Below are 144,179 nucleotides of genomic sequence, written 5' to 3'. Positions count from 1 at the left end.
TTTTTCTACACTTTCTATTCTCCTTATTCTGGCTGTGAGCTTGAAAAACCAAGTTATTATTGCCTTCTATGATCTTTATATAAATATTTGGGAAATTTATATATTAGTGTTATATTTTTGTCAAGGATTCTCTCTCCTGTTAGCCCACAGCCTCTTCAGGCTCTTATTTTCTGTGCTCTCAGTAGTTGCATATGGTTATAACAAACCACGCCTGATGAACCACAGGCGTTTCCACACTTGTTTCTGTATCTGGGTGCAGCACTTGGTGAGAAGAGCCACTCAGGCATATGGCCCGTAATAAGCTGAGCTCCAGTGAGTTGGAACCTCCTGCTTCAACAGATATTTGGCCATTTGTTTTCTTGCTGCAGCACTTTGATTGTTTTCCTCCCTTTGACAGAATGATGAAAGCAGCCAGAGGGTTTATGTACCACCTCCACCAAATGTTACCCCTATTCCAGCAGTCAGGTAGAAAGAGGGGAGATGATCAGGGAAAAGATGCCCACCGACTCTGGAAGTCCTGAGGATTAAAAGCACATATCCTGCTGGAAGATAGACTAAAGTACATGCAGTCAAAACTTCCCAAACCAGCTGTGGTGGCTTTTGGTGATCTTTCAGCTGAGGTTGTCCATGTAGCAACTGGCAGTCTCAGTTTTCTCTCTTACACCAAAATTGGGATAATTATTTTTTACAGTATATATCTTTGGTAATTATTACAGAATGTAGTTTAGAAGCACATCAGTGCAAAGGTGTTTGAATAGTTTAATCCATCTCAGTGAAAAATATCACTTATAGCAAATAGGAGACAAACTTAGTGCAAAGCCAGAATAGGAAATAAGGCTGTAATTTTTCAAACAGATGTATGAAAAATATAGGCCTTTGAGCAATGTAAACATACAACATAAACAAGCAAGAAAAAACTAAGCCTAATCCCTGGCCTAATGGATGACAAGTCTTATAGTTTCTGAAGAGAATTCAAGGGGACTTCCACTAAATTAGGCCTTGTTTCCTTCCTCTCATGCCTATATCTTAGGCACATAAGCTGATCAAACGTTTGTTGCTACTGAAGATACAGGACAACAGCTGTGTTGCCTTTTGAGCCCCAGGACAGCACAGAGAGAGTTCTACATTTGTCCTAATTGGAAGAAACGGAAAAGTTTTACATCAAACTCTTTTGCAACAGAGAGGCAAGCTTTCAGTTGCAGTGAATTATTCATGAAATGGTTCTGCTTTCCAGAGAACATTTCAATTTTTCATTGAAAACCTGAGCAGGCAAACCAAGAAACTGCATGAAAAACTTCACTTCTGAAGAGCCATCACAGCACTCCAGAGATCTCGTTCTGTTTCTTTGTTGAGGACTTTGCCTCTCCACCAAACTTAATTTCCCAAATACACAGTCAGGCAGCAGTATTGATGCATTCCTTCCCAGCTATGTGATCAAGGAATGCTGTTAATTACGGAAGATGAAAAGAAGTCAAGGAGTCATAACTGTGTGTTTATTTTTTGGGACTTGAAAACTTCTACCACTTAACTCAGTCATTGTTTCCACTGGATAGGGAGGAAAAGTTCATGAAGAAAGGGCAATGTGCAAGAAAAATGGGCATGGATCCTTTCAGCCTACTCAACTGCAGCAGCTAGTTTGTGTAGGAAGTGAAGCGGAGCTACAAGGCCTCCAAAAATGAACAGGAGAGTCACTGAAGTCTGAGAAACCAGTGAGCAGAAAAAGAGGCTACTCGGTCTTGCTCAGTGACAGCCATAGGAGGTGTCAGACAACTTCCATGTCAGCTCAGCACCCAGCCTAAAAGCAAGGTGCAAGTGAAAGTTAATATGTAGTGTGAACTTACACCCAAATAGGACCACAAAAAAGTACAAAGATTCAGATGAAACTCTTTGACATCCTCAAACCAAAAGTATGCATTGACAAGAAAAATACATCCTTTGGCTATGCTTAAACTTCTGTTCAAGCAGAAAATACCATGAACTGGAAGCTTCAAAAGTGACAATGCTTCCTCTCAGCTATGAAAAAAACAGAGGTAAGAAGTCGGTTTCACTCCTGAGATCAAAAAAAATCTGGCATTTAGTTTTGAAAAGTAAAAGGAATCATCTGAAGCAAGGTGAAGACTAGGGATGTTAATATAGAGGAGCTCTTAAATATATCTGTAAAGAGGATCAGAGATAAACATGCAAAAGGAGTTTGACATATTTCTTGGAGGGAGAAGTTATGAATGATTGGATATGTTTGAAACTTGGTGTGATGACTTTCAGAACCAAAAGATCAAGAGACTTTTGATCAAGGGAATCTAGGAGAGGCAGAAACAGAATCATTGGTGAAAGAATATAAGCCCATAGCAAAATAACCTTTCTCTCTGTGTTTCAGGTTCTTTTTCTCTGTGGTGGGAAGGAAAGGTCAGAAATATATGAGCACCTGTCTTTGAAAGCCAGGTAGCATCCGCTGATAGCAGATCAGAAATCAGAAAAAAAATCAGAAAAAAGTTTGATTTGGGCTCTGTTTGAGGAACAAGTCCTGATCAATTCTCATCTGAGTGGTCCTCATGTACCATCTTTCTGTACAAGGGAAAATAATTGATTAGCTGATCAGATAAGGAAATGCCAAACAGGATACCAAATTATAGCAGAAAGCTGATCTATGGAACAAATTAGCTTCTTGATTCTCTGAGTCACATAGAAAACTGGAAAAACAGAAAGAAAATTATTAGATGCTGACAAGGAATTTTACTAGATTGTTTTGACTGCTCCAAGTGATTCCCAAGGCACAAATTTCAGCAGTACATCTAGGGCTGCTCCAGAAAAGCCTGGCATGTGGTCTCCCCCTAGCTTAGTGGGCAGGTTTGTCTGCAGAAAACATGGATGACTTGGTCACTGACAGGAGCTCAGTGACCATACTCAGAGTAGCACAGTTAGAGATCCACGATTACCCTGCCTCTTACCATGCCTTTTCCCTCAGTACTGATCATTCAGAAGCTAGCTTTAACAGCAAAGAAGTGCCTGACACAGCTGGAAGGGCACACCATCTCCATGTCCTCCTGAGGTCTTGTACGAGGCTGATGCTGTATAGGTGCTGCCTGCCTGGCTGACAGCTGTTGGCTCTGTTCCTGTGCCAGGGTTCACTGGCTCAGCCGCTGCAGCTGCCAACAGCCACTGCTGTGCTCATCTTTGGTGAGCTGACCACAAAATGCCAAGTGCTATCGGGGCAGGCAGCAACATTTCTTTCTTCAACACATGAGTGCTGGCAACTGTTTTAAAATTCCATGTTGAATATTCCCCTGTGCGTGTGCATGCATTCTGTTGCTTGCAGGATCTGCTTAGAAGCATTAAAGCAAAATGTCTTTGCCAGTTCTGTCTTTTTGTATTTGACAACTCCTGATGTCATTTTACTTTTGTTTGTAAATGGAAGCCTGTTTGCTGCTGAGTCACAGAAGAAGGCAAGACATAATAAATATAGCTCCTAATCAGCCCAGTAAGTTGTGGGTCACTGGAATGACAATCAGAAAGGTAAGCAATAACAGAAGGATCCTGTTTCTTGTGTAGAATTCCCTGTCACTCATATGCTTTGACTGATGTGGGTTGAATTCTCCAAAACAAAAATATGGGTATCAAGAGCCAGTAGCAGATACTGCCCTTTATATGGAAATAGGAATAGAGGAAGCCCAGTATTCCCCATATGGGCCCCCTAATGCAGCTGTCTGTTGGAAGAAATTATAAAATGCAAACGAGGAAGCTGAAGCACAGAATGACTTTCATATCCATGTTCTGATTTTCAGAGTATTTATCCCTCATCCCTCAGCCTTTCAAATGGCTTGACCAATGCATGAAGTATTTGAACCCTTGTCTGCATTTTTAAATTTTAGGAAATTTTTATTATTGTTAAGACCAGCACATTTCAGATCCACTGGGAGACAGCAGCATCACAGGAGCTGACTGTGTATCCACATGATGTTGAGTCATTGCTACTTGATTCTCTGAGACTGAGAGGACATGTCCACAAAGTGTGTGATGATAGAATTCTTAGAAAATTGGCAGGCTATAGAGCCCACTGAGGCATATGACACCACAGAGTTAGGTGAAGTAATAACCATAATGAGAACATTGAGCTAATGAATGAAAAAACCTGAGCGTAGGACCCTACTACACTGTTTTTGTGGAGATTACAGGGTTGTCCACCTGGTAGCTTGAGGGACAGAATGAGGGAGCAAGATGTCTCTTCCTCAATATGAATTAAAGGCTTTCTTGGACCTCTAGAATGAGAGAACAATATGACATGGTGATTTCAGCCTTTTTAGAGACACCGTGTAAACCTTCCAATGTTCTTCACCAGCACAGTATAAAACATTTTCCTCAGCTCTAATGGCTTTAAAACAGCTACCACAAAGTCCTGCATGTTTTCACGAGAAGTGTGTTGCTGAAGTTCTGTGGGGAATTGCAAGAGGGATGATGGTGTACTTCTGGAAAAGGCTGGTCTCAACAACCCTAGAGGTAGATCAAAGCACAAGATGTGCTCAGAATGATCCCTGGAATTAAACTCTCACTACCAAGAGAAGTGTCTTCATGGGTGTTCTGGCTTGCAAACAGTCTCTGTTTCTCACAGCCAGGTTTATTTTGCTGTAAAGGATTTTCTGAGGCAGACAGGAAGGTAATGCACAGAGACTTCCCTCAGGTCACAAAGAGAAGAAAGTATAATTTCCAAAACTGTAGTTGGCCACTCACCATGGTGGAAGGCTGTAGTGCTAATGTAGACTCTTCTGCATGCACAGCTAGCAAGGTAGTGCCTTTGAGAGGCTGACAACACCTACTATTCTCAGCTTTCTCTTTTCCTCACTTTTTGAAGTTGTCTCACATACAATACAGTGCTGCTACTTCCAAGTCCATTCCCCTGAGGAACACCAGAAAGTCATTCTGGTTTTCCCCATTTTATTTGCATCCACAGTAATTATTCAGGCAGTAATTGTAGGGACTTTGAATATTTATTAAAACTACATCAAAGGTGTAGCACTGTTTTTTCTTTTTATATGACCCACATGGAAGCAAAAAAAATCCCCAGATAATTCCATTCAAGTTCACATTATTTAGTCCCATTTGGGCATTTTTTTTTAAAGTTGTGATAGGCCATGTTTTGTTGTTGCTCATGGCTAATTTAGTTCTCTGCATGTGTTTCAAGGTTTTGCTAAGAAGCCACATTGTTTGTAATGACATTAATGGTGAAGTTTCTCCACCAACAGCCCCTCTCTGAGGTCCCACACTGAGGGGAATGGCCCCAGACTCAAAATTTCTTTGCAGGCCAAAATGTAGACTGTAGCTCATTATCTCAGAGAAGAATTCCAGAAGGATTGAAATCTTCAAGTTTGCTCAATATGAGCAGCAAAGAGAAACTGATCCCCTGCCAAGCAAGAAAGTTAAAGCTATGAGAACATCAGCCCACTAAGCCACAGTGCTAGACTTGATTGCAGACTAAGCAAGGATAAACACATTTTATTTACTGCAACATGATAGCTTCCAATAGATGTTCAAAATATATGTCTGAAATAATTTCTTCTACTCACACTCTAAAAAGGTGTCATTGCCTCAGTGCCAGTGGAGCATATCACATTATATACATACCTTTTTCATGGCATGGCAAGAATAAGCACAGTATTGACAGCTGATTTATCTATTTATTTAAGAAAAATCATTGATTAGAAAATCATTAGAATCAACTCTCAGGGCTTTCTAACTGTTTATAATTCTTAAAAATATACATACATTCTTTAAAAAAAAATAAATGGAAGCATGGTTTGGTTTTCAGTGTGAGCTATGAGTACATATTCATATTGCTATTCAGCAAACTGAAATAGATGCCATTCTGAACTCAAAAGGGAACTAAAATTCCAGCAATTGAAAGTTTTTCTGGTATCTGGTGCATCAGTCTACCTTTTATGTGGATTGATATTTTGGTTATAGTTATATGGTTAGAACCATTTGAGCTTTCATGGCATAGAATGAGAGTTTAGCAGAAATGCCTACCACTGTCTGTCTACATCTTTCGCAGTGTCTGGTTTTGGAGTATTTTACAAATTTATTTCCCTCCAACCCAACCACACATGAAAAACAGAGGATTTTGGCTGTTCTAGCATATCTACTGTGCTACTGTTTTTTTCTTACGAACATTGTCCTGGGTCGTAATGGGGTTCACTGCGTGTTTGTGCAGATTTGTAAAAAATAGGGAGGTTTTATCCTTGTTATTTGGTTTTACTCCTTTGAGAGGACAGATTGTTCTGGTTTAAGCTGTCTTCTGCATTGCTGGGATTCACTAACCTGTGGAGCTATCTTTTGTGCTGGTGCCTCACCAGCCTGTAGAGCATAAGGAATTAAATTTGACTAGACATTTAACATTTTTGAAAGCTGTGACTAGTGGAGCTGAATCCTACTGAATCCTACATCTTCTGCTGGTTTTATTAGTCAGGTCTGTCTCCAACCCACTTTAGCACACTGTTCTTGATCACCCTGCTCTCTGTTCTTGCCACAATGAGTTAATTCTGTATGAGGCACATTTTTTCTGCAGTTCCATTCTGTATTTTCATAGGTTTTGCTGCCTGCACCATCTGAAAACTATTAAAACTATTAAGTGCTTCAAAACAAGCGGGTGTCAAAAAGAAATCTCTCTGCTAAGAATCCCACTTGCTGCTGACAACTATTACTTGCAGTTACAAAGCAATAATTTAAACTTTTTCTAGATATCACCCACATTTCTAAACGATCTCCTTCCTGACAGAGCTGTAACTTCTGCTGTCCTTTTCTTCCACTCAGTGTATTTTTTTCACATTACTCCTATTAACGTATCTTGTCAAGTAATTACTCAGGGCCAAGGCATCTGGCAGAGGTCTGCTGCTGTCAGTGCCCATGTCCCAGCTGACTGGCACGTAGTTACAGAGGTTGCATGGGGCCAAACTGCTCCGTCTGCATTGCAGTCTTTGCTTATCTGGATTGGGGAATGTATTGCAAGACATTGCAAGCCTGCCCTTGAGGCTGCCACTCAACTTGTGGTTTGGGTTTTCTTTGGGAGGGGGTCTTTTATTTGGGTTTTGTTACTTTGGCTGGTTGTTTTGTGTTTTTTGAAGAGCCAGTAAGAGGATGGCAAGTTCTCAAACCTTGTCATGATGTTCAGAGAGGAGTCAGACTTCAACCCAAGGATGGGGTATACGGGTGAAAAATTATCTGTTAATGGTGAAAACACCATTCTTGGGAGTAAGTATACTGACTGATATCAAGAGTCTTGTGACTCTGTAGTACAAAACTTTTGATTTTCTGATGTGTGTTATGTAATGCAAATCAAAAAGAATTCTGTTGATGTGATTTCTGAGGGGTCATTATTAGATGCTGATTTTATATACAGTTATGTTTTGACAACCTAGAGATAAATCCTATGATTACAGAAATGACGGGCTTGCACAGAGTAGTGTAAATTATTTTGATGTACAGCAAATCTTAGCTGTTATTCTAATCAGGTTGCAGTACATTTGATGTATAATTCCAGTCCTCCATTTACACCACAGCATATAAAATCGTCCTAATGTGTGTGCATATTAAACTTATAAATACACAAGTACCCAAACTGTACATAGAGGTATATTTATATACACACCAAAATTATTTATTTAAAAAAAATTATTTATTTTAGACACACAAGTATATATGAAAATATATACACATAAGCAGATGTATACAAATCTGTGACCTCAAGTGACCTACAATAAAGAATTACAAATTGGGTAGAGAATAAATACAAGTTTCTTTTTCTGTTTTTTATCTTTTGTATGGAATGGGTTACACACCCTCTGAATGGAGCTAGAGAAAAGCATAATTTTCAGCACAGAAAGGAAATGGTTTTGATGTTTATGAATCACTACTGTCAAATTTGTACAAGTAAAATACAATAGACAGGGTATATATACACAGCAGCCCCCTTCATGTTTAAAACATTCTAGAGAGCTTAACAAGTGATAACCTAAGATAAAGCTGCTGTTGGGTCAAAGCATGAATTAAACAAGTGTTGCCTTTAGTCTTGACATGAAAGCATTTACAGAGCCAATGTTCTAAATCTCTGCTGGCAGAATATTCAGAGGTAGAAAACGACAGAGCACTTAAGATGCACAGGCCCTTTCAGCTATGGATTTATAATGATATTTCTGTAGAGCATTTGTAGAACACAAAACCTGACTTGGGCAGTAAGGAAGTAATACCTCAGCTGGATATGTAAGGCCTGGAAATTAGATGTGCAGCTGGAATTTTAAGAGCTAATGAAAGCCTGAGAGCAGTTCATCCTCTGGAGGACAGACAGAAACAGCGTCTGACTTCATGAACCTTCCCCCCCCCTCCCCCCTTGCTGTTTTCTTAAATTCATGTGACTCAAGGCTTTTTCTTGCTTATGTTTTGCAGGTACACTTCATGATTATGCAACTGCCAGGCTGAAAGCTCCAAAATGGTATCACTGATGCAATGGTTCAGTCATAGTTTGTTCAAGAAACTGCTTCCTTCTATCCTTAGTGAATCAGCCCAAAGCAGGAGAGAGAGGAGAATTTCCCTGTGTCCAGTCACAGAATGTGGCTGAGCACCTTATTGTGTTGCTTTATTGTGTGGATAGATACCTGTCAGTCAAGATTTAGAAAACTGGAAAGATGTGGGTGGATGCCCCTTCCTGAAGAGCATCAAAAATCTGAAGGATGGTTATGGCCTGGAGTTGTTCCTTGACTGGGCCCAACAATCAATCCAGCTCTCTGGTGTGGGCCATACTCTGTTATAGTCTTGATCTTAAATTATATTAGAATGAACTATTTGTCTCTTCTTGAACATCAAATGTGCTTTTAAATAAATTGCACTCACTTTTAAAAACTCTATTTCATGTGTAAAAAGCCTCCAGGAAAACCAAGTGGATAACAACAAAGAGGAAACGCCAAGGATGCTTAGAATTATCCAAGACTCAGGTCCCAGACAGAAGCCTTTTATCATTACAGGTTTTTCATGTAAAGTGTAGAGCTATAGACAAAATTGTCCTTGACCCAAATTTGATATTTTGAACAATGTGTTTCAGGATCATTCTAATAAAGAGTGAAAGTAGCTGAATTTGAAAGAAAGTGAACTTTAACTGCTTAACTCCAGACTTTCTGTCCAAATTTCCTTGGCTGCCCACACTTCCATCAGTGTCTTGACTTTTGTTTTCCTTTCTGTAAGCTCTGTAAAAATAAATACAGGATTCTGTATTCCTGACTGCACACAAAACCTCTTTTTGAGCATCTACAATCTAATGAGATTCTAAAAACTATGTGAACAAACACTTGTTATAGAGTACACCTCACCCATAGGGACAGAATCAGACACCAAACAAAACAGACAAACACCTGTATTTCCTATGAGACACTGCTGGTTAGGAAGGGGCATGCACAGGGTCTGTGCCCTTGGCATCCTGCCAGAGACCAAGCACATGACTCCATACTGTTCACGGGGCCCTAACCTTGGCAGGACATGCTAGCCTAAGCACAAGGTCTCTCCTCTGGGCTTACTGTACCTTCACAGAAAAATGCAGTATGAGAGACCAGCAAAATCAGAAGAGGGCTTAAGCAGTAAAGGCATTCACCTGCACTCTTGGAGATGTTGGGAGTTCAGGCCCTCTCACACAAAAGACAACCTTTGGACAAAAAAATTGAACTTTATAAATCCATTCCTTTGTGTAGATCCTACTTATATCCCTAAGATCTATGTAAGGTGTGGCAGCACCTTTAGTCACTGAAACATTTCATTTTACCTTTATAAATGGCTTTAAGGGAGTTTACCTGAAGAGCAGGTGCTTCCTAAGGATTGGCAGCTGATGGCAGTAACTCATTAGCACTGCAGGTGAAGGGGCTGCACCACACACCTCCTGCCAGGGAGATCACTTCTCCATGGTGTAGAGCTAACCACTCCATGACTATGATGCCCAGTATCACTATATGTGAAAACTGCTTAAAAGGCTGCTGCTAATATGTACTGGAGGTTAATTCCAGGAATTGAGAAAGCTGATGTTTGTCTGCAAACAAACACAATATATGTTTGTAGTGGGAAGTTGTAAACAAGGAGGCATGCTGTGGAGGTAGCCTCAAGCTAGCAACATTTTTTAAAAAATCTTGAGATTTGTCTTTACATTATTTATAGACTGGAGAAGATTCATTGTGTGTGAAACAACAGGAAGCCTTTATGCTACATCTATCGACAAACTAAAACCTTCTTGGAGTGAAATTTGCTTTGATATCCTGTAGAGATTTCCCCCTAAATTCTGAGTCTCTTAAATATGCTGCTCTCAAGACTGCTCCTTCTCTCACATGCACATTCTCTTGCTATGCCTCGTATGATGCGTGCAACACTTCACAGTGAACCAAACCCCATGTGGTGGGAGAGAATTATCAAGGGTGCATGGTATCTTTAAAGAGAAAATTAGTAAAACATTGATTCTTATTAACTCAAGTAAAAGCAAATTTCATTAAAGTGCTAGCAAAGGGTGAAATAACTGTTATGTACACAAAGTTGGTCTGTTCTCTGCAGAACCTAGCATAAGCTAAAGATGCTATAATATTATCAGAAACTAGTGAACAAAGCAAGAAAGAGTACTAAAAGACTAATTCCTCCCCCAGGAAAACAAGACAAAACACTGTGTCTTAAGAGAATAGTCTGTACTCGCTGTGATCCTTTTATGCTTTGTGGCAACATGAGAGAAGTCAGCAAAGGCTCTGTGGGCAATATTCCATTGCATATAACTCTTCTGAACTCCAAGACAATACACCAGAGATTAACACAGCCCATATCAGACTCAAAACTAGGTTTGCATTTTATTTATTGTGATTTATTGAACTGCAGTAGCCCCTAGAGGCTCTTAGTAGGACTGCTGTCCCATTGTGTTCCATGTGCTAACGGGAAAGGACAATGATGGCACACTTGGGCACTCACTTGGACTTCACTGGGGTCTGGCACAAGCTCAGAGAAGTACTTCCTTTCCAGAGATCAGCTTTGTATCCTCTTTTGTATGAATCACAGAGTGAGGTACTCTGGTGAAGACCTTCAGACTTGGTGGCATTACTGCTACACATAGCTTGCTGTTTGCACCAACTCATACTCACCTGCTGCAAACAAAAACTCCTTAGCCAGAGGGAAACAATGACCCTGCCATGTTGTAGATGGGCTTCACAGCAGAGATCTTCTATTAGGCAATCCCAAGAGCTAAGGGAAAATCAACAACAACAACAACAACAACAAAAAGAGAAGAAGGCGAAGCTAGCAGTACAGCTGTCAGAAAAGCACTGGAATAGTCAAACAGGAGATTCAGTCATTCCCTCTGGGCTGGGAAGAGAAATATCTTGTCATGTGGATCTGTTAAGAGAAAAGTAATGAAAAAACTAAGGAAAAAAACATTAAAAGGAGACCAGCAGGAGCAACCCATTTAAATTGATAGACTTATTTTTCTTTATGTGGAATTTTTTTTTTTTTTTTTTTTTTGGAGGGGGGCGCTTGTGTTTCTTCTTTTGCTTTGCCTAAGTCTTGAGGCTATAAAAATTGCTCAGGAGAGGATCTTCACTACTAAATAGGCTTTATACAATATGAAAATACCACGACATACTCTAGGGACAAGCAAAGGAAGGAAGTAGATATGACAGTAATGCTGGATCCCTGCCCATTAAATATATCTGAAAACAGCCTCTGGTGCAGCTGGCACTGGCTAATAGGCAGTTTAACTTTCTCAGCACACTGTTGAGTCCTAAATCCACTTGGAGCACAGTAAATGGCTCTTCCCTCCATGGGAAGATGATCCTGATGTGTTTCATATAAGTAACCTTTTCTCTTTATACTTGGTTTCTTTGAGATAGTTAAATAGTTTAGAAAATTTTCCAAAAGTCATTAAAGTCTTGAAAAATCAGCAAATATATTTTAAATTATGTTCAATGCAATCACTGAAAGCAATATTGTTTCTATCATGGAGATTCATCCCAAGGTGGATTTGCTGTAGTACATTTAAAATCTAGAGGAGGTCTGAAATTCTAAAACAACCCTACTCAATCAGTCGGGAAAGGATGTGTATGACAAAATCACATGTATCAAAAGAACAGCAAAGAAGGCTCTTGTTTTCAGAAGATAATCTTCAAAAATAAGAATGACCTGCAAAAAACAAATCTGTCATATGAATCTAGTTTGTCTGAAACAATCAAGGAATTTTGGCAAGAATCATCATTTTCTTGATAAAGCAAAGACTGATCCTTTCAGCATGTGGCTGTGTCCTGATCCACAGAGATTAGGGCTTCCTAGCCACCTGCCAACATCAGCTCTGCAGAGCTTTCCTCAGTGACTTCTGTTGGAAGTCTTTGCCTATCAACACTGACTGAGGCTGGATGGAGCTTATGCCTCAAGTTACGGCAATTTAGGGCCAATTCCTCTGCTGGCTGTGACATGAGGTCCTCAGAGGGAGATCTAGAAGAAATCTCTTTGTATGCGCTTTTCTCAGTAGAAACCAAGACTGGTTTCTGCTCCTCAAAGATAAGTACTCAAAGAAGAGTACATGACAAACAGGAATGAGCAGGAAACATCATCCAAGCACATATATGGGAAGGTTGTAGTAAATGAGTAGAAAGTGCGAAGGGCTTGAAGAGTAAAGTCTGACTTAGCAGTGTTAGTATGTTGCTGCTGCAGACCTGGTATAGACACGTAGGAGATCAAGGAGATAAAATATAATACAAAAGCAACTGCTTTTTCTGTAGCTATCTTCTCTTTCCAGTTAAAGAAATCCAAATAAACTCAGTTTTCAACATTTTAGCTCTCTAGTAGTCTCAGCAGTGGAGGGGAGGCAGGAACCCCTGTCAGTCTGCTAGGGCCGGATCACCCTGCTAGCTGTGGAATGGAGCAACACACACTGCCTGGCAGGGATGCTCCTTGCATGCATGTTGCTCAAAGCCCACTGCATGCTCATGGACTAAATTTCATACCTTGAACCATGGGCTCAGACAGGCATTTGTTCTTTCTGGGAATGTGATTATTCAGCTTTTCTTTGGGTTTGATCTAAAGACCACCTGCACAAAGATAAAGGCTCAAGGCAAGAATGCTTAGAGGTTTCACATATATAAAAACTGGGACAGAATATAAAATCACACAGAAGGTAAGCAGTACAAACAATCATTTATCACCTCAACATGTGAAATGGGTGGTATTAATAGCATGCCTAATATTTTTGTTAACTCAGAAAAGATGCCCCGGAGTGGCATTACTATTGACAGCATTGCATTGTTATGTAGATGAAACTTGAGCCAAAGAGTAGAGTGGTACTGTTCATACTACATTTTTGTCAAACAAAGACAAATCTAGCCTTGCTTTTAGCATCTCTATAGGACTTTTTTTTTTTTATCCATAAGATCCAGAACAATGGGGGCTACCCTTCTGCTGGGTATGACCAATATAAATTTAGCAAGAGCAGTTGCAATGTACTTAGAGATGTAGGGACAACCTTAAGATCCAGACTCTTTGGATCCATTCTCACCTGCCTACCACAGAAGGAAATCTTGACATAGTTTTTGCATAAACTGAGCAAATCCTAAATATTACTGTTGCACATCCACCACTGCCCTAGTGCCTATATTAAACTCCTTAAATATAGCTCTTTCAGAGAAATGCTGTCAATAGGAGCAGAAACCATTTCCTGTAGTCCTTAGAACTAGCCCAGAACTAACCAAAATATCCCCAGCACCTGGTGAGCACTTAGGTGTTGAGATGGAGAACGAGGGATGGGACCACCTTGCTTTGAGATGATTTATTGCTCAAGTAGCCAGATAAGATATCAGTCTCAAGGCGTGAGGTTTAAAGGAGCAACAAGTCAGCCATAGCTCGAGGTAGACACGAGCTTCTTCTTCACACAGCAATATATAACATTTTGGCCCAATAGGCAGTTGACACGAAACTTGTTTCTACTTAATAACCTATCACCTTTGCTTAATTTTGTTGCACTGTGTTTGTGTCTTAGCCAATAAGCTGACACATCACGTACTCATGCACACCTCTGTTGTAGTTTCTAGATCTCTAACCTACTCTGTAAGTCACACTATTACAGCTTAAACCTCAAACTATTTTACCTAATATGATTTCTTACCTACTCTAAGCATATTCTTACTTATAACTATAGAGACATAAGTTTATAATTTCTCTGCCCATTGTCTGTGTACCTTCATCAGTACATCAATCTAAGCTCTTTCCAAGACTGCAGACAGAACCCTTCAGCATCTGTGGAAGTTTCTATTTTTCGGTTTCCAACACTTAGGACCTTCATAGTTTCCAGCTTAGAGGGAATTCACAGAGCTCCAAGACTGTGCCAAATGATTTGGTGGGAAACTGCAACTTGAAGTTGAGAGCAGCCTGCAGTATGTAATATAATAATGTGTTTTCCTTGGGAGTTTAAATTTTCCTTCAGCCCAGGCTCTGTAGCTAGTTTGCACAATGCAATTAGCAGAATTTGTTGCTGCAATTGCAGTTTGCAATAGTGTTTCAATCAGGATATGTGAGGCACAATCAAATCTAATTCATTTTTTCCTGACTGTATGGACTCCTCAATGCTAGTGCAAGTAAAGGATTGTAAAAATCCATCTTTTTGTCACCACAGTAAAAGCTCTGCCTATGAATACATACACAAAGCACATCAGGTATAAAAACAGCAGCCATTTTACATGGTCACTTCTGGAAAAGCATTTAACCTCACAGAGTGAGAGAATGCACCATGGGACAGTTGTGGATTTAATTCAGGAGAATATCTTCTGTGATAAACTAGTGGGTATAATCCTTGGAGAGGGGCTTTACTATTTTAATCACAGCAGTAGAGCGGTAGGACTCTGTGATAAAACAAATTTTGAGATCCTGTTCTGAGCTATCACATTCCTATGGTCTCACTTTATAATTCTTTTTGCAGCCCTCCATGAATTAGGATGAGTTAGAACATAATGTTAACTTAGATGAAGGCAGAATTTGCAGGTGGGGCATGCAGAGAGAAGTTTGTATATTTTGGGTGGGTGCTGTGTAGCTCAGATCCATTCCTTCACTTCTGACTTGTAAATAACATTTGTTATTCAGTTTTCAAAGACAGCATAATGTGTTGGTCTATCACACTCTGTAAGTTGGTTGTCAGCAGGAACTTCTGAAACAGCCCGCCCCTTCATGGCTGGAAAATAGTAAATAGCAACTAGCAAAATGTAAATGCTTGCCTTTTGTGTTTCTCAGGAAACAAGAAAGAACAAAAATTTGAACATTGCCTTTTCTAATAGAGATTCTTATATGTGCTGACACAAACTTTTTGAATATTACCCCTTTCTAGCTTCATTCACTATATCATCATTAGCTCTGTGGTCTGAATAGCATGGTTAAATCATTGTGAACACTGCAGTTAAATTATTAATGTTGTCTTGGTTGCTAATCCAGTGCTGACTACTTGTTACTTTGGATGTGTGGCTGGCTACAGCTCATTGCTTTTTGTCCCTGTCTTCCCAGGACATCTCTAACCAATCTCTAACCAATTACCTAGTCTGATGCTTTCTTCTTATTCTTGCTAGCTTTTCCTTTGGCATCACAGCAACAGTCCTAATAAAACCTGGACTGGATGGATGGACATTTTTTATCCATGGAGCAAGCCCAGCTCAGTCTGGAGCACAGTAGGCTTCCCTGCTTTGCGATGTCAGATCTTGGCTGAGATACAGAAGTGGACTTATTAATGCTGTTTCTCTTACTGTCACCTACACCCAGGGAGGTAAACTCTTACCACATGGCTGAGGTCATGCTGTCAACAATTCCTTGTAGCCATGCAGGCCATCTGGATTTGAACCAGCAGCCCACAACTGAGTCTGTGGCCTGCACAAATTCCTAGAGCTGTCGAATGACTTTGCTGTGGATTGTTTCAGCAGTGTCAAAATAAGTCACTTAAACCAGTAGAAAGATCCAGGTGGGAACTGAATTTTTTCTGGTGGACTATTCTGCATTTCAATAATTCTAGTTCACTGTTTGAATAAAAAACATTCCTAAAATTACTATTTCCTATAATTGGTAATTCTTAAAAAAATAAAAAAGTCAGTAATGGATCATTTTAAAGTATTTTCCTCTGAATCATTTATTTTTATTTTTTTTTATGACAGTCAGTGTTGTAATTGTACATCATTAGTATACTTAATATTATACACAGATAATAAATATACAGGATTAGTTTGCAATACTTTAAACAACCCGTCAAAATTAAATGCCCCAACATTGCACTTTGAATTTCCTCTGAAAAAGTAAAAAAATTGAACGTCTGCAAAATACTATGATTTATGTAAAACAATATGTTTAATGGAGAGTTGGTATTCATCTACTGCTACCAATACCTAGAGGCACTACTGTGATACATTTATTTGGAATATCATAATACATTTGGATGTTGGTTTTTTTAGAAATATCAGTCAGTGTCTTAGTTAACATTCAAAGGTTAACCTGACATACCCAGAGCATCAAATGCTACTTACTCTCTGGGTCTGTGTCTTCTCTCTTTTCTGTGGTGTCCTCTGGTTTGATTTGGCTGTTCTCTGGCTGTGCTGAATCACAGAATCTTAGAATGTTAAGGGGTTGGAATGGCACTTAGAGATTATCTAGTACCAACATCCCTTCCATGGGCAGGGGCACCTTCCACTAGACCAGGTTGCTCAAGGTCCCATCTTATCTGGCTGTGACCACTGCCAGGGTTGGAGCATCCATAGCTTACCTGGGCAACCTGTTCCAGTGTCTAACCACCCCCACAGGAAATAATTTCTTCCTAATCTCTAGATAAATTTCTCCCCTTTCATTTTGTGCCCATTACTCCTCTTCCTTTCACTACAGTTCCTGAGGAAGAGCCCCTCTCTGGCTGCCCTGTAGGCCCCCTTCAGACACTAGAAGGCTGCTATGAGGTCTCCACACAACCTTCTCCAGGCTGAACAGCCCCAACTCTGAGATTAGCTCAGCTGGTTAGAGCATGGCACTAATAGTGTCAAGGTTGTGGGTTTAAACCCTGCTCAGGCAGTGCACGTTGGACTTCGACTCCAAGGTCCATGCAGGTCCCTTTTAACTTAGAGTATTTTGTGATTCTTTCCCAGCCTTTCATTGTAGACAACATGCACTAGTCCTCTTATTAATTTCATGGCCCTCCTCTGGAATTGCTTCACGTCCTTCTTAAGTCAGTGGCACCAGAACTGTGTGCAGTACTCCAGGTGGGGTCTCACAAGAGCAGAGCAGAGGGGCAGAACCATCTCCTTTGACCTTATGGCCACGTTGCTTTTGATGCAGCCCAGGATGGGGTTGGCTTTCTGGGCTGTGAGCACACTGCTGGCTCATATTGAATTTTTCATCCATCATCACCAAGCCTTTCTCCTCAGGGCTGTTCTCAATCACTTCTGATGTGTCTGTGATTACATCAGGGACAGCAGGTAGGAACCTGCACTTCCCTTTGTTGAACTTCATGATGTTTTCAGTGGCCCATCTCTCAAGCATGTCCAGCTCCCTCTGCATAGCATTCCTTGTGTCCAGTGTGGCAACTGCGCCACAGAGCGTGATGTCTTCAGCAAACCTGGTGAGGATGCAGTTGATCCTGCTGTCCATGTCACCAACAAACATGTTGAACATTTCTAGCCCCAATACTCATCCCAATGCACACCACTCATCACTGACCTCCATGTGGGCAATGAGCTATTGACCACAGCTCTGGATATCATGGCCCATGCCTGCTTTCCAACCCTTGGGAAGCAGAAGCACAGATGTGCCCATCGCAGTGGCCTAGATGGGACCCTGTCACCCAAGGGGCACTGGAGTCCAGGAGAGCACAGCAATGAGAGCTCACCACAGTGATCTCCTCTTTGCAAGGAAGTGCTCATGCTAAGAGGGTTGCTCGTGATTCATGGCCCCATGTAACCCATGCTTGTTCCTTTCACATATCAGAAACTCATGATCCAAGTGGAAGAGGTCTACACTGAAGTGATTTTCTATATATGTACTACACATGTATTCTTTTTTATTTCTCCATACCTGTAGAAATGTATTGATAGAAATTCTCATTGTATTTAGATGGTTTTGCCCATATTTGAGGGAAAAGATGTTATAGTTATAGATGTTATAGAACATATATATTTGCTTTCCTAGATAATGATGTTATTCCTTGGTATAACTGGGAAATCAATATTAGCATCCTTTGTCAAACTGAGATCAGCTAAAGTGCCAGGAAGGAGGACAAGCCACATCTTCCAGAGCAAATAACATAAGGCTGCCTATCACCACTGTCTCTGCTGCCACAGAAAGCCACCCCAAAGCAGCCCATACCAGCCCAGCAGAGGCAGCACTCTCTCCTCACCAGCCTACTTGCAATCTCTCTGGGGAGGGTTGATCTCTTGTCCGCTCTTGGCAGGAACCTCAGCGGGGGAAGCTTTTGTACCAAGTGTGTCAGGCAAGCCAGGCTGCTCAATTTCTGAGTTTGACCTAAAAACAAAATTAGCAAAAGGCAGCAGACAGATGTATTGCCTCCAGCTACTATCAAAGATCCCTTGCTTGACATCTGTGTCCGTACAAAGGTCTTTGCTGTAGACATTGAAGCAGATGCCAGGCCTTCTTGGATCTTTTGTAAGACAGAAGACCTTTAAACTTGGCGGCCTGCTATGTCCTTGATGCATTTCTTTATCATCTTGTCTCTGCAACAATTTTCTACTTATAAAGTATGATAGCACCAGTAAGTCAAGTAGCTCTTTGCTTTGGCTTTCTTGTGGAACATCTGTCATGTGAAGCCCATTGCTTTCAGCAATCTTGTCAGAACAACTTTCTGTGCTGGGAGAGAGTGAGGAGAGCATTTACTTGTAGAGAAGCAGGAGCAGGGATTCATCCCAGAGGGAATATTTGTTTTGCTTACACCACAGAGAAAAGCCATTCTTAAAAAAATATCTTACAAGGAATAGTTGAATTAATGGTGAACTAAATTTTCCTCAGTGACAGGAAAAAGCAAATTATATTTGCTATATCTCAGTCAATGTTATTGGACATCTGGTGGTAAAGAGTTCATTCCCATCTGTACTGACAGTCCAGGTCCAGTAGTCATCCTGATCTTTGCAGCAAAACCATGAAGAGCTTCTCACTGGTGTCAATGAGAGCTCAGAACTAAGCCTCCTCAGTAGCCCATTATATGCCAAGTCAACTCAGGACAGGCCAAACAGATGATCTGCTTTGGGACCAGAGGAGTGAGGAACATTTCTTTGACTCTGTTTCTTAAAAAAGAGCAGATGGAGCTTTAGGACAGAAGGAAAGGAAAGGAAAATAAATAATTAAAAAAAAGAAAAAAGAAAAAAAAAAAGAAAGAATTCACTAGAACGTAGCATTTACTTATACTTTGGCTAAATTTTACAAAAAATCTGAAGCAAAACTGAAACACCAAGTGCCATCAATGAAAAAATTGATTTAATTTTTATCAACGAAAACTCATGGTTTAAAGAATCATGAGTGCTGCTTGAAGACTGGTTTGTTCCTTACTTCCCCAAATTTGTATCTCTTGCCTGAGTTAAGTGAAAGATACAGAATTCTCAGAAATAATGAAAGCTCTGCAGATTTCTTGGCTATCTTCAGAACTTGGAACTATCTTCAGGCTTGGGAGGGCTGAGCAGAAAGAGCGAGACCCTGTCAGTGGTTCTGTGGAGAAGAGACAGCAATGTACATTCACCTATTTACACATCAAAGAGTTCATGCAAGAAATAAACACTTTAAAATGTTCCAGGACTTAGGGATTTTCCATCAGAGCTCTAAACAACCCCAAATTCAAATCCATAGGAAAACCAACACACTCTATCAACAGCTTACAGAATGGCTTTTCCTGTTTTCATTACACTTTTTTTCTTTCCATCCCTAAATGTATTACAAAAATGAAATGCATATAATGTTCCACTATTCCAAATTTTTTCTTTCTTTCTTGCTTGCTTGCCTTCTTACTTCCTTTCTCTCTCTACTCATAGTTTATCAAAACTCAGCCCAGGTACACATGAAAAAAAGATCATGAAGGTCTGTCATTAGTGCTTGCTAATTTTTCTGAAACTAAGAAGACAAGAAGACTTAGTAAAAACGGAGATTCAACATACAGGGAACCTTTTTTTAGAGTAGAAAAAGATAAAATTTTTAAGAGAAAGAGGAAAATAAAAATACTCTCTTTACACAACATTCATATTAATTCCCTGACATAAAAGTAATTGACAGTTTCTTTGTTTTGATATTTCAGGCAACATGACTGAAAGGTCCAAGAAATTTGATCATTAAGTGAAGACCTCATTTCATATTCAAATGCAAAACCATCCCCTACAGTATATTTCCTGTGATATGTTGCTCTTTTTACACATATAGTTATCAGTGATACCTGAAACATGTGACTACAGCTTTCAGTCCCTGAAGGCAGTTTGTTGCAAGTATTCATGTTGATAATGGCTAACACGCATTTATATCTTACTCCCCAGTGCCCAGGCACTTTAGTCTTTCCCTTATAAGCAGCACTTAAATACAGTTAATGGATACTAGCAGCTGCTTTGCCATTAACTTCTCTTGGGCCAAGAAGGCAATGCAGACTTTAATTTTGCAGGTCATTGTGGAAAGTATTCCCAGAGCCCAGTGAGATATGTCTCGCTTATTGGAAATTTTGTGTTTTCTCATATCTGAAAATGAGCCAGGGTTTTTTCCCCTTGCTATGAGGATGGGCCATTCACATTTGGGCCAAGGCATGGACCGGGGTATTAATTAACAGTATACCCAACTCCTGTTTTTCTGTTCTTCTGAGCATAGTTTTTTCTTCCTTCCCTTTTTCTTCCCCTTAGGGAATAAGAATAACTCTTGTATTAAAAATAACCTCAGTTTTTCCAAGGCCAGCTAATCTGGGTAGCTTGGTGAGTTTATTTTCTAGAAAATAACGAAATGCAGAGCGCAAATGGAATTGCTTTAACAGCTAGCAGGACAGAATCTGTGTGAAATTTCCCCCACTGTCTCAGCTGTTCTCACTATATGCCAAATCACAGTTTCTGATGGCTGAAATAGATTAATCTCTCCAGTCTTTGATTTGGTTGCTACAGAACCCCGTACCTCACAGAAACAAAAGCTCCTTCCACAGTCTTATACAAATTCCAGAGAATTTGGATTTACAGATTAAAAGCATACGAAGTTTCAGAAAACAAGGGTATATATACTCAAAAAATGTAGTCGTGTGCCAACTAACATGGCTCCTGCCAAGTGTTTTTTTGGGAAAGCAGACAGTATGATCCCATGATTGACTTAGAAGTCCTCTCACTCTGATTTTGCACCAATAGGAAAAAAAAAAAGTATAAATTTGATTCCCTAAGTGTCAGGTATAAGCAGTTCATCTGAGTACATTTCAGCCTTACAGATTTTATTTTTAAAGCACATCTTCTGGTAGCCTGCTGAAGTGCTGACTGGCATGTGATGCCCTTTATGTGCCTTTTCACTCACATGGCCTCCTCTGCAACCCTCCTTTGGGATAACTGAAATACTACAAACCACGGGGGCACTGGGACCTCCCAGGTCCCTTTTGTAGTCTGAAACTCCAGACTGGTGATGCACGACATTGGTGCTCACACCACTGCATGGTGTCACACCTGACACTCAGGAAGCCCACAGGATAAAGCATGCCCTGTCTTTACCAGCTCATAGAGGGTAGCTGGGCATTAGAGAGCTCCCAGAGCCCGGGACTTTAACAACCTCCCCAGAATGAGTGAGGAGGAGTGGTATTCCATGGTGTTCTGTCCCACCTAGACAGAAAGTAGAGCAGCAGGCAAGAGCTGTAATTGCACGGGAGTAGTATGGACTTCCCAGTAGTGTGTAACCTTTGGTTCAGGAAGTATCACAAGTGACTGTCTCTGCAGACCCCAGTTTCACAAGCTCAGAGGTGGATGGACTTGAAAGATGGACGTGTACACATTTCACGTTAGCAGCTACAAGCAGCCCACACCCAGCTCCAGTAAGTCTCTGAAGTTTGTCTACTGGCTATGAAGCATGTGGTCTTCCCAGATATTCTAGGTTTTGGGGTGGCTTGTTTTGCAGTGTTCCTTCACCAGCTCCGTTTCAAAAAGTTCATCTCAGAGCCCTCAAATAACAATGATTTCTAATTACTATCTATCCATATTGGATTTGAACCAGTGACTCAGAGACTGGATTTGAACCAGTGACAAAGAGATTAAAGGAACCATTCCTGATCCCATGACCCATCTCCTGAGTCCAGCAGTCCCTGAAGAATGCAATTCATTAACTGAACTGCTTTTGCTGACTGTATTTTTCCAGTGCCTCATAACCTACATGAAATTACAATATTTTTCCCATTCTCACAATGTGTATGTCTGATACTTACTTCAGTTATTTTCCTAGCTAGCCTCATAGGAGTTGTGTAAATGGCATTATCAAAATTGCATCTCCCTGATTCATTATTTCCAATTTTATAAAATAGCTGAGTTAGTAAAGACACTATCAAAGGGGTTTTTAAATAAACATGCTTAATCTTCTGGAGATTAAAAGAGATAGTATGGGTGACATATAATGATTATTTTACCCCAAAGCCATCAGAAATACAATGTACAAGAAAAACACATCAAACAAATAGGCACAATAGATAGCATTTCAATGAGAAGATAATCACACTTCAGGATTTGCTTCAACTCAGTGGCCTAAATATTACCCTATATGTATAATAATATGAAAGAGGAATACTAAAAACCTCTAGATTTATACTCACAGTCTGCTTAAAAAATGAACTGCAATGAATATCTATACTCATTTATTTTCAAATTAATTCTTAGGAGTTCAATCTGTCCAAAAAGCAAAAATAAAAACAATTCAGGAAGCTAGAAAATAAAAAGTAAGGTGATCAATTTCTGGCATGATGTAAATTTTGACTGATAAGAGTAAAATGATTAGGCAATGTGTCTCTAACCAGATATCAAGAAAATTACACTGACTCTCTGATTATCTTAAAATTTTTCACAGAAAATGTATGATATGCAGAAGAATCACATAGCCTGCCAGTGCAGAAACTCATGGGAGGCAGCGTAGATTCAAGTTTGTAGAGTAGGAGTTCATTTAATAAATCACAAATCCTTTAGCTATTCATTCTGGCTGCAAAGGGATGGCTGGTGCAGAATAATGCCCAATTTTCATACACCTTGCTGGACTATTAGATATAGAGATGCTATCAGGTTTTGTCCAGATCCTCTGTTGGTGTAACTGGAATAAATCAACTTATGAAGTTAATTGAGCTATGCAGATTTACCCCAGTAGCTGGGAGAAAATCACATATTCCTTTACAGCACGCCTGAAAAGCCTGGAGAAGGGTATTTTAAGGCATACTGGGTTCTTTGAAGTTAGAGACCTGATTAACTCTTTCCAGCAGATGCAGCCACTTTGTGACTAATGGCTTTTCCACTGACTACATATGTGGACTCATATTCCATAGGGCCCAAGTTTCCTGCCAGATTTTCACTGAGACAAGATCTCATTTCTACTGTGTAATTATTCTGTTAATTAAGTTTTCACACATTTCAGTCATGTGCACTGTGACATTTCATCTGCCCCCAAATGCTTCTATGAGTACAAAAAGATAAAGTAGAAAAAAAAAAAAAATCAGGAATGGTATCTGTCTATATAATTACGGTAAAGATTGTGGATCTCTTTGCCAGCTGATTGTCCACATTGCCACCTGACTAGCACAAAGTCTTAGTAAGACCCAATGTTTTCCAAACAGCTGAAGCCAATGGCCCAAAAGAGCCATGCATTACTCAGAGTGCTTGGGAAGAGAAGGGGTTTTTTCAATCCCTCTAAAAGAATGTGCTAAAATCCACTCTCTTTGTCTGTCCCTCCCTCCACAATCACTTTGCTTCAATACATTTTTCTAAGAAACCTTCAAGCACTGCAATATCAAATCCACCCCTCTAATAATGTTTGCTTACCTGGTGTTACAATAAAAACATCACCTCAGGAAAGGAGCCCCACCACAAATCCTCTTATCAATCACCACCTATGAACAGTTCATGTTGTGCTCACATCACCATCAGGAGAGAAGTTAAGTAGTTACTTCCCTTCTGCTTGAAGCTTCAGACAATAGATTTTTACTCTGTTTGACTTCTCTCAGCCCAGGCTGTATGACAAATGCATTACACATCAAGCAGTGGGCAGGCTCACAGCTGCTGTTGGAAAAGCAGCGGTTACTGAGACTGTTTCTCTCTGGGCCAATGCTCAGGTCTGTTTAGCAGCTGGGAACATCAAGATTCATCACTGCTGGGCTGCAAGAGTTTCCCCTGTAATTAAGCACAATATTGACACTGAGTGAGTGTTGGATCAGGGACTCAGATATCCAGAATTCCCAATGTATATTTAGGCTTAAATACAGGGAGGACACAGGAATATTACTTGGTTTAGTTCAGAATAATATCAAAATTTAGTTTTCCTGTTGTTCTGTATATGTATAGTACCAATAGCTCTTCTCAGAAGTAGTAAAATACATCATATTCTTGTTGGCATAAAAAAAATAAAGAAAAAAAAAAAGCCAGAAAGAATAACAGTTGTTTGATATTCAAATACGACAGTCACATATTTGCATTGACATGAATGAGCAAGGTTTCTCAGTCATTGCAATTGGAGCTTGGATGAAAGAAACAGATCTAAAGGTTTATTCTATTGCCTTTTTTAAGACTGCCTGCAAGGTACTTTTCTGACTTTTTTTTTTTTTTAAGCTTATCAATATGTATTTCAGAACTTCTTACTTTTATGTTTAACACATCTTTTTTAAAAGGGAGCACAATCACTTTTTAAGGATGCTACTTAGATATACAGTGGTACAAAAAGGCGGCCACAGACAGGGAGGAAAGCTTTTAAAAGCCCACGGGAAGTCACAGGGATGGAAAGCGGATCTTTCCAGAGCAAGTTGGTCCCTGGTACCTTCCCATTATACCCAGCCAGTGTTTCTTGCAGCCTTTCACAGGTGCCAGGTACTGCTCTGGACTAGGACAGTTATGTGCTAAGGACAAGCCCAACACTGTACAGTATTACAGCCACTCATCAAAATGAGAGCTTTGAGGTCTGTTTTCCCTTCAAAAAGCACATGGGTTCATTTATCCCACCTTTTAATCAGGCACCACTTCTCTTTTGAGTAAAGCTTAACCTAAGGGAAAATCTGAGTACAAGCTGAGGAAAAGAATCCTACCTTTTTTGTCAGTGGTTTGTTCTTGATTTCAAGCATGAGGCAGTTTGATCTTAATAATATTGTGCTATAACCTCCTCTCAAATTAGGACATTAAGAATTCTTCCACTTTTGTTTCTGCAGGTCTTCAGCAGGTGGTTCTGGTTTGAAATATGATTAGCAATCCGAACAAAACCATGGAGCTAAGAATAAAAGAGGCTATTAGGGTTACATTCAGGTGAGCACACCACTCTAAAATAGTAAGGATTTCGATAATTATGCAGTTCAAGGATAATACGTATCAGTGTCTCCCTTGAGAACTTCAGTTCATCTCCTGGTCTTTATTTCTAATTAATCCTTGAATCCTTTTGTAGGTTAATACAATTAACAGTAGGGATAAACTTGCGGTAGTGTATAGCCAATTAGATTTATAGAGCTTGCTTTTCTGTGCTATGACCATCACAGTTCTGAGGAAACGCTCTTAATTTCAGCATTAGTCAATGACATGCATGCTCAAACACCTTTAACCATGGCGAGGGTACCAAAGAGACAAAGTCAGTTTTGTCCAATATTTTTTCAAAAGACTACTACAGAAACCAACATTTGCCACCCTGAACACTTGCTATATTCTCATTGCACTGTGAATATCCAATATGAATAGTCAGCATGTCCTTAAAGAGCTAGACTAATATTACAAAATCTTAGATATAAACCCAAAAATTAATACATGAAAATAATGTTTTCATCACATAAATGTAAAGAGAGAAAGGCTCTGTAGGGTGAACCTGTATTTGGCATGATATTGATTTATTTTCTCTTTGCTTCTCACTCTTATTTTGCCAGCCTGCTGTTGTTTCTAGCTTTTCCAGGTCTTAACAGCTGGATGTGAACCAAAACACATGGGTGCTGCTCTCACTGCTGCAATTTAGATTTTCCTTTCAATCACCCACAAATGTATAGTGAAACAAAATTTAAAAAAAATTAAAACAGCAAAATGAGACCGGCTATTTTTATAAAAAAAATTGGTTATGCAATATAAATACAGAAAACTGAGTAACAAAAGACTAATTTTAAAGGGTTTTTGATTAAATCTATATTCCCACTCTCCTCTGTCTCTCTGTGTCCATGCCTTCTTTGCTTCCTTTCTCTATTTTCAACAATATCTGCAATGCTGTGAAGGACTTAAGAGGTAAACATTTTCATCTGTGTGGTTATACATTCAAAATGTGTGACTGCAGAGTGGAAGCCTGAAATGAAAGGGCTTATTAATAACATTTTTTATTCATACAGCAGTAAGAAAAGGCTTCATTTGTTCATCCTTTGATTGTCTTTTTCTTTTCAATTACCTCTTCTAAAAGGAAGTTTAATGTCATTTCTGGATTCCAGCAGGTCTCCAGTTAAAAAGGAAACAAGACAAAACACTTCCAACTTCAGGTAGGTTTTCTCTGACTTTTTCCCTGTCATGTTATCTATTTGTTAATGAGACAGCTGGAATGCACTAACTTGGATTGAGAAAAGCTAATTTTTGTGTGGGCCAATTATGTCCCCTAGCCCTGGTGCCAATCCCCCACCCCGGGCTGCCTGATCCCCTTTTGATCTAAGACATTGAGGGACCTTGCACCTGGGCTCACTAGCAGGGCAAGCTGTCCCTTCTGGGGCTCTCCTGCAGCCCTGCTCTTCGGTGTGCCCATGGCAGAGCTTGCCTGGGCTGAAGGGTTGTGCCCCTGCTGCCCTCACCAGACTGCCCCAGGGGCAGTGGTGCAGCAGGAGGGCACACAGGAGCTCAGTGTGAGGCTGTGGGGAAGGCTTGATCCTACTCTAGGGGGTTTTTCACCATTCTCCTCTGTTGTGCTGCTCCTCATATTGTTTATCTTCCCTAAGTCCACAGCAGTGTTCCCTGTTTTTTTTCTCCAAGACCCCAGTATGTTCTCACACACTGATTGCAACCCTTTTTCTTCTGAGATGGGACACGTCACCCCAGATTTTGTCAGCTTTCTAAGCTGAGACAAGCCTCAACTGAAATAGGAATGCAAACTCCTACCAGAATCTAGCAGAAGAGGAGAACAGAAAGGAACACGTTCCACCTAAATGAGTCTTCTTTCCAGTCACTCTGTGTGAAGGACTGCCCTATGGAAATGGTTCAGAAGATTTAAAATATCTTGCAGTGAAGTGGGTCATGCACTTCAGAGCCATTGAAAATGTATGGTGCTCTGAAATCTAAAATAAATGAATACCAAATGTTTCCATGATTCTTAGGCCTAGGCTAGTGTCAGGTGAGTAGAAAAAAGAGGAATGCCTCCAGATAGTTTTGTAGAGATAGTAAATGATTCTTAACCCATCATTTCAAACTGAACATGCAGCCCAGGGCAGAACTTTCTGGATATTCAAAGAAAGGTTTTTCCTTTTACCATAACATTGGAGCAGATCACCAGCATTAATTAATTTATCTTCACACTACTTCTTGTCTTGCTCTAGTGTTTACATGACACTGACACTAATACCAGTTTACACATGTATTACAGGAGATCATCTGTATTTCAGCTCGGGGATAATGTTTCTGGTAGTTGGGTTTGCTGAATCCTAATTAACACCAGCATAAAACTAGTTATTTAAAAATGCATTTTTAATATTAAAAATAATTAATAAAATTTAATAAATTTAATATTAATATTTAAAAAATGTTCAATAATATGGTGTTTGGCTGGTATAAGAGTTAATGGCACTATTCTTTAAAACCATGATTATTGGTAAACCAGCTGTCAAACAGAAGCTTCTTAAATGTACTTCCAGGAAAGCAAACATAAAAGAGAGAAAAATAGGCAACTACAAACTCTAAAAAGCAGCACTCATTCAGGTGGTGCTGTAAGCTCTTCAAAGGAAACTTACCTTTTCCTTATTAAAGAGCTATAAATGATCTCCTGGGATCCTGGATCTTTACTGAGATTATTCAAGATATCTTTGAGAGACTCTGCACTAGAAGAAGGAATATTTCCTTTGTTCTGCAGAATATGTTGTTTCTTGGTTTCTACAAGTCAGAAGTAAGAACATTCCATTTAGAGAAGAACTATATACTGTTGGATGTTTTCAGTACATCTCAATATCTTGCTGCTCTTCATCCAAAATGTAACTGTACACTTGTCTGGCTTGCCCGTGTGGCACCTTTCTCACCTCTCCCAGAAATCTCAGTCTTTAAAACATCCTGCACGAATAAGAGGACAGGAAAAAAACCCATAAAACCAGCTGATTTGTGATGGGTTATTTTGTTTCCTTTCTGATTATGCTTTGTTGAGTTGTTAAAGGTTCTGTTATGGGAGTGCTCTTGATAACTACCTGGCTTTACAGAGACAGTCAAATTTTTTCTCAACTATGGCCATTTTGCAGTAGATTTTGTACCTTGAAGTAGGGAAATGAGATTAAGCAGCTATTTTCATGGCTCTGTAATTTTATCTCACTTTTTCTTCCTGAGATTTTTCTTAAGTCCGATACTTTAACACGTAACTCACCTCCTCCTTAAACTCAGAGAGCTGTTTTTTTTTTTTTTAACAAAGCCAACTGATTAATGCCAGCCTCCTATTTAGCTGCTATTTCAAGTATTTATCCCAGAATAAGACACTGTAGTAACGAAAGATGTAGTTGTATATTGAGCAGGCCTGTGCCATTGCCTACTCTCTCTGCAGCTTTGCTTAATACTCCCTTCCTCTTGAGTCTGGTGTGCTTAGGAAACCCAGATTCAACCTTTTTTTCTAGCAGAGATCTGACATATCCAGTATAAGAAAGAATATCCCTCTTGTCATCAAGCCATGTGCTAGGCTGGGCAGGACCACCTTCTTGTCCTTTTGCACACAGACAAGGAGGGCAACCACAAGGACAGCAATACCACAGAAGGGAGTACCACTATCCCTTTGCCTTAGTTGCTCATTTCCAGATTTTCCCATGTGTTGGCACAAGTGCTTATCCTGCTACATAAAGACATGGATCACTGAATGAATCTGGTTAGTAACTGATATGCTTTAAAATGAATAAAACTGGATAGGTTTTCAACCAGGCTAGTATTAATGAGCACTGGTTAAACAGAATATTTGCTTGTAGTGGGTTGACTCTGGCAAGACAATGGGTCCCCACCAAGACCACTTCCCACCTCAGCTAGACAAGAGGAGAGAGAATATACCAAAAAGATCCATGTGTCAAGACAAGGACAGAGAGAGATCACTCACCAGTTACTGTTATGGGCAAAACAGACTTGACTTGGGTAAAAAATTACTTGACCTACTACCAATCAAATTAGAATAAGATAAGGAGAAATAAAAACAAATCTTAAAACACCTTCCCCCTACCCCTCCCTTCTTGCCAATCTTAACTTTACTCCAGACTGGGGAATGGGGGCTGTAGTCAGTTCATCACAACTTGTCTTTGCCATTCCCTCCTCCTCAGGGAGAGGATTCCTCATAATCTTGCCCTGGTCCAGCATGGGCTCCCTCTCACAGAAGACAATCTGCTATGAACTTTTCCAAGGTGAGTCTTTGCCACAGTTCCTTATGACTTGCTCCAGCATGGGATTCTTCCATGGATAGCAGTCCTTCAGGAACAGAATGCTCCAGTGTGGGTCACCCATGGGTTACAAGACCTGACAGAAAACTTGCTCCAGCACAGGCTCTCCATGGATCCACATGTTCTGCCAGGAGCTTGCTCCAGTGCAGGCTTCTTTGGGCATCCATCTGATCCTGCATGGGGTTCTCCAGAGACTGTAGATGGATCTCTGCTCCCGTGGAACTCCATGGACTACAGGGGCACAGCTGCCTCACCATGGTCTACACCACAGGCTGCAGCCCAGCTCCAGCATCTGGAAGAAGCCCTCTCCATCCTTCTTCACTGAGCTTGGTGTCTGCAGTGTTGGTTCTTATATACTCTCACTCTCTTGTTTGGCTGCAGTTGTTGTTTTGCAGGTTTTTACCCCTTTCTTAAGTACTTTACAGTGAGACACTACCACCGTCACTGACAGGCTCGGCCTTGGCCGCTGGCAGGTCTGTCCAAGTCTGATTTGAAGCCGGCTGAAATTGGCTCTGTCAGACACAGGAAGCTTTAAGTATCTTCTGTCAGAAGTCACCACTGGCACGCCTGCTACTAAAAACTTGCCACGCCAACCAAATATACATAATTTCTATGCTTAAAACTACCTTTTAATTTTGGTAGGAAGCTTGTTTGAATACTATTTATATGAGATCTGGTCCTGTGGTTAAGTGCCAGAAGGAATGAAAACTGAACCTGGTGAGTAAAGATTGCTTAAAGAAGCCAGTCAGAGAATGATAATATCACCAAAAAATTCCAGCACCTACTTGTTTCCTGACATTGTATGTCATTGGAGTTCCGTGTTTGCTATCTGGGAACAGAGATAAATGACACTGAAACATCAAATTAATTGCTTTGCAGTCTACAATGCATCTGCTAGGTGTACTGGATTACTCATTAGCTGACCATGATTTCTAGAAGATGTTGTTTTCTAAATTACATTCAATTAGTTGCAATTATCCTAATTTGAACCTAAGACTCCTCTCCTCAAGATATTATCCACTAAAAGCAAGGAAGTTTTGACACTAATCTCCATGCATATTTTTTAATGCACTACTTCTGCATAATTCAAACAAGAGTGTGTCACTATACTAGTCTCAGACACATTATACTATTTTCAGACACACAAATCTGAATCTACATGGAATGAGCAGGTAAGATTAGTGTGTCTCATTACCACTCATAAACCCTTCTGCTTTAACTTGGGCAGTTAAAGTGGCAACCTTTTTGAAAGGAAGTGAAAACAGTTTAAATACCAATCAAAGAATTTGACATAATTAATGTAGTTTGAACATCTTGGCAAGATCATAAAAAATGGAATTAGTTGCTGAGTGGTAGCATAAATGTGGTACTCTAAAGGATTCAGCATTTCTGGAGCTCATCTCATGCTCCACTGAAATTCCTTAATGTATCTACACTGAATGCTGTGATTTCAGAGAAACTAAAATTAAGATTTTGCATGCCTGTTTACATCGAAATTATTGCAAAGAAATTGAATTACCAGTTCTTCCAAAAAAATAATTTTGGCTAGGTGCTCTTGAGCAAGTTAAATAACTGTACCCATGGTGTATTCTATGAAAAACCAAGAGAGTTTTGTATCAGAGATTTTCCAGAAAATTCAAATTATTACCTTAAATTTCAGGGTAAAGGGATTAAGATTTAATTCCATGGAAAGGATTAAGAACCTGTAATAGATCTTGGTGGTCAGAAATTAGACACAACAGCATTTATATTTCAAATGCCAGATTCTCACAATCTGTCCAGACTCTGTAGGGAGGACTAGAAAGTAGCAACAAACTAAAAACATGGGATCCTCACTTGCTGTGTCACTATACACTAGCAGCAAAGAGGGACATTCTGTTTGGAGCCTGTTCCTGAAGCACAGCCTGTCATTTTCTTCCTCAGAATTCATTCATGCCTCTGGCCATTTATTCATTTAATGCCATTCATTAATTTAATGACTGGGAAAAAGAAAAATATATATTTAGGTAACAGTGGTGGTGATGACTGTGACACATATTAATCACTTTGCATTTAACACAAATACAGAAACATCATATAGAGTGAGCACTGGTGTCCCCTTTCACTGTTGTCCCCCTTTTCCCAACTCTAGCATTATGTCCCTATTTTTCCATGCTGTTCTCTCCATCTGTCTTTGACTGTCAGAAAATTTTATGGATTTCTCCTTTCTGAAGGAAAATAACTTCAATATGGCATACAGAAAGTACATCTTACTCCCATATGGTATTTAGGACACCTTCCTTGGAAGTGGCAAATGTAGTTTTGAATGTCCTCTGACCCAGGAGTGAGTCAAAGCCAATTCCCAGTTCTACCCATGAGATGCTGCCTTCTCACTGCTGAAATTAAGCTGTAGTTTGTGTTTGGGTGAGCCCAACACTCCCAGTGTACCCTAAATGAATTATGAGGATCTCTATTGGTTAGAACCACTGACAATACTGAGATAAAGTTTGGATTTTCCCTCACAGATATTCCTATTTTCCTTCTACCTTTGAGACACATTTACATCCCAAGGATCACACAATGCTGTTGTCTTTTGAAAAGCCACCAGTTCATTAATCATTTCTAATTAACACTGTGGAGGACCAAAAATCATTTTTAAGGATGGGGGAACATGTTGCCAAAGAAAATAATGAGATAGATTTTTTTTTTTCTGAATTGTTTACAAAAAAATTGCAGTAACAATGAAGCAGTATTGCACACTTGGAGTGGATGGAGACATGGATAAATTAAATAGCTTGAGTACACTCACACAGGAAGTACAAGTCAAAACTGGAAAATTCAGCCAAACCACTCCTGGTGTGTCTTGGCCCCTACCCTTGTCTTATCTGTTGGACTGACCTTTTCTGAACCAAACTAATATTTTCCAGTGCTGAAAAAATTGTAAAAAACAGCCTAGGTACAGAGAGATGCTGCCTCTAGAATCCATTCCCAGTTTCAGGCATAGTTGTGCTGGGTGCTGAAAGATCAACTGCAGCCTAGGATTCAAATTCTAGCCTCTCCTTATTTTAGAAGTAGGAAAGTTAGTCCAGACTAGACGCCACCTGGCTAAGTTGGGGTGGCCAGTGGTATGAGAGGGAGCGATGTACTCAGTTCTGCCCATGCTCTGTCCTGCTCCCTGTGTGCACCTGTGTGGGAAATGGCACCCAATAGTGACCCCCTAAGTCATCTCTTACCACTGCACTTACCACATTAGGAATGAATGCACTGGAAATGCTGCTTGCCACATGACACCCTTTCCCTTCCTTGCTTGTGCTTCACTTTTCCCTTTTCTTTGGAGCACAGAAGAATCTCTCAGATTGATGCTGACACATATGAAATTACATAAACTTCGTAACCAGTACCATAGATAATATATAACATATATACATACACATACACACGTTCTCATTATCAAAATGTTTTTATTTATTCTACGTAATATTTCTTTTGCATTGTACAGATTTCTGAATCTATTCTCAAATGTTTTTTACCTAAGTCTCAATGTCACCTTAAATTCAAATGTCAATGTATTTGTCCAGGCTTACTTGCAGAACCAGCCAGCTGAGAAATGGAGCACGAATTCATTAGCAAATCATACCTACCAGAACTGACCTTACAACCTGCATGAATCAAAAAGAAAGTCTTAGTTTGGCTGACTTCTGTGAAAAAGCAGAGGCTAGCCGGCACAATCAAAGACAGCAAGAGTAGCAAAACACAAAATGTTGTTATCAGTCATGTAACATCAAATCAGAAACAATGAAAAGAAAAAAATATATATATACAAATAAGTCTCTGGGACTATTCCAGTGAATTTGGCAGTTGCTTACTAGCTTAGAAAAATAAAGGTAAAAAAACAGGTAGCCTTTATCAGTGTGGAACTGTAGTCACATAATGACAGCCTACACATTTTCACTCTAGAGAAGTAAACATTTTACAGCATGAAAGAAATTGTTGTAGTGACCCAGGGGAGTTACCAATGTTTCTTGGATGAGGACAATTAGCCAAACCAATATAGTTAATTTTGAGACAGGTTTTAAATGATCTAGAAAGCAGACTACACACTTTGCCTTAGTACACTTAGGTACTGCAACAGAAGACAATTCCAGTAAAACCCCACAGCAGCCAGGGCTACAAATGAGAAGCCAAGACACCTGCAGGAGTAGATTTGCATGGATCTTAACAACACCACTGAATTTCTGATAGCCTAGACCAGCACAGGCCAGGACTGCAATACACCCCAGCTAGCACCTCTGTCACCACCAGAAGTGTGGAGAGACAGATACAGCTTTAATCACCTGTGTGCAGTGCCTTCCCTCCCAGGAAGGGTCTCCTGATGTACACAAAACTGCATCAAAACAGGCTATACCTTAAGTAAATATTAGCTCCATACCATAGATTAGGAAGTAGAGGTCCATGGTTTGTCGCTGCATATACAGCAGGACATTCATGCAGTCTCCAACAACATCCCCTGCTGAATCTTGATTCCCACACAGCTGTGCTTAAAATGATTTTAGAGATAAGCATCTTTGTGAGCCACTCACCCTCAGAAGTAGTGAAGGAGGAGAAGCACCCACAGCTGCCCACAGCAATAAGAGTCACAGCATTCAGGGAGGCACACTCCAAATCTGTGCCACAGTGGCCAAGGCATGTGCATGCCCAAGCTGGCTGTAATGGTAGTGGTTTAGATGTAACTGTGCCAGGGAGCTGCTGCCTGCTGCTGCCCTGTGCTAACGGAGGACAAGGCTGTGATGGATGCATGCTCCCCGTGCTAGCCAGCCAGCACACAGCAGAGCTACAGCAGCAAAACACCACTTGCACAGAGCCTGTGCCTTTGTCAGGAGCATTTCTTTCCTCCTTTTTAACTAGATGACAGGGACCAATTAAACTAATGAGCCTCACAAAGTATTTCCCCTGGCTAACAACAGCCTGTATTAATGTTTGCAGAAGTGCAGCATTTGGGCCGTAAGCTTTCTTATTAGATGTTAGTGCTTTGCAAGAGGCTTAAGCACCCCATGAAATTCTCCATCTCTTAGACTAGTACCTTTGTCAGGTGTATGAGTCCCCTCTCGTTTCCCCTAGCTGACTGTACCCCAGCACGCTGCAGGTGTGGGCACCCAAGCAGCACAGCTGTACCTGCCCAAGACCCAGTTTCTCACAGAAGAGCCACAGAGGACTATATGAATCCCAGCCAGGCCTTTTCCCTTCTGTGAATACAATTTTGCAATTGTGTCATTTAGTGTTTTTGTTTGTGGAGTGTTTTTTTTTGTTGTTGTTTTTTGTTTGTTTGGGGTTTTTTTTGGTGGGGAAAGCTAAAGTTAAAAATGTAATCCCTATCAGTTTAATAGCCCTCAACCTGCTAAATCAGATTTGGAAGAGAAAGATGTATGTTTACTCTTTCAAGATACCGTGTTTTTATAACTTCTGTAATAAATTACAATGAAGAAAATTCCTGTGTTGAATTTGACAAGCTTCTGCTTAGAAGAGAAAAAAAATAGGAAACTATTGACTTTGGCTTGTATTCTTTCAGCTTTCTCTAATTACCAGTCTTATTATATTCCTGTAAAATGCCAGACTTTCAAATGTGTTGTAAATGCAAAGAGTGAAGAGAAATTAAACATGGATCTAATAGCAGAAAAAAAGGAGTTTATTAGCTTTTTCAGTTCATATTTCAGTGTTCCATCAAGCATATGCCATATTGCAATGGATACAGGCCCTGGAATTTAGACCTAGGTCTGAATCTGCGTACCTTCTAAATCAGGGCCTTTCCAGAACTGTGGCTGCCCCCCAGACCCATTGCTGAAGCTAAAACCAAGGTACCATTGTACATTCTAGACTCAATTTTTATAACTTGTGGGGAATTTTTTTTCCAAATTTTTTTTTTGCCCCTTACTAAACTCTTAGAGTGACAAGCAATCATCACTGAGGTTGCAGGACTGTAACAGATTAGCTACCTTATGCTCTCCAAGTAGGCCTATGCTGTAACTTTTCTACTTGTGTCTCTTTCATGTTTTTACAGTGTGTTTTACTCAGCATTGCTGTCAGGGAAAACTGCCTGGGAATTTTGGTGGGGAGTTGGTACAACATGATCCAAGGGCTCCCCCAGGGTCCTTCTTCAAGGACCATGTGAGAATCAGGATGGAAACAGGCAGACATGCAAGCAGAGCTCTCCATTAATGTGGAAGAAAGCACAGAGCACTTTCAGAATAGTCTAGCACTTTATGCATGAAAACCAAGCTAAAAAGAAAAGAGGCAAGAGGTCAGCATATCCTTGAATATGGGCACGACCACAAACTTTCAAAAGGGCTATGATCAGACTGAAGGTGGAATAAGACAGGATATTTGCTCTTTTGATGAGGCTTGTAGCTTATGCAGTTAATAAACTGGAATCAACACATTTCTTCAGCGAAGGAACTTCCAATTCTGGAAGAAAACAGTTGGCTGAAATCAGGTTTCAGACTCCAAGGATGCAAAAGCAATATGAACAAGGCACTTTAGCAAATTTAAGAACTGCACTAATCCCTCCAGCTTTTCATCTTACCTTAAGGTGCATAAGTAATCCTCTATTAATCACTATCCTTACCTTGTTTCACTACTTCTCAGCTTTAGACAGAGACTTCTAAGCACTTTGAGAGATTGCTGCTGGCAAAACATTACACTGGAACGTTCCCCAGTTGTCCTCCACCTTGCAAAGAAAGGGAGTTAGCCCTTCCCTAGAAAGCGCTCAGCTCTTAGTCAAATAGATCATTTAGAAGTCAATGAAAACATCTAAGCAAGAGAACTGGCATCCTGGGAAGCCAGATGTCTGTCACATCTGAAATGATATGTCAATATCACAGCAAACCCTTGCATTTACATATCACTTCATCTCTAAACACAACAGAACATACAAAATTATTTAACTTCATAGTATCTGCATTAGCTCATCTGTTCTAAAGATGAAGATACTTACCGAGATCCTGGACCTGCAAGGAGTTATCCAGACGACATTACCCTGACACCAATGGCAACAGTGTCTGCCACTTTGGCAAGATGATGCCCTGACTGATAATGGCAAAGGCACAGAGAACAGTGATCAGAATAAACATTTTAATTCTAGAAAGCAGCTTCATTCAGGACAGAACCTTAAATTTGAGTATTTGCTTTGCTGTTCCAGGAATAGGATACAGGGCTCCTGATTACTAGTCATTTGCTCAAAACATTATTCTTGTAATTAAATATAATGTTAAAAGCTTGAAGGCAATAGTTCTTTCAGCTCATTCTAAAGAGCAATTTTATCTTGCATTTTGGTATTGCTTTTGAAATCAGTGAGAGTTTAACCATTAATTTCAGTGTGGTAAAGATTAAGCTCTTAATACACATACTAACTTTTAATTGACTAAAGTAAAAGAAGTAGGCTATTGTTTGCTTTGCACTCACCTGAGTTTTTTTGAAAAACAATGCCTTTCATTTTACTTCAGTGACTGCCAGCTATTCTGAACAGTGTGTACTTTTCCGTCTAAAAGCTAAATATAATGTCAATTACAAAAACTCTCCAAAGACATTTTTCAGGCTTGAGACTTCTTTTAACAGACAGTCGGTAACAGTTTCAAGTTGCTCACAACACTCTGAAACCAGCTACAGGCAATGATTGCTTTTATTGAAGAAAATAAAATGATCACAATTATATTATATTGCACTCTCTTACACTTGGAACTTGAAATTGGAGCTGTGCTGAAAGGAACAGATAGTGCACAGACCCTGATTTAATATACACCAATATTTGAAATTAAAACCCACAAATTACAGCCATCATCTTTACTTACACATTGGTCACTTAATAACGTTTAATGATCATGCCAAGGGAAGACAACTACATGGCAAACACTGTATTACTGCTGCAGTCCTGTCCCAAATCCCAGTTTGGGTAAACAATACCCAAATAGCCTGTGTTTTGATATGACATGCTGCGTTCTTCATTTCAGCTTACGTGCTGATGATAAGCATTATTGAATACTTTGAGATCCAGTCCTCACATCATTGCTGCTGAGGTCCTCCTTACTGTAAAATAACACCATGTCTAGGTAGCTACACTCAGTAACTTCAGGCTGAAAATTTGGCTCACTGAATTTAGATAGGTAAATGACTAAATTGGTGTAATGTAATAGCAATAAGAGCAAATTAATTACAAAAAAACACCCAAACCATGATTTCACAGTTACTCTTGCTGAAACTCACTACAGACAAGATGTGTTCCTGGTGTTTTTGGGAAGGTAAGCATTACAAACCTGATTGAAGTGCTAGCGTTTGGGGTTTGGTCGCTAGTCACTCTAGAAATCACGGCTTTAGTAGAAACTTGGTGGAGAAAGCTTTTTCAAACAAAAATTATATGTATCATTTATATTTGAACTGCCATCCTCAGAGCTCACTAGCATATGAACTCCCTGAAAGACAGATCAATTTTGAAGCAAGCTTACACAAGACCCTGCAACTCTGCAGGGCACGGAACACTTTCTGCATGACCCAAGGGGATACTGTAGGCACCAATCACCCTGCAGGTGTGTTCTATATTACAGCATAATGAAATGGTGTACAGGAGGCTCTACTTCAAGCAAATCACTATCCACAATCAACCTTTCCTCAACCTGTGTATCTCTGCACACACACACATACAAACTAGTAAGCTCTTGTCAGCACACTGAGGCACAGAACTACAGCATTTCTCTTTTTGTACTGCAGAACACTGTATGGCATACAAAGCCTGCCTTTTCTGATTATATTCCCTCCCTGCTTAACTCAGCTCTTTCAAAAGTAAATTTCTTCCAAAATTTGCATTTAGCACATTTCTATATTAAGAAACCCCAAAAAACCAAAGACCCCAACCCAAACTAACCCCAAAACCCCAGAAAGACAAACCCTCAAACACACAAAACAAAAGCAAACAAAACAACACATGGTTATAAACAGTTGATTGAAAATGAAGTAGGAGAGACCTGAAAGCAACAAACAAATCCCCTCAATTTCAGAATGAAATGCAATGAAAACCTACATGTTAAGAGAGGATTTTCTGATATTTTCTGATGCATTTGCCTAATATCCTGCCTCTCCTAGTGTTCCTCTATATTGTCCCTACGGTCAGTGTGGATAAAGAGACAACAAGCAGAAAAAACCCACCTCATCTACTTTAGAAATTTGTGCCAGGGAAAAGGATTGATTGATTTTTAAAGGTACTTGGCTCTCTCTACTGGTCAATGAGGGAGATGAGATAATTTGCTTTGATGAGATGGTCAACATTTGCTGTTTTTGAGGGAAGGCCCACCCCTAAAACACTTTCTGAAAGGGTCACTGTTTATATGAGCCTAAACTTCTTCAAAAAGGTGGTGGATAGATATATTACATGCAACTGCACACAATCAGCACCACCCATCAGCTCTGCTTTCTCCCTTTGTGCTTCTGCTGGAGAAGGGAAGCCCAGCAAGATTTCTTGGTCAAGATAATGTTTTTAATGATCTTCTGTTGAAGATCAGAATGTTAAAAAGAGCCTGTTTGTATTGTTTCATGAAGAAAGGATGCAGAAAGGAACAATTCTCTCCTCAATACATTTGTACCTTAAAATAAGACTTGTAGGAAAGTCTTGCCTGCATAATTGACAGACTGAACTATCAAAGGTGAAAATTGCACTCCTGGCTCCCTTTCAACACTTTTTTGAGGGGGCAAGAGAGGAAGCCTTCAGAATACATTGGCTGTGAAACTCCAGTGAAGTATTTTTATTATTATTATTCATTTTGCTTTATAACTTACTGGTTTGGGATATATACACCTAGCTACTGCTTGGAAAGAACAAATAGTGTGTGAGGTCAACAAGGAAGAAATGGCTTGTATAATGCTGTTTCCTTTGATTTCCTACAGAATCTCTCAAATCTCCCTCTTCAAAGGTATCATTTGCTATTGATCTCTGCTGCAGCAGAAAGCATATCCTAACACATATGCTCAAAAAAAGCTGAAAATTAGAGCAGGGTGGTAAACAGGAATCTCCTTTTGAAAATCAGGCTAATATTTTGCCTACAAACTTGTTCTTTATCCAATAAAAGAAAGAGAGGAAAAATCCCACAAGCCAATGTTTAAAATCTGCATCCAAGATGCACAAAAGCCAGCCTGAATCTCTAGCTGGCCTGCCCACAGCAGCTTTCTGAACACTTATATTGCATACTTTTGCTTGCAAAGCTCCGACTCCCATTGAGTCTGTTATGGATTCAAACACTCTCAATGCTTCCATTACAACTTTTCCACTCCATATAAAAAAATTAACTACTTCTTGGCCCAGACAATGGATTTGGTCTTTCATCTCCCAAATCACAGATAAGATGCTGAATCACTTGGCTGTGTTTAGTGCAAACTCCAGAAGAGATTAAGAGAAAGGCTGACTACAGATTGCTGTATAAAGACACTATTTGGTCTCAGGATGATCCAGGTAAAAATGTGCCTTTTGTTTTAGTATTTTAATGCCATTTTATTACGTTTCAGAACCTAAACACTGGAGTCTTGATAATGGTGGAGTGAGTCCATACCTCTGTCTAAGCATCCAGAATCCCACTGAAAAATGCTCTGTGTTTTTCAGTGCTTGTTCAAAGTTGAAGAGAACATGATACTAAAATTTTGTGAGCCACCTTAGTGCAGTTTTGATTATCTTCTTCTGGCAAATAGCATATTTATATACGTTGCATAGAGCAATGCACTATGAGTTTATTAGCAAAAGTCAAAAAATTCCATCAGTCCCAAGATTTACATTTCAGTCACTCTTCTGTGTCCAGCCTTTAACAAATTTGAGGTAGCCAAGACATTGTGAAAGGAGCTCTCTATACCTTTCTATATGTCAGTTTACCTACATGTCCCAAGACAAAAAGAGAAGAGCAGCAATTATCATCTGCTGCTGCAGTTTGTTTTAGGAGGAATTTCTTGAGATGAGCTGGGCTGAAGACAGACAAGGACAGGCAAAAATACCCACAGTAACTTCAAACCCTGACAAAGTGCCTTGGGGAACTTTTGTACCTTGATGAGTAGCATGAATTTTAGAAGGTTTTGTGTTTGTTGTTTGTCTTGTTAAAGATCCCTTTGGATTCTGGTGGCTGTGGTTTTATTAAAACCTATCCTATTGTTGTGAGGGCTCCTGAGCTGATGGCCTTGGGTTGAATGCATGCCTTTACAAGTGACTTGAAATCACTCACTGTCACACTGACTCTTCTGTTTCATTTTCTGCTTACTGAGCACAGAGTGGAGATGGATGCTTTCACTGGGTCTGTCACCTGCAAAGCCTTGGAAGGAGGGCCCAGAAATAAACATGGTGATTTTTCTTTCTGTCCTACTGATCCCAGTGGAAGTCAACATTTTCCAAACCCCCCTAGAATATTCTGTGGTTAAAGGAAAGGGATCATCTCACCTATCTTTTTGCACATTAACAGCACATGAATACTTTTTCAGTAAAGCTACAGTACAGAGATGGCTCTTTGACTTGAAGGTAGCCAAAAGTAAGCCATACTGTGCCATTTCCCATGTCACTTCAGTGTTTGCCCCACTGCACTTCCAGAATAGTTCATATCCATCCCTCTGGCAGTAGGAACAGAGCCTCACTCAGTACTACCTTTGCTGTTCCTCAATTTATCTCACATTTTTCTTCAGTGCCTATTATTTTCCTTTGAATCTGTGTGTTGCCAGTGATCAAAGCTAGCTCCCCTTTTCCTCCTCCGCATGACATCCCATCAGTGAATGACCCTGGGGGTGTGCAGCTCACAGAGCACACACCCCTCAGGTGGCTCCATGAAACCAAGAAAATCCAAGCAACTTCTTTAGTAGAATTTCATCAGAGGGCTGTTAAATTCTAAAACAAACAGAGAATAGCAGCTCTGATTTTCTATGGGTACATGGAGTTAAAAATCTGAAACTCTATAAAGAAAATAAATGTGGGAGAGCCCTTCAAAGATGGAAAGAAATGGGAGAACAAAGATAACTTATCTTAGAAATGTCAAGTGAATAACATGTTACTCTGAACAAGACAAGGTTGGAAAAGAGCCACTCTTTACTCTGGCATGTCCCTCACCAAAAAGTGCTGAATACATGGTACCAGGGGTGGTGCTACTTTTATGTTGTGCCCTCACTGCTGAGTGGTAAAGTAAAATCTTTGTTTGACTTTTTAAAGCATAAAGTGCAGTCAGAGGGGCAAGTTGCCTCCTTGACTAAACTGCCTTTTAGGGTGAGGACTGCCTTTTCCCATGTATTACAATCCACAGAAATTTGACATTTCCTTCATAACAATTCTTCTTTCTGCATATTTTTTCTTTATTTCTTGTTTTATAAAAATTGCATGAATCATAAGTCCTTACCTAAGTCCAGGGTAAGCTGAATTCTGTCTTACCAAAAAAATCCCCAAACCCTTCACTTTTGACCTTAACAAAAAAGAAGGTATCTTATTTTATAACCTTTTTCCTCTTCCTCAATATACCATCTCCTTCTGGAGCGGTTGCTACTGATTTTGATGCAGGGTTTTTAATATAGGGATTTCTTTTTGGTGATGTATTTTTTATTAAGACAAAAACCAAGAAATACTTTCACACTAATCATCAGGTAGCTTCCCAGTCTCTCCCAACCTGAGTCACAATTTAGAAGCAAAAACCTATAAATCTTATAACCATTCATTTGAACTTCTGTGTCCCCTAGGTATGTTAGCACTTTTTTAAAGCTGGTCAACTGCATAACTAATCACCTCTTACAGAAAAGGTTTTGACCTTTTTTTCATAAGAGAAAGTGTTCCTCTTCCAGTTTACCTAGGAGAAAGATCTGTAAAATTTAAATTATAAATTAATTAATTGGATAATACCTCACAATTTTTCTTTTTTTGGTAAAGGAAAATCTCTCTCAAAATTAGTCATCAGGGACCAATGGAAATGTTCATATTTTCATGCTGAAGATGGCAGCTTTGCTGAAGTTCTGGAAAACTTGAAAGAGCAGAAATTGGTATGCAGACAGAGGAATGAGAATCATAGAATCACAGAATAACATTGGTTGGAAAAGACCTTTAAGATAATCTAGTCCAAGCATAAACCCATCATTGACAAATCTACCACCAAACTAGGTCCCTAAATGCCACATATGCACACCTTTTAAATACCTTCAGGGATGGTGACTCAACTACTTTCCCCACTTCAACCTTTTTTAATGCCTAATAACCCTTTTGGTGCAGAAGTTTATTCTAATATCCAATTTAAACCTCCCCATGCACAGCTTGAGGCCATTTCCTCTCATCCTGTTGCCTGGTACTTGGGAGAAGAGACTAATCCCTACTTGGCTACAAACTTCTTTTAGACAGCTCTAGAGAGTGCTAATTTCCCCCTAAGTCTCCTTTTCTCCAAGCTAAACAATTCCACCTTCCTCAGCTGCTCCTCATCAGAGCTGTTCCAGACCCTTCACAGTCACGATTCCCTGAACTTGCTCTAGCACTTTAATGTTTGCTTGTTTTAAGGGGTTCAGAACTGAAGACCAGGCTTAAGGATGGCCTCACCAGTGCTATGTACAGAGGGGCAATAATTGCCCTACTGGCCACAGTGCAGAAGCCAAAAATCATGTTCATTGAAACTATGAAGCAGGAATAAAGATAGAATAGAGTGAAAAGTTGTTCTAGGAGATACCTCTTGGGGTACATCATATATAGAGCAAGAGAATGGTCAAGATGAAGTTTTGTAACCATTTAGAAATCAAACTCAGCATACAAGTACTTTAAATAGTTCCAATATTTTGGCTTCTATGTAGTTACCTGTTACCTGCTTGTTTCAGAAAGAAAAAAAGCTCCTGCCTCAGCTCCTATCACACTTCTACTGCAGCTATGGAAGAGCAACTATACTCTCTCTTTCACCATGCATCACTGACAGTGGTCAGCTGAGTCCCCAGCTACAGCTTCTTTATTGGGTGGTGATAATGTGAGAAGCAGAAGGGAACACAGCTTGACCTGCAGAACCCAGGCTACTGGGTTCCCAGGCTATATGAATTCTTATTCAAAAAAATAATCCCTTTATTCATAATCTGAGCAAAATTGATAATGGGACAATAAAAAACCAATGGGAAGCCGCTGCAGTCGATCATAAGGGGTTTCATCTGACTCCACAGGATGTGCAATACAAAGCAAAGAGATAAAAGGAGGGTTTACTAGGATCAAATCCAATAGGATTGCACAGCAGGTATGTACTCCCTATATGGCAAAATATTTCAGAAAACTGTGGAAAATCATGATTTATTAGTATGCAGTTGGTATGAGAAAAACAAAGATTGGACACAGATGAGATATTCTGTTGCAGTCTGCAACCTCAGGATCTCGTCCAGGGAAGCCGCAGGGTTCTGGAGACCAGCATAGGACACCAAGACAGGCCTTTGTTCATGAAACCATTTATTCAGCATGGGAAAAAACTCAGATCCACAACAGAGAGCCCTGAACAAAGGCAGAGCAGGGGTTTTTGAGGGACAGAACTCTTGAAGGTCTCCACCCTTGAGGGTGGAGTTCAGGGTCAGGGACCAGAAGAAGCACACCAAGGGAGAAACCCCCAGGGACTCAAACCCAATCAGAACCCCTGGGCCATCCTTCACAAGGGGTTTGGAGTGGTACAATGTAACTCTTTGCCTCCCCTGAGGCCACTGCCACATCTGCTCTGATTTTTTTTTTTTTTTTTTAAATTTTAATTAGGACCTTATAATGTTTCCAAAACTTACACCATAAAATTTCACTTCCTTCACAGAGCATCCGCTTTGCTTTGTGGAACACTAAAAACTCAGTAACAAAACACATTAAGCAAACAAACAAACAAACAAAGCAAAATTAAAAACAAACAAATCTCGGACCACAGCCGGGCAAATTAAACAGTAATGGCACTTAATACAAACAAAATGTTTTTTTTTTTTAGTTCAGTCTCTTCCAGTTCTGGATTTTCTTTCAGGAAGGGTGCAGCTCTTAGATCTCCTCTCACGAGGGGCAGAGTTCTTCGATCTCCAGCTTCGGCTCTGGTTCCGAGGGTGTGGGCGTTGCCCCTTCAGATGTTCTCGGTGAAACACTGGCTTTGGGAGCTTGGGTTACAGTTTCGATTTCCCCGGAGGGGGTTGTTGCCCGCGATGGAAAAGGCAGAGCCCCCAGGGGTGGAGCAGCCGCAGAAATGGGTGGGACTGAAGCAGGAGTTGCTGGGGGAAGGGAAGGTTCGGGGCTGGAAAAGAAGGAGCAAGGCGGGAAACAAGGGATCCCAGACCGCGTGGCCGGTGCCGTCTTGGGGGGGTGGGGGGGGGGTCCGGACGGACTTTCCCGGACAGGGAACGGGGAATATGGAAAGACAGGGTGTGAAGGAGGACACGGAACGGCGGGCAGACGGCAGCAGACCCGCATCACTCTGGATGTTCTCCGTCCCTTGCCTGCCTTCAGGAGAACAGGGGATGGGATGGCAGAGACACCGGGGTGACGGGGAGTCGGCAGCAACCCCGAGCCATCTTGGCTTTTTTCACCCTTTGTCCTGCCCTTAGGAACAGAGGAAAGGGGAAGGTACAGGGAGGAATACACCAAAAGAAAGTTAGGAACTTCACAGAAGACAAAAAACAGTCCACAGAAAGAGCCATACCATCCATAATCATCCATAATCGTCCATAATGTTAATATCATCCATAAAGGTCCTTTCCATGTATATAAAAAAAACCAAAACCGTCCATAATACGTCTCGTTGGGTGATGTTAGATGTTTGTCCCGGTGTCTGGCCTTGCGGCTCCCCCACCTCTGTAATCCCTTTTCTTCCCCCATGCCTGAGGCACTCTCAACTTGGCCCTCCTTCCATGTCTCTTGAGTCCTCCTTTCCAAGGCGGGGGTCTCACCGGCTATCAAGCCATCAGCCGGGGACTTACGAGGTGTCCATGGAGCTGGGTCCTGCTGTTCTCCTGGTACTTCACCGGATGCCCGCATTCTTCCACCATATATTGCAGTCCACAACCTCAGGACCTCGTCCAGGGAAGCTGCAGGGTTCTGGGGACCAGCATGGGACACCAACAAGACAGGCCTTTGTTCATGAAACCATTTATTCACCATGGGAACAAACTCAGGTCCAGAACAGAGAGCCCTGAACAAAGGCAGAGCAGGGGTTTTTGAGGGACAGAACTCTTGAGGGTTTCCACCCTTGAGGGTGGAGTTCAGGGTCAGGGACCACTAGAAACACAGCAAGGGAGAAACCCCCCAGGGACTCAAACCCAATCAGAACCCCTGGGCCGCCCTTCACAAGGGGTTTGGGGTGGGACAATGTAACTCTTTGCCTCCCCTGAGGCAGGCAGCCACAATATTCTGCCTTGCTGCTCACCTCAAAAGATTGCCTTTCTCTGGACAGGCTTGAGAAGCAAAATACGGTTGTGCCATTAAGGAAACCTGGCCTGACTGTGTGAGTGAAGTGTGCAGGGAATCAAGTGGGCACCCATTGGCTTACTGGAGTCACTTGCTGAGCAGTGGCTTCAATCCCAGCAGGTGGTGGGAGTGTGACTGCCAGTGACTCCTAAGTGGTCAGACAGGGTAGTTTCTTAAAAAGTTCTTATCAAAGACATTGTTAAAGACCACAAACATGCCTCAGTTTGCAGTATAAACATGCCAAGAGCGTTTGTACTCACAATTTGTTTCTTATGCCTGCTCCTCGTTTTTTCCAGCCTTCCTTAGACTAATACAGAGATAAATTCTCTATCATTTTAGTGTCACTTCCTTACTGCAAGTATAGGTAACTCAGAGTTTTGTGTTTTAAACTGAATGTTTGGGAAAATGGAACTTTATGCTCATAGTTTTCTGTGTTTTGGGCAATTCACAAAAAATTCTATGCATCCTTTTTTCAGCTCTTTAAAATAAAGGCAATCTTTCTTCTAAATTTCTGTAAAACAGCCAAAAACTACCATAGCAATATTAAGCAGAATAGTATCCCAAAGACTTAAAGTTTCCCCATGAAAAAGTTAACAGATTTTGCATCTTCCTATTTCTGTCTAAAAACTGCTTCAAGAAATGACCCAGTAACAATAAATCCATATTTTCAGTACTGAAAGCTTTGCCCTGGCTGAAAGACAAAAGCACAAAAGTGTGTCAAAGTGAAAAATATTTCAGGCTTTAATAAAATAACTTTTTGGTTTTCCCATGAACATTATGGAGAGCTACTTTTTTTCCATTTAATCCAGCCAGTTTGCCCATTTCTCTGTCAGTACAGACACACATAAGACCACTTTACATCTGTGCAGGATGTTTCTACCCACTGTGTTTAATTTTTCTGTACAAGTCATAATTTAAATACATAAATAAACACCTTCTTTCATCTGTGCTCCAAGTAACAACTGCTTTCATTAAAAAGAGCAAAGGTTTTTCTGGGGAGCTTGCACCTTTAAACCTAGAAATTAATTACAGGTAGTCACTCCTGCTGTCAAGCCACACTACGTTTCCCTAGCTGAAGCCCAAATAACACAAAATCCAGTTAGAGACTATTATAAAGCCATGTTTTCATCTCCTCATTGGTGAATGTTGTTTATCTTTTTCAGCTTTAACCAAGTTCTTTATCATTTAGAATACTTCTCTAAGTCACCTTGAAATCTTCCCTTTTGCAGAGAAAAATCCATCAGCATTTGCTTTTCCTCTCTTCATTTCCCCTGAACAAATATTACTCATTTATCTCAAACTGCCTTTTCCCAACAAGTCTCACAAAAAGTCACTCAAAAAGCTATAGCACAGATGTTCCACAGGAAAATCTTTGTTCAAAGATATTTTTACTTCCTTCTCATATTCTGAACTTTCCCAGAGCTATTTTGAGGGCTGGGGTTCTGTGCTGTTGTAGGGATATGTATATATATATATATATATGTATGTATATTAATTGTATCATAAATTTTTAAGTAGGTTCTTGAATGAACTCACTGGAGATTTCTCCCAGTGACTGGCCTTAAGCATTTGTCATTCATTACATTTTCACTGCCATAACCTGCTAGAAACCTTCCAAGTTAGTTAAGACTTAGCTTAAGGCTCCTTTCACCTATGGCTGTCTCAGAACAAATTATGCATTTTGAATTGCAAGGTGTTTCCTCCCTACAGCCATGCAAATTGTTTCTAATACTATAACTGCAACTGGTAGCTAGGAAGATACTCCGTAATTGTTGCTTATGATATCCTTTTGTAGACAGTGAGCAAATGACAATTTCAGACAGTAAAAGTCTCACATATATTTGGAAACTTTCAAAAATTTTTCTTGGAGTTTTGCTAATTTCCATTCTCCCTCTTCTTTCAGAGGGACGATTTGTGCACCATAAACTGTCATCACTGCTCACTGGAGCTGGAACACCGAGGAGAAGCAGGAGCCTCTGGTACCTGTGTTTCTCCTGTTTGGTTCCTACAGGGGAAGCACATGAAGATTGCTGTGGTTGTACATGGACACACACATGCATGCACACCATACTGTAGGTACCATTTTAAAAAGAACCGTTTGGATACTGACTGCAGCAACCTTCTGTGTACAGTGCAGAGATTGGTTACTTCTAACATCACTGTGTGGCAAGGATGCCACATCCTAAATGACCACCACCATATATACAAGCACAAAACAAACTGGAGATAATTATAAATGGCTGTGTACAATTAAGAAGACTATTTTGACCTCAGGTTATTCCATTTCGAGAGTTTGCAATTATACTACTAACACTTTACAGGTAAGAAAGACAGGCAAGCCTTAGCAGATGGAAAAAAAGTTTTGCTGGCACCTCACTTAGAAGCATGAGATTACTGCTTCCTGTAGCTTCCCAAAGAAGCTGGACAGACCCTCAAAACAGACTGGAGCAATAACACAGACTGGAGTTGTGTCAGATGTCAGACATGTCACCTCTCTAAGGATCTCTCCTTAGAGAGGTGACACCTCTCTAAGGTGGCCACAAACTGCCACCATGTGTTTGTGGGGACAGTGGTGCCCACCACCACAGCTGGTTGGAGAGCTTTCTCAGTCACAGATACCCAAGCTGCAAGCTAAGAATAGCTCTCCTTGCTGATGACTTGCTGAGCTCTTTATTGAAGATTGTCTTGGAAGGAACCATTAATCTTCACATAATTTCCGTTCTGGAAATGGAAACCTACTCTGAAAAAGCCAGTCATATAATTTTTCATCATATGGCTCACTTCAGTCCCTTCCATTGAAATGTGAGAGGTTCTTAGTGTTTTATTTTTCCCTGCTTTTTGGCTTCTTTGGTGTACGCATGCCCTTTAACAAAGTAAAAAGATTTTCATATTCTTTAAATTTGATAAGAAAACAAAACATCAAACTCTGTATTTCTTCTTTTTTCTTATACTGTCTTTAAAGGAAATAATCTCATCTTCTAAGGTGCTTGTTCAGACAGTTGTCCATTATTATATCTCCAAAAAGACTTGTGATTTTGTAGGTCACAATTAAAAAAACAGCAGAAGGAAGCAATCCTTTAAATAACTACAGATATGTGCTCCCCTCTTTAGAGCGCTCATAGTTATTATCATGAGCAATGTCCAAGTCATTAAACCCCATCTGAGATCAAAGCTCTCACCTTAAACTTCTTTTATCTCTTAAGATCTTCCTGATATACATGTCCTAAGTGCTCTGGGGAGGTATAGAGGAGTCTCAGCATAGCCTGACTACATTAATTATCTTGAATTTCCACCAACCTATCTACACACTGGGGAGAGAGCTAAATTTCATACCTCCTTTCACCTTGCAAATCTCATGATGTATTAGGAGAGCAAAGCAGGCTTTAGTTTTAGACCGCATTTCTTTCTCAGGGTATCTTAAAGGTTCTTTGCAACAAGAAGTTGAACGTGTATGACCCAGAATCCATGGCAGGAGATGATTTAGAAATTCAGCTATTGGCTGATGTCTGGTAGCAATGCTTGTATGAGATTCCTCTGGTCCAGAGGTTTTTACTAGAAGCAATATTTTCAATAATATTTTTTCAATATTATTTTTTTCCACCAGGTTGTTAACATCCAGTGAATTGTTTACAAAAAACACTCAGAAATTAAATCAATTTAACTATTAAATTTAACAATTAATTTAATTTACAAATTAATAAAATCAATTTAATTGATTTAACTAATCAATTTATCAATTTAAATTTAATTTTTAGCTGAGCAGTATTCATTACTTGTGTTTTTTGGCGCTACCACCTGACAGTGAATCTGGGTCCTAGGATAAAAAAATGAAACCATGGGTCACCTGTGAAGGAAGGAAGATAACATCAGTAACTCACATAACATCAGTAACTCAGTTTAGATCACTGCTTACATTCTTTTTCTCCTACATTCTCAGCTCATCAAGTCCTTTTTCAAACCTGTACAAATCAGTATATTTCAAGATGATTTTGAACTGGGTTCTGAGCAGCCTGGTCTAGTGGAAGGTGTCCCTGCCCATGACAGGGGAATTGGAAGTAGATGATCTTTAAGGTCTCTTTCAAGACAAATCATAGATTCTATGATTAAAGCAGGACATGGAACAGCATCTAATCATGTCTGGCATTCCAGTCATAACAACCTTATCTTTGAAAACAAATCCTGAACAGCAACTAGATCACGAGCACAGCTACCACGGTTTGATATAACGAAACCATTTTGCTTCTCCACATTGACTTCTCATTGGTTATCTTCTAATAATTTCCTACAATGCTAACCACTGAATATTTTACCAATACCTCTAAATTTTCTCTAAAGAACTAATTTTATCTCTTTGATAAATATTCACTGAATTAAAATCACAGTAGGATATGTATGTCTTTGCTTCTACTTGCTGAGATTTAAGTTGTCTCTCTCATCTATTGATAGATACATGTATCATAATGCAAGCAGGATATTAAAAAGGTTTTTTTTTTTCTTCCCCTCTTTGAATATCTTAGCTTTCTTTTAAAGGCTCAACTAACTCAAATAGCTCCTCTGTATTCCTTTATTAGCTTGCAGCAGGCTTTTTTTAAGCATGACATGGCAACCCAACTTAAAAATGAACGTGATCTTAAAGGTCTTTTCCAATCTCAACAAGTCTATGATTTGAAGAATGGTCAGGATGAGTATGTTCTTTACAAAAGACTAATCCACCACTTAGTCTGACTTCCCCTTTCTGGTTCTAGTTTTTTGAGTTTTTTTTTTTTTTTTTAAGCAGGCAAATGGCAAAATTATTTAGGAGGTTTCTGGAAAAACAACAATTCAAATAACTAGAACTCAGATCATGTCTGTAAAAATACTAGAATGGTTAGGTTGATGTGCATATCCTGAAGTAAAGTGTATTTCAAATGACTGTGTGCTATAGGGAGAATTCAGTTTCATTTGGGCACTAGTTTGATTTCCACTGAAGAGAGTATGATAAATCTCTTACTCGTCTCCTCTTCCAGCAGGAGAATGTGAGACACAAAACTAGTGGTGATCCACTATTACCATCCATATCGGGTCAGTAGTGTTACATCTGTGCACTGTGAAAACAAAGTTCTCTCTTTGCTGTTGTGCCATCAGTTCACCATGACAGCACATAGCATGCTAGGCTCATAGATAGAACTATCCAAAATCATGGGCAATGCTGGCTCAGTCTCTACATTGGTTTCCGTTCACACCAACCATTCTCCAGTGTCAAAGTGCAATGGCTGCCTTAGGCTTGATTTGAGATGAACAGTTCTTCATCAGCACAGCATTTGACAGGATGAAGTTAAACTTAGGAATAAATGAAGGAATCAAGGAACCGGTAGCAGTAGTCATGTTGAAGGTCATCTAGTCAGATATTTTTGATCAAACCAGGTCCACTAGAGCAGGTCACCTATGCCCTGTCAGGTGTCAAATATTTTCAAGGATGGAGATGACTGCTCTGAGCAATTTGTTGTGATTGGACACTTTAGTAGGATGGTATCCTGTACATTTACAAACATGAGCAAATAAATAGATTAGGCATGGGTAGAATTTCCAAGCAGGTACATTCATCTGCTTCTCTGGGAAACTATGGAAACAATTCTCATCCAGAATATAAAATCTCAGGCTTAATAGATATTGTATGGAAATGCCATGGCCAATACAAACCATTTGCAAAGAGTTTGTTCCACTGACTCCCCATTCACAGTTCATACTTTGATGCTTTGTTACACAATTCAACCTCTTACTTTCTGGATGATTTGTGTAATTCTTCATCCCAGCAGAAAGTCTAAATAGGACATTTTACACTATGTGAAGTATTCTCCTGGTAAATGTTTGTGCATTTCAGGCTGATGTTTGCTTTACACAGTAATAGAAGACCCCAAGCACTCAAATAATCATGAAAGGCAGGCACAAATGGCTTGCAATCAAAACCGTTAAATCTGAATTCATACTCAAATGTGAATAAATCACAGAAAAACTGATCCTAACCTTCACTGAGTACTCACTAATTGATGTTTTGGAGGTTTATTTGCTCATGGTCCTTTCTGGTCATTGCATGATTTTGAAAAACACCTTGCTTTTCTTCCACTTCTGCATCTCCTAATCTATGCAGACAAGCTCACAAACACTAGCTGAAGGTTTGCCCCAGGTTGCTCCTACCCCATTTCCCACCCAGAGACCTTAGGTCTGCAGTAGCCTGAACTGTCAACACAAGAGGAAAGATGAACAAACAGACAAATACATGTGTAGGCCTATGTAAAATTTACCTAAACCATTGAGTGATGGTTAGGTGATGAATGCCCTTACTCTAATTGATATTAACAGAAGATGCTAAATGATCTGTGCAAATTTAAGCCCAACTTTGGGTATCTATTTTTGACACACTTGGCCAAACTCTCCATGAAGAGAAACAGTGTGAACTGAAAAATGTGTTGTAAGCAACTGCTGCATTATTTGTAATAAAAACAATAGCAGCAACTTCACAACAGGCAGATTCCTCTATATTTAAGGGCTTATAAAAAAAAAAGAGACAGAAGGACACTTTCGTTATTGTGCTTCTCAGAATACAAGTTTCAGAGGGCATTTCTAGAAGGCTTTTACAGTATTACATGACATTACTGGCAATGTTGACTTAGATAATTTAAACTAACTAACTAAATGGGAATTGACACTTTTTTTTTTCTGATTTCTTCCCATAAAGCATAATAATCACATAGATCAAGAGCACTTCCAGAGAAGCAGTGAATAAACCACATTTGATATCAGCTGTATATTCTCAGATGATGTTCAAGTACTGTCCTGGACTATCTAAATGTTTTGATAGCATAACTGAACCAGAAATATCTTTAGGTTAGCATGACTTGTACAATTTCATATTTCCCTCTTTCTGGCCATTTTTCAAGTAAGCTGTTTTATTTCATTGCTTATTGAAATCAATGAGATTTACACCTTTCTTTAGGTTAGGAACAGCCCTAGAGTAAGCTTTCTCCTTGTTATTTGGAGACTTGCATTTCTGTTCTCAATACAAAATAGGTATTACAGACATGTCTTTACAGAGGAAATCATAGAGATAATTTGCATTTTGGAGATTCAGAAAAGATAGATTCTGGAAGGTGATATGTATCTGGGCCAGGAAGCACATCCCTTATTGAGAGAACACAGGTGAAGAAGAGACACCATTTCACGGTTCTGTTATTACCTGTAAAATCTACCTGTAGAATCTACATAGCTAAGTTCAGCTGTCAAAATGCATAGAGGCCTAATTGTAATTTACAGCTCCATCCTGGTGGGACTGAACCATGCAGTAAGTCAGTCTGTGCCCAGATGGGACTTCTGTCTTGCATCAGCTGCTGCAAAAATATACTTACTTTCTGTAATAACCTTTTCCACAAGAGAGTGAAGAAATTGCATCTCAGACACTGATCTTGCTACATGACCAAGTCCTGAGTCTCCCATGAGACTCACACACAAAGTCTCATGAACTCCACAGTCAACTGGAGCTAAATTCTTTGGCCAGGTAACCCTGTTACTCTTCCTCATGGTGATGTGCTTTTGCTTTGTGCTTTGCTATGCCTCCCTGCTCTGCCTGCAGGTGTGGGCAGCCCACATTGGTGGCTCCTGATCTCAGGCAGTTTTGCCTTGCAAATTGAAAAGACCAATTACCTGTTCTTGTCTTCATTTTGGTGCCTTTGATTTTTTTTTTGTTTGTTTTACTTGTGGGGTTTTTTTTGTTTGTATGCTTGTTTTGTTGTTTTTTAATTGTTGTTTTTTTTTCTCCAGTGCAATCTTACTTCATCTGCTTAATTCATCATTAGAGAGCATATGAAAACTGTTGTGTAAGGAAGAAGGAAAAACACAATTAATATGTGGAAAAGGTAAAGGAGACAGAGTTTTTTTAAACTTGTTTCAAAATACAAGGAGAAAAAGACTGAATTGAAAAGTGTAAATCCAAAGCATATAAAAAGCCTCATTGAGGCAGGCAAAGAATAACTCATTTCTGTAATTCACTGGTACATTAAGTTCACACCTGACTTTTAAAAATTAGTTATTTTGAATTTTGAGAGCTTTTCTGAAATGAATCACATTAGCTTTTATGCAAGTTCACACTGGGAAAAGAAAATCAAAAAACCAGTGATCTATTAATAATCATGAATATGAACTTTAATACTTTCTACAAAGTTGATTTTTCAAGCACACTGTGTAGATCTATTTCAGATCCTGTACCACTTAGCAGGTAAAGGAATTATGACCTTCTTTCTTATCAGTTTAGTTGCTAATATTGTGTGTTAATTTCACATGCTAAAAAAATCCTAATAACTTTTTTACTAAGTATAATAATACAGCAATCTAGCCACAGTAACTGGTTTTTATACTGTGGAGAAAAAAACCATGCTTAAATTAATTTTATGCAAACAGTACCAGGTATCAAACTTTATTAAACTAATCACACATTTGCATTACCATTCAAATTCACTTTAAGTTACTCAAATATAATTTTAAAACCCTAATCTATATTGCTCTATTTTAATGTATTTATTTATATAATCAGTGACATGGAAGAGGCATATAGTTTAGGATTTTAGAGCTGGGTACATTTCTTTTTTACTGGCTAAAAAAAATCCTATTTTTTTTTTCTGGTCTTTCTCTCTTTGTCAATCACCTTCACATACCACTGCCTTTAAAACAGTAAATGATCTTCCCTTCCTTTTAGACTCAGAATGGATTTTTCTCTGTCTTGATCTCATCTAGTTTTCCTTGTGTGTAAGTACATGGTAAGCAGGCTACACGCTTCTCCATGGTACAGGAAGAAAGACAAAAGCCTGAACAGGCATCATGGTCAGTCTTCTAAACAGCTTCTCCTTCAGGTCAAGAGGGAGAAAACAGGCCAGAAAAGCTTTCATTGCAGGTGTCTACACTGTTTAATTTTGCAGATGCATTTAAGGTAGCTTTTTAAGGGGTCAGTATTTAATTACTTTATGGACCATTATCTTTAGTTGAAAGATGAACCAGCTTTAAAAAAAAAAAAAGGTATTCTTAGTAAGAATTCCCAATCTTTGTTAAAAATTCCATGCTGTGTGTTGAAGAGAATCAAACAGAATGCAAGGCAAAAGCCTTCTTGGTAAAAGATTGGAAAGATACTTAAAATAAAGCAATGGAGAGGATGTGACCACTTTCATTTTTGTATTATAATTTCTTTTCCCCCAATTTCTTTAAAATCTTCTGGAAGAGAATGGAAAGTTCCCATGGAAATAGAACTTAATCTAAAGAACATTGCTTTATAGTTTTTTACTATGTTTTGTGTCATGTCACTGTCTTCTATGGCTCAACATTTGTGATAAAAATAAAATCCAAAATCTTAATTAAGTCCAGACACCTAAAACATCAATTTTCAGAGAGGCTACCTGATGGAATTTTTGTACCCTTGCTCTTTATACAAAGTAAGAAGCTGCAGACTTTGTACTCTACTTTGTGTTATTCAAGCTACCAAGGATGACAGATGTTTTTTAAGCTGCAGTTAGCAAGACAGTGTAGCTTGAAATGCTTTTTTTATTATTATTATTGCTTTTGATGCACACAAATCCTTTAAGAAGAATTTTAGCAATTGTTCTATTATTGAATGTCCCCTCTCCCCTTCAGATGAATTATTCATATGTTGTTGTCATAGCAATCCTTCCTCTCTCTGAAATGTTTAATTACTAGTCTTGACTCCCAACTAGACAATGAATCAAGGTGTAACAAAAGCTTTATTAACTAATGTGCTTGTGGCAGGCCTGTTGTTTGTCTTCCCCCTACATTTGCCTTGAGCTGTTGTCAGTCCAGTCCAATGTTAGTGATGACAGCAAAGATGCCTGTAAGGAATGCCCTTTACATAAATTGGTTTCTTGGATAGCATCCATCTCCTTTGCAGAGTGGTGAGCCTCTACCTTTTCTCTACTTTTCCAAAAGCAGTGGCAGGCAGCCACTGCTCTCTGCAGAGGACACCTCACTGTGACAGATGGGGATATGGGATTTAGTGGACTTTAAGAATCACGTAAAGCGTCATGTCTTAAAAGGTAAAAAAGGGTGACAGTGGCATTTTCGCTGTTTTAGGCCTATGTCTACATTACTCACCTGTGCTGATTTACTCTTTAACTATGTCCTACAATGCAGACCAAGTAGATGTTGATCTTACTTGTCTATTTGCCCCAACATTATCATGATTGGCAAGACTGATATTTTGCATCTGAGCACTGTATTGAAGAACATAATAACCTTTCCATCTACCATACTCCTGAGGAGGAAAAATCTGAGTGCAAGCAAGAATTCAGAGAATATGCAGATCTGAACGCTTCTACCATTTTTACAACAGTGCCTTTGGGGAATATTACACAGATGGAATAAACAGTCCCTTTAACTTTTAATTTTCCTTACCGATCACAGAATGGGTCAGGTTGGAAGGAACCACAGTCGGTCATCTGGTCCAACCTTCCTGCTCAAGCAGGATCATCCTAGAGCACATTGCACAGGATTATGTCCAGGTGGTTCTTGAATATCTCCTTTGATAGACTCCACATCCTCTCTGAGCAATCTGTTCCAGTGTCCGGTCACCTGCACAGTAAAGTTCTTCTTCATTGGTGGAGCTTCCTATGCATGAGTTCCATCCCACTGCCTCTTGTCCTATTGCTTGGCACCAGCAAGCAGAGCCTGGCTCCATCCTCTTGGCACCCCACCTTCAGATACTTAGAGACACCAATGAGGTCCCCTCCCAGTCATCTCTTCTCGAGGCTAAGCAGGCCCAGCTCACTCAGCTTTAGAAGAGAGATGCTCCAGACCTTTGATAACTTTGTAGCCCTCCACTGGACGCACTCCAGAAGCTTCATGTCTCTCTTATACAGAGGAGCCCAAACAATGGTGTCACCTCATCCAACTGAAGACCTAAAGTCATATTAGAGAAGGCATTCTCCCTTTCTTTAGTGGAATGTTGGAAAGCTGATTTTGGGTGATGACCAGCAGCTGGGGGTGATGCTTAGCTGACAGAAGAGAGGAGTGAGGGAAAGCTGGAGGGACTTCCTCCTCACCTGCCTGGATATTCTGGAGCATTTTCCTTTTCCTTGCAGCCTCCTTCTTCAGCCACTAAAAGTTTGGGAATGACACAAATGTTTTGGGGAGAAAAACAAGGTGTGAGTATGTTGGCTTGGGAGTCCTTCTGCCCAAATCCATCTTCAGAAGTCATCAAGTATCCTGTGAACAGAAACGCCCCAGAAGACTGATTCATTCACTTCCTCTGCCTCTTCCTCCTCCTTTAGCCCTCCTCTTCCCCCTGCTCCTCCTCCACCTCTTCTCCTCCTCCTCCTCTATATCTCCTCCTTCTTTCCTTGGAATCTCATCTTCAGTGGTTCCTAGCCTCCAAACCCAGTCTCACTCAATACAAATGCAATTCATTCCCTGCACACTTTTTTTTGAGGTCAACTACAAGATACTCCAAAACTGATTCTAAGTTCTCTAAGAGCATTCTTCATTTCATTCAGTCTATTATTCCCCTGGCTTCATAGTTCATGGGAACCCTGGAATGCCATTCCTAAACCTGAGAAGGTGGTACAGTCCAAAAGAAGACAGAGGTAGCCCTGTTTTAGTTTGGTTCAGTTCAGTGTAGTTAGCTTTACAATCCCCATGTGTACTCACATTCCAGTTTCATATCCTTTATGAGTTTCCCCTTGGCAGAAACAATGGACACTGTTGGTTGTTAAGCAGTTGACATACTGGAACTCAGACAGAGCTGTGTGAAAGTTGTGGATAAATGATCTATAGGTTATGTCACATTCTTCTGAATGTCACTGAAAGGACAGTGAAAGGCCCAGCTCATGGCATCAATATTGGCCAAAATCCATCTGACACTCAATAAAAGCCATGTTCTAAAAATTCTGTGTTTGGTCTGAAAGAGATAAATCAGTTAATGCAACAGTCTTTGAGCAGTATTTCTGGATTAAAGACCTGACAGAAGTGTAAATGACTAGAGCTTCTGATGATGGTACTAATTCAGCCAGGAATAGCAGTCTATTTTCTTGGAAGAGGGTTCATGGGAATAACAAAGGTTTATATTTTAGGACACCAGCTGCTTTCAAGATTGAGCAAGGCATGTGGGATGAATGTCTTATTTTTCTCCAGCCTGCTGGGATGACAAAACCCAAAGCCCTTGGCCAACAAGGATTTGCTTCCAGGGAGGGATATGGAACCAATTCTGCTATGCTGGCACAGCTCTCATGAGACAAAACATGTCATTCAGGGAAGTGGTGCCAGAAGCCAACAGACAACTTCTTTTTTTTCACTTCTACTTGCAGTGTGTGTAGGGGAGAAAAGGAGTGACTTTGCCAATACAGGTATTAGAAAAACTGCTGGGGAGACCAGTTGTTATCCCAAGAGATGGGCATGGGGTCACAGCACCATTTAAAATTTATCCGTTCATATTTTCTTTTGGCTGCCATTACCATTATTTACTACTTTACCCTGGATTTTGCCCATAGTTTAGGCAGTGTCTACAAATAAGCTATTCTTTTCAGTCAGAAAAGATTCAGAAAGCTTCTCCAGGGAAGGTTCTGACCTTCTAAAACTTCTCTTTTTATTTTCTATCCACATGTTGAGTGGTACATTCAGCATCATTTACTCATCCACAAGTTGCTACGTATATTTGATCTAACAAGTGCTTTATCTATTCAATGTCCTGTTGAAAAGGTCTCCTGAGTCCTTTCCAGCCCTCTGAGACAAAAATATTTAATATAAGGCAGAATATGCGTGACTGGGTTTGGGAATATTTTGTGACATTAGTGCTCATTATATGTGGCCTAGGCCAAAAACTCCCTGATTTTAATATTTGTCATAAATCATCATTTGCTGTTATGCATCTATTTTACCTCATGAATGTGTAATGAATGGTCTCTGGGTTAGACTGAATTTGACTTTTGTAGCTCATTAATATCAAAAGAAGTGAGGTAAAAGGAGAACAATACTTAAAAATAATTCCTCTGGCTCAGAAAAATATTGAAAAAATGCAGAGGTTTAAAAAAATGTTTTCTTAATTTAATAGATATTTCAGAATTGTGAAGTAATAATTTTCTATGCAAAATAGAATAAATAATATAGTATGCAATATGTAGCTGTGTGTCAATTTGAATACATATTATATTGTTTTCTAAGCCACATAAAAATACAGGTCTTGCCCAGCAAACTGTACTAGCTTGTATGTTCCCTGGATTAATTCAGCTAGTCTACCTAAATCATCTGTCATTACAAGAAGACAAGCTAAAGCTTTGTTGGACTAGGCTTACCTAGCCAGACCCAACCTTCTCTTTCCAGCCCTGTCCCTTACTATTATATTATTATTATTATTATTATTATTATTATTATTATTATTATTATTATTATTATTATTATCCTGTTAGGCTTGCTTTTCTCCTTATTTTTCCCCCCTTTTTACTTTTTCCTTTTTTTACCCCAAGATCACTTATGGAATATAGTGCCAGAATGATTTTGCAATTCAACTCTTGCTCCTGTCCCTCAGCATTCTAACATTGCAATACTTCGGTACACTGAGTGGTTATGAGATTTTTGTGATCCAGTGAATTAAAAGGAAATTTCTCTTCCTTTGAAGTAAGGTTTCCTGTTTCTTCTGTGGACCTTTCAATATCTTGTGGGATCACTATAATGGGAAAGTACTACAAGTAATCGCCTTTGCAATGTGTTAGATGCAGTCCATCAATATCTTGGCATTTGTTAATCCTCCCAGACAGTTCCAAAGCTGTAAGACTGAGATCAGAACCAGAAGCCTGGAAACAAGATATTATTTTCATACTGTGTTCTTGGTGTCTGTAGAGATGTGAGCATAGGTCCACATTAGAAAACAGCCCTTCTGTGGTCTGAAATGCTCTTGCCTTCCAAGACACAACTCAAAGTATCTGTTATCACATTTTTGTTTACAGGAAGCAAGAAAGAATTAGAAATTCTTCCAAAGAATGGGTTACTTGTAAAAGTAGCATAGAGAAAAGCACCAGAGACTCAATACCTTTGTACTTGAAAGAGACTTGTGTTTTCCCAGCCTGAAGGAGAGGCCCTCATCCGTAGCAGGCCTTTATCTGCGTGTGCTGGTTTGGGCTGGGGTGGAGTTGATTTTCATCACAGTAGCTGGTATAGGACTGTGTTTAGAATTTGAGTTGGAAACAGTGCTGATAACACAGGGATGTTGTTGTTCTTGCTGATCAGGGCTTTCACTGAGTGGAGGCCTCTTCTGCCTCAGCAGTCCCTCCCTCAAAGGCTGAGGATGTACAGGGAGTTGTACAAGGACAGAGCAAGGACAACTGATCCGAGTGACCAAAGGGATATTCTGTAACATATGGCAAGACCTTCAGCATATAAAGCTGGTAAAAGAAGGAAGGTTGGGGGGACATTTGGAGCTATGGATGCTAACTCTGAAACAGAGAGCATGTAAAAATTGCAGGCCACATAGCTTTCTCAGTCTTGCCTGAGAAAGTGGCCTGGGAAATCATGAGGAGGAATTAAAACAATCCTCAGAGACAGAAAACAGCTTTGCAGGTGCTGTTTGTCTGTTCCTTGTTTTCTTGCAGGAGAAGGTCGAGGGGTGGTGAGCCCCACTGACTAATGATGATAATGCGTTAGTTTACTAACCAATAAGAGTTTCTTTTCTGTACTTTCCACGTATTGGTCTATAAAAAAGATCTGAAGTAATAAACTGAGAGAAATTCTCCTGATTGACTCCGGAGAGAATCTGTGTCGTTCTTCTTGCCGTTCCTAATAGAGCGACATGGAGCAATGACATTTGTATTCCCAAGTAATAATTTCTGCTTTCCTGGTGGGGGCTGTACACCTCTCTGCCCACAGGAAGCAGTGAATGAATTCCTTGGCTTGCTTTTCTTGTTTGTGTGACTTTTGCTTTACCTATTGAACTCTCTATCTCAACCCACAAGTGTTCTCACTTTTACTTTCATATTTTCTCTCCCATCCTGGCAGGTGGAAGTGAGCAAGTGGCTGTGTGGGACGTAATTACCAAGTGGAATTAAACCACCCCACCACAGAACAATCTGCTGAAAGGGATACTGCTGTTTTTGGAAACAAATGTGTCTGGTTCAAAATGGAAATCCTGTACAATTTTTTTCAGGACTTTTTTTGAAAACTTACTAGTCACTTGATAAAAGAAAACATATCACCATTTTTAGGGGAGACAGATTATAGGAACACCTTGATTTTGTTGTCATTTCACACATCCATTTGACATAATTTAAAACTATTGTCAGCGGTAGTGACTCTAATCCATGAAGCAATGCTTCGCCATGGGCACTCAAAGAGTCAGTTCTACGAAGACAACGTCACTGGTTATATTGCTAGAGGACTGTGGGTGTGCAGCCCTCAGCTCTTGTGTACTTTTGGAGGACTCAGAAGCATGCTTGAGCCTCAGAAGAGGTTGTCAGCAGCAGCAGCAGCAGAGGACAGCAGGCATGCCAAGCTGCTGCTGAGTGCTCTTGAGCCCAGGACAGCTGAGCTCTTGAGCTGTGATTGTCTCTTGGACCTGTCTACATACCTGTCCTCCCACAGAGTTCAGATATAGACTTTCTTCTAATTTCCAGGAAAGGAAATGGCTGCAGGCAGAAATGTATTCATAAACATAATCTTTAGTCCTCAAGTCCCTCCTGAACTGACTGTTCTTATGACTTCTGCCTGCAAGACTTCTGCTGTCCCTTCTCTCATTCTCTTGCCTCAAAGAAAAGCTCAATGGTTATACTTCTGAGTTAATGAGTCGGCCTGCCTGACCTGACTGTCAGGATGAATCAGCAGTTAGTTCTGCACCTCCATGCTATACTGACACTCTATCTCAGGTTGATTTGGCATCATTTAATATTTTTTTTTTTCCTGCATTAGTCCAATGGAGATTCTCTCATACCTTAGAAGTGTGAGTTGATCATTAATGTTGTTTCACTTAAGGTGGGTCTCACAGTCCAGCTTCAGCCTAGGTACAAGATGGGTTTTGTTCTTTGTAATATCCATTGTTAACAGTTACTGGTTGATGTGTAACCTTTTCTGTTCTTTTTGCATAACTCTGTAAAGAGGATTCCAGAGTGGAAGTCTACATTCAAAACAGATTCCTAATTTAAATTCCACCTACATTTATTAGCAAACATATATAAAATTGCAACTTAAATACTAGCAACTCACATCCATACCTGCATTTATCATAATTCATGAAAATATTTATATTAAATAAACATGAATGTCATTGTAGTAGGTGTGAACTGGTAAAGACCAGTTCTCTAAATAAGGTAATTCAGGAGTTATGGAGCCCTAGATCTGAATCTGCAAATATTTTGAGGGAGTTAAAAAGCTTTAGATTCTTCTGCAACTGCAAGGATAGTATTTTCTGCATTTTTATTTGTTTAGTTACTTAAATTCAGTGGCTAATTTATTCATAGCTGAGAAAATTTTGGCTGCTGAAAAATGGGATAGCTTATTATCCCTCTTCCAATCCATAAATATAAATGAGGTGTAATAGGATGAGATCTGGTAGTTCTAAAATCATGACAGACATGACAATCAGAAACTATTAGTACAATTTGTTAATTGTGGACAATACTTCCTTTGTTTAATGAATCAATTAGTTTCAAAACTCATTTCGATAAATGAATGTTTTGCCTAAGTAACCATCTATTTAAGGTAGTTTAATTTCACTAAAACAAACAACTTTATGAAGCTAGGTTTGCACTTTAATTGATTTGCAAATTCCATCCAATTGCACCTTGACAAGAAACACAAATATGAGCATTATCATAAGAGGGTAAATAGTAAATGTATCTATCACAATCTTTCTAAATTACTTTCTAATCATAACCCAACTAAATGTATATCAGGCTATACCCTGACTAAATGCATATAATTTATTCACCTCATTAAAATAAGTACTTTATTTAGCAGACAAGCTGTATTTAGGTGGAAATCAACACCCTCCCATGGTTACTAATCAGTAGGTTCAATATTCCTTTAGGAAGGTGGCTAATAAGTAAAAATGCAAACCAAGATTAAAATTGATTATTTAAAACTAATTTCCCTCTTTTCTGGTTTAAATGATGATTAAAATTGTTAATCCACAGTAGTCAACTCCTGTTTTCTATTAGAAACACAGCTTTAATTGTTTTTCTGTGGCAGAATACATCACAAATGAAGAAAAAATCACTTGTTGTGATAATCTATCTGTTGTGGTAATTTTGAATCACAAAGAACCCTTTTTCTGCGCTGGAGAAGTTTTCCAGACTGGAAGTTAGTGGGTAAGCATCCCTTAGGATTGGCACCAATCCAACATGATATCATTATACCGTAGACTTTCTAGCTAATTGTAAGCCAGCTTTAAGATCATTTACATGTATGTAATTCTTTAATTACCTAGAGCTCTCTGTAACATTAATATAACATCCTGCAATATTATTCTCATTTCTGTCATTACTATGGATGCTTACAAATACCATTGTGTATGGAAAGCTGCCAACTTCATTTAAGCCCCTGAATTTTTCTGTCCATCATTCAATTTTCTTGGCATACATTCGCAAAATAGAGGCATTTTCAAGGAGTAAATGATGGTAACCTGCATTGTGCTGCTTGAAAGAAAAACCTCTTTAATCCCAGCTGTCCCCTGATCACCTCTGTAAGAGAATCTCTTCAGCATCCCTTCTCCCCTGTCCTCTTGCTCTAGTGAAGTGAAAGACAGCCAAAGTCTTACTATTTAAGGACTGAAGTGATACCTCTGAAGACTGCTAAAGACTGTAACCTGCTGTAGACCCACCTAATAATAATAATAATAGGGTTAACAGAAATTCAAAATTACTGTCACACTCTTGACAAGAGTCAAAATATATGGGATGAGTATCCCATTCAAATTTTAGTTTCCTTCCTCATGTTGCTCAATGGAACCATGAAAATACTTTATCAAGCAGGGATTCTTCATATGGAAGACATTCCAAATGCAATACATCAAATGGTTAAGTTCAGTGTACTCCAAAGAGGCAAAATAAACCCCACTGCAAGTCAATCAGTACATCTCTGCTGTGCATGGAGTGGAGGACACATTAAAGGAGAAGGAACAGTAACCTATGCATAGACCAACATCGTGCCTGCCCTTTTGCCCTGCTTTTTCCTGTTGGAATGGTGAAGCTTGGATACAGGAAATATTTTTTAATGTGAAACCTTTTACTTCTCTGTCCAGAACTCACGCAGAGGTCCACAGAGACCACAGTACCATTGCACTCAAGTGCTGCAGAACAAACTCCTACCTCTACTACTCCATGGGCATTATTCTTTTTCCCAGTAGCTAGCCAGCCCTGGAGAGAGTCTTGCATCTTGGCTTTTTTTGAACAGAACAGAGTAAAAGAGAATGCTTTAATGTTGGGGAAAAGAACTCAATATCAAATTGTCCCACCATTTTTCCCATTTCTCACAGCAAATGATCAGGAGTTTTGCATCAACCACTGAGAGAAATCACTGAAGCAGTATCAGAGTGTTTGTCATGAGCTCCCATTCCACCACAGCCATCTGTACCCAATCTGTACTTAAACAATCCCTTCATTACCTCAATCCCTCTTCTACATAGATGCACATCTACTTTGTAAGAGACAGCTCCTCTTAAACAAGGACTCAGATGCAATTCACTGAAGAAAAAAAAGAGGAAATTACACCCCAGATACTAACTGCTTTAAATTTCCAGGAAAAAAATTATTAACATTTAAGTAATCTTGCCCTCTAGATCATACACAACTGCACTTCAAAGCCAAGTAAACAAGAGGCTGCTCCACAATTTGCATCTGAATGCAAGGAAAGACTAGCATATGATCTCTGCAGCTCTCTGCTGGTGATATTTAATTTTAGAGTTACAGAAAGAGGCATTTTTGTCCACATATGCTTATAGCTCATTCTGGGTCATAAATTAAAAGACAGCCCCTTTGCAGTGCTATTCAGATGGGTCTAATAAAAACAGTAATGACTTTTGTAATGTTCTGTCTTGGTGTACAAGAAGCAGAAGTGTTACTGAATGCCCTGTATGTGTCTATCTAAGAAAAAAATCAGAATAGGAGCTCTTTTATGCAAACTAGCTCATCCCCACAAAATTCTTTTTCCTGTTTCTTCTACCTTGATATCTTCTGTCTAATGTTTAACAGAAATCTAAAAGAAAACTGGAATACTCTTATGATAGGATATTCTAGTATTTTGTTACTTGATTTGTGTATAAATGCCAAGTGGGGGGACAGGAACAAGTAAAAAAGAGGGAGACAGTGGTTTCTAGCAAGAGGAGAAGAGAGAATTGGCACAGACTTACAGACAGGAAATTCAGTGAAAAGAGTTTACTGTGAAAGTGGTCAAACCCTGGCTGATTGGCACAGGTTTCCCAGACAAACTGTGGCGTTTCCAGCCTTTGATATGTTCAACACCAAACTGAATGTTACCTTGAGCAACCTGTTCTATCCTGGACCCTGTTTCTGACTAGAGACTTCTAAGGATCTCTCCCAGCTTCACCTGCTCCATCATTTCAGTCTCAGCAAGTTTTTAAGGCAACAGAACAAAATATTCCACTCCAATATTTACAATAGAAATAATTATGTCAGTATTTTTGTACAGAGCAGTCTGGTTTGTTGAATCTAACTGACAAATTTGTTTTCAAATCTTTTTGGTATTAAATTACAATTACCCCTTTACTTGTCATTATCTTGGGGTAAAGTATTGCTGTTTTGAGCTTCCTTTAACAATCCATCCTTTATTTTTGTATCATGTGTTTTGTTAACATATGACACAGCTAGACTATGGGAGAAAGACATAAGTGATTGAGTACCCACATGGTAATTTTAAGAGTTAGAAAAAAATCTTCTGTAAGTCAAGAGTAAATATTTTTGTTTTGCTCAAGAAACTGAAATATTTTAAATTCATCATGCAAACGACCGAAGCTATATAAATTCAATTTTCCTGATAGAAGAAAATTTAATATCTGTAAGCATTATTCTATTCCCTGTAGTTTGTAGAGACTGTGTTTCCCTCAGGAAAAAAACCCACATAGATACAAGCTGATAATAAGAACTGGGATAGCAAAGTACAATGGGAGACTGTTACAATCATTTCTTGAATCCTATTGCCTATTGTGTCATGGAAAAGGGGTCACTTCAAATTTGGTAACTCCCACAGAGGTCTATGAAGAAAAATATTGGGGATGGGGAGTGTCAATATCCCAATCCTACTGTCACATGGAAGAGCTTGGTTATGTTGTATTTGACAGAAGTTAAGAGCTAATAATAAGCTAGATCATCTATTCCATCTGGAAGCTCATATGCAAAATATTTGTTCCTGTCCTCACTGACATAAAATCTAAGAGTCAGTGGAGAATACACATCCCAGTGAAAAATGACAATTCAAATAGTTGCTCCACAGCCAGATAAGTTGTCACAGTCCTGTGCCCTGCTCTGACACTTTGCTGGATGGCACTATCCCTTTCTTCTGTAGTAGCACAAGGAGGCCATTCCAGTCAAAAAGCAAACCAGCAAAACAAAGAGAAGATAATTTTTCAAGCTGTTCCATTCCCTGAACAGCAGCTGCACATTCACAAGGAAGTCAGCAGGACCACACAGCCAGGGAGCACAAGGAGCAGTGACAGCCTCAAATACATCAGCCTAAGTGTCTGCTGAGCAGGTCTCTGTCTCACAAAACTGTGTTTGTGTAAGGGAGACCTTTATCTTTTCAAAGCAAAGAGCTGTTAATTAACTGGGCAAGTACTGGCACAAAGTGAGAGAACTGGCACCTCTCAGGAAATGATATTTAGTTCAGTTAAGAGAGAAATCATGGAGAGGAAGATTAAATCTATGTGTACCTCCTGGAGGACTTCAGATGGACTATAAAAGCTAGCATCCGCAAGGGGTTTTCTCCACAGCATACAGCCCCAGGTGTTAAATAGACACAAGTCCAGCACTCCTAATGAGGTGTACATGAGAAAAAGCTGCAGCAGGTTAGTTGTGTTGAGGGACAGACCCTCTGGACTGAGTCTCTGGGAAGCTAATGACACACAGATCCTCTAGTTCTGTCTTTTAAAACTCTGCTGTTTACCTTGGATGTCCACAGTCACAGCATTTTCCTTTTACCTTACCTGAGTCATTCATGATCTTAGGGCTCCAGCACAGCAAGGTATTTCTCACCCAAAGGCCTGGCTAAGATCCAAACTGTGACACAAATCACCCACATGAGTATCCCTGCTTCCAGCTTCTTCCCTGGAGAGAGCAAAGGGCAGCAGAGCAGCTGCTGCTGCAGTCCTGATGCCACAGTGTGTGTCTGAGCACTGTTCACATCATTAGTGCACAGTATCTTTTTCAAATAGTGGAATCCCTTATCTCCTCTGTTCATAAGCATATATAGCTTTTTGGAAATTGAATAAAAATGTCTAAGTACCTCAGAGAGACAAAAAATACTCAGCAATTGATCTTCTGTGACATTTATGTACACAACTAAAGATCAGCCACCATATATTAAACATAATATACATTGTAGATATATTTTATTCCCTTGCTATTCTTGAGGAATGAAAGTGCTTCAGAGGACAGGTGTGAGAAATGAAAAGTGCTTGGATTGTGTAGGGAAAGATAGTTCTGAATAACATTAAATTTTAATAACTTGTGAGTTTTGTCATCAGCAGAGCAGCAGTAGATGTGAGAAAGTAGGAGTAGGAACCACATGGAAATCTTTTTGCACATATCACTCCTGTTTACTTTCATTTTTTCTCCCACCAATCTATTCGAAGGATACTGCTGACTCCAAGTGTTCTGCTGTTGTGTGTCACATTGTGTTGATCACCTGCCAGCATCCAGGTGATCTCTAGGCAAGTGGCATATTTCAGTCTGGGAATAAGATCTGTTTGAAAGGAAAAGTCAGGTCTCTTTTTTTCTCCAGCAGAGCAAGCAGAAATGGTGATGATTTCTCTATGGCAGAGCTACCTTATTCAAAACACACATCTCTTTTCTCACTGCTTAATAATAAAGAAATACAATACTGGTCTACTTCCTAGTAGAAATTCAAACAAAAATAGGTTTAGTTATTGATTGTTCTTGTATAACCAGCTGTTACAATTATCTTCTCTCATCCTGTTAATCTAAAGAGAAAAACAGGAAACTGCCAATTATACACTACTGATACAGGAAATCTACACAACATGGGATGTGATCAGTTCCCACAGCTGGAGTTCAGTTGACCAGTTGTGTGCTGAAGATTGGAGCAAGCTGGCAACTGTTTAAACACATCTTCTTGTTCAGCTGGTCAATTATTCATGAGAACAGAAAAGCAGGAAAATAGTTTCTGTTTGTGTGAATTGTGCATACATATCTATCATACACATCTTGCAGTGAGATCTGTGGCTATTTCTTCCCTCCTCTGTGCCCCTGGTTTTCCTTCCGCTCCTCACTCTTTGCTAGACCAGGTTCACATGCCGTGTAATGTGGAGCATGAGGCCCTTGACCTCAGTTAGGTCTTTAGGGTTCTGCTGTTCACAGTTAAGGAATAGCTGCATTTTCTTCCCTGCTGTAAGCTACGATATCTTCCTTCCCTTACAAGAAAGATGCTAAGATGGAGCTCCAGGTAGGTTAAACAGTCCCCACCCTGCCATGGCCCCTCTGCACACCTCGGGGCAGCCCAAGGTAGCAGGAGATAAACATCTCACCATCTTTATGTACTCAGTAATTCTTGAAAATCAGAGCAGGAACAGTGGTTTATCTTTCAGCTCATGGCCCACCTAACTCTCTTTTAAAAAACAGACATTGTAGGCTACATTGCTTAGCACAGCTTTTGTAAGTTCATTAGTGTTACAGTGTTCAGCTTCTTCACTGTTGACAACCAGAGACAAAGCAGCCTGTACAATTTTTTTGAAGACCTGTTTTTGACACAAAAAATCCCTATTAATTCACAATAATAATTTATTTCAGTCTCACACCTCGGCAGGAGGTCCTGTCATATTGATAAGACTGAAATCTCACTCATGCTTGTTTGAAGGTTTTGCAAAGCTTTTTACCTTTTTAATTTATTATTTAGGGAATATTGTAAGCACAAAAAATTCTTTATGAAATACAGTAGAACAGAAGGTCTCTGGCACCAGAAGTCCTGTGATCTGCTTCAAGTACAGTACATTTAACATCAGTTTAGATGCAACTGGTGCCAGTTATGTGGGAAACACAATGTGCAGGTTTTCACTAAAAGACAAAAAAGACTTAAACTCTCGGAAGACCTCCACTGATTTTCTTCCCTTTGAAATCATGCAATGATACATAACTCACTGATCTATTTTTACACTAAAGCATTATTGGGAGCTGGCAGTGTAGTACATTTGTTGCAACATAGCAAGAGGCCAAAAGTTGAGCCTATTAAAAAGAGAAGAAATCTGTGCTAATGCAACAGATTTCATATTTAAGTGTAATACGATTACAGAAACAAATAAAAGAGACTCATCCTACATGCATACTAGACTTCTAGAGGAAAAAAAAAGTTGTGGAGGTTTAATTGCATTTTTTTGACTTGAAAGAGTGATTTCATGATAGCAACATGTGGAAACTGATATTCTGGCTCCACTCTTCCACAAAGCTCTTTTCCTGTGTACTGTCTCCAGACCTGTAATAGTTATTGTGCTTGATAGCTCCTCTTGCTAGAAGTTAGGATCTGGGAATGTTGCATATGATGCTTTGGTTCTTCAGACTTTTTTCATATCACACCAGTTAATGCTGACTATTAATTGTGAATGTGCATCTCACATTTAACCCTTAAAGACTGAATTTGGTGTTACAAGTTAATATATAATATTCTTTATATTATGATACATTATATATATATATATTTTATACAGCATCATCACAACCAATGAGAAAACTGTAAAACTCTCCATTCTGTAGAACACTGCACAAAGAGGGAAAAGCTGGAACAGAGAAACTTTTCTAATGAACTACTCCTGAAGAAGAAAAAATACATTATTGAGTGGCCTGATATTATATGAACAGCAGTATGAAATTAAAAATTTAGAAAGCTGCCTTCCCAAGACTGAAAAAATAAATATGGCAAATGACTTTTGCCAACATATCATTATTTTCTGTTGAGTGGAAAAAAACCAGACATCAGAATACCAATTGCTTCACCTCTCTAATATATTCTTGAAAACTCTTTTTGTTTGCATTTAGATAAAAATGAGCTTTTTGGAAAAGGTTGCATTTTGGTCACTCTTTAGGAGCAGATTTTCCTGGATTTCATATGAAGTAGCAGGTTATTAGAAATTAAGTTGCTGTGAGCTCCAAAGGTCACAAATATTTCAGTACTTCATTCAAACTAATGATGGGCACTGCTACAGGCAAATGTATTTTAAAAAGAAAAAATACCCAAACCCAAACCAAACCCCTGACCTTTCCCTGCCTTAGAAACAATCATTTTCACTTTATGTTCAATAGTGGTGCATCTTCGGAGTTTTTGCATTAGAAATACTGTTTATTTACTTGCATGGACACCTGTAACCAGCTTCTTCTCATTAGAGTAGCAGAGGTACAGTGTAATCCTATTAAACTAATTCAAGTAACTATAGCTTCACATGGCTGTAATGTCCACCCTCCTAATAAAAAAATATACTTGTCTGTAGATTTGTATCTGTTCTTTAAAGTTTAATGGGCAGAAACATATATATTGAAGAAACCTAAACTGTAAGACTAAATACTTTCTAAAAGAGTCAGTTTTATCTCATCTCTAGCAATTATTTTGCCGATCACCATTGCACAATTACGTGAATGTACAAAGACTTAATTTTGTTCTCGCACAGCAGTGGGAAGTTTGCGTGTAAATGAGTATCACAAAGCATTACTACAGGACAGAAAATGTGTCAATTAGGCTATTTCAATGTAACCTGAAGATTGTGATGCAAACCAGTATAACATGTCTTTACATCACGTGGCTGGATTTCTGACCCTTTTGTCACAATAATTAGGCTGAACACAACACTGTAAGCAAGGAAGGGAAGGACATCTGGAATATCACTGTGTTAGTCTGTTACACATGTAGCCCTTTGCTTTGCTGTTTTAGAGCCATCTACACAGGAAGACAAACTACCTGTTTGTCTGGAACCAGCTGTTTGACCCAGAGAATATTAAGGCACCAGACCTTTATAATAAAATTTGGATGAAGAAAAGCCTAATAATCAAGTACTATGTCAGATGCATACCCCAGGAGTTGGGACCTGATCTCTGATCAGAGAGATCAGAGATTACTCTTCTGATCTTGTACCATTTTAAAAGAGTAATAATTTACTTCTGATATGTATTTTCTGCCTCCCTGATAAATTGTTATAATCAGTTTCTCACTCTCTAATCCTTAATTTTCTTAATAACTTCTTGTGAGTAACTCTGCCTTGTCTTAATACCATCTTTTTAATCAGCACAATTAAGATTAAATTATTAGATTTAATCACATATTACTCACATTACACAGATTTGGATATAATTTACAAGGATCCCTATCGAATCTGAAAACCTCACCAAAATCAATAGGGTTGTGGTTTTTATAAGTGATAGCAATTAAGGCCACAGGCAGCATTGACTTGGCATGGAAGAACAATAAGCACCAACTGGCATTCAGCTTCCTGATGCCTTGAGCTTCTGACCTTGTGCATTTTGACTGTCTGGCCATTTTGGTGCTTGTACTATGATTAATGAGGTTGTTAAATAGTGGGAGACTATGGAAAGGTGATGAATTTTGAGAATTTCAGACTTTAGAAAGATATTTGAAATTTAACTGACAGCTTGATCTTCTGGGAAAAAAGGTTAGTAACCAGAAACAGTCAGGTTAAGATATGATTTGCACAATTCAATTGTTTGGTGATCTTCTTGAGCTTCATCACAAAAATTACAAGAAGACAGTTTTAACAAAATTCTGCTGCTCACAGCCAATGGTTTTAAAGGTTTAGGATTCATGCCAAAAGAATGGTCTATAGGTGTAATGAGGAAAAACAAACTGGAAAAATGTTCATAATCTTAGTTGCAAAACCTAAGGACTGACTTTTTTATCTCTTTATTTCCTCTTAGAACAAAAAGTAATAGTGAAAATAATATTTTTTCAAGCATCCTCAAAGGATTGAGGTTGTTAACTTGTTAATATTTATTGTGCAATGAAATATCAACCTTCATTCTTTGTATGAAGCTTTGCATCTTAAAGAACAGCCTGTAGATTTTTAAAAGGCATCATAAAGACCAGGTCTAGAACTATTCATCATGTTTTAATGTCTCCTTTCAAAATAACATCAGTCATGACATCAGTACTGAACTATTAAGTGAAATATATTTTGTTTGGTACTTTCATTTTCTGTCATGGTAACATGGTCCACTAGTGTGTTAATACAAAGGAATCCCAGGGACTCATAGCAGCTTTTTTTCTCAGCTGAAACTCATGACAAGAGTAGAAATATAAAACATAGAGTAACATTTCTATGGGCATGTCTGAACTTTTGTTTGATTTTACCATTTCTGTATATGTTTTAGGGCAAATATAGTGCTTATAGAAATGCAGTGCACAAAGCCTCTCGTCTGGTGAGAATGCCTGACCAGTCTTGAACAATTCTGTACAAAGAACACATGATCACTCTCTTTGAAGTGCTAAATCTAATCTAAGGTCTATATTTTGCTCAACTTCTACTCAACTAAGCTTTGATGTATCACAGCAGACCAGCAGGTATCACTAAAACATAAAACATCACAAATTACATTGGCAGTTCTGCTTCCCAAAGCAGAAGATCCCACAGTGAGATGTAATTTTGATTCTAAATTAGCACACACTTATCATAGCACTGTAATCTGTCATTAAAGTTTTTATCTACATATTTTATCTTTGTTTTATCAACAACTTGCCCACTAAGAGCAAAGCCCTTATCTCTCAGATGGACAGATTAAGAGAATGACAAAAGGGTGGGCAAGCTCAGCAGTTATATCATTACATCAATAATAAGAGGGAAATCAATTGGCTTCAATAAAATCAAAATTAATCTTTAGTTAATCATTTCAGAGAATTTATGATTTCGAAGTATTTTCTTTGAATTTTCCCGTCCTTAAGATCCCAGTTTTATTTAGGCCAGAGAAAAAAAAGCCTTTTTCTATATATTATTTTAAACACAGGCAACTAATCCCAGGACTGCAGAACCAGCTGGGCTGGAACAGGCCTCTGAGATCACTGAGAACAGCCTATGACCAAACACCACTGTGAGAACTAGACCATGGCACTGAATGCCACATCCAGTCTTTCCTTAAACACATCCAGGGCCTCCACCACTGTGAGGAGCTAGGGCCCGGCGGTCGGAAGATATCGTGGTGTACGGAAAGATAGAGTCACCCCCCTCCTCTATAGTTTATGGTAATTACCCCCCTAATTAGCCAATAGCACCTAGCTGTGATGAAAGCAGATGGGAATAACACTGTAAACCTAGGTTATAAAGTGTCAAATTCTCCACCAATAAACACCATTTTTGCCATCCATCACATCGGTGTTGTGTGTAAATGGACCAAGTGACCTGGGTGGGGTCACTGTGCCGTTCCTGAGCCAGGTCCTCTGCCTCGAAGAAGGCAGCACACCACCTCTCCAGACATCCCATTCCAATGTCTAATCACCCCTTCTGTGAGGAAATTCTCCTTAACATCCAACTTTAACCTCCCCTGGCACAGCTTACAACTGTGGCCTCTCATCCTGTCCTTGGTTGCCTGGGAGAAGAGAGTGATCCCCACCTGGCTACACCCTCTTTTCAGGTGACTGTAGAGATCAAAAAGGTCTCCCCTGAGCCTCCTTCAGCTCCCTCAGCTCCTCCTCATCAGACTTTTGCTCCAGACCCTTCACCAACTCTGTTACCCTTCTCTGGACAAGCTCCTGCACCTCAATGTCCTTCCTGAGTTGAGTGGCCCAGAATTGGAGGCAGATCTCAAGGGGTGACCTCACCAGTGCCAGGTCTAAGGAGTTGTTGAAAACTTCTCCCGTTACATTCTCATGAAATTTCCATTTCAGTTTCCAATCCAGATAATTTTAGACAAGTTCAGATACATTAGTTTAGATATGCTAAACCATATGAACAGGGTTTTTTAAGCTTCAGATAAGAAGGGATAAGACCTCCTTAAAATACAAATTAAAAAATTGATAAAACTGTCACAGTTCATCTTCCTGAAACTATCATTTTCTCTTCTACTTAGAAAACTGCCACCATTTTATGATAGACTATTCAAAAGACAAGATTTTTTCCTTTGCTCACAGACACTAGATATTCCATCACATTCATTAAGCGCATGAAGAATGTGAAAAATATCTTTTGTTGTCATTGTCTTTCCCTTCCTCTAGCAAGCTCCATAGAGGGACTGTCCATGTGGTTTGCCTGTGGAGCTGAGTGACTCATTTCTTTCCTGTCAACATGGATTTCTTAACTGACTCTAACAAAAGCAGTGCTGAGCCTTAGTTTGGGGTGCAGGTAAATGATAAATGTTTGGTGTATGTATATTTGGAGTAGGGGTATATGCACAAAGATTACCCTACCTCTACCCGTCCAAGATATGTCATATATGTGCTGTACAATGATTTTCAACTTCAAGAGCAAGAAGTAAAAGGAAAATAGTATTGCTTCAGCTTTTCAATATTTATGTCAAAACCAAAGAGGCAATGATTTACGAAGAGAAATTGTATTTGTGTACATGACTCCAAAAGTCTTTGAAGTATTTCTAGCAAACCCTTGTGAAAGAGATCAATATTAAGCAGCAGCGATGGAATTTTCAGTTCTACTAATGCTTTAAGCTGATAATCCATTTGGAGTAAAAGTATGTCTAAATTTCTGTTCTAGTTAAGTAGCCCTTCCCTCTGGCTTTGTAGGGCTCAGGTGCCAGCTGTGCTTACTCAGGTGCCAGCTGTGCTTACTCCAAATCAGCAAACACAGTCCAAACCTAGAAAATTCTCTTATCAGCCTGCTCTAAATTCCCAGGAATCTGTATTCTGAAAGTTGATTTTTCAGTATCGCTTCATACATATCCCAATAGAAGGCATTCTTCAGGATTAGGGATTTCATTTAAGAACTTTACAAATAAATTTTTCCTCCACTCCCTGCTTTATATCTCCATGTTTTAGAAACCATCAGAACCCAAAGCAGCAGAGGGCTTTCAAGTTTGCTTATAGCTAGAAAATCTAGTCTGTGAGACCCTGGTGTCCTTTTGCTATTTCTGCTTACTGTTGCTGTTTAATGAGCAAAACACAAATCCACCCAGACACCTATCAGAACTTCTTCATTTATTCCAGATTACACAATTTTTGTTTCTCTTTTCTGCTTGTTTTTGTTTGAAAGACATGAGGACTTGCTGAACTTTACTCTTTAAGTCAGTTTCTAAACAAACAGGCGGGTTTGCTTCCTTTTCCCATCCTACTCTGAAAGAGCAGCCTTCATCCTTGCTGCTTGTACGACTTACTATTGTTCCCATCACAGACAATGTCTTTAACAAAACATATTGCATTTATTTAACACCTTCTTACAAAAAAACAAAAGCCTGTAAGCAGACTGGCTTTTCTGTCATGAATTTACACCCAAAGACACACAAATGGAAATTATGGCACTTTGAAAATTCCAGTTCGTAAGATTTAGGATAAACCAAGTGGAACAAAATATTCTCCATCAGTTTTTCACAAGAAAAATTGAAATAAAATTGGTGATATTTCTAAAACTGAAACTTTTCTGTTTTTCCAGCCAAAGTGAATTGTTTTTTCTGGCATCAGTTCAGTGCTGATCTATCTCCCTGTCTCCCAGGAGCAGCAGGTTGGTTGTCTGTAGCACATATTCCTTGTCTTTGGTAGTGCTTCCTGTCTGGACTACTGCTTCTAAGATAAACTGCAGTGTCCCATCTGTCTTCTGCACTAATTCAAGTATTTTAATTAGAAAATTATTTAAACCAGCTTTTAAAGATACTCAGTCCACCAAAACACTGAAAACCACTCCTATCACGAAAAATCAAAAGGCAATTTAGGAAATTATTAAAAGCAGTCAAGATGCCCAGTTTAACTCTTAAGTCAGCACTGAATTTTTCCTATAAATAATTAAGAACAATATAGATACCTTTTTCAAGGATAAACAGCAGTAACATTATATAAAATTTGGTAGAAATTTCCTGTCTGAGAAACTGGATATAAATGCTTTCTTAGTCAATTTGGTGGTCTTGCCACTTCATAAAATGACTTTTGAATAAGTAGAGCTGTTTAATAGCACTGTCATTGTTATTTAGCAAAAGTATTCCTTCACTTCTGAGTCACATAATTGTCTCTGTTTTAATATTGACTGCATTAATTTTTCTACTATTCTAGTATTCATTGTGAAATGAATGTATATAAGATATGTGGGTGGAGATAGTACATTGTGGACATAGATTAGTCCATGGAGAAATCAAACATTTATTGTTTCATAGAAGTACCCATTTGAATATTCCAAAAGCTTTAGAATAACTTTTGGGGATTTGGCTTAAGTCAGCACATGCCCAGGGCACTTCTTCCCACCACCTTCCTTCGTGTTTGTGTGTGAAGATGTGGATGCATACCTGAATCCCCTCAAAATAAATTCCACGAGACAAGCCCCACCATGCTGTCCACCTCAATAAGAATGAAAAAGAAGTCTTATGGAGTCCTGGACATGTCTTTTCCAGTGCAACAGCTTTAGATACATTTAAAGATATTTAAAGCTAAATGAGAACTGAAATCCTTCCTCAGAGCCAGCTACAGGGAAGCTGTGTCAGCCCTCAGAGTGCAGGAACATGAGCTTGGTTGCCCAGATGATATAAATGTGCTGAGCCTGCAGAGACCAATTGCCTTAGAGGATTTCATGGTGAGACATTGATTTATACTGTTCCATGAAGAATGATTTAGGGTAGGGTTTTTATTTGAGTGAAAACAAATAGGAAAATGTATGGCATAGTTTAAAAGATAGAAGATATAATCCGTCTGGTGAATTTACTACTACTCTAGAGATAATAACAATATGCTAAATTACAAATAACAAGGAAAATAATTTTCTCCTGAAGAATATTCATTCACCAGTATATCCAGAGGTTGGTCTGATCTCCTTTGAATAAAGCTATATACCCCTGGATGGATAGTATACAGTTATTTTCATACATCTTGTAGGAACCATAAAGAGATACCTTTTCCAGAAAGTCTGAGCAGCTGGTCTGACTCAGTGTTTGAAAGTACTATCAGATACAAGGTCTGCAAGGTAGGCAGTCACTAGTCAATGAGCATCAAACATAAGTATTAACTGCATGTACTGAGGACCACCTTTCCCAAAAGCAGCCTGTCATCCTCCTCTGCAGTCAGTCACGAATAATCATATGACAGAAGCATGGTATCATGCCATGTCTGCTCTAATAGATGTCCTTTTAAATGATAGGGTAATTTTTAGTTTTGCATAACCCCTTCCCTAAAAAGGGGTTTATGCACTGGGTATTAGTAATTGCCAGTTACATTTAAACTGTGTTCAAGATAATTTGCATTTGACGTGTAAGGACTTCCCACTGTGCAGAGGAGATGCATCATATTCCCAGGGCTGAACAAGGTTCATCCAGTAGATGGAAATAGAAAGAGCTGGTTGCTCTCTCACTTCTATTTCCTCCACTTACTCAAGACTTCCTAACTTCTGTCTCTACAATCATGGGGAGATTGGTCTGATCTCATGCTGGCCACATGAAAGGAGGAGTGGCCATTCGATCTGTCATACGATGTATTCACATAAGGCAGGAAGAGTATGGGTGGGAGTGAGGCATACCATCAAGAGATATTGACATTTATGATCAACACTGAAAACTATGCTGACTGTGAACTTGATTTGGAGACTGTTTAAACCTTACCATGCCTCTGTCTTAATGTACATTTAACAGAGAGAAAAAAATCATGATTTTGCACTTAGGTTCCATTTCACTCACAAAAATTCCTTTTCAAGAAAATACTTTGGGGTGATATTTAAAATGTACATGTATGTATATTTAAGCAGATGCCAAAAGCATTTATGAGAACTTTAAAGAAGTCTAAATTCCTGATTTTTTACTGATTCAATAGGAATTAGAGAGTCAGGAACTTTTAAAAAAATCTCCTTGTATGATTCTCACATTTAAGACCATAGAAATTAGAAATTAGGCAAAATATTTTCTGTAGTATTAAAAAATGAATCACTGAAAGATCACAAATAAACACTTACTGTCTATGGCAATGGCTCCATAGAAATTCTGGATTCAACTTTCATGGCCTATTGCAGATTCTTGAGCCATCGTGTTCCACTTTCCATGAGCATACCGTGTCTGATAAGCTACAGCATATATTACTGTTCCATATGATAAGCATGTATCAATGTGAGGAAGAGTGACCTGCTCATTTATCTCGATTAGTATGCTCATTGCATGGCTAAAATCAGTGAGTTTAGATTGTTTCTCTTTCTAAGTGGGGAAAGAAAATGTGCCTGAGCAATGTAGAATGAGAGAGAAGCCATCTCCCTTTCACATCCGTGGCCTCTGAGCAAACACAAACTCACAGTCTGCAGGAAAAAGGGAAGAGTGAATCAAGGAGCCTTGCACCATTTGTGAACAATTTCTTAGTGTAAAAGGACAATGACAACTAGTTGTTTCAAGTTGTTTGCTGCCTGCCTCAGATGAAAACAAAAATATAATAAATAATTCAAGGGAAATCATGGCCTTTGACACTAAAGGAAATTTTGAAATATTTTCCCCTTATTAAAAAAAAAAAAAAGGAAAACGTTTCCTTTTATTTAATCACAGCCAATTGCACTTGGTGGCATTTTCTTTTTATTTGGCAGATAAACTAAGAAATCAATTATTGTTCTATATATTGTACAGTACAGTACATTGCTGCACCTTTCTGAATACCTTTTAAGTTATGGCCCTTACCTCCTGAGGTAGATTTACAGAAATGGGGGTTGTATTTTTCTTTCTAAGTCAATAAAATCCCAGGGGAAAGAGGAATGTTTTATGTGACAGAAATTCCCAGACTGAAATTCCTAGACCTTTCCATTAATTTATCAACCAAGCAGAATTTATGAGGTATCTAAATTGGAAATGAGATGTGTATCTTAATGGTCTGTTTCCCCTGTAAGCAAATGAATAAATAAATAAATCACACTACTCTCGTGGACAAAATGCAAAGTTACTTGCATGTTTCTATTCAGGCTCTAAATACTTGCAAATCATGATGCGAACATGAGAAAAGAAGGGTGGTAGAAAATTTGTCATATACCCACGATCCAGTGTGCAAGAAAAAAAAATTCCATTTTTTCATAAGATGGAAAGCAATAAAGATCATTAAAAGGATAAAACACTTTAACAAACAAATCACAGATTTTAGAACCCTCTATACTTCTTGGATGAAGATGTAGAAAATATTACTCAGCAAATGTAGAATGCTGCATGCCACAAACATTGAAAAAGCAGTATAACTCATTGTTATCAAGGGGTTTTCAGGTCAAAACAATTTGGTGCATTTAGATTTTCATGATAAATTAATATTAGAATCAAAAACCTGAGTTTACAAGGATGTGCGTGATGGCCTAACCAAAACAAAAAATTGCAGGGAATGGTAGCAAGAAATCATGTCATATCTACATCTCCATAACTCATAAAATTAAAAATGCCATCTACTTTTACACAGAAGTTGCTATTCCAAAATACTTTTTAATTTATTTTATTTTTTTTAGTGCTGTATTTCCAGGAATGTAATCTTTTATATTGCAGCTGATCAAATGTAAATATGTTTCTGTAACTAGCATTCTTGGAACCTGCTAAGAAAATTGACCTCCAAACCCCACTTATGAAAACTGGACATGCATGATTGCTCCACACCAACACAGAGCATGTTCAGTTAATGCTTAAATTATAATATTGTGCTAGCAACATAAACTGGAATTAAACCTTTTCACTACCCATCTGCATCTGAACAGTCATAAATTGAAATAAGTGTAGAAGAGATGTACTCAGTTTCAAGCTTGAGCCCCTGGCCTGATTATGTTATGCATGTCAATATACATTCTCTTAAGTAAAAGTGGTTCAGTGAACACTTGTGGTAAGACAAAGGGAGACTATTGTCCTCTTACTGCTACCCAAGATACTAGTAGGAAAAAAATAGGAAGTAAATTAATGGGGGAAAACATCAACTAAAGATGAAGCTGTTGTGTTATGTTATCATAGTGTTCTCCTATGCTGAGAACACAAGCAGAAAACAAAAAGTGTCATTATTTTTCCCTTGATCACCAACCACACAAAAATGCATAGCACCTCTGAGGAAACCAAATGCTACACTTAACCACGTGTCACAAATCATCACAAACAACAGGATGGAGCTTCTGGAAAACTGCAGTTTGAGAGTTGAAGAGTAGCATTGAGCCCAAGGCTTTCTACAACCCTCAGTTCTTTCTATTTCACATGTGCCTGATGCACTGCACAGAAGGCTTTGTGTTTTGATTTGGGTTTATTTTCTGCTTTCTTTTATCTCAATTCTCTTCAGTTCCCTTGTCCCTTTCTACCTCTTCCCGAATCAGTCTGCCACAGTGACACCTGCTGAAGCCATCACAAAGCAGCCATTGGGACACACAGCACATAAATGGATTCCACAGGGGAATGTTTTCATCAATATGATTTGGTAGTGAATGGTTGACACACAAAGACTGAGTTTGTAAGGCTCCAAAGAGCTGATACTTGTGTTCAAGAGCTTTAATTATATTTCTGGCAAAGATAGCTTTTTACTCAGGGTAATGCAGATCCTTGGAGAAGAAGATATAATGGACTGGAAGAGTCACTGGGCACTGTCAGAGAAACTGAGTCAGGAGTAGAAAAAATTTCTACAGTTGGTTGGTTTGTGTTATTTCTTTTTCCCTCTTAGAGTCAGGATATGGATTACACAGGACTTATGTTTCAGAGGGAATAAAACATTCTCTGGCATGGTAGCAAGCATTTGTTGCATTGCACAGATATAATCCCAGTATCTATTCCCATCATTACTGGTTGCACAGGGTAGAGAGACTCTTATTTTAGCCCATTTTGATGATTTGATCAATTCTGGACCTGAAAATAGAAGGAGGACCTGAGAAACTACCAGCCAGAAAGTATCAGCTTCACCTTCAGTCCTGGAAAGGTGATGGAACAGATCATTATGGAGGACATAGAAGAAGGTCATCATGAATAGTCAGCATGAATTCACCTAGGGGAAGTCATGCTTGACCAATCTGATAGCCTTCTACAGTGGCATGGCAGAATGTGTCGATGGGGGAAGAGCAGTGGATGTTGTCTGACTTCAGCAAGGTCTTTGATGCTGCCTCCCATGGCAACCTCACAAGTAAGCTCAGAAAATGTGGGTTGGATGAATGACCAGTGAGGTGGATCAAGAACTGGCTGAATGGCAGAGCTCAGAGGGTCGTGATGAGTGGAGCAGGATCCAGTTGGAGGCCTGTATCAGTGGTGTTCCCCAGGGATCAATAATGAGTCCAGTCTTATTCAACCTGTTTGTCAACAGCCTGGATGAAGGGGTAGGAAGCACCCTGAGCAGTTTGCTGATGACCCAGATCTGGGGGGACTGGCTGATCCACCTGAAGGCTGTGCTGCCATTCAGTGGGATCTTGATCAGCTGGAGAGCTGGACAGAGAAAATCCCAATGAGGTTCAACAAGGACAAGTGCAGGGTCCTGCAGCTGGGGAGGAATGACCCCAAGTACCAGCACAGATTGGGGGCTGATCTCCTAGGGAGCAGCTCTGCTGAGGAGGACCTGGGAATCTGACTGGATGGCAAACTGACCACGAACCACCAATGTTCTTGTGGCCAGGTAGGTCAATGGGATCCTGGGGTGTATTGGGAAGAGTGTGGCCAGCAGCTTTAGCCCTAGTGAGGCCACATCTGGGGTATTATGTTCAATTCTGGTCTCCACAGTTTAAGAAAAACAAGGATTAACAGGTAAGGGTCCAGCAGGGGGGTCACAAAGGTGGTGAGGGGTCTGGAGCATCTCTCTCGTGAGGAGAGACTGCAGGAGCTGGGCCTGTTTAGTTTGGAGAAGACTGAGAGGGGGCCTCATCAATAAATACAAGTATCTCATAGGTGGGTGCTAAGAGGATGGTGCCAGACTCTTCTGGTGCTCAGTGACAGGACTGGGAGTAATGCACATAAGCTAAAGCACAAAAAGGTCCAGCTCAACAGGAGGAAGAACTTCTTTATATCAAGGGTAGCAGAACACTGGAACAGGCTGCCCAGGGATGTTATGGACTTTCACCCTCTGGAGACATTCAAAACCCACCTGGATATGGAACTGTGTAACCAGCTCTAGGTGATACTGCCTTGGAAGGGGGTTTGGACTTTGCGATGTCCAGAAGTCCCTTCCAACCCTAAGAATTCCATGATTCTGTAATAATATTTAGGAAAAGAACATTTAAATTCAACTTCATACACAGAAGCAAATTAAAATAAATTAAAAGTGTTGAAATGATATTTGGAGCAGATCACACTGGAACACAAATCTGACTCCCTCATGTTGTATTGACTGCAGTCAGGCTTGCACAGTTAAATATGATGACAACTGATGGCTCTGCATCTTGCCTTCCAGAAACCCTGCCAAATCCTACTGACACTCTCTGCCCTCTCTCCCCTGAGCTCTTTCAATCTAACAACCCTGAAGTCTAAACATATTAGAGAAGTTTTCATTCCAGTCAATTAAAGGATACATATTTTGGTCTCATTTTTGTCTTATTTCATTCTTTTTTTGGTTTGTTGTGGTTTTTTTTTGTTTTTTGTTTTTTGTTTTTTTTTACATTATTGAACAGTCTTCAGTTAGACTACGATGGTTTCTTATATATTTGCACAGTAATTTTTTAAAACACTTACAAGCCTGAGATTTTTCACAAATACATAGTGTGATTTTCATCAAATAGCGAGAAAATCCATCACTATTTACTTCTAAATGAAACTCAGAAAGATGGTCTCCATCCCGAAACAGTTGCAAAAAGCAGCACATTACCAAGAGAACATATTATATGTGAAAGAAGAGCCACAGGCAGTGGAGAGTAAATGAGTAAATCTTAGGGTGTACTTATTTTCAATATAGAACTATGTGAAGCGAAAGCACAAACAAATAAATGGGAAAATAAAAATTTCATTAAACTACCATGGGAAAACTTCTTGCCTTTTCATTTTTTTAATAATGACTAATATTTCTTACTTCCATTGGGGAAGACAGGGACCAGTGAATGGAAGAGAGGGAAATAAGTTTCTATTTTAATCAGTGCATAGTCAAGTAAACTTCTTTACTGAAATTGGCCAAGGTAGCAAAATAGCACACACACGAACTGAGATCTGGAAAATTCTAGTTTTAGTATAGATGAAAAGAACTTCTGGTCTTCAACAGTATTACTTTGAAGCAAAGGAAATTGGTAGTAACATCCACATCTCTCTTGGCACTTCCCCTTCACTGGAGAAGATAGCGAAAAAATATCAAAACCTTAACAATCATCTTCTTTCTACAGGAAAGCCACTCACTACCACGGATTCGACAATAACTTATTTTTTACAGCAGCTCAACTCTGTGTAATGATATAGCATTTATTTTTAATTTTCTTTATAAAGGCAGCTGAGTGGTGGGTTTGGGAAACATAGAAAGGTTCTAGAGAAGACATTCAATGTAATTTTGTTATCTATGAGCCCTTCTGGACCTATAGGTTTTCACAATTCAGTTTGTCTCAGTGAAGGCAGAAAAGCAGCTACACAAACAGACACCTGCCCCACTATCTTGTCAGCAGCTTTTGGTCTTGCCAGAAACAGAAGAATCATTAGCAAAGATTAAATACAGATGTAATGAGCAAGACAAGACAGGGAAGAATCCCATATAGTCAATCTTCGCTATTCAAATAAGCAATTTACACAGATAGCGTGTTTTTACAAAACCATATCTGACACCATATTAGTTCATATGACTTCTGTAAGCCATCTAGGTTTCCCACCACATTTATCATATTAAATCCAAAGCAACTACTTATCAATCTTCAAATATGATGTACTTTTCCACATAAGACAAACCTTTTGCCAAACAGTTGATTAAGAGTGATAAGAAACTTCAGACTTTGCTGATGTTGTCAAACAGGATGCTAATTTAAGCTATTTCTGGTGATAACATTTTCTTTTTTTCTTTTTTCTTTCTCTCTTTCAGTCAGTGTCAACATTTAGTCACATGAAACCCAGACTAAATGCAAACAATCTTAATCCAATGCTAACACAGAGACCTTTTTCCCCATTGGCTTTTCAGGGACTCTGAATAGCAGCAAAGTTCCTAGAATTTTAATGGCTGTCATGTTGGTGCTTCTTCCAAAAATTTTCCTCCCTGTACTGTAAGCAAAATAAATTACTGTTCTGGTAATTGTAAAGCTGTCATATGAGCATTATAAGGGTCCTTTCTCCCCTGTTCTGAAAATCAGGAAAATATGCTTTTCCATCGACCTTCCCAGGTTAATCCAAATCCCCCCTTCGCAAGAACATCTGGAGGAAATTAAATGCAATAACACAAATCTTTCTAAATGGTTTGAGTTGATGCTTCCATAAAAGTCTTATTTCATTTATGTTCTTATATTTCCCCTGTCTTTCCACTCTCTTGTTCACAGATAATAAAAGATATTGCTTACATCTATCAAAAGACTTTTAAGAGCTTTAAGAAGCATGGTAAGTTCAACCAGTCTGGCCTTTACTGGTGAAAAAACGTCCCAAACCAAACAGTGCACATGACTTACGTAAACTGTTAGATTTTAAAGCCTGAGGTAAGTTCTGTGACACACAGTCACAGAAAGAACTCTCAATCTTTTTGCACAAACCCCTTAGACTTGGCCAAATGGTTTCTCTCTTCCAGAATGAGTTTTCCATGTACCAGGAAGCTTGCTCATGGCTTTTCATTGGTTCTGTCACCCCTTCATCCTTTGGCCTCTGCCATCACCCCCAGCACCCTAACATCTCCCCTGCCCCATAATCTTACTGTTTTCAGAGACCAAGGGTTTTAAAAAGTTTAAAATTTGGCTTAAGTAGGATATGAATCATCCAACATTAAATGCAGACTGCTTCTCCATCTACATCCCTGCTCATGTACATAGGATAGCAAATAGAACAGTATTCCACATAGGAAAATCATATAATAATCTAAGAGTAGTAACCCGTGCAGTTCAAATTTTTTGTATGAGATAAATTACAAAAATTATGCAGATAGAAACATTACTTGCCTTTTGCCATTTAGAAAATTTTCTGTTGTATCCCCTGAGATAACAAATTCAGTATCTCAATTACAAAAAAAAAAGGAAGTATCTATATTTCCCTTTCCCCTCTTTAGCCACACAGGCCCCACAGTGTTTTCTGAAAAGATCCACCTGAAATGAGTACTGCCAGTGTTGTATTGTGACAGATCAAGGGCATCTCTGTCTTATAAATTTATTTAATGGCTGATATTGAAGCAGATGCCCACAGCTGATGGTTCCATATTTTGTCTTTGAGGGCTACTGAATTGAAATTTAGAGAAAAGCAGCCTTGCTGTTGTATTTTCATAGTGATGCCATGACATCTGGAATACAAGTCAGTCAATTTTACTCTTAGTTAATACTCCCCTATGGCAATCCACCCCAAAAACAGATCAATTACAATTATACACTTGTGCTAAAAGTCTATTAGAGGAACATGTGACCTGATAGTTAAAATCAATCAAAAACAGACCAAGAAATTTTATTTCTAGTGATGAAGCTGAAAGTGCAAGGAGTCAAGTGAAAGGATACCTTTCTTGGTATTTCCCTCTTGATATTATCTCCTTCTTTTGTATCATTATTAAAGACCAGGATAATCACTTCGGCCTCAAGCTTTCACTTGCAGGACCCAGATGGGGACTAGCTCTGCATTCAATCACATGGCCTTCCTGTTTTCATGCTGCTGGTCTGACGGCAGCAGGTTAAAAATTTCTTGCCTGTGGATATGTGTCGGTAGATATGTTAATGCAAACGTGCAAAATTTAAGCCATAGATTTCTAAGAATGGCTTGAAGTGAAGCCAAATATTCTGAACAGTTACCTCGCAGATTTGACTAGAAAATCTTCCATTTTGGAAAAAAGTTACAAAACTGTCTATGCAGAACAGCATTGGACAAATTTCTTTGATGATATCAAAACTAGTGTTTCACTGAATAGGGTCAATTGGTATTTTACAAAATGAAAAGTTAATTTAGTTGTTTTGGTTTTTTTCTGCTAAGATTTATCTCAGTTTTAAAGAAATACCCTATTTCAATTTGGAGCTCCAGAAATATTTAATAATGCTCTATTTTTAAACTACTAGCACTAATTTAGGATGACAACTAAGAATCTGTAGAGCACAATCTGCATTGCAAAAACTCAATTTTTCTCTAATGACTTTCTAAATATTTTAATTTTCCTTTGTATTTTTTTTTTCTTTTTCCATATTCAAATTGCTAACAGTTTTACTAAAATGCCACTATGGTTTAAAAATAGTTGAATCTAAATATATTTTAAATGGATTAAAATTATTAAGCCATGCTCCTCACTACAAATTGAAATCAGGGGGGGCAAAGTTCTGAAAGAAAATTTGGGGGTTTTTTGTATATTATGTTTCTGGCTTGGTATGGTTTTGGCCTCAGCACTGTTTTACCACAATGAGTTTTAGAGCCTTAGAAAGAGCTTTTCTGTATAACCTTTGTACAATCACATAGATGCCTACTGAAGCTCAGTAACTCTGCCTCTTAGTTTTGTGTGCAATTTCTGCCAAATTTCACATTGTACACCTGTGATTTTGTAGGCTGATGGGTCTAACACAAGAACAAGACTTGGTAATGAGATGTCAGCAGCCTGCAGATAAGGAGGTTTGACCTTGCGATAGGAAATTGATGACCACATTTTCTAAGATACATGATTATAGATTGAGAGTCTTTTGGAAAGGAAATGTCACTGTTACTTTGTCAATAAATAACAAATATGATGAAACCATGTAATCCTGTAATCCTCTGAATATCAAGGTCCAGATCTGCTCTTTCTGAAGCTAGCAGGAACTTTGTAAACAGTTTGAAGAAATTTTATCTTAAGAGAGAGTAACAGCTTATGCAAAAACTGCCACCATTTGAAAACAACCCACTGATCTGGGTATGGATAGTGGTTCTGGAAAAAAAGAAATCTCAAATCCAAGAAAATTTGGCCAAACACAAGATACATAAATAAAAACTTCTGAAACCAATCTTCACCTGGGGTACTTCAAATAAAAGGAAATTTTAAGAAAGTTACATCAGAAAAAAATAATCAAAAATAAGGGTGAGAGCATGCAGAAATGCAGAGAATGTAGGGATAAAATTTGAGAGACTGTTCATAAAGAGTGTAAAAAGTTTAGTTCAGGAAGAGTTTACAAGACCTTCCTTGACATTCTGAAGAAAAGATTTTGCAATGATTTCTTTGATAAGCTTTTCCTGAAGTATGTAGTACTTCTTGATAGGAAAAAATCTAAGCCAGATGGAAACATAGTGGACTATTCGAATATTCTCAGTTCTCACAATAAGAACCATCTGTCACGCTCCAAGAATCCCATAATATGCCACTCCTTCAGAAGATGTTACAGGTTGGGGTTTTTTTCTTTGTCCGTGACCAGTTCATTATTATTAATTAGCAACTTTCTATGTATTTTTCTGTACTGTATTTTCAGTACTTTTCTGTATATTGGGATGGCAAAACTGTGTTTATCATATCAAGGACGTCCCAGCACTTAGCCAAGTGGAAATTGAAGAAACCATAAGGTATTATATTGTTGGGGTGTGACACTGATAGCTCAGTTCTTTTCTTCAGGACTAAGATTAACGAGAGAGAGACTGCTTTTGTGTTAAGGCTCAGTTGTTTCTTATTTTCTTATCTATATTACATATTTACAGACAGTGAGCAGCTATGTACACTAACTAACAAGCTACAAAATGGAGGGATGAACTGTCTCTCTAAGGTCTTTTAAGTGTCAGCTTGCCCAATAATGAAATGCCAAGTAACTTATTATCATTTATAACCCAGTAACCAAATACTTGTTTTTGCAATGCGGATTCTTCCATCCAATCACTTAATATTACCTAAAAACTCTAGAAGAAGAAAATTAAGAAGAAGAAGAAGAAGGAGAAAGGGACAACACTCTAAATCCTCCATGTTGTCTCTTATTCACTAATATAGCTTAAACTCTAAACTCTAACTTTCTCACCCAGTGACTTAATATAATCCTATCTAACTTACATGTTCACATTCTTAGCTTCTCCACTTAGTTTTAGAAGCTTTCTCCATGGTCTTAGGGAAAACGCAGTGTTTCCTTGAGTGTCTGAGCCTGTCAGCATAGATAAAGGGATATTTTTTGTCCTTCTGACTCCAACATTATATGAGAAAAGGTTGAAGTGAAATGCTCAGCTCCAAAGCTTGAACAAATAAACAGAGCAGATAAAAAGCAGTTTTCTTGCTCCTCTGTGCATTCAGTGGAAAGAAACTATCAAACTTTTGCACCCTACTGATCCAAGATGCATTAAAAATCTCTCTCAGTTGAGAGCAAAATGTGTCAACCACCACTGCTATTCTGGTTCAATTTAAGGGGCAAAAAAAGTCTATTTTTTGTAAAAGCTGTCAGTGGAAAAACTCTCATCCAAACATTCATTCATGCTCTAGAGTGGTCATGTATTTCATGTTTAATGAGCCAAATTTAGAGAAAACAGATGCTGATAGCCAGCACTGACCCATGCTGAGTGTTGACAAAAGGCATATAAGTGTGGCACTATTTTTGTGTGAATGTAAGACAGCAACTTAATTTAGGGCATCTTCCAAGCAGTTTTGGTTCTCTCTGTTGATCAGCTGTAGGATGCACATACACAGTACTTTTTGTATCAGATCAGTGAAGACAGTGAGCTCAGAACTTTCTTAGGCCACTCCTGGAGGTTTCTAAAAGAGATTCAGAGCCCCCAAAACCTGAAAACAAAGCATACACAGTAGGTATGGAGGTGACATTAGGCAAAGTGAGGAGCTGAATCCCTTCTGCAGTAATCAACTCACCCTGAAGTGAGAAATTCTCTTATTGCTACTGCAACACATGACACTTAGCAGGGTTATTGCAGAACACTCACACAGTTCCTCACATGATAATTGTAATTGTAATTGTAATTGTAATTACATGTGTTGCCTGTGCCTCTGATCAGGTAGAGGCAACAGGCATGCAATGGTCATGTATTAATAGCTGAGGAAAAGCTACAAGTGATGACAAAAGAAGGGATGGAGGAAGAATATGACCTTTAAATATTAAAGGGGATATCACATTGCCTCTGTCAGTGTGTGAATAGATGGAACCCGTTCCTTTTCAGATGCCTTTTTTTCCTTCTTTTATGGGAATACACTGGAGCTGAGCACTAATGAGTAATGCTTGGTGCAAAACAAGGATAATATTTCTGAGCAATAAACTCTAATGTGAAACCCTGTCTAGGAGCACTGTAAATACTTATACATTCTCATCAAACCTTTTTTTACAAACCTTTGGTAACAGCAGCAAATATTATGATTTCAACCTAACCCCAGTCTAAATCTTTACTTGATAAGAGTGCTACACACAGAATGTTTCCCCCAGATATCTGCTTTTATTATGAGGCTAAATTAGAGAGCCAAATGTAAGGAAAATACCAGCAAAATACTTTTCTTGAGACTCTAATCAGAAGCTAATTTTGTATTCATATCCATTCTTGTTTTCATCTACTCATAAAAGAGGGTGGGGGACCTTTGGACCATGGATTTTTTTTATTTCTTTCTTTCTCTGGAAACAAGGTTTTTAAATTCTTCCAGTAGTTTTTGTTTATAATAGAACCAAGATAAGGCATGCTGTCCTACAATGTATTTCAGCTACAGACATTTTTACCAAGATGCGACAAATTTGAAATCATCTCAGTTGTATATGCCAGCTGCTAGGGAATGAATTTCTTTTACCATTAGGTCAATCTACTTCTAGTGTTCAGAAAGCCAGGATGCCCTGCTTGTCACTGCCTGTGAACAAACATGGTTCATACTCCCAGTATCAGTAAACCACCCCAAAATTGAGCTTGTCCTTAGTATTTCCCCGTAAAGTGACCTAAAACCCACACAGAGACAGATGTCCTTTAGTATCAAAATTAACCCTTGACGTGTGAGAAGAGTTTAATCCTAAGGATTGCTCAATTCTGCAAAAAAACCAAAACATCATCTACTTTTCTTCTTATTTTGCATTCTTATTTTCTTTTTTTTTTTTTTTTTTTGGTGTATTTTCCTATTTGATTTCTAACTTTTAATTAATTTATTTGTTTTTACTGTCTGACTTCCTTGTCATACTTAATAGACAATAAGCCTCATTCCAAGCCTCATGCACATGGACAGCCACTTTGTCAGAGAGACCAGCAACACTGGCTGGAAAACTGGCTAGAGGGAAAAAAAAATGTTGCTTCCAAGAGCTCTTCTCTGTCACCAGCTGCATGGGGGACAACGTGCTAAGGGTCTGCTTTGTATGAGAAGGGCACTGTCTCCTATGTTTCACCTACTTTTCTTCTTTTATTGTCCACTAAAATACCTGCTAATGTTGTATACCTAGTATGCATCTCCAGTGCCTATTTACTAAACATTCAAAAAAGTTCCTTTTGTATTTCCCACACATTGTCTCTAATGTTTGAAATTAACAACCCATCAAAGGTTTGCTAAGGTGAATTAGCTGAGACAGAGCACATAACCAACATGTCACACAGTAATTTAATTAACTGTGAGCATGTGTGTCACAATATGAAACGGTAAATCCAGACAGATATAAGTTGAACACTTCCTTATCCATCATATTTTATCAACACACTGGTTCAATTCCATATTTTTAATCCAATTCTGTTTAAAGGCAAAAAGTGTCAAGCTGCCCAAAGTTTGGAACCGAGAAATAGTAAGGGAGCTTTCCGTCCTTGCCAAGTCAGACTGCCATTAGGTGGTCTTATTAATTCACTTCAATACACCAGGATATTTCAGTCCTCTCTTTTCTCTGGTTAAGAGGGAGCCATCAAGCTTTGCATCCTTGGGAAATGAAGCCAGCTGAGACTTGTGAGGTCCAAATACTGAAGCTGGTTGATGTACTGTAACATTATTACTTCCAGGACTCTAGCAGTGAATACAATGAACACTACAGAAGAAATGCTGCACTTAAACCACACAGTTGCATAGAGTGGGGTTCCACCCACCAGGTGAACTGATACTAGAAAGTTTTGCACAGACTCTAGAAGGAAGCTCAGAGAATAATAGATGAGTTCATTTTCAGGGTAAAAATCATGAGAACAAAGGAAAACTCCAGGCCTTCAGCTTCACATTCATAATCAGAGACTTTACATTACAATTTTATTCATTTTCCTTTTGATAAATTAAATATTATATTGGAGGTGACTAAACAACTGTGTTCAGTAGAAATACTGGAAAAATAATGAAGATGGCAGCCAATTCTTTATATATTATTCACAGACACAACATCCTATATATATAATCTTAGATATGCTCTTTTGGAGCCCAAAACTTAAATAACTTTAAAAAAGCAGCAACATTGGAGAGAAAAAAGAAAAAGAAAGCTAGTGCACTTATCACCACAGAAGGGAGACAGCAATACCAACAGTAAATGCGTGCCTAAATGGCTCAGCAGAAACATCCTCCTACGTCTGATAACTCTCCATACACAGAGCAATTCAGTGCCCTTTGAACATATACACAGTGTTTCCCGAAGCAATTATGATGCTGGCGTATGGTCCATTTACCAAGTAAGAAAAAGACAGACATTTTAAAAGCATTGTCATGACCATTATGACAGAAAAAGTTGGGCACTATTACAGGTCCTGAGCCAACATTTATTTAAATAAATGGAAAGACTTTCCCTGACTGCAGAGTGTATTTTGGATATGGTCCACAGTACTTGGAGAGTGTTGCTTACATTCCTGGCCTCATAAAGAGCCAGAGACTAGAGCACCACCAACACTTAGCTAAACAGAAACTGTTCTTTAAAAAAAAGCCTATAAGAAATAATAGGGAGGAAAACAAAAGGTACCCTTGGAATTCAAGAGGCTTCTAAAAATGCATGACATGGCTCTTACAGAAATTTTAATAAACCTGTGTTATTCAATAAAGTACTGTAGCTGTGTTGCAATATTCTACTGATAAAATTACTGAGTATGATTTTATGAGCATTCTCCAGTAAGTGGTATGACAGTTTCTATAAAACTGTAACAATATAAGACCACATGCCATGTCTTGTTAAACACTGTCCAAGAAGTCCTGAGAGAGATTTGTGGATACAGCATTGTGCTTACAAGTCCTAGAAAGTGTTTAGTTTAGAGTCAACCCTAAGGAAGTGTCTGTTTTCCAACTATGCTGTAGTGTTCTGCAAGGCCCTCACCTCAATCCTGAGCAAAAGTTCATCTCAGAAGTGGAAGTTTGGTTGACGTCAGCCTGGAGTTTCCTGCCTTCCAGTATCTCCACTCCTGGCATTGTTTCCAGCCACCCTGCAGGCCTCCAGCATGGAAGCAGGAAGCTCATGGTTCCTTGTCTTGATTTCCTCCCTCTGTGTTCCCTTTCACACTCCCGAGCTCTCTGACAGCCCTAGGTAAGGACAACGTTTTGGAAGCAAACAAAGTGTGATTGCACCACTTTGTGCAGTGCAACAAAGCCCCAGAGGTATCTAAATGCCCAGCCGGAGATGAAGTACAGATAATTCTGGTTAGGAAGGGTACTGAAGATGAGCCAGCTGGAACTTATTCAGGACAACACCAAGACCAACATGAAATACTACAGCAGACAAAGCCCAAAATGAGACCATCAGTCCATCTGAGGATGGAATTTGGAAACATTTGCATTAACAAGGTTCCGCTCTGCATACAGAATTTCACATATATCCCAAAAATGGATTACCAAACTGATGCAGTTTCTTTTCTTCCTCATTTCAACTACTGCAGATCAAACCCTCAGTTATAAAATTCGTAATTCTCTAGGTACTTTCACTGCCACCCCAGTATTTCAAATAACTCTTAAACTGTGACCCATGTGTTTCTTTTTCTTTCTTGCAGCTATTGAAATGATGCAAAGCCCAGGTTTCAAAAAGGTGTGCAACTCTTGTTCTAAGCAGCAACATTTTTCAGAACAGTGTTAAGCTCTACCAGAATCTCACAACCAAGTGTGAAAAAAAGCCAGCACAGAAGCAAATGACAAGGTACCTAGGAATGTGCAGGCATCAAAACCTGTGAAAAGGTGCTAGAACTCACCTCATCCTGTGCTAACATAGCACCAATCCTTCATGGACATGAATTCCTCAGAGTTGTGACTACATGTGGTGTGCTTGCTACATTCTCTCCTCCAGCTTTGCTGCGCAGGGATGTTTCATCCTGAAGTAAAATGAAGCATAAGAGTGTTTTGGATGAGAAAAGAACATAGACATGATATCTATAAAATATGACCTACTCAGTACAAGTGCAAAGAAAGAAAAAAGCAGTTTCAGTAAAAGGTTCTCTAAAATAAAATTTAAACAAACAAATCAATGTTCAGAGGGCAATGGAACAAGAAGAATTGTTAAACTTACTCTAAACATTAATTTCTGATGTTTCTTTTTATTTAGATTGTAAATTTATGCAAGATTTTGACACAAAGTATACTAAAACACAACTGAGAACCATTAATTGAGAACTAAAGTGACAGAACAGTTTAGAGAAACATAAATTCAGCAGTGATATAGCCAACAAATCTGACTGCCAGTGCAGAGCTCCTTACATCATCCAAGCATCAAACATTGCCAATAAAAGAGTTTAGGTTTCATGGAATATATAACCCAGAATGACTGTATAATAAAAATATATGAGTGTTCAGAATTTTATATGGATTTCAAGAAAGCATTTCATATTGTATCAGCAGAATTGGAAAGATAGAGTGGTAAAAAGAGAGAGAATTATTACATTGACTTAAACACTAAAGTGTATAAGTAGAAGATGGTACAGTTAAATTATGTACACTGCTTATTATATTACTTATTATGGTCTCCAAAGAGCAAGCCAACACTAGTACACAGCGAGGCTTTTTTCTTGGAAAAATGGACTCCTGCCTTCTTGCTCTGAGAAAATACGTCCTCTCTTTTAGAACTGATGTGACAACAGCTACTTTAACACCAAAGTGCTTTAAATTCTTTAATGTCTTCATTTCCACATGCCTCTGGAAATGATGTTATTAATGTTTAACAGATTATTAATTGTTGTTTTAAAAGACTACTAAGTTATTTTATTGCCTGTTTCTGTTTAAGAAAATTGTAGGAGCACAGGTCTCACTGACTGGAAAGAGACCAAATACAAACAAATACAATCACAAACTTTTAAAATATTTTTGGATAGTTGTCATGACAGGGAACTTAATACAGATTACCCTAACCCCAGACTGGTACTTTAACTTCTGAATGATCTTTTTTTCTATGACAAGATGACATTAAGTCAGCAGACAGAAAAGTGGACAACCAGGCCATATTCTCAAGAAAGAAGAAGAAAACAAAAGCTTTACTGCTAGTTAAGCTCTCCCACTTGTGCTGCTCCACAGAAACAGTCTTTTTTTTTTTTTTACTGAACTTAGCAGGCACAGAAAGATGAAATAACTTCAGCCTTAAAGTGGTGATGATGATGAAGAATACCAAAGAGTAAGAGAGTGAGCACTCCATAAGTAAGTTCTGCTAACAATATATATAGATCTAAATGCTGCTCACTCACACAGCTCACTTCCTTACCCGTCAAAATCATTGGTTAGTTAATCCTTATCATGCTGCATCATATTCATAGATAACTCTCACAAGAATCAATAGTAAAGAAGCTTGTTCTTTTAACTTGGCTGACTCTTAATTAATTTAAATTAATCATTTTGAATGAACTTTATTTAGCAGAATCATTCTTATAGCAATTACCATCTATATTTGTGGGGAAAGGGGTAGAGGGATACAAAAATTTAGGATATAGATTTGGCATAAAAAATGGTAAAAAAGAATTTGAACAACAACAAAAAAATAAATAAAAAAAACTTTATCCAGTCACCCAATGGCTCTTCTTCAGTTTAAAATAATCAAGAGTGATGGGGAACTGAAGTAGCAAGTACAGTCAGAGGAACTGATTAGAAAGAATTAATCTTAACAATGATAACTCATGAGGAATGAGGGAAGGAAGCATGACAAAGAATGCTATTCAGAGATTCAGAGGTAATGTATTGGCTGGATCACCTGTACTTCACCACCTTGGCCTCCAGGACAATATTAAGAGAGACTCTCTCTGATCTGGAAAGAAACAAGCAAAACCTAACAAAAGAACACTCTCTACTTGGCTTCCTTGTGCCACTGGTAACAGTGATGAAAGATGCAAAGGGAGCATGACAGCCCCTGAATAAGTCTGTAATTATTTCCTTTGAAAGATGCTACAGCTTCCAAGGCACAGTGCAAACAGTTTTGAAATGAGTGACATTGCATACATCTGGCAGAACAAGAGAAACATTAGCCAGACAGAGGAGATTAAGCTCTGAAAATGTCAGTTTTAAGACTAAAAAGGGTTAAGACTTTAATGTCAGTGATTTATTCAGATAACACCCATGAACATTAAAAGGGCATGAGTTATGCTTGTAACTTCCCATGTGTCAAGAATGACAAGACTTTCTCAGACTGAATAGAGGAATCTGTCAGATTGGAAAGCAGATGGGAAATCAAATTTTGCTGAGAAACAGAAGATTCTGATCTCCTCAACAGAACCTACAAATTACTCTATGAGCCATAGCAAAATAAGAAAGACTGTGGACAAAACTTTAGGAGAAAAAAGAAAAAAATCAGCATGTGTGCATCTGAGCTGCAAATAGCTAGTTCGTGTCCCTCATCATCTGTGTTCTGTGGCTTTGTATACACCTAAGTTTATGAAACTTGTTGCCTGTCACTAAAATAAATTCCTTCTGCAAGCCAGGGTTATGCTGTGATGTGGGATGGCACAGTGCAGAGGGTTACACAGCACAGGTCATGATGAACCTCGAATGTTAAAAATAAAACAAAACACAGGAACAAAAAGTATTGAACTGGTGTAATTTGTGCACTCACTTGTGAACACCCTATGCTCAGCACGACTGCCTTTTTGTTCCTCCAGCTCTGAAATAAACAAAGAATCCTCAGGGAAGGGAAACTCACTAAGACAACTCTGTAAAGATAAGGTAACTAAAACCCTGCACACACTCCGTGTGCACCCCACTCACAAGAAACTTGCCTAGCCCAGGATACAATCACCTCTTGAGTATTACAGATTCTGAGGGCTATCTATGTGCAATAACCACTACTAGGTACTCTCAGGCCACTTACAAACACTTTCCTCTGGACTGTGCTATACAGACCTATGTTCAACTTCTCCTGTGGCTTTCTGTCTGGAATGGAACAATAAAGAAGCAAAGGGTTGGAAAATTACAACTGAGTAATTGCCTAGCTACAAAATACCACCTGTGTGAAAAACACAGCAACTGAAATTTCTTAACATCTCCTTTTATGGATATTGCTCTTCACTGCTCACTGGTTTGCTAAAGTTTTCCTCTGTTGGTTTAAAAATGAACTGTTGAAATGAAACGTCAGTCACACAGTAAATAATCTTCTAAGAGATGCAGCTTTACTCCTGCTGACACCATTTTTGCAATTACAAATTAGTTGGTGCTGGGTTCCCTGTGTTTAGTGCTGAGCCTTTTTCTTGTGGTAAGTCAGTCAAAGCTTAGCTGTGTATGGACTTTAAAAGTTACAGGTGATATGGTGGAAGCTCACCATTTAGAAATAACATTTCCTTCTTCATAGAAGAAAAGAAATAAAAAGCATAATTTTTTTTACCCCTTACACGGGATGTTCTGCGTTAGGTCAAGTGGAGTTTTCCTCCAATTGCAAGGCCTAAACTAAGAGCATTTCTCTTTCTACCACTGTCAGAGCCCAGAAGCTTCCCAAGAACTGGATAGGAGAGCATCCAAAGTTACAAATAAATGTGGGGAGGAGATGTGGACTGGAGGAATTGTGACTATGACTATGCCAAGGAGATGTGGTCACTGGCTGAATAGGACTGAAAGATTTAGAGGAAAGGACATCGATTTTGTGCATTTCAGGCCAAATGTGTCTTGACAGGTAACTGAGACCACCTATACAAGATAAATGGGAAGTGGGAGTCAGTGCTGCAGGGAGGATGTACCAAATGAGATCCCAGTGTGCAAGACCAGGCCTGAATGAGCCAATTATCTGGATGAACAGCAGGGTCTACAGGAAGAAAAAGCAAATTCTGCAGGTCATGCCAAAGAAAAGAACCTGGGAAAAAGCAGAGGAGGAACTCAGGAGTGGATATAGATAACCCAAGAAGATGAGTAGGTAAATTATCTGACCAGAAGGATGTATACAGGTAGAGTTCCAGAACCTGCCAGAAAAGGTACCAAAACAGGAAGGCAAGGCAGATGAGACTGTGTATAGATGAGTCAAGCAGGCTGAAGGAGGATCTTTTTCAGATTAAATCACACTTCGATGCACGGAAGGGAGATGCTGAATTCAAGCTTCCCCTTTCCCTCTGCAACCAGCCACTGTCCTTGCATGGCTCACCCACAGAAATGTGCCTCTCAGCAGGGGTTTTGACCAGTGTCACCTCTAGTGATGAGTTGGGTCAATAATGAGCAGATGATGTTTTTTTCACAGATATTTTGTCATAATTTCTAGAAGCGAAATGCACCACCACACAGTTAGTAGAATGATCAAATTTAAATGATAATGCTCAACATTACAGAAAATTCCCAAATTAAATTTACTTCTGCTGAACACAATAATTGGCAAACTGTCCCTGAATACCCCAGCCCCATCTTGTAGGGATGGTTGTAATTTGCACTTTTCAGAAAAGCAACAGAAGTAAAGGACAGATCATTTAACGCTATCTTCTCCTTTAGGAACATAAGAGGCACCACCAAAGCCCTTAACAACAACATGCTTCAACTTCTGCTGAGCCCAAAATTGTTCAGGCACATAGACAAGATGATCACTGTAGGTCCCTTCCAACTTAAGTACTCTGTACTCTTAAGTACTACTTATCTTTTGCAAGGCCAACTTAACTTGAAAAGAAAAAGCACAAAGCTTTTTCCCTGTGATAAAAAGGACAGTAGCCCTTTTATCACAGCTACAGCAGCTCTATTACTACAATGAAAACACAGAATTATAAAGCAAAATTCTCGGTTCAGACTATGAAAAGTTCAAGGCAGAGAAAGATAATGCAGACAGTATCCAATAACATGCTTGGCCAGACCAAACCCTTTACTGCGTATTTTCATCTACTGGTATGAAAGTTTTTGGGTTGTTTTCCTTACTAAAGTGAGGTAGTTGCCATTACAAGACTTTAAGAACTACTCAGATTTTTTGTGTTCATCTGTTTTTTTCTTCCCACATAATTTCTTAGGTAATACATCATCCTTTCCACCCTTTGGAGCTTCTGGTGTGATATTATCGAATAGATGCAGTGCATTGATTCTGGACTGCTGGGAATTACTGGCTGGCACAGTGGGTAACAGGAAAGTATTAACTGTTGCAGATAGAGTAGTTTCTTCTGTGCAGAAAATGGCCCCCTCAGTTAAAACTAAGTATTCTAAGCATTTCTTCTTTATATTTTCCCAATTTCCAAGACTTTTGAAGTGGATCCTTGTAATTTTTCTTCTTTATGCAACATTACCAGATAACTACTATAGAGGTTTTTCTGCTCTGTATTTATGTCTGATCCTTAGCTCAAAGCTCTGATTTTCACAACCTGCAGATATATTCAGAATTGATTAGTGCTATGTAACATCTTCCAAGTTCCACCTCCATATAAGAAATGTCAGATGAGCCATGTAGCATTTGGATGAATAAAGTGCAGTAATCCAGGCTGCAAGAGGAAGATTTTGCAGTGTCACAATCAGCACGTATTGTTGTAAAGCCCCTGTGTTTGCTGGTTTACAAACAGTGCAGATGGCGACACAGGTTCTAACTCTGGCAAGCATATATGAGATTAGGTGTTTTTTTTCCCATAAGCTTTGTTAAGCTTGCCTCCTCATGGACATAAAACTAGCAGAGGCACTGTGAGAGTGTACAAACCAAGTCTACAGGTAATGATAAATAAGTAGCTTTAAGGTGTAAATTAGTGCTGTTCTCAGTAGACCCCTCCTCATTCCAAATTGTATTTCAAATGTTTGTGGTGCTTCCCAAGGGAGTGTCATCATTCTGAAGAGAGGAAGTAACCTGAATGTACCAATGGTGTACATAGGCCATCCAATCTTAATGACATTTGCAATAAGACATTGGGATTGTCAGTCACAAATATCCCATTGCAAAAAAACAAATAGTTACAATAAATTGAATTTCCATAATCTGTATATTAAAGCCTCTTTATTAAGTGCATCTCATTAGTGACTGAAATGTTTATCTAATGAGTACAAACACTATCATGGGAAGCTTTTAAATTGATTACTTTTTCTTTTAAGTTGCTTGAATGTGATTAAGGATCTAAACTCTAGAAGATGTTCTGACCTTTTTGGAGCTTAACTGAGATGTAACTTGAGGAACAAACAGTAAAAATTATTATTATTCAGATTTAAATTCAGTAATGATGAGGCAATGCATATCATAGAAAGGGTAAAGCACCAAGGGGATGATGCTAAGAAAAATTATGGTTAATAACAGGAGAATCTGAGCTAAAATGAAGGAAAATATAACAAAAATTATAAAGAATACCAGGAATACCTTTCGTAATGAGCTCACAATAAGATGTAGCTAAACAGGTTGAAACGGCTTTTCTGGTGTATAAGAAGAAGAACAATAGCCCATTATAAGGGAAGTTATAATGCCTCATTTCATCATTTCTCAAAACTGATAAGGCACATGCAGAACAAAATTGAAGGTACTTAAGTAAGACAGTGATGTTGTGTATTGGGAATTGGAGGTAAAGATTTCTAAGCTGATGTAAGGCACAGACTGTTAGATTAGATGAGTGGGTAAAATGATTTTAAATTATTCCTTCTTCATTCCCCCTATTCTTTTTTACTATCCTTTCCCCCACACACACTTCCCAGAACTGTCAAGCATCTCCTTGCAAGCATAAAGGCCCTAAACTACTGATGTGTACCTTACACCTCTTTACACATCTTAATTTGACAATTAGATGAGGGATGTGAGGAAGAAACATAAAATTGCCCCGCAGAGAGCAGTTTCATGATATAGCTAAATTATCCTAATGGCATTCTCTGTCAGTTTAGCTACCAGAACTGTCACACCACTCAGTCACATGTCACATCCATATTTGGGCCAGAACCACTGCAAGTCAGGAGAATGGAGGAGGGGAAAAACCCTTTGCACCAACAGTTAGAGGATTAACGTAGTTATTATGTAAAATGCAGTGGTTTGCAGTAGAATGTGTGTGTTGAGGCATGGAGTTTTAAGTTAGAATTTCTCCTTGTAAGCAGCTCTGTGTTCTGTCACTTCTCATGGACATATTAGCATTATTAGTAACAGGAATGGGGGTGCCAGAAGGGATGTGATGAGAAAAGAACAATCTTTGATCTGGATGCCTCTGTTGCTGTTGAGCTGTGTCAAATTCAAGAGGTTCCAGAGTCAGACATGGAGTGGAGAGTCTTTCATTTAGCAGATTCTTGCAAGATGTCATTCAGAAAAGAAAACAGAAATACGACAGCTATACCAGGGCCACCACATGTGATCAGGTTATTGCTCTATTTGGCCTTTGGATTTCACAGACTTAGCAGAGGATTTGCAGAGTTTTCAAAGACAAAGAGCCCATAATAGACTGACTACTAATTGGAAATATTATATGCATATATATGTATATGCATAAGAAAATTCCTGCTCCCTCAATGAGCATTTCCCTCATTCAATGAAGAGATTCAAGCTTGAGTTGTTCTCTTAGCTTGCATAACTGCAAAAATTATTTGTGATACTAACATTATCAAATGCATCAACAAGATCTGTCTGGCTGACCTCCTAAGGCCCTGATTTTCAAGATACAGTGACTATGCATTAGTCATAAAAAAGTAATTTTTTTTTATTAGTTATATTACTGCCTTTTGGTTTTATTATCTGTCTGTTGTTTCCCCCATGTCCCGAAGGAGGTTGGTCTGTTTTCATTATGTTCATCACACTTCAAGAAAATATGAGATAAAATACACAAACACAGACATTATCATGTAATAAGAAACAAGGAAGAACCCTATATCACACTACATTTAGGCAAAGATAGTTTCTCCATGTTTCAATCAATTTTAACACTAGGGCAGCTTTGGTTTTAATTCATTATGGACTTCTTCAGGGCTTGCCATGCCATAGCTTGAGTCATAAACTTAGAAAGGTCTCCCTGAATCCACCTCAAAAATCCCACCTAGGTATTTCAAATCACTTCAAAATAGCTCTCTGATGAAAGCATTTGTCTGATATGTCAATTTATAGATATCTTTCACTGAGGTATTCCCTCCCACATCAAGTATCTTCACTTGATGTCATAGCCATAATATGCTTATGGAATCAAACTATCTCACGTGCATGCATACACTTATATTTTCTACTTCGCTGAATCACTTGAGAATTGCAATACTGCCCAATAAACATTCTCATTGATGTGTACAGGTAAAGAGGCTCTGGACAAATCATCTATTGGGGTGCCAGATATTATAAACACAGCAGAATGAGCCTTAGCTCTGCCAGATTAAACAGAACTCATCCAAGAAAAAAATCATTTAGTCATCACAGACAGATAGCATATTTCAATTTTACTCAACAGAATTAGCATCTTCATTTTAGTTGGTATGGGAAAAATAAATTATTTGATGGAGCAGATCCAAGTGTATCTGTACCCACTGTTCTTTAATTTGAGGCAATTTTTTATACAATAAGAACTCCAGTCACACTTTATTCCAATTCTGCTACATTAAGTAATGGATTTATTTCAGCTTGGTTTAACCAAGAACATTATGCTACTATTGGCAAAGCTTTTCTTTCACTTTGACATCTCAAAAGCAGAGTTTTTATCAGCCTAGGATGCCTCCTGCAGATGAGTTAGGAGCATCTGCATTTATCTGTAATCGAAATTCCTCCTCTTTTTCAGTCTTAAGATTGAAAGCAAGGACAATAAGAACCATGCTTTGAAGCTCTTCATTCAGTAACTTAGAGCAATAGCTGGGATTAACAGTCTCCACAGTATTTTTTGCTTTCCTATCACCTGACTTCAGGAACAGTTAGATAACACCAAATGTTATTTTCCTCATCTACGGTCTCATCCCCCTGTCTTTCATCTTGTACAAAAGAGGCACTCCTGGCATCTAAATCTTCCACCCCGGCCTCACAGTCCTCAGACTGGCTCCGTTCCAGCGCCTTAAAAAGCGCCCCCCAGGTGACTGCCAGGCTGGTCACACTGGTATCCCCATCAGTCAGTTCAGACCATAGACGGTCTCCTACCGACAGCCAAACCTCGAGATCAAAGGCATTATCCATAGTCACAGCAAAACCTTGCTCTTTTATCCACTGAAATAAGGCACGCATGGCATCTTCAGAAACACAGAGTCCCATACGGGGCAGGGCATCCTGCCAAGCGAGGTAGGCAAGCTGTTCATCAGCTGAATTACAGTTCCCCATTATGAGAACTTTATCTTGGTGGCTCCGCGAATGTAATTATACAAACGCTATTGGCTTGGACCCGGGATTTCAAGCTCTGCTTCACCAAGATAGGCCGTTCCAAGCCCGCTCTCTGGCAGGCTCCACTATCCCGTTGGTTAGAAACCAGCTTCCTCTTGGGAAGCCCGGGAGAATTCCACTTTCCCCTCTAGGGGGAAGGGCCGGTATTTTTCCCCGCTCGCTGCTTACCCTCAGGGGATTAGCAGATGTCTTCACGTCGGTTGCTTTCTGACCTCGGGGGTCGGCTGCACATCACGTCGGGTTATCAGACCTCGGAGGGTCGGTCCGTCATCACGCGGGGTCACCAGATGTCGTTCTAATTGGGAACGGCGGAAAGAACGACACGGACTCTCAAAGGAGTCAGAACAGGAGAGAATCTCTTAGTTTATTGCTCCAGGCCTGTTTTATAGACAGATACGTGGAAAGTACAGAAAGGAAACTCTTATTGGTTAGTAAACTACTACATCACCATCATTGGTCAGTGGGGCTCACCATCCCCCTGACCTTCTCCTGCAAGGAAAACAAGGAGAGCAAAACAACACCTGCAAGACTGTTTTGTTTCCCTGAGGATTGTTTTAATTCTTTCTCATGTTTTTCCCAGGCTACTTTCTCAGGCAAGCCTGAGGAGCTATGCGGCCTGTAATTTGTACAGGCACTCTGATTCAGATTTAGCATCCATATGTATATATGCAACAGCAGACAGAAGAAAAAATGAATTAAAGCACAAGGATTAAGTTACTGATTCTTCATTCCTAAGTTGGAGCATGTAACTAACCTTCCTAAACTAGGAACCTGCGCTTTCTGTACATGGATGATGAAAGTGAGAGAAGATGAAGCAGGGAAGCCTTGTGTTCTTCCCTGCTTGTTGTTTACTAGGGTCCTGGCTGATGCAGTTTGATGCTTCCACCTGTGACGCCAAGCCACAGCAATTTTCACTTGTTTTTTTGGTAAATCAGTCCCCAAAACTGAGGTGGAAATTCAGATTAGAGCTCCTCAGTCACAAGGTCTGTCTTCATAGGCAGTTTTCTAGTACTGTGAAATAGTACTGGTGTAGTTTCATAAATGAATATCTAACCCAGAAAGAGAATACTTTTCTTTAAATCCATTTGAGGCAAAATAAAGCAATAAGTTAAATGAAAAAGAGACACTCCTACATAAGTAGAACAATGCCCACATGGTAATTGCAGGGTGTTTGATTCATATCACAACCTGAGCTGGCAATAACTGCCCCGTATAGCTAAGTTATGATCTATGGCCTTATCCACAGGAAAATACTGCTTTTTAAGAGACATGTAGGAGTGGTGTCATACACTGAAACATAACTCCACAGTAAAGATAAGGACTCTGTTTCAGATGCTAACCAAGGCCAACTGCTTCAATTCCTTGTACTGCCAGCAGAATACATGCTGTATCCCTTTGAAAAGAAAAGAAACACCTGCACTCTGTTGTAACCATCCAGATCTGAACGGAGACATCCACAGAACACAGAACTGATGTTATAGCAGAAAATCCCTCACAGTGCTGCCTCTGAGCAAGGCCCAAGCCAGTGGGTCTAGATTTAGAAGTGTCTGCCCCCCAGAGTGAAGTAAGAGTTTGTATTCCAGCATGTATAGTGATAAAAATGTATCATGAAACTGCACCTGGGCTAAATTTCACTACAAATTCACATTGTATACATTGAATATATTGTACACTGTCCCAAATCTGAAGAGATGGGAATATTACTTAAGAACCAGGGCTCAGAAACACTGACACTTTCAGAACATGAGCACCACTCAGCATTGTTCCCTCCTGTCCTCTTTAGCAGCTGTACCCAGGGCCTGGTACCTTTGCATTTAGTTTTGCGCTGCCAGTGCCTGGGAGAGCCCATAGGTCACCATCCAAATCAGTGGCTGATTTCAGCCTCACCCTTGGTCCAAGTAAGAGCCCTGCCCATCCCTAAATACTACAGAAATGGGACAGAAGCTCTGCATAAACTCCTCAAAACAGGCAAATACCATTTAGAGCCACCAAAAAGCTCACTTCAGCATATGTCTGGAGAAAGAGCCATCCCCACTGTGAAACATCCAAGGCACAGGGTGATGGAGAAGTCAGAAAAGCAACCTCTCGCCCATGAATAACCTGGCAGGATATTAATCTGTCTGTCAGAAGCAAAAGTGATGTCACTTCTGTTCTAGCATGCAAGGAGTTATTTCTCATTGCCTCTGTTTTGGTTAGAACATGAGATTTAAGCAGGGGGAAAGAATCCAAAACCGCAAAGCACACCATCTCAGTGTTCCCCTACGAAATTCTCACAGGGTCGAGATTAAATAATCAAACAACTGATCACAGTTCCAGCCCATGGCTCCACTCTAAGAAGCACATTGACTACTTGTCAGCAATGACAACAGGCATTTGGGAACCTCCAAGCACAGAGAGCACTCTGGGGTCAGGAAAGTGCATATCCTCTAATTCAAGGAAAAATGGGAACTTCAATTCCCCTACAGGAAGATCAGGATGGAAGATCTCAGTTTGCTAAGAATTGTAAGGGAAGTTAAAAATTAGTTTAGAATAATTAGATAAACACGTAAATATCGAGGCTGAGTTCCAGGGCAAAGACTGTGTTATTCATAGTACTTGAAATGTTAACTATTCAAGATTTCACTTAATATATTTTTTCCAATAATAAGATAACAGAATAATAACAAAACAATGTATGTTTATGATCCTTCAAGATTGTGATTTGTTTTGGTTGCATCAAACAGCATCTGCTCTGCTTTCTCTTTACTCAAAACACCAAGAATGTACCTAATAATAATATCACTGTATTTTGAAATTTGTCTTTCTGCATACTCATTAGAGTACATAGAGAAATTCTTCCAAAAACAATTTTATGAAAATATAAAACAAAACATGAGGAAAAATCAAAAAACCTGTCAAGAATATTGCAGATTTCCATTTGTTTTATACTTTTGAGAAAAAAGTATCTCTGCTACACCTCAGACTCTGCCTCATCTGCAGAGAAGTCCTAATCTTATGTTTATGTCATGCATTGGAGTAGTGATGTGAAGGCTGTGATCACTGTGGTGTACAATTTTTAATTTCCTAGCGGCAACATTTTTTATTGCGACTGGCAGGTTGTTTATAGTTGTAATTTTGAGATGCATTTTTGTTGTTGTTTTTCTGGTCTTTTATTAACATACTGCCAGATATCACTCTATGATGGCCCATGCTGGGTTAGTGATAATGTTGTCTGCACTGCCAGGTCTACCTTGGCAGATTACGGGCATAAAATGGGCAGGGGGCAATCAACTTGTCAGAATATTTACAAATTTCAGATTGCTGTCTACACCGTTAATGACTTGTGCAATGAAAAAGATTGCTATGTCACTGTATCTGCTCTGTATGAAGAATGGTAATAGTTGGAGAAGATGGGCTGGGAGGGAGACAGCCCTCATTAAAAACAAAGAGCTGTGACTCACATGAAAATTTGCCTAAGAAGCCAAAAGAAAGGTAAACACGTTTAGATTTAAGTGGCTTTATCGGGGAGGGGGGCTTACTGAACCAAGAGACCTTGCTAGCCTTATATAGACTCAGCTGCAGAAACATGTATCAGTCTTATAAAACAGCTAACCGCTGCTGGTTGTCCAATTTCTCCATCCCATATCAATTTTCTGGGATACCTCACCCTTCATTGCTATCCTCTCTGAACTCAGGTGAGAGGGGGAAAATAATTCAGTCATGGTAAGAGTTAGTATGAAGAAAAGTTTGAAAAAACATGTATCATTTCAGGTGCTTTGAAACAACTGGATTACACTTTATCTGAGTTGCACTTATGCACACTCATTGTCTGCATGGAAACAACTGCTGAGAGACCCATCAGCATTCCTGCTAACAACTTCCTCACCCAGCCCTCCTGCCTCTTCAGAGTTTTCAATATTATTCTTGACAGAAGCCAGGTATGGGACCATGCACCCCACACCAACCTAACCATTCCCTCTGGTGAGTAAAAATTCTTCCACTGACCACAGCAGAGGTCTGTACTCTTAATGAAGGTGTTTTGGGTAAAACAGTGCAAGGTCACTTAGGCAGCAAGATGGTGATGGTGATCACACATGTAGCTGCTCCTATCACTTCTATCAACACAGAAGTAAGCACTTCAGTAAAATGGTGTCATGTTAGACCACTCTTTGAGATGGCACGTGAAAGATGAGAGAACTGCTCTGACAAAACCAGAAGGATAGTAGTAGAACTGGGTATATAAACCAGGTTTCCTAAATACCAAACCTGTTTCTTATCCATGCAGGAGTGCTTTCTTCCTGGTCTGTTTTTCTATACACAAGTCCTACAGGAGTTTTTGATAGCATAAGGCTTTTGCAGTTTAACTTTAGAATTACAAAAGAAGAACAGCTTGAAAGGTACTGCCTGAAATATGATCATTTACTTCTTGTTTCAATATAGTTTACAGGTACCATTTATCATAATCTTTGAAAATGTTAAAAATAAAAACGGTAACAGTCTGAGCATCTGTTTTTTTATGAAATTAAATACATTTACCTGAAAATGAAAGATTTACAAATGCTTCTAATGTTTCTACAGAAACCAGAAAATCATAAGCCACTTGTGTCAGAGCTGTTAACATAGGAATCGCATGTTTTCTCCATATATATGCAAAAACATATTTCCAGCAGAACAAAACCTGCTTTGACTTCAAGGGAAATGGAAGTGATGGAAAAGTCTTGTGAAATCCAGGACCACTGCCTAGCCATGGAACAACAGCAACATGAAAGAGTCACAACATCTGCCAAAATCCCTCATATCCTAAATCTTTACTTTCACTCACAGTCACGTATTTCTTACATTTGCTACATAAGAAGCCATCACAACACACACACTTCAACATTAATAAGTACTAATTACAAATTACTTCAACTTCATCCCAAGAAAAAGCACAAACCCATTTATTTTGCCATTTCTCCCTCCTTTCATCTTTTTAAGTATTGTCAAAGGTGATCAGCAGATATTTGAAAGTGAGGGCATTTTCTAGAGAGGTAGTCTTTATGAAGGAGGTACTCTTTATGAAGGAGGAATTAATTTCATTAATTTGACATGACAAAAGTAGTTTGAATTTCATGCAAAAATTCCCATCACAATAAAGATGCCAATGCACAGTTGCACCTGTACAACCAACCTGAGTCCCATGTACTTCTGGCATCTCAGTGAAACCTCTGCACTGAGCACAGTTATACCCTAGATCCAGAGAGAGAAACCTGTGTGTCTCCACTGGTCACCAGTCAGGTGGAAAGAAGTAGCCTTCCATCATGATCATACATATTTACTGACTGTAAAGGGAGAATGAAGCAACCACAACCCTAATTGAGAGACTCACTCAAAACAGGGGAATATAATTCCCCATGATGATCACCATTTGCTGCTAACAAGGACTTTCAGACATGGAACAAGCTTGACCAAAAATTAAAAAAAAAAAAAAAAAAAAGACAAAAAAAAAATCCATCATATCCATCATATATACTCATTAAAAGCTTCAGTAACCTATGGTTGTAAGTCTCTGAATTTGTAAATAATTTTATTTTTATCCATGCAAGTTTGGATTGCATATTGAGAAATACCTGAACTTACCAGAGTACCAAGTGAGACTTGTGGGCAAGCTACATTTCTTGCAGCCTAAAGAGGCAGTTTATAAACATTATGGGAAGTAAACACAGATGGCTTCAGTTCAATCCAGTTGAGTCCTAAATATTAAAAACCATTCATGAAATCTTGACTTCAAGAATCAAAATCTTTGTTAGTTATCTCTGCTCTGATATCTGATCACTAATAGAAGACTCGTGAAACTTGCATGTTTTGAGATATTTGTAAAAAAGAGCAATACATAAGCAAGCAGTAACATCACCATTAAAGAGATTTTCAGCATATCTTTCAAAATATTTTTTTAATGCAGGCCACAACAGTTGTTGGTATTAACAACTGATAAGAAGGATGAAATTCTCATCACCCAATTTCAGCTGTCTCACAGTTCAGTGGCTTATTAAAGCTATAAATATAAGATTCCTGTAACATCAACACAGAGAAAGAATCCCACATAAATAAAATAGAACTAAGTACACTTGGGAGCACACAAGCTTTAGATGAGAATAGGTGATTAGACACCTGATTTTTAGATGGATAAAATTAGGTGAAATGAACTCTTCTCTGTGATTCTCCCCTACCAGATTTCAATTGTTAGCAATTTCTGTGAATTCTGTGTTACTTTCACCAGTATGGTAGGTAGTAGAATGGGTTTAGAAATTACAGCCTTTAAAAAACTGCTGGAATAGACTCAGGAATTGGTTTAGTGGCTGATAAGGACACAGAGAGAACAGCATATTCTTCTGGAGAACTGGAATTTCTACATCAGTGGTGGTGTTAGCATGCTAACATGCTAACCACATGCCTCTGAAAGTCTAGGTCAAGTAGACATATGTCACAACTATCTCATAATACATATCTCAGCATGCTTTTCTAAGACACGTTGGTCAGCATAAACTTATAAGAAATAATGCAAATACTCTTCCTGAAAACAGTGGCAGTAGTAATATGAACAAGTGCTCACTAAAATAAGTCATCCACAGTGTGGTACAGGAAGGTTGCCACCTATCAATCAGAGCTCTTGAAAAAGGCAAGGTTGAGCATTTAGTTTTCCTTCAGTTTCCCATGGTTATTTTAAGGTCTGTAAATGACCTCTCTAGAGAAATTAAATTAAGTATAGAATTCTTTTTTTTTTAAATACAGCAATCATCATGCTTCAGAAAAGAATTGTGCTATCTGTAACTTCATTAACACTAATATTCTTATACACACATAACAGGTATATAAATTATTTCATTGATATCCTGCTCCCTGGCATTTAGAATTAATATTTTATTAGTAATCACCCAAACACAATACACCAGGACTCCCAGTGAACTTTTGCTACACTGGAATGTAGCAATAACATACCAAAATTCCTTACTGTTATTTCTGTCTGTTCATTAACACTGCCTCCAGTACAACCCTGCCCACCCTGTTGTTCACAGGAGAACTGACCATGTTGCCACAAAAAGAGCTGCTTCAGGATAGAAGCAAAAACAGAAGAGAAACTGTTCCCCTTCAAAAACACCAAAAAATTACTGTCTTTCATATGTCTGCAGCTATTTTCTGTGTTTATTTTCTCCTCTCATTAAGGATGTTGTTCTTTATTATTAATTAAATGGAAAATATCCACAGCCAGTGATTGAATTACCCCAAAGTACCTGCTTAAAAAGATCGATATTGATCAAACTAAAGGGTAGAAAGTACCACTAGTCTTCTTAATGTGATTTGGCTCAAGGAAGGTTTTGATCAAATTAAGTGGAGGATCTAATTAACCTGTGATTAAATTAAGTGGAGGGCAAGCTGTATAGGCATAAATCCCATACACACTGAGATGAAACTAATAGTAATGCACATATTTACAGAGGCTGCCAGGGAAAAACATGCAATAAATTCAGCAAAGGAAAGGCAAGTCACAAAAAGAAAGGGAAAATAAAGCATGAAGGGATTAGAATACAGAAAGAAGATAAAGACAGCCACAGATAATGATTACCATTGGAAGAACATTAGCCAAGCCTAGGAGATTAAAGACTGAATATACTAAAGCATGATAAAAATTCTCCCAGTCTAAAAACGTAAAGCAGTGCAAAACCTGGTGATCTATACTGAAATAGAATTCCAGAATCTACTAAACAGGCTCTTGTACAAGGTCAAATTATATCTGTTGGTGGCTTGTACCTCATGGGCAGCACGTGATGAGATCAGTGCTATGGACAAGTTGTCAATTCACAACACAAGCAAACAAACTCCATGCCATTCCTCCACACAGCAGGCCATTGCTCCTTGAGAACTAGGATTTTATGGCTCTACACTCACTGAAGAGCCATTTACAACAATTCAAACAGTCAGATATCCTTCCTTACATGACCCACTGTCTTTTAAGAGACCACCATTTCTTTCTCAGGGCTCACCATAACCTATTCCTGAAGAAGCCTGAGCATTTCTCACCCACTGCCAAAATCCTGTTACAGTAAGACTGAAACAATAAAAGTCAGAGCTCTTTGTGACTCCTCACCACCCAATTCCAGAAAAAAATTATGTGCCTTCCAAACAACTGGCTTCAATATTAACACTCCGTTTAAGAGAATGAGGAAATCTTGAGCTGGATGCCAAGACAGGCTGAAATCCCAACAGTTTATTGTCTTTATCTCATAAAGACTTGCCTTCTTTTTGAAGTTTTAGACACTGTGCAGCTTCAAAAAAATAAGGTCCATGTATGTCTTTCACTCTTATTAGACCATAATAATATATTAATCTTGAGGCTCGTCTGATGATATTTTGAAAAGCTGTTAGTTTTCCCTGCATTCAATTTGCAGTTACGCAAATTTTGTTTAAACATTGCTGAAACATTCAATAGATTAAGAAACTGTGGAAAAAATGATTGCTTGCAAATTATTCAAGAACAATAAATATGAACAATAAGATATGGAAATTGATGACATTATAGAATTTCTATATTTCTGCCAGCTACTTGCTAGTTGCAAACGATTACATAAAAGTGCCATTCCAGATGTAACAGTTCCATTCTGCCAAGGCAGTGGTGGTTTTGTCAGACAAAATTCTTGACTGTTATTTTTTCTTGCTAGACAATATTGACTTGCCAGAAGTGAAAGACAATCATCTAGCATATACAAGCCCCATAGTATTTCAGGGCTCAGTGATTCTCCATGAGACACTTCTGTGTCTTCTTGAAACCTACCTGTTCAAAGACCATAGGCAATTACCTTGGTCTCCATTTTTACGTAGCAACTCTGCTTCCACATCTATTGGCAATTTTCCACAGTTTTGAAGGCTTGTAAAAATACAGCAGAGAGTAATTTCTGAGAAACAGAAAAATAAAGCTCATAAAGCTGAAAATCCAGCTAACCAGCACCACTGCCAAACTTGAAAACCTGACATATTTTTCAACGTTCCAGTAAGACATTAATATGGATTTTTGGTTACATTGTGTGCACAGCGATGATTTCTTGTTTTAGCCAGTAACAGTAGCCAGTAACAGGCAGCCTTTTTTTTTTTTTTTTTCCTTTTTCAGCCAAAGAGATTTACTTCTACACAAAATAGCCTCCGTTTTGCAATCAATAGCAGCACTGAACAATTGGATTGGAAATCATAGTGTATAATCAACTCCAAGACTCAAATGGAAGAATACCTATTGTTCTTTCCTGAGCAGACAAATTGAGATCTCTGTTATCTCTTAAGTATCAACAATTATGCAGTGAAGATATTAATTTTCCTTTAACAGGCATGGAATTATACATCTGGCTGCTGTCATCTTTTTTATGCTAGTAGAATAATGAATTAACCTTGCCCCATGCTGGCAACTCTGCAAAATTAAATATTATATCAAGAGCATGCCTTTCCTAACTCAAATGATTGCAAAAACTTTGCATCATAAAATCTTTTAAAGCAGTTTAATCTTCTTTTATGTATGAAATAACATTTTTTTTTAATATAGCACCTCTTCATTTCTGTACATCTAATTGTAACAATAACTTAACACAAGTTCTAAGAATACTTTCCACTTCATCTCATGTGGGTTGCAGAACTTGTTGCAGCATCTTCAGTCCCCTTTGACAATTCTGTTGGTCTCTTCTCTATAATTTATTATATCCCAAAAAAATTGGCATGTACCCTGCCAACAATCAGGAACATTGGAAGTTCCCAAAAAGACCTCTGGTTTTCCACTGCATTGCACATAATCATGGTTTCCATGACCTTCATGACATTTTACCACATGCCCTGAAACAAGGAGGAAAACTAGATAACAAACCTAAGGAAATGGCTCAAACTAAAACCATTATTTATCTGGGTTCTCATGACAGCCATAGATGAATGGACAAATGACTTCACACAATTTCTCTGTTTAGCTTTTCAGACAGGTTTTGTTTAGACCTTTGAAACTTAACTCCTTGTTCCTCAGAAGACACTCACTTTTCTGTCTAAATTCCAGCTAAAGGGTATGTAGAAACATTCTTGAAATTGCTCTGAGTTTATTCTCACTGGAAAAAATCCCCAGGTGTTAATAGCTACCCTAGGTCAATAAAGAATGTATTTGCTTCTTTAGTGGAGGGCAGTGCTTTGAAAATTCCTTATGCTTTTATTAACTCCTGTGTCTTACACTATTATCTCTGCCTGTGGAGGATAATCAGCCCCTTATCCTGCTACTTACTGTTACACACATTTAACACTGTTAGACTTCAGCGCAAGTGATTTGATGTTTATTCCATAAGCAATTTGAACTTACCTACCAGGTTTGGGGTTTTTTTCCCAAGTATTTATCAGCACCTGTGTGTACTAGCAAGTTAGCTGTACCTGTGTGTTGAGGGTTAGGTGTTCTTTTTTTTTTTTGTTTGTTTTATTTTTGTGTTCTGGCCTGCCCAGGGAGTTTTTACCCATTATGTGCTGGGACAACCTAACTACCGGTACTCAGGGGTGCTCACAAAGGACAAAGAGTGGCCGGGCCCAGGGTGGGGGGGGAAGGGGCAGAAAAAGGAGGGTGGGGACAGTTTTTAGCTGGCTTTTCCTCGGCTTCGTGGAAGGACGTTCGTGTGCTGGGTTGCGGAGCTGCTGCGGTGGAGAGAAGGGAATTTCACCATCACCCAGACAGAGCTGCTGCTTCTCCTTCTCCCCTCTTTGTTGGTGGCCTCGCACCCCTTGTCCTGCCGGGACGTGTGGCAGTGCCAGGCACCGCCGCGGAGCTGCTGATCCACCTCATCCACCAGCCCAGGATCTCAGCTCATCCCTGCTGATACACCTCATCCACCAGCCCAGGATCTCAGCTCATCCCTGCTGTTCCAGCTGACTGTTTCCTCGGAGCCCTGCAGGAGCACCGGGACTGACTGCCCGAGGGGTTTGTGAAAACAAAGCCTCTCCTTCATCCCGTCTCAGCCGAGAAAGCTGTCACGGGGTCCCTGGTTCTGTGTTCTTGTTATTGCTGTAGTTATTGTTTGTTTGTTTACCTGGTTATACTAGTAAAGAACTGTTATTCCTATCCCCAGATCTCTGCCTGAAAGCCCCTTGATTTCAAAATTATAATAATTCGGAGGGAGGGGGTCTACATTCTTTCATCCCAAGGGAGGCTCCTGCTCTCCCTAGCAGACACCTGTCTTCTAGAACCAAGACACTGTGGCATTTTAACCCTGCATACATAGCACCTGTTTCTTAGGAGGCAGAAGAATTAGTTTTTGTATTTCTTTCTACATCTTTTCAAGACAGGTACTAGGAGCATCAAAACAAAGGCAAATTTTGAGAAATAATCATCCACTTAGCATGTTCCTAACCTATAGTTCACTTTGAGAATAATCTTTAATATAACACTCCCACAGAATACCTAATTTAGGCAAAACAGTGAGGAATTAATACTGAATTTAAGTCTATGAATTCTTCTTCCCTCATCCCTTCCTTAGATATAAAACAATTAAATATTCTTTCTGAATTAATAATTAATAAAGAATTTCAGCACATTTTTATTTTACATTGAAAGTGATGGTCTTAAACCAAAGGTTTCTCCTGGATTACAACCTGCTGCTGCTGCCCTCAGGAATGCTCTTCTTACCTTGTGTATCTGACCTTGTTCTGTTTTGGACAGAAAATTTCTGGCCAAAGAAATCCTGCAATTCCTCTCTCCTTATGGCTTCCTTGCTCACCAGATCTCAGGACAATGGGAAGATTATTGAAGAACCACTCACCTCAGATCCAATACCAGGATGCTTCAGCCAAGCAGAAGGAGCAGATGCATGGAAAAAACTATGGTCAAGGCAGAAGTCCACTGTGTCTGGAGCTTTTGTTTCCTCCCATTCAGAGCCTTCCACCAAGGAAATAAGGGTTCTTCTCTCTTTTGAATTGTTAGATGTGGTTAGATTTCCATAAGAATAATATCAAACAAGATAATCTGTCTGACATTAAGTGGAGAGGTAGTTCAGTTTCCCAAAAAATTACAGAAGTGCTTTCTATCACTTCATAATTGAATGATTTTTCCCTGAAGTTCATACCTTAAAAACAGACAAGGTACATTTTTAATGTATTGAACCTTACCCCCGGTGTCTATTTTTAATTTTAAATTTGTTTTAGGTATTTTAAAAATATAGTGGATGAAATTAAAATTCCAGGCCTACTAGTAAAATCTTTGCAAAACTGAAAAATTACAATCAAGGGCAGATCATCACTAAGGGCTTCCAGAATAAAAATCCTTACTGCAGGTTCTATGACCAATAAGTGCATACTTTTTGACATCTCTCTATCAGTTTTGTCAAAAAAAAAATACTGTTAAATTAATTGTGAGTTTGAGAGACCCAGGAAATAATTGCTGCCATGATAACTTGTACTAAGAAGCAGCAAATTTCTTAACATTAGCAAATAAAAATCAAACTATTTCAGTACAAATTGATACAGAAGATAGTAAAATATTTTACTAAAGGTTCCTTCCGTCCATTCTATTTCAATTCCTGGGCAATATATTCCCCTTCTTTCTGAGACAGAAGTCGGTAGAAACTGCATATAAAGAACTAGGACACTATACTGCCCTCTAAGGAGTTTGGATGCCCCAGGCAACCTGGAAATCATCCATCCTTCCTTGTTTTTAGTCTCTCACACAGCAGAGATACTAAATGTTACACAGCTTTTAATATGCCTGTTCACACAGATCTCTAAAGAATATGGATATAATTGGCAATTGCCTAAGAAAATAAATGAAACTAAAATACACACAAACTCATAAAAAAACATGACAGAAAACTTCAAATATTTGTTTTACTTTCTAAACCTGCACCTCAAGCAGAATTGTTCTAGATGCCAGACAGCATGGGACAAAGACCAAAAATTCTTTGTTTTAGGATTAAGTTTCATAAAAAGATTGCCTTTCACTTGCATCTCACTGAAGGACAAAGTGGACCCACAAGAGAGAGAGGCCTCTTCTCATTATTGCACCTGGCATGATGAAACATCCTGTGACCTGATTTAGCAAGCTGAGTGATTCATCTGATGCCTCTTCACTTGGCTAAGTGCCACACAGAAATACCTCAGCTGGTGTTTGAAGGACATGGTTTGTGTACCAGACACTTTGTTAGACAGAATGAGCACACTGGGTCATGGCAAAGGGTCAGCTGGGCCAGTAGCCTCTTCCAGGCAGTGGTCAGCAGCGTAAGCCCAGAAAACATCAGAGGCACATAAGTATTTCAGGTTCAGAATAAACTCTCATCCACAGTGATCTGAGGGTCAGGACACACAAGCCAGTGTGGCATCTTTACCTTCCACAGTTCTCTGTAATCTTTTATCCTAGGAGTTTGTGCAGCTGTTTTTCTAGTTAGCACAAAGCCAAAAAATACAGGAATATTGTGATGTGCAGAGCACTGTGCTAATTGTCCTTTCTTCATGTAGAAATAAAAGTAAAATAGCCTTTGACCATATGCATAGAGACACTTAACATAGGATGCAGTTGGGTATGAAATTCCTTTATGCTCAAATGACTGCTATCATACCCACTGTTCTAAAGTAAATGTTTATATGTGTCATTACAAAAGACAAAACAAAAGGACAGAGAGGAACTCTTGTCCACAGGAGGAAAACAAGTTCACATCTTAAAAAGTGGGCTTGTCTGTTTTGTTTGTAGAGTTAGGACTGTGGTCACAAACACATTTCGCCACTTCTACATTTCAAAGCTAGAGTACAGCAACATCAAATTAAAGCCAAAGAAATTAAAAATAGTTTCATTTAAACCTAATTATATCATTAAATATAATTTTTTTGTATTACACAAAAGGTTAATATCATAGCAACTTATTAAAAGAATTTCTGTGAGCCTCATCAGGAAAGTTAATAATTTAGATACCATATGAAGTACCAGAAAAATCTCTGTGATACATTTGTCTGTATAAAATAGCAGTTTTCAAGGTTATTATTTTCATATGTCTTAATAGAGGTGAATGCTGCTAAGTGGAAAACTAAATATACTTTAAGATTTATGAATCCAGTAATTGCATTTCAGGTGCTAATTAAAAGCAAAGCCAAGAAGAATATTTCAGAAGGGGATAAAAAGTGTCTTCTGAATACGCATGTATGCATAATATATAGTACACATATAATACCACCATTTAGAGTTTCTCTGTCTATTGTCTGAGGAGATGTACATGCAGACCTCCTGCAGTGAAGCTTTTCATGAGCAAAAATGCTGCCATTCCCTTGCCTGGTGGGCCACAGAACACAAATTAATCCCCTACATAATGCAATACTCTAGACATGGCAGAGAGGAAATGAAGAGACAGAAAAGCCAAAGCAGATTCTTGATTTTGACTCATGTAAAGTGCAACAAAGTTAAACTGCAAAGGTTGCTACTTGGAAGTTTTAGAAAGGCTTTGGAATCTACAGTTCTAGATTCCAGATTTGTGCAGAAAGAGACTAGAAAAGTCAGGAAAGAGAATGAAGGCACTCACAAAGAGAAAAGGTAAAAAGTCTGGTAGTAAGGGGAAACAAATGAAGAAGAAACTCAAGGAAAACTGTAATAGGACCTAGGAAACTTAAATTGCATTCTCCAGGCAGATGAGATTCAGGTATGTTAATAATCTCTGAGTGGAAGGAGAACTATTAGGGTAGTGGTTTGGATAACATTTCTCCATTAGTAATTAGTGGTATCTACTTACCACCATGCTGTATGTTCAAATTTTACCTGAGCCTCTGATTTTCTGCCAAAGGGAGCACAACATTGTCTCAAATGTTCACCAAAAGGATGAGGAAATAGCCTGTAAGGATATTCCATGAATCATATTAATACAGAATCTTATTTAGGGGAACATACTATGTCTCTTTCACAATCACTTACCACATCGTGGCAAAAAACTGTTTGCCTTTTCATCTGTTTTCCCTTTTCTGTCCTTGTTGCTGGCTGTAATCACAACCAGGCAAAAGGAGTTATTATAGCACACTTTTCATCTTCACTGGTATTATGTTTATATTTTAAAGAAATGGTTTTGAACTAGGAGAAGTAATGGATGAAAGAGCAAAGTTGAATACAGGGGGAAAATAGCCACATAGTAGAGAAGAAAGCCAAATGGGGGGGTAAAGATGACTTTATTTGTTCAAAAAGCATTATGGGTTGTTTTTCTTTCCTTCTTAGCCTCTTCCAAAAAATAAATGTTTTTAATTTTCTTTTCTCATTTCAGACTTTTAGTGCAAGCATAAGAAATATCTTGCTTTAAAGGAAACAAAAACTAAAAAAAAAAAAAAAAAAAAAAAACCAACAAAACCCACAAACCTCATTTTTTCATTATCCTAATGAAAAAATAGTATATTATCCATTTCCTCTTTTTGAGAGACTAGTTCTTACACATGATGAAAAGTTGCCTTTCATCAAAGTAACTTCACAAACAGGAATGTAAAGGTACAAAATATCAAGGGAAAGCACAACCCTCATCAAAAAAATGTTGCAGTAGACGATGTTGCTGGAAATGGACATTCCAATTTCTTTTGATCTTTGCAACTTCTTAAAAACACATACTAAATTCCCTTCCAGCTTTAAAACTTTGTAGCCACTCTAAAGACAGCAAGGCCATCCAGGCAGAGGGATATTTTGTGATATATAACTAAAGTCAACATCACTCTTTATATAAGTTTGGAAAGCTGAATCAGAGCTCACTTGCATATGAAGATACAGGAAATGTAAGTGAACTTCATATCAGCTTATCACACAGACTGAGGAGTGTGATTGTTGCCTTTTATTGGTTATGAAGGTGGGACAAACCAGTCATGAAGTGCAACCTGCTTGAAAAAATTGCCAATCTAATGGAAAACGCATTGCAATCACGACCTCATCTATCTACTATATACACCTGAAAATATGAAACAGCATAGAGAGGGCCCATTCACAAAAAACAGGGCAATGCAATATGGAACAAAAATGAAGCTAAACATTTTTTTCCCTTTGTACAGAAGGAAAACATGTTAAAGTACATAGGCATTTATTGAAAAAGACATCATTAATAAAAATTGGAATTTATCTAGTGCTACTCATCCCAATCAGACTCAACTTAGACCTCTTAAAAACATAATTAAAATAAAGTTTTCCCTATCACAACATTATAGTGGCATTTTTACATTGCAGTATTCAGAGCATAAATTCATTCCTTGCTGGCAAGAATACACTTTGACATTTCTTAGAAACATACTTTCAATCTTATTGACTATAAAAATTATATTTAAAAAAACCCCAAAACACGACAAGTTTTCCTACAAGCAGCAAAGATGCTTTAGTTATATGATTGTTAATTAGATTTAGGGGACACTGCAAATTCCTCATGGACCATCACAGTGCTGAGGCGATGATAATATTAATTGGCAATGGTCAACTGTTGTCCATTGTCCAACAACTCTCTGCTGTTTATTTATTTGATTAAAAAAAAATAATAAAATATTTGCTTGGTAGAAATACCTGACCTGTTGTGAAGGTTTCCCTGCTTTGTGGGCTCAAAGTTTTTGGGTGAGATTTTTCTTTCTTTCTATTATATAATGCAATATCTGCAGCAGGTTCTTTCAAACACAAAAAGACCTTTTAATTAGAAGTGTCCTAATGAAGATATGGGATAAGTTTATTTTTTTCATTTTAGTGGAACATTCATACTTAAGCTGTACATTTTTGTCACCAGCATTTTCAACTTCAGCAGCTTTAAGAGTAGATTCCCCCACCTGGAAAAGCCAGTTCCAGTCTCTCATGATACTCCTAGTTTCTGAAAACTGGGGGATTTTCAAAAGGATTTTTCTTTAGCAACTCTGTCTGAAACAGTAAAACCACATCTCTTTTCCCATCTCAACAACATTTTAAGATTCTTTATTTTTCAGGACTGATGGGTAGAGAAGAAATTGCCTAAAAATTGCATCTTGTGGCATTTTGCAGGAGGCAGGTACACATCATGAATCTTGTACTCACCCCAATGGAAACCAGTCCTTGGCAGGGACATTCTGTGCTTTCCTGTCAGATACAGGACAGAACTCTACCCACTCTCTATTAACAGCCAGAATCATACCTCTGTTAGGGTAGAGGTATGCAACACAAATGTCAAGGGACATGGGATAGTCTATGGAGTCACCACCCAGGTACCTTCCCCTCTGCCCATACTTCTTCTTTGGCTTTTTGAAGAATTCATTAAATATCTCCACTGTGTTTGGGTGTTTTTACTATGTCGCCATCATCTAGGTTTTTGTTATGTTAAACATTAGAATCTGGTTCATGATGCTCTCTCAGAGGTTATAAGAAAAAAGCCAGATATCTCTTTTCTCAAGTAACAGGGCAGTTGGAACTTCCTAGTCTTCTAATGCGGTTATCAGCAAAAGAAACATCAAGGTTGATTTATGGTGTCAGCTCATTCCCAATGTGGTGATAATATATTTAAAAAGAAACATGAGAACAGTCCAGAGGAAAAAAAAAGGTAAAGCTGTGATCCTGCCAAGATACAGGTGCTTGATTTCAGACACATGGACAATAGGACAAGAAGTGCAGAGAAAGCCATTGAAAACTAAGGATGCAGCAAAAACATAAAAGAGCTTTTCTAAAGCTGATTCATTTCACAATCCATATTATATTTTTGTACACAATTGTTGCTGTCAGTTTATTTCCCCAGGATTTTTGTGGATTCACAGTTAAAAACCATCCATCATTACAGGTGTCCCACAATTCAGTCTGAATAAAAAGGTGCTGTGAAATACTATAAGCAAGGCACTTTTTTTTACACTGTAAACGACCTGTTTTAGACTAAACAAGGGATAAACAGCAAGCTTCAATGAAATGCAGCAATTTCTTTTCCCCTCTGGCTGCTCACGCCATAGAGCATGATGACAGAGAAAATGACAAGTGAGTCACTAAAACAACATTATTGGAATTGACAGAGATTGAGACAGTCATATTTGACGCTAAAAGATGCAGCAGTCTATGTTTATCTGACTGGGCTGGAGCTGACGAGTTTAGGTACCTGCAGGCTCACATCTGGTTATGTTCTAATCTAAATTCCAATGAGGTTATTGATTCTGTTTGTATAAGAACATGGGTGAAGCTGGGTGGGCTTTACAAAGTAAATTGTTGGCTGAACCATGCTAGAAGTGGCTGCTTGTCCCACGTTTATTGATGTAGGCAGTCGCTTATGGAATATGGCTATGCCCATTACAGATATTGCTGGCTTTCTGGAGATTTAATGTTCTACAGTACTAACTCCAGAGATTTATAGCTCTTGACAATTTTATGGTTCACCTTAAATAGTTGCCCTCTGTAAAAAAAGCAGTGTGTACTTAGAACAGGATGTAATGGTAAGAGATTCTTTACAGAGTTTTTATAGAACACTGGGTAATGCCTTAAGTTTTAGCTTTCATATTTTCCAGATTCTGTACTGCCTTAGTGTGTGACTGAACTTCTTATAAAGTGTTAACAAGTTCTCTTCACAGTTTAATTAGACAAAACAATCCTTTTCCAGACTGAGAACCAAGGACACCGTAACAGCTTCAGGCCCAAAAAGTATAAACAACAGCAAATTGAGAAGACCAAACCAGGAGGATGTGACTTCATAATCTGAAGCTGTAATTAGACAATTAATACTAATATTTAAATGAACCAAAACTTATAAAACTGTGAAAACTCATGGCTAGTCATCCATCTTGGGTCCATCTTAGGCAGAGCCCTGGCCAGGCTCTTGTATCGCCCAAGGTGTATCCTTCGAAGGCCTTTTAATAAATATCTACTCTATTCCTTTAACTCTGTCTAGCCTCTGTTCTAGGTAAGCCTCTCTAGGCATCAGGGTATCAGATGACAATTCACTCTGAGACAAATATCAGAGCCACGAAGGTGGAGTTAAAAAAACTCCAACAAGTGACAGTCTTGCAATAACCTGTGCAGAGGCTTCTTCTGTGCATTGCATAACAGCAGATCAACAGTACAATTCCAAATATTGAAAAAGTCATCTTAATATTTGTATGCTTCTGTATAATCCTTCCTTTCTTCATGAGGGTGAAAGTCCTGTGGAAAAAGGAACTGAGTAATCTACTAACAAATGGTGTTCTCAACAGGTAAAAGTGATTAAGACTGAGTAGAGCCAGCACACATGGGTGCCAATGTAAACTCACTTTTCTTGAGGAGAGTATCATGGCAGAAAGCTATATGATGAGGAGATGAAGTAGCAATGTATGTTTTCCCACCCTCACATTTTTTAGCAGAGAAATTTTGTGTCTGTGTAGCTGATTAGCATTTAAGAAGATCCTTCTCCCAGGGACTGATATTTATCCTAGCACCCTCACAACACATATAAAAACCCAGGGACCACATAAAACTAAAGGGCAGAGGGCAAGGTCTGAACCAAGGTGATCATGAAGACCTACAGTCTGAATTGTTTTCTCAATTTGACCACATACAACATGGAAAATTAAGATGAAAGAGAAGGCTAATGTACACAGGTTGGAGAGGTTAAGGCAAAACCACAGAGATTATAAACTGAATGAATATACTGGAATTTACATTAGATTCCATTCAGGCTTTTCTGAAAATATTGTGTTGGCAGGTTCTATGTAAAAGCCCATTATCAAGGAACTACTTTACTAAGTAGCTCCTTCACACATCTTTGAAAGTCTAGCTTGAAGTGGAATCTGGCACGATGCAAATTGCTAAAAAGGCAGCTCAACAACTCATTCATGTCCAAGTGCAGGGGTATAAGATAAATCTTATAACCCTTAACCAAGGCTGGATTTAAGCTCCAGATAAAAGAAAGCAGAACGACGACAGAAGACAAATTCAATACCGGAGATCAGGTGCTCCTATGGTTCCATTTCCCCATGGATGCTATTTGCAGAGAACAAAGGTTATAATAAAGCAAAACAATTGCAGCAAATTACTGTGAAGCAAACCAAATACATTCAGTGGAGAAAGGACTCTGAGCTGGAAAACAGCTTCACACAATGGTATAGTAAGTTAACTTTGACATTGCTCTCTTGCAGTAGAAGTGCTGTAATGTATGTTATTATCCACTGATATTAATGAGATCAAGAACATTTGAAAACTGTTTATTGCACATGAACATCATACTTTCAACCTGGAATGCTTATGCTTATGGGACCACCATAAATTTGTTCTTTGGTGAAAGTTAAGGGTTTTACAGAAGTCATTTCTGTGTAACTTCTCATCAGGTAAAACACAATAAATACCTAAGAGTTTTTATTACACTCTTTATGGACTTGTTAGGATGCACAGAGTGCATCTGGAGGGCAAGACTGCTGACATCTCTTCCATCTCTACAGATGGCATCAGCTATCTCTGGGAGCAAACGGCAGAATTTGAAATCAAATACTGCAAAACAGGCCAATAAAAATGTTGATGCATGGAGACGTTCTGGGGTTGTTGTTTGTTTGTTTTTTAATTACTTGATATTACCTATGTTTTGTTCTGATCACTTGAAATTGCAAGCCTCTTAAAAAAGACAGTGAACCAGTCTATAAGTTTCAGGTCAGACATGGCAACTTCTTTGCACTTCAGCTATTTCCCACAGGCAATGCTCTTCTAGCAGTACAGCATTTTTAATGAAACACCGCCACATGCCAAAGGAAGCATGCAGCTTTCTCAAAACTGACAGGTCACTAAAGAAACTGTGTCTTTAACTTAGTAAGTCAAATAACCTGGAGTTTTAAGAACAACCTAAGTTTTCCTGAGCCTTTGTGGGTGTCTAGAGCCAGTAGCACTGGGGATATTTCCCCTCTGCAGAATAAAACTGTGGTTTAACCCACCTCCCACTTTGCACTCCTGTGATGGACTGACATTTAAGAAACAAAGAGAAACACCTAAGGAAGTTTAGGCTGATGAAGGCTGATGGGAGTTTTTCTCCTGGCCAATAACTGGCCACTTCTGAAAACTGACAGTAGTTTTGACTATTGAAAAGGGAGATCAACCTGTGAACACCACCTTAAGACCTAAGCCCGGGAATTTCATGTTCTTTTCAGTTTCTGGCTGTGAAAGGTAGCAGAACTCCAGCTGGCTCCCTGGCTCCTGCCCAGGCCACGCGGACCAGGCAGGGGCTGGGCTGGGCCTGCGGCAGACCCTGGGCAGGAGATGGGGCCTGCGGGGCTTCTCCTGGGCTCCGGCTGAGCTGGGCCTGCCACGGTTCCCGAACCAGGCAATGGAGCCTGAGGGGCTTCTCCTGGGCCCAGGCCGGGGTGGGCTCTGCTGCAGCCTCCTGGGAAGCCTCCAGGGTGGCTGAAGTTTTTCTCAGGGAGGTCCCCAGCTCTGAGTGCCGCTGAGCTGAAAGCTGGCACCATGAACACCTGTGGCTTGAGCAAGACTTTAACCCTTTTGCCACCCAGATGAGATTTGCAGATTAATCTTTTTTCCAGGAAAAAGGCAAGAAATAGTGATCAACAGGTAAAGAGACAACATAAACTATCAAAAACAGTGAAGAAAGGAATTAAGCTTCAGCTAGGGGAGAGAAATAAGGAGATGCTTTAATAAACTGAAATATTCTTTTGCTAAAACTATGGAGATGAACAATAGTGTTCTGAAAAAACTCCTTTAATTCATGAAAGAGTATTTTGGGGGGAATGGAGTATTTCAAAGTGTGGATCTAAGCAAATGGTGAAATAGTTGTGATCCTATGAGATGCTGGAACAGAAAAAGAGAAGTAATAGTTGTTGAAGATTTGTGGCCCTTAAGAGGCAAAGAGAAAACTTCTGTTTCCAGGGAGGCTCACAGAGACAGATGAAGAGAACTTTTGTCTTTGAATAACTCATCCTTAAAATGACATCCCTAAACTCATTTGACCCATTACACACCTCAGAGTGGTGTGAAATGGGAGGAAAGGACTGATGACAGAGTTTTCTGGGAGGCTGGCATCAGAGAAATAGAAAGCCATGAGAAAATGGTTTTCTTGTGATAAGCTCCATAGATTGACAGAAGAGTACTTCTTTTTCTCTACAAAGACTGATGAAAAGAGTATAGCAAAGTTGAGACTGTTTTAACCACCAAGTTTTTTTTTATCTCTATGTTGTCATGTATACAAGGAGAATGGTTAGGTAGTGGGGAAAAAGAGTTTCTGGAAGTTTTATTCTAGTTTCTTATTCTTGTAGTTTTGTTAATAAATTTTCTTTATTCCTTTTAAGTTTTAATCCTGTTTTGCTCTTCTTCTAATCCATATCTCACAGCAAAAAAAATTTGTAAGTTTTCTAGTGATTTTGTAGCTAATGCTTTAAAACCACGACATTTATTTGATGCATTCGCTGGGAAACAAAATTAGCGAATCTAAACTACTACAACTCCAGTGACAGAAAACCAGGAAAGTAGAAGCGCATCCAGGTCCTAGAGCATTCAGTGGAAACATTAGATCATATTAGCTGTTGGAAAGTTGTTTGTATGGCTGAGAATTGCTACCATATTTTGAAAGAGCTCTCATTCTTTTGTAAGGAGAGTTGGGGAAAGGATCACTTACAAAATACATCTCCAAATCAAACAATTTGTAGTTTTCCTTAGAACTTTTTTTAGAAAAAGAAAATATTTCCATTCGACTTTACAGAATTTTTCAGAAGACACAAGACAATTACCAGACTCACCCCTCCTTGAAAATTAAAGACTTTATGGATCCCAAAAGTTTTTCTTTGATCACCCATTTATTTTCTGAAAGGTTGCCTAGGGGCTTTTCAAGCATCCACTAAAGGTATACCAGTTTTGTAATGCATGACAAATGAACTGTTTTTGTTTAACACACGGATGAATCAGCACCTGCCCTTATGCTCCTCATGCACACAGGTGACCATGCAGATGCAAAGTCCTCACCACCCGTGCAGGAAGCAGCACTGACTCTCCCTGGGGTTTGGCAGGTGGTAGGAGGCAGCCCTGACAAAGCTGCTTTTCTCAGAAATATGCAAGCAGCACACGCATATCTATGGAAGGACCAGAGACAAGGTTCCTGTCTAAGATGTAAAAAAAAAAACAAAACACATCTGCCTTATGAGCAGCCTCATCATAGATCCTTCCTTACTTGGGGGAGACTATATTATAGATTAACCTTTGTTCCAGGCAGTATTTAGGGACATTGCTTTGTCAGTAGACAATGGGAGGAAACTGAGAAAGTGGGAAAAGAGCATGGCATATTAAGAGCTTAATCACTCAGGGCAAATTCCACAGGGGTATGAGGTTAACACACACAATTAAAAATTAACCACCGGTGAATTAAGGCCACCACATTTCTTGGATGACAACCATGCTTTAGGGTTTAACGGTCACTTGTTCCTCTTTTCTAATCTACTTTCTTGTGGTTTCATGAAAAAAACCAGTAATGAAACTTGCAAAAAATGGCTTTTCTAATGCATTTGAAAGATTCAATAGGATGCAATAGGCATGAAGCATTCACTAAAATCATACAGATGTAAAAGTGAACAGCAAAGAGTAGTTGAAAGTACCATGAAAAATCACAACAAAAGTTAACTGAGGAGAGACTTTTTAGGTTATTCCCTATTTGCTAGCAAAGAAAAATAGCAGCTCCAAGTGACAAAGCAAGTGAAAATCTTGCAGAGCTCTTCAGAATGGCTTATTATCACCTTACCAACCCTCAAGCACACATAATTGATAGGCAAAAGGGAAAAAACAGCTCTTGATGCCCAAGGCAAAAACAATAAAAAAAAATAAATTTACAAGTTTTGGCATATAAAATCTGCAGGCACTTTGACTATGCTGATTAGGGTAGGAAAATTAGATGTGACAGAAACAGAAAACAATCTGGAACATCATCCTAAGGAAGAAGAGGAGGTCTCTAACAAGACCTGTAAACCAGCTGGCTCAAGGTGTTCCCCTGAAGAGATGCAGAAAGCCTTTGAGATCACACCTGTATGAAGAAAAGACAAAAGAAATGCAGCTGTTTGGGGCAGCCCCTGTTTTGGGTAGGCTGAGAAAAAGTTTTCTGCAGAGTGAAGAGGAAAATATATTTTAGCAATGGAGATAATGCCTGAAGACTTGACAGGAACTTCCCAAGGGACACCAAGTACCAAAGAAAAAGCATCAATTTGCTGCTCTTCTAAGTAGCTGTGGACTTCCCCCACAAGTACTTTGGAAACCCTTTTTTCTAGGAAGCAGCACAGACAGTAACAAGTGGTTCAGTTGTGAGATACTCCTTGAACAAACAAAATGCAATGTGCTACTTTTTAAATTCTCCTCTTCCAGTTACTCTATCTGGAATAACCCATGCACCAAAACCACCACACTGACTTTAGAATTTATGTAAGATGTTTTTGAAAGAAGGTAGGATGTCCTTGGCTCACATAGCAAAATAAAGGATGATGACTAATATTCAATGGATGAGTTGGATGAAGCATTTGTACTTTGCAAGATTCTGCCTACCAAAATCCTAGATTAACATCCTTGAGCCAAGATGGCCAAATAGGACACAAATCCAACTCATGCCCTGTTGAAATTTTTAGCCTTCTGAATAGGTATGAACCATCACCGGTCATATCCTGTGGTAATGTGCTAAGCTGAGAAACAGAGTGGCACATGAGTTCATATTCCAGATCTTTAGCCCTTCCTGTTCCTGGTAGCTTTTTAGAGACATAATGTAAGGAGCTGTTGATAGTAATTGTGAGTTATGATTAAGTCTACCACTAACATGAACCAGAACTCAAATTAAACAGTTGTATAAGTCTTGAAACTATGCTCAGTTCCAAGCAAGGAGATAAAGAACAGGTCTCCTTGGGTAGATGGCATACATTAGATATCTTATACTTCAGCCATTCAGTTCATTTTTCCACAGTGCAATCCAAGAAAGGTAATATATTTCATGAGCTGATCTAGCTGATTGGCAGGTTTTTGGAAGGCGCTCCACTGTGCAAGGCAGACATGCCCTTAACCACAATAGACACAATAAGCAAGGAAGAATGCTTGGTTACTTTTGACAGACTCACCATAGTTTTAATTTCTTAATAGGTTTGAGAAACAGAAAAAAGTCAGAATGCCTTCAAGTAAATTTTCTGACAGAGCATACACAGAACATGCAAATAAAGAAAGAAAATCCACTTATTGAAAAGATATCAGACTAAGACAAGATGTTCAACTCAATATTACAGGTGAGCAAAACCCAGAGTTATCGTCCCCAGTCTCTTTCTTGTATTACCACCTTGTTTCATCTATGGTCAGAATGTTTCATTTGCAACCCTGAACTATGTATGCTTAAACTACCCCTGTGGAATAATTTATGTATTCACTATGCTCATACTGTCTTCCCAGCTGGATTGCATTTCACATGAGGTGCGGGATGTGGGTGTCCTATGATAAATTCCATCTGAAAGAACTTTGATACAGAAGTAGTCGGGTTGAATGTAGAAAAAAAATAATAGAAAAGTGTTTGCCAAGACCTCTCTTAAGTACCTTAAAAAAATGATGATAGTCATTTGCGGTCATCCCTGACTTCAAAGGATTGGCTCATTGTTATCCCTGTAAGAAAAATTAACCTGCAAACATATGCATTTAATATATATAGGTAAATATAACCAAATACCTTAAAGTAGGCCAATAATTAATCAGTGAGATGAATGCTGAAAACAGTTCTCAAGAGTTTGGGAGTTATGTCTTAAAACTAAATTTAGTTCTCAAAACAATATACCAGCTCTGACAATGTGCCAACTGCCCACACAGATGATTTGGCCAACACAGGAGGACTTTGTGTATCTGTGACTACCCTCAGGATAAACCCAAATTCTCCTTGATGAAGAAAAACTTAAGTAGGACAGATAACCTACAAGATGAGCAAGATAGCAGAATTTTGACAGCACAGAATAAATCCCAAAATTAACAGAAATTTTTACGGTTGACATTTTTTGGGAAGAAGTGGGTGATTAATTTATCAGACAAAAAACAAAATTCAATGAATGACAACCCTTTATTGAATGGTCATCTACAATACTTACTCCGCTTATTGCTCCCATGTATTTAGTGACCAGTTAAAAATATAGCTATGGACCAAAACAGAGCTATATCCTACTTTGCTATGTTTTCACTTGCTGCTTAATACACCAATATATCCTCCTAATCCATTGCTTGGTCTAAATTTCCTTACAATTTAAAAAAATCACCGACACTTGGGGTATGGAAATAATAATGGAATGCTCTGAGGCAAACAAGGATTAATTGTAATTGTCAATTTTTCTGAGCACACTTAAAATAGCAGCCACATGCTGCCTTATTCCATGAATCCAGGAGACTGTTAGAGCAGGCAGTGTTATATTACTCTGGGGTGGGAATGAAATCATGTGGGAGCAGCAAGCACAGCTCATGGAGAAAAATTACCATTTTATATTTATTACTTTGACTGGTTTAAGTGCCACAGGAATAGACTCTCTAATGCATTTGAGTGCAATTCCCCAACAATTTTACTCTGTTGCTTTGTAAACTATTTTTAGGGAAAGTCTCAGAAGACTTTTAAAGGCACAAGCCATCTGAATTTAAAAGGTTATTTTGGTGGTTTATCAAAAGGATATAAATAATATGATACATCTTTCCAGATTAGATTGATTCTTCAAATTCAGGTAGGAGAACAGAACTTTGGGAGAAAAATTCTTGTTTTAAACTTGCACATCATTTTTGTTCCATAAACTCAAATAGGCTTCTTCAGAAGGCTTATCATCATTCTGGATTTTCATTGGTAACTCTACAGTGTGGATTCTTCATGCTTTTAAACCAAGATATTATTATAAGGAAACTACAGGCTTGAACATACATAACTGCATAATTACTGTTCACAAGCTAATAGCAAAAGAGCATAAGGACATTCTATTTTAGAGGAGGAAAGTTAAGGAAAAAGCAGACAGGCAAAAGTTCATGTCTGTAAAAGGATATTTAATCAAAACTACAATTTTTTCATTAAACATTGAGGTAATTTCAGGTTCCCTGCTTCCCTACCTTTCACCTTCACACAGCCATAGACATTAGACATAACCATTTGTTGGCATCCTCTTCTCCATCATCCTGAAAACCTGAAATCTGAGTGTCCAGCATAAAAATGTACCTTTCAGTTGCTAGCAACCTACTACAGGTGAATTTTTGTGTTGACCTTCCAGCACAGGATAATTAATACCTTGAGGAAGTATATGCATTCTCCCCATGTATGTAGTAATAGCTGCACAATGAATAAACCACATGATAAGGCTGAAACCTCTTTACTGATTCATGGCATAATAATAGCTCAGAGGTGCTTCCTGTTCATTTTCATAGTCTTTTCTATCTTAGCCACTGATTCTTGGGCTGCACATATTCCAAGGCATCAGAGCATGCTCTGAGTCTGACACCTGAACAAAGCCTCCTTTCCTAGCTGTCCTTTCAGCAAGCACCTTCCAACCCATCCAGCTGGCTGCCAAAACAACTGCTATGCCGTAATTTATGAAATATTTATAGTGCTTCTTAAAGGACACAACAGGCCCTCAAAACAACTCTAAATCTTTTCTGTGGGGAGCTTGCACACTCTCCCCTGGAACTGCCCAGGGCATCCTTAGTCTTCCCTGTAATCCTTCAGGAAGCACAGGTGTGGGAGGAGCCAATGCCTTTTTTTGGCCACTCTACTATTACACCAGCATCAGGAGAGAAAGTGAGAAAGGCATTGACATCTAGCTGTTATCACACTGGAAAATTCTAAGCCACCACAGTGACTCTAATCCAGAGTCCATGCCATTTCATCACAACATACCAGTTTCAAGCTCTGATTCCTTTCTGGAAGCTGGATGCAACAAGCGCCAGCTCACTGTGTTCATCAGAGGAGGACAGCCATGCCAAATCGTCAAGGTCACTGAGCCTTGCAGCCTCTGATGGGAGCTGCATGATCACAGCCAGACTACAGAGTCCTTAAGGCTGCAGCTGCCATCCATATGAAAAGACTTTTTGATGTCTTTTCCCTCTCCTAGCCCTTGGATAAATCTGTGAATTGATACAAGGATTAGAAAAAGGTAAGCAATTTCTCCTCCAGTCACACACATATCACTCATGCACAGACTTGGAGAATGGTGCTGGAACTGTTATATGGCAGGTATTTGGAAGTGAATCTCACTAAACAAATCAGTGTAGACCTAATGACTTTGGTGAATTACACTGTTTTAAGATAACTGTAGCTGTAATACACCAAATAATACAACACAATCAGCAAACGTATTATTTTTGTTATTGCAGTCAAAGCTACCCCTGTTTTGTGAGATATACGAACCAATAGTTTTTTCCAAATTTTGCATATAAAGATACATATAAACTATCCTGGAATGGGATTAAACTCTGTGTTAAATGCTCTCCAAAGAACACTGCACAGAGATCACTCGACAATCTGCCTCAGTGTTTTATAACTGGCCAGATCCTCCTTTCACTGCTTTTATTCACTGTTCAATTTTCTTTAATTGGATTACTCAAGGAATGGAAAAGAGGTCTTCAGCTATCGTATCTAAAAAGTAGTGCCTTCACCACTAGCATCTTCAAAGCTGCATGGATTTAGCAACAGTAGGAAAGAAAAGGATCTTCTAGATCTTGTCCTTCATTCTGATGAGGGTCAGTTATACAGAAACAATTCCAACACCTGCAAAATCATTGATTTTTTTTTCTTTAAGTGATATGATATATAGCTGATCACAAGGGAGAGGCATAGCAAATAATTGAAAACAAATTCAAGAAAGCACCAGTTTCTCATGAACCAAACAGAAAGGTTAAACAGTACCCATCAAAGCAGTAATGTCAACACACACACTCTCCCTGCCCGCCCAAATCAGCTCCAGAAAGTTGTAAAAACGTAAGTCTGAAATAGCTCTGATGAGTCAGAAATGTAATTGCTTTCTATTTTACTTTCTCTCCCAGCCCCAGACATATTCAGGTAAACACAAAGCCACATCATGATGAAATCAACAACTTGCAAATGAGAAAAACAAAGGCTAATGCAGAGACCAGTGCAAAGATCAGCAGCAGACCTTGCCTCTAGGAAACCTCTCTCCTTCCAAACTCCAGAAACTGCATGCAGTGAACTACAGACACTTAGGGATGAAAACAGAAGTCAAAAGAATCACAGCAATGACAGTAGATGCAGATAAATAATGAGTCCTACTGCAGCACTGTCTGGGCTAGGAAGACAGGAAGGACACTCATGTCAAATACCTGCATTGGAAAAAGACACTTCAGACATTTCTTCAGATGTTTTCTTCTCATCATTTCCCACTTAATATCTGTAACTATGGGAACACAAAAGAAAACCAAAGATTTGGGGAAGCAGGGACTGAGAAGAAAGACATCAATAGTTTCTTACAGAGATGAAAAGACAGACCAGCAAGATCAAATCTAACCAAGAAAGAAATTGCATGTGGCAGTTCAGTAATGGTCAAATACACATCTCTGGTACAGTGTTTAACACATAAACACAGAGTCCTAGGTTTTAAACAAGGTAGAAACATTGCCATATTTGCTTCATCCACAAATAACAATGAAGAATTAGTTCTAAATAGACAGCCTATAAACTATTTAACTTGCCACAGAAATGCAAAATCTCCATTCAGTGTCACTGGCTTTTATCTAAGGTTTGCTGCTGGTTACCTCATTAAGCACTGGCTTCTGAAATGCCTTGCATCCACTGTGTTCTGTAGCAAAGCAGTTAAATTTGTCACACTTGAAAGAGAACCTTGGAAGTACTAACTTTGCTATTTGGCCAATTTTCTTTTTTTTAAAAAAATATTTTCTTTATGCAGAATGAGAGAAGTCAGATAAAATTCAGAACCTTCTTTTAAACTGATTCTGAGAAAAAAGTTTTTGGTATCAGATAAGAACAGAAAAGCCTGAGACACAAGATTAATTTACATATTTAGTTTCATCCAGCAAGTACTTTTCACTGGTTGATATTATGTGACCACATTTCAAGAAGTGGCTTTCCTCCTCAGCTTCAAAGAAAGAGAAAAATAGAATAATTAACTTTTTATTTTTTTAATTTATTTTTATTTTCTTTAAATCCACACTTATTTCAAACACAGCTTTCTTTATGAAAGGCTGAAGCTCACTTTTAGATTATAAAAATTAAGCACTTAATACTTCCTCCACAAAACAATACATAATTCTGAGCACTTTTCCTTGGTGAAGAACATACATTTTTCAAAATTAAAAGACTGCTATGGTTTTAAGCAGAGAGACTGAGAAATTTCACACTTAAAATAATGTTTCCTGGGAAACTAGAAAGAAGGTTGCAAAGAAGGTTCAGCCTCATATTTTAGCCTTAAATTATGGCGGTCTTCTCTGACAGTCAATAGTCTGACAGGTAACATGCTTAACAAAGAAAAAGTAAAAATCAAGCAAAACAATGCTCTAATTTTTTTATCCATTGTTTGAGCTTATTACAGAGCTTGACCATTCTCGCCTCAAGTTACTAAATAAAGTTTGGTTTGTCTTATGGAGACAGAATTAGACCTACAGCGCAAGTGCTAACCAAATGGATAACAGACTGGCAATGAGGGGATGCCAGGTATGTTCCCCTAAGGCTACAACACTACATTGCCAGTGACCATTTTCATCCCTGCATGTAGTCCCAAAGCTTTTCTTGACTACTTCATTTTCAGTCTAGTGCATACTGAAATGAAGATTTTCTCAGTACGCATGGCTTTCAGCACTTCTTTTCTATCGATTCAGTCTCTTACCACAGTCATCTTGCTTTGGTATCTGATAGTTCAAGCTTCAGGTGTTAAATAAAGAATTTGGATAAGGTCATTTCTGTCTCCTCACCCTCCCCACCTGTTCAGCCTCTGATATGTAACTTACCTGAAGGACTGAATGGCAGCCTCAAACCACAGGAAAAAAAAGGACAGCCAGTAGATCTTGTTGTGTTTGATTCATGACCCACTTAACAAGTGCTCTGGTGAAACCTCAATTCATTTCTTTAGGCCTATTTCTTATTTCTTACAGCACAATCTGTCTTATGGCTCAGTCAGCCCCATGAGGCAAACCCTGGCAGTCCCATCTCCCAGCCCATGCAAGTATGAGGAGGAGGAGGAGGAGACGAGCTACAGACACTGTCAGTCAGCCCAAGGAACATATGAAACATCCCACTGCTCAGTCTCAGGCACCAGAAACATCCTGTATGCTCACACTGACTCAGCCTGCAGTCAGACAGGGAAGGACAGAGCAGCCTTCTCTGGTTCTCAGTGGACAGAGGGAGGCAGACGTGCCACTGCCCAAGAGTCCCTGAGTCAGCACTGATGAAGAAACACCTTGACTGCCTCACAGATCAGTCAGCACAGCAACCTGCTGTAACAAGTGCCACTGAACACACACAGGCTTGTTTCTACGGGAAAATATTTCAACTACACACGCGGGTGAGCATTTTGTAAAACTGCCGGCAGATGATGTGATCAAAAAAACCTATGATGGTAAGAATTTTATATTAAAAAAAAATGTAGTCCAAATCAATTAGAACATTAAAAATGCATGCCTCAAAATACCAAAGGGATGCACAATTTTACATACAAAAGCCCCCAGAATGAATGAGACTGAATTTTCAAGAGGCTCTTATAAACCCAATAAAAAGTAGCTACAGTAAAGGCTGGCCTATTTGTGGTGTTTGGGGGATTTACTTATATCCCTTTGCAGACTGCTTCTGATTTTTATTGGATTTTTCACGTTATTAACAGATTTATCCCTCTCAAAAAAAAAACAAACCAAAACACTACTTTTTTGCACAGGCCTGAAATCAAAACTCTAAGCAAGGGCTGTAGAGGTCCCTGTAGAAGGTGAACAAGCAGAGTAGTGGGAAGAGACTATCTCCACCTCCTAGCAGGAGCCAGAGCTTACAGCCTTACCCTTTTGACAGAATCCATAACTGGGGGCAGCAGCCTGTGCTCCTGTGGTGTGAAGTGCAGGGCGTGCGGCAGGCACGGTGTCCGGACACTTCTGTACCCGGGGCTGAGGGGAGAAGCACAGGCTGCTGGGTGGCTTGTGAAGAAGAACAAGGGGAGGAAATCACACACAGCAGTCTTTCTGACCTCCCTGCCTCGCGGTGATCTGTCCTCCAGCTAAAACACCAGAGCAGACACAGCAGCTCTGCTTCTTCAATTGGCTACCTGGGCATCCCCAGTGACAATGGTCACCTCTTTGCAGGATGGGCTGAAGCTGAAATCCTAAGGGGATGGGACATTAATCATAGAATATGCTGAGCTGGAAGGGACTCATCAGGATCATCAGGTCTATGTGTATCATCAAGACATGTGGATAAACAACTTGGATAACATGATTATTCTGTTTATATATATACATATATATTTATATGCTTTCTTCACTGCAAATATTTTTCCCGTTAGATGACTTCACCAACAGAAAATCAGGGCCAGATAGTGGTATCAAGGCATTACTCACATGGCCGGTTTCTGACCCTCTTTGCTCACCACCTGGCACTTTATTTGTTAATTGACATATTCAAATGAATTAGGGCTGTGGTTCACAGAATGGGACTTCATGTACAGTATGAAAGAGGATGGAATAATTTAGAAAAAAAATGAACCACTATAAACAATGTAAGCTATTTTGACCTCCTCCAGCCTCAATGAAAGGATAAATAGTGCGGTGTTTGGTAGCACACAGCAAAACTGATTCTTAATTGCTACATTTTCTTCAAGGCTTATATGTAACAAATGGATAAACATTAAACTATTACTTCAAATACATTACAGAAAAGCAAGATTCTTCTTTTCTTTTTCTTTTGTTTAATTTTTCAATGTTCATTCACAACCTTTGAAAGCCTTAAGCTGATAGAAGGAAAGGACAGAGGATTTGGGGTTCAAATTGTTGTAGAAGTTTTGATGTAAGGATTTGAGTCTAGTACCAGTCCCATTGCCTAATTTCATGATCTGCCCAAATGTGCAGAAGATATATAATTTTAAGGTTTGTGGTCTAGTAAGAACAAAGATCAAATAACTCTTTCAGAGGTGTGAATACTCTCCTCTGAGGGGAGCTGAGTGACAATGAAATAAATAAGGGATCTAGCCCTGTCCTCAGAAAACATTTTAATGGCAGCAGGATTAAGCCACAGAGTGAAGAATCAAGAGAATGCCTTTATTAGTGAAGTGATAATTGCCCTGGCAGTACACGTAATGCTGAACAAGGACGAGGAGTTGGGTTTATCACGGAGTCAAAACCAGCAGCTCAGTTTGACTTGTGGGAGGGAAACAAACGGTGCCTGCAACCTCCAGGTGATGTTCTGCCTTCTGCAAGAAACTTCTCCTGATCTGTCCTCAGAAGAGCAGTTCCAACTTGCTCACCCTTTGGATTACCATAAAGGGCTGGTAGTAAAGTAAATAAAATTAGCTGCTTCCCACAGAGAACTGAGGCACAAATAAAAATGAAAAGCAAAAATATAAAATTAGGAGGCTTTTTTTCTTTTTGTTTTTTTTTCCTGTTGTTTTTTAAGGAGAAACTAGGAAATAAAGCAGCATGAGGGAAGCAAAGGCATTTTCCATCATGAATTCTTGAATGCTGTACACATGATCTCATTGGTAATGGGTCAATGCCTCCTGTGGTGCCTTGGGCAAGATGGCTGTGATATATAAAATGCTTCTAGTGGCTGTTGACATTGCAGAAAGCTTTTATTTCTCTCTCTACCTTTTTTTTTTTTTTTTTTTTTAAACTGCATCTATGTCTCCATCTTAAGCCTATAAAAATGAAGAACTTCCTAACAGTTTGTTGACCTAGTAATTGTGTATTGAACCATTTATCACAGGTATACAATCAACAATTGCCACACTGTTACTAAAGAGCGATAAATTTAAGCACTAATGAGAACATTCATGGCACGTTGTCATCAGTAGTCCTGATGTCAGAGACAAGTGAAACCTCGGGGTCTTGTAGCCATCAGCTCACACCCAAACCACCTGAAATCAACAGAAAGGCACCCTTCCAGAGCAGAGAAAAAATAGTGAGTGGTGTAATAACAGAGAGGGTCTATTTGCTTTCATAGTTCATTCCTCAGAAGTGGGCAGAAAAAAAAGAGGATATTTTTCTGTCATTCTCCTTCTAGAAAAGATGCTGTTTCATACACCCAATTTCCTCAGAGAACTACAAAATCCTAAGAGGACTCAGCTGAGTATCCTAATGCTTCTAAACAGAAGGTCATAAGCAGTCATCAGTTAGTATTTTGCTTTTTGCTACATGGGGAGCAACAGAGGTTGATGTAGAAATGTCACAGAGAAGAACGCAGCAAAACTGTAAAATACACCATTAAAGCATATATATATGATCATGATTACTGATGGCAAAAAGCAAGTGAATTTTCTAGAGTGCTAGTGGCATTTCAGTTTCCTTCAGGTTATTGCAACACAGAAATTTCGTATATAGTAAGTAGATAGAGGTGATTTTTCTGTTTCCTTTGCTTTCTCTATTTAAATAGTAACTCAGGTAGGAATAGACTTGAAAACAGAGAAAAGAAGCCATATTATCTGCATATTTTATACTTCATCCTTTTCTGGACTCACTGTGGTGTCCATCAGTAAACAAGGATTGATTAGATGACATAAATCCATCATTATTTATTTTTATTGTCTATTACTTATTGTAGTTTACTTACAATTCTTAAAAGTAATGCAAGATATCACTTAAAATTATCTATACCATGAGTTTTACTGCACTATTCTCTCCCCATATATTACTATATGTGGGTTATAATACACAGGCAATGAAGAATTTGAGGCTAGACATTTCCTAGGGTATTGAGCTCCAAGGAAAATGGTTGATGTCAGAAATTTCAGCAAAAATATACCTCAAAAAACACAGGCAGATTGCCTGTTACTAAATATTTTTTTCTTCCTTTGTGATACATTAATACTTTTCATTGTATTTTTTCTTCTCTGTATGTATGTGTGTGTAATATTATTTCATACTATGAATGAGGCATAAAGATATAATTCCCTTGCAAAAGTCAGTGTCAAAGTGGCACAGTAAAAATCCGTGGCTGTCAGAATATTTGCTGCACAATACTGTTTTTCATGAAAAGTACCACTGCAAACAGTGACTAAGAGTAGTCAGACCAATCAGATATTTTCCCCAAAGTGTAGCAAGATCTTTTTTTTTTTTTTAAATAAACAGCTTCTAATCAAAAAAGTAATAAACTTTCCACACAGAAAAAAAATAAAAAAAAAATCTAACAAGTAAGTCAGAAAAGCAGAAGAGCCCATAGATTTAACAGGAGACACTTCAAGCAGATCCAAGCTCTCTGAAGAGTACTTAGTACTCTGTGAAAGATCTTAAGGAGCTATAGTCACCCCAGTTTCCCCAGAAAAGAGACAGAAAAATCTGTAAATCATGGGAACACCAGCCTTTCTGGTCCAGACTCACTTCACTCAAGATTTGGCCCCAAGAAAAGAGAAACTGAACACAATTACTTGGCCTCACTTCAAAGCTTAAACTAGGTGATCTAGTGACAACTCTAAGTCTTAAAAATAGAATAGCCTCTTCATATTTTTTGTCCTTTTCTAAGCTCCCTCCATTTTTTATTCTCTCTCCCTCCATCAGCTTGCTGCATCTATCCATATACAGACAAAAGGAATAACCAGAAGCTCTGCAAATGCATAGTGTGAACATATGTGTGTGTACCTACATCTTCCCTCCATTCAGAGCCAGAAAAAGGGATGTGCAAAAGGCATTCTTCAAGTATCCTGACAAAAACAAGCATAGGATGAAATTCAGTATATAGGATAGGTGGTAAGTTAAAAATAGAACCCATGTTACTGTAGAAAATACAATTCCATGTGTTGTATCTGTTACAGTTACCTGTTTTTTTGTCTTGAATTCTTTCCCTTTCAAAATAACAAGGAGTCAAATAAAATTCAAAAGATTCCTAAGCCACTGAGAAAAACCTCATTGCTCACTGGATAGTGTTTCCTTTCACAGAAGCATTACTAGTGTGCCATCCTTGACCACTCAGCAATGAGGTGCAACAGATGATGACTGCATTTTAAAAAGTATGTCCTACACAAAAACTGAATAAATAGGTGATGAAATGAATGACTGATTCAAAAAAATAGTAATCCAAAATACTGGTTCATTTTTGTCCCACACGCTACACAAAATCACAGCTCAAAAATAAGGATAGTACCTTGATAATAAGGAAATACCTTCCCCTCAGGCATTGTTATTTTGATTGCCTCAAGTTATACTTTCTAATCGAGCACAAGCGAAATTGGTGAAATAAGGGTAAAGAAACAGCTGAAAATGCTAAACTTTTCAGTCCAGAACAGAAAACCAAGGCCAAGTCTAGCTTCTACAAAATCTAAAATGCAAAAAGGAAAAGAGCAACTATAATATTAATAATTAAAATTGAATTAAAAGTTGTGTAAGTTAAGGCCAAGAGAGTATTTTTACTTTATAAATTTTTTATTGTTTTTGATCAGTTAGAACCACAGAAGGCTTTGAATACAGAAATATGCATGTAAATGAAATAGTATGTACTAAGATGTCCTAACTGAGGACATTTTTTTTAATAAACCATAAAAGTTGTATAATTAATGTAATAATATATTAAAGACACAAATAAGTAATGAGAATTATGTTTAAGTAACTGCTGCATAGGCAAGGGTCCAAGAGGATTAAAAACACAACCTTGAATCCAGATTCTCATTTTGTCAATGCCACAGCAATTACGGCAGAGTTACACTGCTATGAGGACCATAGCCATACAGCCTCAGCCTGACTCTGGGTTGTTATGGTGTGGAAAGACTCAGTTTGACTTGAACTGTCAGAATTTCTCAGAGTTTCTTCAAGAAATTTTCTTCTTTCCAGAAGAAAAAAGGCAACAATCACCCTTAGATTAGGAAAGAGCATTGGTTTTCCATTGCCTCCAAAGGTTCATGTCAAGTCGCAAGCATAAAAATGAGGGAGGGACAGTGAAGAGCTCTATCTCACAAATCTCCCTCCTAAACTCCTTCTGGGATGTTTGAGTACCCTCTCCACACCCACAGCAAGGTTTATTACAAGTCTCAGAAAGGCAGGGGAGAGGCAGAGCTGGGGGGCTCAGAAGAGGCAGTCCCCGTGCTCAAAGTGCTTGATTGCAAATCTCAGTATTTATCCAGCTCTTTAAAGATGAAAGGCAGCCTCTGATCATTACAATGAAATTTAATGTGTAGACTTCATTATAACAGATGGTGCCCGATGCACTTTTCAAATGTACATTATTAGTATTTTGGAGCATTAGGCAAAATTGATTTTGTAAAAGTCTTACCCCTATTGTAACTGTAACCCACCACATCCTCTCTGAGAATTCTATCTGAGAAAGCCCAGTTGCAGAGGATTCCTCACAAATACTCTGGGCTTTGTGCAAGCAGAAAAAAGTGTCTGTCTAGAGCTGTCACCACAGCAATTATGGATTAAAGATGAGGCCTGAAATCCAACTGCTAAAGTACTTAAACAGTGTTGCTAGCAACGTTTATATGGTAATGAGAGTTTGATGCTTCATAAACTAAAAACACAAATATTTTAAGTACTCAGCAGTAGGAAGGTCAAAGTGCCAACTAGGCCATGAGAGAAGGAAAGAAGGAAGGAAGCAGTAGTACTAAAAAAAGAATTATTGTCTGACAGTGAATCCTGCCCATCTGAAGCACAATTTCACAGACAACACGAGTGTAGCTGCTCCTCTAAACAGCTGGACACATACAGTGATCCTGAGAAAGTTATTCCCTGCTGACAAAAGCAGGGTCAGTCGGTGGGAAAACAATCCAAACTTCTTGGCTAGTTGGCCGTACTCTTCCTAAATAATCAACTTTATCTTCAAGGGCTCTCACACATATCTAAGTGGACTCCCCTTGGAAACTTGGCATTATGTGGATAAGTTTGTACTCTTTTGTACTGATGCTCTAATTTATCATTGTTCATGAAAATATATACATAGATCTCACTTGCAATGTCTAAAAAAAAACCCAAATCACATTAAGATGTGCTTCATGTCAACATTATCTCTAATGACACTAATAGTGTCTTTCAAATAAAAATATTGCTTACATGTAGATTGATGGCTTCATCTCACAGAGCTGAGGAGTTAGGCTACACCCCTTTTTAGTATGATTCTCTTTTGATACCTCAAGGATTGCAATTACAGTAGTGATATGCCATGAATGAAGTGTATGCTGTGGATCTGAGATAACCATGCACCCTTGACCTTGTGCTTTGGAGAAGGAAGAGATAGGTGACAGACTTCAGGTGGCATATTCATGTTACCTGAAAACATGTCCTTATTTTACATGTAAGATCTGTCTAAAAAAAACCTGCCAGGAATTTGATATTACTGGAACAGAAGGGTTACATGGGGACTTAGGGGCAACCTCCCCCTTCCAAACAAAAGCAAATGGGAAAGAAAAATGAAACTGAATGTGCAGATTTATTCTGAACAGCAATGTAAGGAGCACAATTTTGACATGTACAAAGGCTGTGTTTATTATCCCCTGGAGAGAAGATGAGTGGAGAAGCTGACATTGGTTGCATAGTGACATTTCAGGATGGAAGAAGGCATATAGCCAATTAAGTCTAGCATTTGTAACCTGTAGTGCTTTTCCCCTCAAGTGCTTATCTAACACTCTTTAGAATATGTTCACAGCTGCAGCTTCTATTTCTGCCATTAGTAAACTTTTCTACTCTTCCTTTAAAGGAATATGCTCTAAACTTCCTTCCTGGTACATTTTTTTAAGGATTTGCAGGATCTAGGCCCCCAGATGAAATGCATTTTTTGCTACTTATTATTTTCAACTCTCTTCTAATTTTAAATTTCCCCTTCCTATTTTAAAATGAATTCACTGTCAGTCTAATCAGTACTTATTTATTCATTGCCCTTGGATTTCAATCTTGCATTGACCAGACATATTTTTTCTAGTGTTATCCCAGATGAAAATGAAGACCAAATACAGTATTTGTCTCTCTTATCACATTTGCTGTCTCTCTTTTACTGTATCTACAACAACTTACCAGCTCCCTAGTCTTCTGGACACGATGTTTTCATAGAAGTTGACTCTTAATTGATGTAGGTGTGCATTATTCCCTTGATCACTGTACATCAAAACATCCTTAGCCAAGAAGAATGTTGTGAGGATGTGTGTTAGGTGAATTTTAGAGACTCAGAACCTGAAATAACTCAAGAGTCCAAACCACTTTCCCCTTGAAAACAGTGAAATTACAAACCAGGATGCAACTTGGAAAGATTCACAGGCCCTACCTTGCAAGTTTACTTTAAATCATATGCAGCTACTTCAGTGCTGAAGAATCAACAGTAAAGCAATATGGGACAAAATAATTGTAATGAGCGGTAGAATCAGCTCACACTAGCCTCTTTCAGGACTTACCTTTGGAAAGCACAGGCTGATAATTAGGAATGTTGATTTAACACAAGGATGAGGTACATGGCTATGGCTACTCAACAAAAAAAATTGTAGGGTTTTGTTATTGTTGTTTGGAGTTTTTTAACCCAGCTATAAAAGATAATGAGATAAAGCCCTAGGTATTCATCTTCTGACAGTAAGAATCATTTGTGTGAAGGACTAAGAAGATTAGAGTAGATAAATGCTTTTATAAGAGCATTGTGGAAGTGTGCAATAGACCTTACAATGTATGCTGATATTTTAAGATACTTTACAGAACATTTTAAGGATGTTCTTATAAATTGCAATGGCTCTTGTATATGAAACTGTGTCATCTGTAAGAGCCTATTTCAGGAGATTATCTTCAAATTTGCTCCTACTTGCCATTGACAGTAAATTGCTGCTATTAAACAGATTTCTATATTAAAAAAAAAAACAAAAAAAAACAACCAGCTTGTGATTTAGTCCTTGTGTAGGCTGTGATCTTTCATTTGGGAACTATACAGACAACTGTATGGGGACTAATACAACAGATCCATATGCTTTTAGACTCTTTTGTGTAGAATACACTCTATCTGCACCCTCAGGACTTGATAGTATTTTTAGAAAGCATCCCCTATATTTGTTCAGAGCTACTGCACTTGTAAGGCAACACACAAAATACAGTGAATGAGCAGTTTCCTGCCTTCTGCACTGGGCATGTTGGTGCTTTCAGGGGTCTCATTTGTCCATGATTTCCTTCTGCATGTTCACTGTTTTCCTCAGTCCTTCTTTCCTGTTCCAGCTACAGGGCAAGTAACCTGAAGCAGACCTTGTCCCTCCTGAATTTACTTTGCCCTGTCCTAAGCCATTCTCTGAGTTAAATTTGCAAGGAAACCAATCAGTCTGCCACCTGTCTGAAACCAGGAAAGCAAGTATTTCCTGAACCTTAGCAATAACTCTTAGATACAACTGGTATCACAAAGGCAAAGATGCTGCGTGTTAATGACTCTTAATAGCTCATCACTGTTTGCTCCCTTGCATCAACACCTTTTGGAATTACAGTTCAAGTTGAAGACTAAAAATAACAGAGAATGCACAATTAAATTGCAAAACAGAACACATGTTGATACCCTCAAACATCCCAGTGGGTCATATATATCTGTCTTGTGAAAACAAGTTCATATCGGAATTAAACATTAGCTGTTTAACTACAGGGAGTTCCTGTCTCTGTCTCTCTTGCCAGAGATGCTAAAGACAGACCATTTCTTTGACCAATATGGCTAATTAGATACACAGCAGGGTAAAGAATAAGGAGGTTTATGAGATCCACCTCTAGCCTGAACCACAATGACAAGTCGGTCTTTAACTTACTAGTACAGTTCTGGAGTTTGTAATGGCTTCATGGCCACTTATCCTCCCACTAGCTCAGTTGATTTTCTACCATCCAGATTTTTGTTGTGTTTTGGGTTGGACTCAATGATCTTGAAGGTCTTTTCCAACCTAGTAATTCTGTAAGTTCGAAGATATCCCCCAAGCCAGAAATGGCCACTCCAGTGTTTTGTTAACATAACAGGTAGTGCTTCATGGTTAATTAACTTTAATTTTAATCCATAGGAAGATACAACTTGTAAATATATGTGAGAGCTAGTATCAGTTTCAAGGATGACAAAACGTAACTGCTTACTCAAGTTTGTGGATGTAGTAACTTTTTTGTTTTGATACTAAGGGCTTAAGATGTTTTTCTTACAGTGATGATTCCATTGCAGATTTGCCTCAAATTGACC

At 38.8% G+C, this 144,179-nt stretch overlaps 1 protein-coding gene across 1 annotated transcript; it reads right to left on the bottom strand.

The window, feature by feature from the left end:
• Positions 1–42,715: 42,715 nt before the first annotated feature.
• On the bottom strand, positions 42,716–93,669 carry LOC131577678 (uncharacterized). The gene is made up of 3 exons (XM_058835719.1): positions 93,554–93,669; positions 45,173–45,809; positions 42,716–42,762 (listed from the first exon to the last, which is right to left on the bottom strand). Exons 1-3 carry the CDS (start codon positions 93,569–93,571, stop codon positions 42,716–42,718), a joined length of 702 nt encoding a protein of 233 aa, XP_058691702.1. The 5' UTR covers positions 93,572–93,669.
• Positions 93,670–144,179: the final 50,510 nt, after the last annotated feature.

Source organism: Poecile atricapillus, chromosome 3 (genome assembly GCF_030490865.1).
Source record: "Poecile atricapillus isolate bPoeAtr1 chromosome 3, bPoeAtr1.hap1, whole genome shotgun sequence".
Classification (NCBI taxonomy): Eukaryota; Metazoa; Chordata; class Aves; order Passeriformes; family Paridae; genus Poecile; species Poecile atricapillus.
Note: the sequence above shows the minus strand (reverse complement) of the source record. Positions and strands in the feature narration are given on the sequence as shown.

What these genes read in the sequence shown, in the direction of transcription:
- LOC131577678 (XM_058835719.1), bottom strand. An exon ending in CAGAGTGATGCGGGTCTGCT is followed by an intron (nt 42,763 to 45,172) that starts GCCGTCTGCCCG and finishes TGCTCTTTCAAG; the next exon opens with TTTTCCAGAACTTCAGCAAA.